At 45.6% G+C, this 144,179-nt stretch overlaps 1 protein-coding gene across 2 annotated transcripts in view; it reads left to right on the top strand.

The window, feature by feature from the left end:
- The first annotated feature begins 139,619 nt into the window (after window positions 1–139,619).
- The window catches only part of LRP1 (LDL receptor related protein 1), a 1,298,976-nt gene continuing 1,294,416 nt past the window's right edge, over window positions 139,620–144,179 (top strand). For both annotated transcript variants that reach the window (XM_085654639.1, XM_085654638.1), the window contains exon 1: window positions 139,620–140,055. In XM_085654639.1, coding sequence (XP_085510765.1) covers window positions 139,977–140,055 — 79 coding nt within the window. In that variant the 5' untranslated portion in view covers window positions 139,620–139,976. The remainder of the gene's footprint in view (window positions 140,056–144,179) is intronic.

The following is a 144,179-nucleotide window of genomic DNA, read 5'->3' as shown; positions in this document are numbered from 1 at the left end:
TCACCATGAGGGACATCTCCCTCTCCCGTTTCAGTATCCAAGCCAGCAATTTGCTGGGTTTGTCGCCCTGTCTGTGCCGCCTCTGTCTGTACTCCTGCAGAGTAAACTTGTCCAACGTGTCCTACATTTTCCCCAACACCACATCTAGTGTTCATAAGTTTCGTTTTTAATACTGGATTTTCTGTTTCTTGTTTCTGTAATTCTGCTAACTTTCCGTCTAATGTTCCCAATTCCTTGGTTAGTTATTGTCTAATGCTGTAGACCTTACTCCTACACTCTCCCCATATCACTGCCTTTATCACCTCCCATTCAATGGCTTTACTGGTGGTCGAACCCCAAATCCAATTGAGATATTCCATCATCTCCTCGCCCAATGTTTCCCTCCCTGACGGATCCAGCAAGGCCTCAGGCAGCAGTCTCCAGTGTGGGGCAGCCACTCGGCAACCTCCTCCCAGTGAGCTCAAGGAGCAGGGGTGAGTGATCTGATGAGTATCGCTCCCGGTATTTGGCATGAACATTCCTGCACAATTGGGTACATTTCCCCCCCAGATATCTACACATCCCACATTCTGCATCACTAGGTTCACTGTCTCAACCATGCCTGGCTTTGTTAAGTGTTTCGGGAATGACCTATCTAGGTCTCCATCCAGTACACAGGTAACGTCCCCCAACCCACAGTATCCTGGTTGCGATACAGTCATTCAACAATGCCTGCTTTTTAAGGAAGAAGTCTTTGTCATCGCTGTTGGAGGTGTAAACATTTAAAATACATATTTCTATACCATCTAGAGTTCCCTGCGCTAGGACATATCTGCTGCCTGTGTCCGACTCAGAGTAATGCAGCTTGAATGATATCCCAGGCACCACCTATATGGACACTCTGTGAGCATAGGCAAAGTATGTAGACAAGAATAACTGACCTTTCCACTTTTTTTTTAGTTTGCTTTCTTCTTCATCAATTAAATGTGTTTCCTGTAGACAAGCTATGCTTTCCCTCTCTGCACAGATAGGACATCACCATGTGTCTCCTCCGAGTCCTCTGATATTCCATGCTACTCACTTATATATCTGTAAGAAACACGTTAGTATTCCTTACCTTAGAATTACCCCCAGGCATCAGACTGGATCCGGAAAGTTTTTTCGTCAGCAGTACCTCTGCGCGTCGGAAGGTGGTGTCAGTTGGCTCCGCGTTCGTCATCAGCGTCGTGGTCGCCGGGATGACGTTGCGGCAGCTACTTAGACGCCGCCCTCGCGTGCTGATGTCAGTTCTTTCTTTTTCCGCGCCAGCCAGCGCAGACCCGGAAAGAGCGGTACTTCAGTCATTTTTTTACTACATTTTTCTCGACTGTTGTCGACGTCTTGTATCGAGTCTCCGACTCCGAACAGGTGCAAGAGGGATGCCCGGATTTAAGGCTTGCGGTTCCTGTAACCGATTGATGTCAGTGACTGATCCGCACCGCGTGGGCCTCTTTTGCCTGGAACCTGACCATGACCCCAAGTCGTGCACCGACTGTCAGTTGTTGACGCCAAAGGCTTTGCTGGAGCGGTCCCGAAAGCTGCTTGAATGACCGCAGTCGGCTTCGCACCGTTCGAGGTCCCGGTCGAGAGGGAGGTCAAGGGGCCAGTCGCGGAGCCTTCATCAGTCTGGCTCGAAGTCATCGAAGTCTTCGCACTCGGGGTCGGGTAAGTCGAAGCATAAGAAGAAGTCGAAGAAGCATCGTCGCTCTTCGCCTTCTCCTCGTCGATCGGCCAACTCGACGAGGCGCGCGGGTGGTGCCACTCCCGCGGCTCCGCACGCGGAGCCTGAAGGGTCGACTCCGAGCTTCCCTCCCTTTCCGGGACCCGAAGTAACCCCCGCCCAGCTTCGTACATTCTACGAGGCAATGCATGCCATCTTTGGGCAGACTGACCCTGCCGGCGCACCTTCGGACCCCGCGGTCTCAGTTGGGGGGCCCTAGGTCTTCGCTGACGGCAGCTCCGGCCCCGGCGCCGGTTGACCTCTTTACACCTCCACCGGCGCCTCTTCCGATGGCACCACTACCGTGCCCGACTCTGGTTGGCCTCCCGGCCGGCGTCTACCCCAACCTCCTTCATTTTTTTGAACAAACGAGATCTTTATTGGTATCGTTGGTCATACAGCTCAACCACTGCCTACATCCCTTCGGGCCGGCAGGGCCAAACTAACAGTGCTAGGTGGCATGTGGGGGGGGCGGGGCAAAATACACAGCAAGCCGCCTACAACCCCATATGGGGCCGGCCGCGTCAGGGGGGGCAGCGGCAACGACACAGGGTGACTTAGATCTCGTTTTTAGTAGGTTTTCTTCTGAAACAAACATATAACAGAGACAGAACTAGGGAAGAGAAAAACCACAAACCTTGAAGTGTGTGCCAGGGTACGTGCGCCGAGATAGGTCGTGTTAGTATATGCCGTGGGGATGAAGACTGGGGGCGGGTCGGGGACGTTGTTGCTTGTGCAATCATATTGTGTCTAACCTGGTGGGTTTACTCTCCGCCTCAGCGCTAGGGGGGGGGCGCACCCGACCAGTGCGAAAGGATAAATGTGATCCGTTGGGTGTTGTGGTCAGAGTATCAGCGTTCGTGGGAGCCAATACCTTCCAAAACCGGGTTGGAGGGGGTGTCCCTGGGCGGCAACAGTGGCGCCACGTGCGTTCCTGTGGGCGGCCAGGCTTGGGTGAACTGAAAGAGTAGTTGGGTCCATTCCATTGCTAGTGGGTACTTTCTCCGTCCCTGCGCCTCCTCCTCCCTGATTGCTTCCTCCTCCGCCGCCGCCCATTTCCTCATCGCCCCCGCCCACGCCTCCCCAGTTGGCCCCTGGGGGTCTCGCCACTTCATGGCTATGGCTCGTTTAGCTAGCAACAGTGTGAGGGAAGCAAAGCGGGTGCAGGCTTTGAGTGGTTTAGGTTTGCGGAACAATCCCAGGGCCACCGCCTCCCAGGACTGCAGGTCTGGGAGCTTAGTTATCGCAGCGATCGATGTGAAGACGGCCGTCCAATACCGACCCAGTGACGGGAACCCCAACCTCCTTCATGACGTGGAAACGGTGCTGGACCGGCATCGATCGACGCCGGATCCGGTGACGGGTGGGGTTTTATTGCCCCTGTTCACTTCTGGGGCCCCTTTCCAACCACAATGGCAAACAGAGGAAGATGAGGAGGACTGGGAGGGGTCAGGTGACCATTTAACTGACCAGCTTGGTTCTGAACAGGACTGGAGAGAGGAACTGGGGATGACAGTGGTCTTGACACTTCACCCAACCTTGGCATGTTGTCTCCTCCTACCGTCGCTACAGTGGAGGGAGCGTCATACGCTGTGGTGTTGCATAGGGCGGCCGAGGCTCTCAACCTCGAGCTTCCTAAGGTGGCGGTCAGGACTAACCTCCTGTCTGAGGTGCTTCAGCCGGCTGCGAGCTCTTCGGAGCCCATGCTTCTGTTTAATGAGGCCCTCACTGACATCCTTTTGGGCACCTGGTCCAGGCCCAACACGGAAGTTCCCGTGGACAGGATGATCGCCCGTCGCCACCGCCCAGCTCCGGGCGACCCCACTTTCCTCTCCCAACACCCCACCCCGGAGAGCTTGGTGGTCCAAGCTTCCACCTCCAAGAGCACCTTCCCTACCGCTCCACCGGAAAGGGAATCCAAGAAGCTGGACCATCTTGGGAAGAAAATGATCTCTTCCGCCAGCTTATGGCTGCGATCCGTAAACACCGCATGCCTCTTGGGACATTATTCACACTCAGTGTGGGATACGGTGGCGCAAGTGCTGCTTCAGTGTCCGGAGGAGGCCTGGACAGTGCTCTCCCAGGCTATCGCCGCCGGGAGAGATGCAGCAAAGTTTACGATCCGTTGTGGGCTGCACACCGCTGACTGTCTGGGCAGGACTATTTCAATGTCGGTGGCGCTTCATCGCTACGCCTGGATGAGGTCCACTGGCTTTTTAGGGGATGTCCACAACACCTTGATGGACATGCCCTTTGACGGCCCTCGCCTCTTCGGCGACCAGGCAGACAACGCCCTAGAGCGCTTCAAGGACTCACGGGCTATGGCAAAGTCCTTGGGCCTCTCCTCCCGTCCTGCGCAGTCTGCTTTTCATCCCTTTCTTGGCTACGGAAGGGGTGCCCCGCTATATCCCACCTAGGGCCACAGGCCGCAGCACGTTACCCAGCCTTCGCGGGGCCGGGGATGTGGGAACCAGCATCGCGGTTCCGGGAGCCAGCGGGCGGGCCAGTCCACCAGCCCCCCCATCTGCAGCAGCCTCCAAACCCTCCTAATCCGACCTTTCAGGCCCAACAAACGCCAGTGGGCGTCAGGATTCGCCATCACCTCCCCCACTGGCGCACCATCACTTCGGACAGGTGGGTTTTGCAGAGAGTCTGAAGGGGCTACTCCCTCCCCTTCAAGACTACCCCTTCAGCCATGCCACCTCGTTACCACCGCATGTCGGAGGATCATCTGGCACTTCTCCAGCAGGATGTTATGGCTCTCTTGGCCAAGGGAGCCATCAAGAGCGTTCCTGTCCCAGAAGTAGGTCATGGTTGCTACTTCCACTACTTTCTGGCTCCCAAGAAGGGCCTGCGTCCTATCTTGAATCTCAGGGACGTCAATCGCTTCCTCTGGAAGGAGAACTTCAAGATGTTGACGCTTGCTCAGGTCTTGTCTGCCCTCAACCCGCAAGACTGGCTGGTAGTGTTGGACTTGCAGAATGCCTGTTTTCACATCCCCATCCTGCCGGCCCACCGGCGTTACCCACAGTTCACGGTAGGCCACGAGCACTTTCAGTTTACCGTGCTCCCCTTTGGCCTTACCAGCACCCTTCGGGTGTTCACGAAAGTGATGGCAGTGGTCGCAGCTCATCTGCGCAGATCAGGGGTTTCAGTCTTCCCCTATCTTGACGACTGGCGGTTGAAGGTGGGCTGTTGTACGCCTTTCCGCCTATACCACTTCTGCCCAGAGTGCTGAAGAAGATCAGGCTCGACCGGGCCCAAGTCATTCTTGTGGCTCCGGATTGGGCACGAAGAGTCTGGTATCCCGAGCTACTCAACATGGCCATCGGTCCGCCGATCCGACTGCCTCTTCGGGAGGATCTTCTTTTGCAGCAGCAGGGGACGGTCCTCCACCCGAACCTGTCCAGTCTCCACCTCCTTGCATGAAGATTGAGCGGCGGCAGTTGACGTCTTTCGACCTGCCTCCTGAAGTCTGCGACGTAATCTTGGCAGCCAGGCGTCCCTCCACAAAAATGGTATATGCCTGCAGGTGGAACAAATTTGTGGCATGGTGCATAGCAAAGGCTGTGGATCCCCTTTCTGCCCCTTTCTCTGAAATCCTCTTGTTCATTCTCGCTTTAGCCCAGCAGGGCTCTGCTCTAGGCACTATCATCGGGCAAACCATTACTTTGCCCACCTTCTTTCCGCCTCCGCATCCTTCAAAGGAAGAAGAGAGGCTCCACCGTCTGGAGCCAAAACATGCGCTCTCCTTCTATCTGGATCGCACAAAACAGTTCCGGGTGGAGGATCAACTTTTTGTTGGCTAGGTGGGTGCAAAGAACGGTCGGGCCATACACAAACGTACCATTTCTAGATGGGTCATGTTGTGTATTAAGGCTTGTTACTCTGTAGCTAAAAAGGAGTCTCCAGTGGGGCTACGTGCTCACTCCACCAGAGCGACGGCAGCCAGTACTGATTGGGAAGAGGAGTGCCTCTGAATGACAACTGTCAGGCTGCCACGTGTGCATCGCTGCACACGTTCACCAAACACTACTGCCTAGACAGCCAAGTCCGGAAAGACGACTTCTTTGGCCGTTCTGTTCTCCAGGACTTTCTGGTGTGATCTTGGTTCGCAGACCCACCTCCGGGGTTGGTATTGCTGGGGTATCTATTCTAAGGTAAGGAATCTAAAACTAACGTGTTTCTTTCAGATGCACAATTTACTTACTTTTGGTAACGATATATCTGTAAGAAACATTCGTTAGTTATAGATTCCATACTGCCCCACCCATCCTCCCCGTTCTGCGAACTGATTTCTAGGGTTAAGGACATCCTTTCAGGGCCCTAGTTTTGTGCACCAATGGTCAGTGTCTTGCATGGCTCTGCGTTTCTGGCGCGATAAGTCGTGTACAGAACTGACGTCAGCGCGCAAGGGCGGCGTCTAAGTAGCTGCTGCGACGTCATCCCGGCGACCACGATGTCGACGAACGCGGAGCCAACCGATGCCACCTTCCGAGGCACAGAGGTACTGCTGATGAAAAAACTTTCCGGATCCAGTCTGACGCCTGGGGGTCATTCTAAGGTAAGGAATCTATCACTAACTAATGTTTCTTACAGATATATCATTACCGAAGGTAAGTAACTTGTGCCCTTGTGCCATGTATGTGCGGATATTGTCTTCTGTGGCATTCCCCATGTTCTTCCCCCCGGGCGGGTGACTCCTCCCCTCTCTTGGCAACTTTCGGCACCCACATCTAGTACCGCTGAACAATCTGTGATAAAAACGAAGTTGACAAAACTCCCCTCCCAGGGTAAACACTAGGTAACAACAAAACATTGTCCTTACTCATCTTTTTAGGTCAGAATACTTTTCCAAGCCTATCCCTCCCAATCCCTTGGTGCATAATAAACCAGTAGGGCTTTTACAAATGCCTACACTTTAACTAACTGATGAAATGAGCAGTACCAAGGCAACTACCCAGCAGGCCTCCAGTCCTTAGGGACGAAACACCACCAGGAGCTGTAGTCTAGCTGCCCTGTAGATCCCGATGTAGTATACTCAATGAGTCCCACTGTTGCATGTTAGATATTTTCCCACTGCTGTTAGGTTTTGTTGATTCTCACCCATCTGCCTCCTCCGTAGCCTTAGCCCCCCTTCTCATTGCACCCAGGTATCAGGCACAGGCAGCAGTAATGATGGAAAAGTATCTTCCCGACAGTTAGACCGTCATACAAATCTTTTTATTGTTCATCCTCATCATCCACTCAGTATTCTCCTATCACGTATTCATCATCTGTCGTCTGCAGTGGCGGTGCATCCATTGGGGGCGTTAGGGCGTTGCCCCACTAAGCTGGACGACCGTCACAACATCATGATCAATCACGCTAACATTCCATTTTAAATAAAATGTAATTATACATTTCCAACCAAATTTTATATTTGCCAGCGGCAGCGCACTGACTAGGTGAGCGCGCACTCAGTCGCAGTCTGTTCAAGTACGCTCTAGCTCTGGATTGGTGAGGGTGTGTGGGGGCGGGGCTGCGGCAGTTAGTGGGCGACGACGTGGAAATAGCGCAGCAGTGCGCATGTCAAGTTTTGGGCTAGTCATTTTGATGACTGGCCCGAACATGCGCACACGTGTGTAGTACTACGACTCAGACAGTGGCGACTGGGACCCGAGGGTGCTTCTTCATAACGCAGCCCCCGGGTCTCATTATGGGCAGGGAGTAACCCTGCTCTTAAGCCAATCCTGGCGCTGCTGGCGCAAGCGCCAGGATTGGCTGAGAGTCTGACACCGCGCAGCGCCGCAGCCTGCAGTAGTATGGTGCCGTGCGTGGGTGGTGGCATGCCCAGTGCTGCACTTGTATGGCCAATCACACTGCGGCTATGTGAAGCCATGCAGTAGTGACTGGCCATTTCCTCTACTCTCTACGCTGTCGGCGCACGTCACCGCGCCAGTGCCACACGACACAAGTCAGAGTCACGAGTCGGACTCGTCGACGGTAGAGACCTCATGCCGCCAGTGTGTGTATAGTCTACACAGTCAGTCAGTCGAGTGAGTCAGCTACTACACTACTCAGTCAGTCAGTCTTCGTTACCAACTTCCCATAATGTAAGTTTTTAATTACAGTGACTGTATTATTATCTAGTCTGGCTTGCAATGTGAGAGTGTCAGGGCCCAGGGCGCAAGCAAGGAAAATTGTCCGCGTTACCGCCTATAAGCCTCCTCCGACCGTTTGACCGTTTGGATATTATTAATTAAATTGCATTTGCAATCTACATATGTGCATGTCTGTGGTGTGTGGTCTCTAACCTCAGGTCAGAGTGGCAAGGGGATTATAGCATCTAAGGGCTCGGGGGAGGTGGACATGACTCTGATTAGCTGGTGAAGTGGCAAGCAATAAGGAAGTGCTTTTACTCCGACGTGTTGACCCGTTAAATTCCTGCTGAGAATCATCGGTAACCACTGGCTGGTTTGATATGGTGTAACTTTCATAAACCCATGATGGCACTGCTTCAATTATCCTGGAGGGCAGAGTTGCCAGTAGCAAACAGAATGCAAGCATTTGCAAGTGCAACTTAAATGTAAAATTTTAAATGGACATTAGTCGGGTTCGTAAAGAGTGTTTCATGCTTTGCAAAACTACTCTGCTAAAATGAAAAGTTGGCTCCTTCGCAGTATGCGCCGCGGCCTCAGTCTGCCACTCACGCGATCCCTGGTGGTACTTGCTCACCCCAGCACAATACCACGCGGATCGGAATTTACTCAGTGGGCACTTAAAACATAATTTCGAGTTGTAGGCCTCAGGATGGGAGTTAACTCTGCAATATTGCGAGTTTTCCCATATTATGAGATGCCAAAATGTGTAATTTACTCAGTTTCCTTTCCAGATTTATTCGACATTTTTCTTGACAGGATTTTGTGCCCGAATTGTGATTAGCACTGCACGTCACGTGGTGAGAATGATGCTGGTTTTACAAACCAAAGATGCTCAAAGCTGCCTGCAGCTCCAGAGTTTCCGTAAAGAAATTCAGGCATATATATGAATGAAATCTCAATTTGAAGCACTACCAAGTCTTAAAGACAGACGTGCTGATTTTAGATACAAAAAGTAAACATATGCTGCTAGTTTGCGACCTGTTGTTTGTTAAATAAAAAACATCTGTGAGGTACTCAGAAATGCATTATTTCTCAAAGTCTGTTATGAAGCTCTGTGGTTATACTGAATAAGCAGCTATCTATGTTATTTGACATCTCTTTATTAATGTAATAACTGCACTTTCACAATTGCTTTATTAACCTTCCTGCTTTCTCAAATTTGCTTGAAAATGCACCATTTTTCCACTCTTTTTTCAAAATTTTCTTACGGGGAACACCCCCCCGAACCTCCCTTTAGGTTGTTCGGGCTCGCTCGCTACGTTCGCTCGCTACTGTGTGAAGTATGAAAATCATTTTACGCCCCCACCACTTTCAAATGTCACCGTCCGCCACTGGTCGTCTGCATTTTTGCCCCGCTACTTACGAGCTCTCTCTCCAGCATGCCATCCTGTTGGATCGCCACTCTTGTTGTGAGCCGAGTCTGCAGTGCCTCCAACCTGTGGTACCTTTCGTTACCACTGATCTAGATCTCATATTTCTGCTGCCTCAAACATGCCCTGGGCATACCCCGCTCGTGTTTAGGAACTCCGAACTCGGTCCCACAGTTCCAACCAGATCCACACTTTTTCTGGTTTCTCTAAAAGATGGTCTTTCCATTGGCTGTCACTCTAAGCCTGGCAGAGTACATCAGCATGATTTAAAGATTCTTTGCTTTTCTGTTTAACGTCCATAAAGGATTTCCTTTGAGACTACTTTGCGTGTATAGTACGGGTAGATAGCAGTTTTAGGATTTTTATAGTGCAAATCTACCGCTTCTCGGGCAGCCCTCAAAATACTATTGCGGTCCCTGTAATTGAAGATTCTGGCTATGATTGCCCTTGGTGGTGCCCCTGGCAGCAGTCTCACCATCAAGGCCCTATGTGCTCTCTCAACTGCGAACATGGCGATGAACCTTTTGACTTCAATATATTTATGATCCAGTTCTCCATGAAACATTCTGCAGAGTCACCCTCCGCTCATTCCAGGAATCACAGGAATCATAGGTTGTTCCTCTGCATCTTCCACTCTGCTTTCCAGAGTTTTAGTCGCGAATCGTCAGTTGTGTTACCTGTTCCTTGAGCGTCATTAGTTCGGTAGTCAAGTCAGTAATTGAGTGTTCTGTATTCGTAACTCTATTGGCCACCTTATGTAAGTCTGCGCAGAGAAGCCCCCCTTCTATAGAGACCGCGTCTATTTTTCCCTCCAATGCTGTGCACCAGCCCTGTATGACTTTCAGGATTGTAGAGTAAGATGGTTCTTCCTCTTGCTGTGTTGCTTTGGACCCCATTTGTCTAGCAGTCCATAGGGTAGGACCTTGCCTGGTAGTGTACTGCGTGATGATATTGCCCTGGCGCCACCTGGAGGTCTTATATTTACCCATGCCGGGGTTGACGGGGAGTCACCCCTCCACAGGAGGTCAGTCCATCTCATCCCCAGCGTAGGCTCTCCACTGAAGAGTGGGAGGGTCTTTCACTTTCTATATGCCTGATGTTTTAATGCAGACCTCGCCACTGCTTACTCAAAGTGGCTCTGTCCTTGCAGCCGACTCACAACCCCTCCCCCACGCTCACAGTGCCGCCTCCTCAGCAGCAATTGTGCCCCAACACCGACCGACTGTATCGTCTCTGCCGCCCCAAGGGTGGTCTATGGGCTCAGTTCAGCATATCTGAGTTGCTACACAGTCTTACCTTGCACGATGTAACAAGGGGGCAGTCCACTCATCCGGCCTGATCCCGATTCAGGGCCCTGAATTGGCCCCGAATTGGTTCGGGGCCAATTCAAGTGCCATGCTGTTCTCCACCCGGCACCGTTCAATTTCAGGCAGGGGACCGCCTGTGATGATTCGGAAGCTCCACCACAATATTCTCCCGTTCCCTGGCCACCGCACCGCCCCATCTAATCACTCAAATCCCAGGGCAGGCTCAGGCATGTAACGGGCTCAGCATCTCTGTTCATAGACCTGGACAGCGTCCCATTGTTTCTGGTCCCACTGTTCATCTCAGGGTAATTCACAGGGTGCACCTCTATCACAGGGTGGGAGACCGGCCTTGCACAGTTACCACCACCAGCTGCAGTGGCAAGGCAGGCCTTTGGGCAAGCACCCGGAACTGCAGGGTAGATCCAAGCACCCCTGTTCCCAACCCCGTCCCTGACTGCTGTTTTCACCCCTGGGCCCTAAGCAGAGGAGAAGGTCAAACTCAGCATCGCGCCAGTCGTTGCGGTCATTCGTCTCAGCTCCCTCTCCATTCAACGTGGACGCACCTCCACCACGGGGCAGATTTTAAGGGGGAAGGCCTAAATGGGTCTCCACTTTCAGCTACAGCGGAGACTGCCAGGTAGGAAGCACCCCCCCCCCCCCCCCCCAGGTCTCAGTAATATCACACCGGGAGGGATCCTAATGCATCCTATTTCATACTGTATGGGCCTCTATAGGGCAGGATTATATACAATTACTACTTTGGGCAGTGGAGCGTACTAACCGTTTGTCCGATGGGCCATCTTGCCTGGCCACGCTCCAAGTTTGCCACCCCTTAAATGTTGCTGATATTCCTGCTCCCCTGGTCCTAGTGGCACACAAGTGGCAGTATTAAAACTCAACTCTATTAAAAGGTTCTGAGTTATAAGTCTTACTTATGCCAACATTTTCAACAAAGGGGTCACCCTCACCCTAACAGCTTGGAAAGGATCAATTTCTTAGCCAATGTAATTGAATTTCAACATCTGATCTAAGAAGTTATTGGTTAATTACATCTCTGGACCCTGATTGTAAGATGTTTGCTGATTTATTGCTGCAAAATCTTTAATTGCGGGCATCAGAAAGGAGATACACTTACATTTTTTCAGACTGGTTTCAGGACAAATTGTTCAACAATTGACAATGTGATGGACCTGAATTTATTAGCAGAGAAAGCCTTAGATGGGAAAAGGAACACGCTTTTTGTAGGTTTTATTGACTCTTTTACAAACTTTGACAAAGTTTGATCCAAATTGCATTCATGTGATACTGATTGCAGTTTACTTCATTTTTAAATCTAATTTCAGTAAGAAACGTGGTTGCATGTAAGCGACAGAATGATAAAGACCTTTCACGTAGAACAGGAATTCTTAACCTGCTGTCAGTGGACCCCTGGGAGTCGACGAAATCTACTAAGGGGGTCCGTGACTATTTAGTAAATTAATTAATATTAGCACGTTAATAAAGTATACACGCATAGAAAGCAAAACATAAGATTTAAAAACAATGTGAATGTGAAGGATTTCGAAACTGGAGGCTAAAGATTAAGTTGATATCCCGAGTTTGATTTATGGATGTAGCGCAAATTTAGCAAACAGTAGTGTGGATGATTGGTGGCTTCAGTTGAAGTGCATATATTGACAAAATGGGGTGACCCTGTGTCCCTAGGAACCGGGGTATTTGATATATAAAGAACAATGGTTCCCTTGGGTAGAAACAATGCGTATTGCGGTTCGCCGTAGTTACTTCAGCATAACATATGATACATTTCTGAAAGCCAGAACATTTCTTAAGCAAACGGGGGAAGGAACAAGAACACAGAAAAAAGGTTTTTCATTAATTTATGTATCAGAATTGATAGCATTCATTATGCGAACCAAATTACATACAACAAAAATACATTGCAGAATTTTTGCACTTCAAAATTCATACAGTGATACACAATGGTGAGATAGTAGTGCTCAGTGGTGATATAGATACACAGTGCAGTGAGGTGGTAGTGGGGGGATGCGGTTTGTTTTGGAGGGCCAAATTCAAGAAGCAGTGACAAGTACGTTAAACAAATTATGTAGTTGATAGCGACTATGTCCTGCAATCTGTGCCAAAATAGATCGTCAACGTTTCAACCCTATGGCCGCTTGGTGGAGTGTCACAAGCGGGTCTTCATCAGGACTGTGGAGGAGGAGAGGCCACCCTAGGATTTCAAGGGCGGTCAAGGCAATTGATTGAAGGGGTTGGTTTACTCTAGCAACATGTCAACTGTGATATGAATTGCACAGAAGATCAAAAAATGATTGTATTCTGGTAAAACGGAGTCCTCACGAAACACTGCTTTCTGGTTGCTCAGTTGAAGCGCAAGCATACAACTACAAAAATAAAAGATGCATTAGGAGGAGCAAAATAGAGTGATGCACCAGAATCAAACATATTGTTTCACAGTTTAGGAATAGAACTAAAAACTCCAACCTCCCAGTTAGAATTGCAATTTGGATTTTTGTATTCTTTTTGTGGATTAAGGAAAATATTTCATAATTTGTGTATTTGTTCGATGTATGTTTATTTGTGTATTTTGTGAGGTTCACTTCCTGAAAATTGCTTAGGCCAGGGTCCCCAGCTTCCAGTAGTGATTCAGTGGGGGTCCACGGAAGTTAAAAGGTTAATGACCACTGATCTAGAATATTTACATCAATTAGATTGAAATATGGGTGCATTTTGGCACCCCAATTATTTTCCTTCTACATGGCAGACCTGCCCAACTTTCTACATCATCCTGGCAGCTTGGGCATGAAGCTTGGTGTGGAGAGGGTCCGTCACTTCGCATAAACAGGTGGCTTTTTGATCTTTATTCAGTTTTGAATATTTATGCAGGTGCTCAAAAACAGAAATTAGTTACTAGATATAGGGCAAGATGCATCAAAGATTTTTACCCATTCTATGTCTATGGGAAAATGCTTTAGTACATATGGCCCATTATGTTTTATACGAGCATTTGCATACATGACACAATCGTAATAAGCATTAGTAACTTTATTGTGCTAAGTAAAAGACAGTTCATGAAAACCAAATCCTAAACTATTGAACAGTGAACCAACCATACAGGCAGCACTTGCAGTTAGTATGGGGTATTGAGCAGTATATCTAAATGACACTGGCATGTTTCTTGCAGTGTGTATTGGTGATTGTAGAGTTATGGGGCATGTACTTGTGCTGCAGGTATTCAGGGAGTATTTGGACCTTATAAACAAAAAGTTGTGCATGCTTTTGTTCAAGACGGTTTGCCATCCGTTTTGGGTGCAAAATGCAGTTTAGCAGGATACCAGTATATCAATGCTAGTCATCTACCTTGACTTATGGCCCAATTAATGTGTTGGCGGGATGTGTCCAGTCCGCCGAAAATCGATGTTCGATCCATCAGTCATCAGCAGTGGTGACCCCCACAAAACGAAAGTGAGGGAGGGCGGGGAAGGGGTTTGGTGGGAGGGTGGCAGGCACAGGGAATTTAGGGGAAAATAATGATTTAAAAAACATACCTTACGCTGCCCTGTCTCCAAAGGCCGCCTCGATCCTTCAATCCCAGAAGTTTCTGGGAAGGCACAGGCTCCTCACCCAATCCAGATGCTGCTCTCATGCTATGAGAACACCACCATGATTGGTCTGAGCAGCCTGGTCTGCCGCTCAGCCACTGCTTGGGAGCCTGGGAGTTTTATTCAATCCCACGATGATCACAGCTGGGTTGGAGGAATAGAAGTGTGCATGTCTGTTTGTCCGTCCTGTGATGGCTGGCCAAACTTACATGCGTACTTCTAAGTTCCCACCACTCCTCCCTTTCATGGGCCAGCCCGGCCCCGCCCTATATAGGCATGCCAGCCAGTCACAGAAAAGATATTGTTTATTATCATTCTATTTTTCTAGGACTGACTCTGACGAGTGGAGCAACACTCCTCCGCCATCACGGAGGAGCCTCCCCGGCCATCGGAACTGTTCGGCGGCCTGATTTATATGTTGGCAGTATAACAGATGAAACTTCTTCAAACCTCCGTTGTCTCCTCCATCAACAGAGTTATAGCCGAAAAGCTGCTGACAGAGACATTTCAGCCACGACTCTGTCTTTCCCAATTACAAAGTTGGTTATCGTCAGCATAACCATATCGTTAAACCTCCACACCTGATCTGGCAGATTCACACCTATAAAAGGGGTAAATTGACCTTACCTACCTTTCCAACTCGAATTTTGCTATGAATCTGATGTTGCAAGGTGCTGCTTACCTGCTGCTTGATATGGTTGATGACCTATCACATCGCCGCCGTAATAGGAGGTATGTGTTTTTTTTGTTCTTGTTTGCATGTAACTTAATAATTCTGATTTGTCACATAATGTGTTAAATTAACATAGTCTTACCATGTCAACATTTTCAATCACTTACTAAATGTAAATTGTGCTACGTATGTAATTTTGTCCGGTACCCTTTTAAACTTAAATCGTTTTTTTATAAATCTTTATAATTTTTTCGTAATACACATGTTAATAACAATTGTAAATGTGGAGTATACCTCCATCATCATAACAGAAGCACATACCAAATAGTCAATGTATATATTCATTTTCCATGACTCTCAAAGTAAAAATCTACATAAAACTCCATAAAACATTTTAATTACACTTACAATAATACATGCATGCCATAGTGACCTTATAGAGCACTTTTTAACCCATATTACATATTAAAAATGTTGACAAATGAAATTATCATATCTCATAGGTCTATTCGCTAGTTTTTATACTTATCAAACCTGTTGGATTTTGTCCTCTCTGAAGGGTCACACCCAAACATTTTTGCCTTCACCCCTCCTTTTATGTGAACACATTTATGTTTTTTAGGACTCTGTGCCCTTTACCAATGCTAAGCAGTGCTAAAGTGATTTTGCACACTCCTTTTAACATGGTAACATTGCCTTGCACCAGATTGGCATATGTATGTATGTATAAGTCCCTTGTAAAGTGGTGCTACATGTACCCAGGGCCTGTACATTAAATACTACTAGTGAGCCTGCAGCAGTTGTTGTGACACACATGCACCCACTCACAGGCCCACTCAGAGACTCACGCACCCACTCACCAACCCACTCAGAGACTCATGAACTCAGTCACGGACCCACTCAGAGACTCATGCACTCACTCACAGACCCACTCAGAGTCTCATGCACTCACTCACAGACCCATTCAGATACACACGTACTCACTCACAGACCCACTCAGACACTCACACACCCACTCACAGACCCACTCAGACACTCTAAAACCCACTCACATACCTACTGAGACTCTCAAACACTCACTCACACACTCACTGTCAAAGGTTAGTGGCTATAATTTGGAAACATTTCCAAAAACTGTAGGAATACTTTAAAAACAAAAAAGGTTACAGGGACTTTATAGTTAGGAAATAGAATTTAAAAAACTTTAGTAATTCACTGAAAAAACACAAAGGTTACAGGGACATTATAGTTAGGCCCAGATTTCACTTGTACAAAACCAGTGAAATTTAGCATTTATAATTAACTAAGCTAACTATAATTTACGCTGCCACAATGCATTTCTTATGACCTCACATATTACATCACTCATGACATGTTCAGTGACATCACTGATGACATGTGCTGTGGTATACCGCGGTAAGTTTGCTGTACACTGTGATACATGCGCCTGATAAGGCAGTATGTGATTGGCTAATGGCTGTTTTACCAAAGGTAAAAGGCAGTCATCTTGTTTTCAGCACATTGTGGTTGCGTTCTGCTTTTGACTGAGTTGTGGGTTAGGGCCCTAGATCTAGGTAAGTACTAGATTTTATTGTTAGTGCATACCTATTGGTGCTTTTATGAATGTGTTAATAGCTAGAGACATTTATTTATAATTTTCTAAATAATTTACAGCAGTTTAGGGAGAGCTGCGCATTTTAAAAAAAACTATTTTATGTAGTGCTGTAATTTTTAGGTATGACCGCGGTACTGCTTAGACTTTTTCATATATTTTTTTTAACATGTTTAAAATGGTAAATACACTGTAGTACCCTATATTTCTAAAATATAGGGTACTACAGTGTATTTTTAATTAAAAACATATATATATTTCCTTTAATTTTGGTACCTCAATTCTTTCCAGACAGTACCATTTTTTATAAAATACATAGAAACTTATAAATATTATTCCCTACTAATATCTACATTTAAGGGTGAAAAGCAGAGCTTAGGCAAAGTGTACCGAAAAACAACATGGCTGCCTTTAACTTTTGTAAAGGCAGTCATTAGCCAATCACATAATGACTTGTCAACGCTACGTACCACGGTATTGTGCGAAATACCACTACAAATACTAAAATACAACGACAACAGATATCACGGAGTTAAAATGCCTTATAACTTAACAAATACTTACCTGTAGTACCTAAAAGGATCATCTGCACACCATAATGTTGAACCCTGCCAAATTTCATACAAATCCTTTCAGCCATTTTTGTGCTAGGTCCACTAAAAAAGTCTATTGAAAATGCATTGGTGGAAAAACACGTTTTAGGAACCCTGTTTTTTCTTTGCACCCCCTTGACCAATCACTGCAAAACTTTGCATTATTCACTGTCATTTTGCTAACTTTTGCTCTATTTTCTAGAAGTTCGGCGGTACATAGCGAAGACAAGTCATTATGTGATTGGCAAATTACTGCCTTTACAAAACTTAAAAAAGCAGCCATGTTGTTTTTAGTTATACTTTTCCTGTGTTCTGTGTTTCACCCTTAGAGGTAAATAAGCATTATGTTTGATAGTTATCCTCTACCTATTACTACTTTATTAAAATGGTAATAAGTAGGGAAAAATATTTATGAGTTTCTATATATTTCAAAAGAATGTACGGAGTACCGCAGTACTGGCTCAGGAGTACCGCGTTACCAGAAATAAATGTAAAAAATATATAAATATGTTAAAAATAAAAAACACACTGAAGTACCCTATATTTTACAAATATAGTGTAGTATAGTGTATTGTCCATTTTTAACATTTAAATCTTCACGAAAAAATCTATGGAGTACTGCGGTAATACCTACAAATTACTGCTCTACTTAAAAAAAGTTGTAAAAGAAGTTCTGCCTAAACTGCTGTAAAAATATATAGAAAATTATAAATACATTTTTCTACCTATGAAAACTCCTAAATGAAGTGGTAATAGGAAGGGAACAACCATAAAACCTACTCCTTACCTAGTCTAAGACCCTAACTCAGAATTCTGTGAAACGCAGAAAGCAGCCAAAATGTACTGAAACCACATGGCTACCTTTTACGCTTGGTAAACACAGTCATTAGGCAATCACATACCGCCTTATCACTCTCAGGTACCGGGGTATAACACAAACTTACTGCAGCATACCACAGCTCAATATATGTAAATAGGTATGTTAAAAAAATGATTACTTGAACACTACGTACACTATTCACACATACTACTAAAATGTACGATTTACACCAAATATTATATTATCTTACTACATTACATCTACATCAATTAACACACTTTCACACTGTCTGCTCAATTACCGCAGTCCACTGTACGGCACTACACTCTATGCCAACCACTCTATGCCACTCCACTCTATCCCATTATACTATATGCCACTCCACTCTGTCACTCCACTATGCGAAACTCCACTGTATGCTAATCCACTGGACTCCAATCCACTCTAAATCACTCCACTCTACATCACTCCACATCACTACACTGTACGCTATTACACTCTATACCACTCCATTTTATTACACTGTACGCTACCACAGTGTAAGCCCCTCCATGCTACACTACTCATCTGCATGCTATTCCACTGTAAGCAACTCCACTGTATGACACTACACTCTAAGCTTTTCCACTCTATGCCACTTCGGTGGACGCCACTGCTCTGTACGATAATCCACTGTATGCTATTCCACTGTACATCACTCCATTCTACAGCACTACACTCTACGCCAATCTACTCTACCAGACTCCACTTTACGCTATTCCACTCTACAACACTCCACTGTATGCCACTCTACTCTACGCTACTCCACTATATGCCAGTCCACTCTATGTCACTACACTGTGCACCAGTAACACTCAACGTTATTCCACTGTACACTCTTACACTGTACACGACTCCCCTGTATGCCACTCACTCTACGCCACTACACTCTATGGTATTCTACTGTGCGCTACTCCACTCTATAACAGTCCACTGTACGCCACTCCACAGTATGCTATTACAGTGTATACCACTACAGTCTACCCCACTACACTCTACCACAGTCCACTCTACAATTCTCCACTCTACGGTATTCCACTCTACAACACTCCACTGTATACCACTCCACTCTACTCTATAACAGTCTACGCTATTCCACAATATACTACTGCACTGTACCTCACTCCACTGTACAGCCACTGTACTGTACACTACTCCACTGTATGCCTCTCCACTCTTCGCTAGTCTGTTCTATGCCACTTCACTCTAGGCCACTCAACTCTACCCCACTGCAGTGTACTCTATTCCAATGTACGCCACTACACTGTACCTCTCTCCACTCTATGCCAGTCCACTCTACAACACTCCACTGTATGCCCCTCCACTGTATGCTACTCCACTGTACACCATTTTACTCTACGCTATTCCACTGTACACCACTCCACTCTAACACATTCCACTGTATGCCACTACCCAGTACACCACTCCACTGTATGCTATTCCACTGTATGCTGCTCTTCTGTACAACACTACAGTCTGCCACACTCCACTGTATGCTAATACACTGTATACCATTACACTCTACACTATTCCATTGTAGAGTCACTCCACTGTATGCTATTCTACTCTATGCCACTCTAATATATGCTATTCTACTGTACGCCACTCCACTCTACACCACTCCACTCTGTGCCATGCCACTCTACGCCACTCCAGTCTACACCACTGCATGCCACTCCACTTTATGACACTGTGCTCTATGCTATTCCACAATACGTTCCACTCTCCCCACTCCACTCTATGCTATTGCACTCTATGCACTCTACTCTACGACAATCTATTGTACGTTATTACACTGTACATCACTCTAGTCAACGCCACTTCTGTGTATGCCACCCCATTCTACGCCAACCTACTCTACTTACTACACTCTACCCTATTCCACTGTACAACACTCCTTTCTACGCCACTATAGGGTACCCTATTCCACTATATGCCACTCCATGTCACTAAACACTATTCACCTGTAACACTGAACGTTATTCTACTGCACCACGCCATTGTATGCTAATCCACTCTACGCCACTCTATGCCACTACACTTTACGCTATTACACTCCACACTACTCCATTTTATGATACCCCAGTGTACACCACTATAATGAACGCCCCTCCTCTCTACTATGTGTGTATATGTGCTACTATAGTGTATGCTATTCCACTGTATGTCACTTCACTTTACGCCATTCCGGTCTGTGCCATTCCACTCTATGCCCCTCCACTGTACTCTATTCCACTGTACTCAACTGCACTCTATGCCACTGCAGTCAATGACACTCCACTGTACACCACTCCACTCTATGACATTCCACTGTACGTAACGTCCCTCAACCCCCCACTACACTCTGTTATTCCACTCTATGCCACCCCACTCTACCCCTCTCCACTGTACGCTATTGCATTGGGTGCCACTCCACTCTAAGATACTCCATTTTACGCCACTCCACTCTACCCAACTCCACTCAGCTATACTCCATTCAACAACACTATACTACACTCAACAACTGCCTTATCCCCCTCCATTGTACCACAGAATACTCCACTATATAGCACTACATTACAACAATGTACTCCTCTCAGTGCCACTGTACAGCATCCTACTTTGCTCTATGGTGCTTTACGACACTCTACGCAACTCCCTCAATGCCTCTTCTTCTGTGTTAATATACTCATGTCTATCAGACACTACTCCACTGTACTCCACTACTATGCTTTATGACACTTATCTGCATGCTACTCTGTGGCACTCAGTTGTACAACAGTCTATCCCACTCTACTCTATCATATTGTACCACACTCTACTCTACTCCACACCACTCCACTGTAAAAAACTTTTATCTACTCTGTGACACTCTGCTCCACTATACAACACTTTCTGACACTCTACAACACAGCAGTCCTGCCCACACTGCACCTCTGTAGAATACCTTACTCCATTCTATACTACACCACTCTACTCTACTTGATGCCATAGCAGTGTACTCTAGAACATGCTACTCCACTCCATGCTGTGCCACTTCACTGGACTACACACTACTCCACTGCACAACACGTTACCCCACTAAATGGCACTGTACAACACTACTCTCTTCACCCTATCATTGTACCACATTGTACTCCACTCTTTGCAACTCCACTCTACAAGACTCTACTACAGTCTGTGCCACTATAGAACACTGTACTATACTCTATGCCCCTACACTACACTGTACAACCCTCCTCTCTACTCTATGTCCCTACACCCCAGAGTACAGCACTGTTTCCCACTTCACAATACTTTCCAACACTCTAGGAAACACCACTCTACTGTACTGTACAAGACGCTACTCCAATTTATAACAGTTTACTCTACACCTGTCCATTCTAGTGCACTCCACACTACTTTACTGTACAACATGCCACTAGACTATATTCCAATTTACTCCACCATACGCTATGCTATGTCATACCACTCCACTCTACTCTGCTCTATAATACTCTACTCTACTCCACTCTACATCACTCCACTCTACACCACTCCACTCTTCCCCACTTCTCTCTACCACACATCACTGTTCAACTCTCCACTGTATGCCACTCCACTGTACACCACTCCACTCTACGCTATTCCACTATATGCCACTCCACTGTACCTCATTCCTCTCTACTCCACTCTACTCCACTCGACACCACTATACTTTAAGACAGTACACTTTACAACACTCTCCTCCACTCTACTGTACAACACTCCACTTAATGAAACTCCACTCGATGACCATAAACTCTATGATTTCAAAAACATTTTTTTACAAATAAAAAAAAAAGAAAATTCAATGAACAAAGAAAGGTTTAATGTTAGTTATAGTTAGGAAAACTTCATTTATTATTTCCATACAACAAACTTAAAATACACAAACATTAGAAATTCTTAAGTTATAGTTATGCCTTAAATGTATAATTTGCGCACCACCTTTACAATAATATAACTTTATTTATTATTTATCTACAAACAAAAGTTAAAGTACACAAAATGTAATTTTTAATCCTATACCTTTAATTTATAATTTCCGCAACACCTTCAAATTATTATAACTTGCATACATTCATACACTATGTATTCAGCTCGGTAGCCACACTATATTAACTATAACTGGTGCCTTTTGCCTCTTAATCAAAATCTAATGGCTATTACACCACTTGTCAAAACATTGGCAGTACTATATTTTGCTGTCACTGGATATTTTAAGTTCACAGTTGGAGATTGTAATGGGATGTCACAAGCAACTTTCAGTGTTGTGCTACACTAATTTCTTACTGTGATGATGAGGCGCAGGAACAGTTTTTACACTAGGTGGCATGCCAAATGTCATTGATGCCAATGATGCAACACACATTGCTTTGGTTCCACAAAGCAACAGAGAAAAATTCTATTGCAACAGGAAAGATTTCCATTCAGTAAATGCAAGTTGTGTGCATTCCAGATATTTACAGTACAAGCGCGCGTGCTTGCTTCTCTTGATCCACCCATTCTTTATTTGTCCTACGTAATAGGAGCATACAGCAGCAAATGGCACAACTTGAAAATGTGAGGGCCTGGCTTGTTGGTAAGTGCTATGTCAAAATGTATAAGCCAAATAATACTTATTGAAGCAATATTATAATGTAAATTGCAAATCTTACGTAATTGTAATTTTATTAAGGAGTATTTGCTTATCTTAACCTTACCACAGCTGAGAAATCCAACAAGGGGTAGTCCGCTTTAGTGAGGCACGTGGTAGACCTCAGAGGCCTGTGGAGATGGCTATTGAGCTCCTGAAAACATGGTTTTGTTGTCTGGATATGTCTGGTGGAGCTCTGCTCAACTGACCTGATAACATGTGCCAAATAAAATTGTTATGTTGTATGCTGCACAACATTGCCCTGTGGCAGAACATTCCTTTCACCCAAGATGATGACTAATGTGGAGGCCTAGGGTGATGTTAATGATTTACAAAATAAAGATGACAGTGGTGAGGAAGAAGGAAATGGTCTGAGATAAGATATAATGGATAACTTCTTCTCATGAGGTTAAATAGGAGCAAATGTACATAGAAACATTTTGATTCCTATTTCCATACAGGTGAAAGACAATTGCAGGAGATCATTGAGGTGGGAGTTTTCTTATATGTACACTGAAGGTGGTTATACATGGTGATGGGTTTGTGGTTGTGTATGTTTGTTACACAGAAGAGTAGCATATCTTGTATATGCAAGACGTATTTTCTGTAAGTGTTAGATGAGAAGGGACTCTGTGTAAATTAGATAAGTGATTTCCTGGACTAGAAGATTTTATTCGTAAGTGTGTATCCCTTTGTGGTACTTTGTATTCTGTTTCCATAAAACATTTACAGAGTGGTGGAAGCATTGCAAAGTGTGTTTTTATTCTTGGCTAATATTAATGTATGTGTGTGTGTGTGTGTGCATATGTAAGATTGTATACATGGTGTGTACATGGTATGTGCATAAAATCTTTCTTAACAATTATATGATGCTAAACATAATCCACACAACATTATGTGCTTATCATATTTAATAAATCTATATTTCAACTCAATAACTTATTTCAACTCATTAACATCAATAAATGTTTGTTATTTATTGTGAGTTTACCTCTCAATATAGAAGGAAATAAAATGTATTTGCTGAACATTATTTGTGATGGTGTAATTATTATGTTGACTAATGAAGATTTGAAATAATATGGATGCAAAATGCTATGCACATTCCGTTTTTGGAATGTTACTTGTGGCAGAAGATTATGAGGAAGTGTAGTTTACATTCTCTGTAAACTAACATTTAGGGTTGTATAAAAAATATATGTGTTATCTCACAGTTTTGGTAATGAAGTTACAAATTAAATTACAGACACAGGATTAAAAAGTATGATGGACTTGAGATATGAGGGTAAAGTTACAGTTATTTAGAGTCTATTTACACATTTACATATTTTCATCTCAAGGCAAGTGTGTTGAAGAAAATTGTTCAATGGGTTAATGTCAGTGCCTCACAGAAGGAAATTAGACCATGCGCCTCTTGGTGGAATCCTCTCTCACTGATCCAGCCAAATTACCCTTTCCGAGGGGGAATGATGTATCCACAGTTGCAAAGTCTGAGGTGATGGGAGATGACTTCTGGGGTTACAGGGCCTCCCTTTAAGTGGAGGGGCCTAGTGGGATGCGGTTTAATGTAAAAGGCCCACAGAAAGTGGTAGGTGACTCTGTAATTAACCTACATATATCCTTTGCACCAAAATGGAGCACAAAAAGATAGCTGCCTCTCATTAGGTCATTATGCTCCCTCTGCACTTGGGCCTCCAGGAGGTGATTGTTTTCTTTGAGGAGCCCTATGACCAAGCCAATCTGGCCTTCTTGTCTCTAGGCTGCTTCAAAGACATTGTGGCCCATAGTTTCACGAAAACTATGGGCATCAGTGGCCTCACTCAGCTCTCCCAATGGTGCCCTACACCCAATACCCTGTGGCCTTTGAACAGTGTGCATCATGACAATGGGTCCTAGCTCAATTGCAGATGTTATTGATGTTGGCAGTACAGGAGCCAGGACTGGGGTGCACACTACAGAGGGAGTGAGAGATGTTGTGTCACAGGAAGCAACGATATCTATAGGCTGTTGAGAAGGGGGGGCACCCCGTTAGTGGTTGTTGGAACATTAGGCTGAGTGAGGCTCACCCTAGCAGCCTCCCCAGACACACCTGATGGACCAGTCTGGTCCTCATCAGGATCCAGACCAGCAGCAGTTGTGTTTCCACTGAAGGCGTCTGCAGGAGTAGAAGTGGTAGTTGGCATATTTGGTGATGGTTCCTGAACTTCACACCTGGCTGATGGCCCTACATTGTAAAACACAATAATGATTAGTAACACATCTGAATGTGAATTTATTATACAACTTTTTGGCTTTAAATGCTTCATCCAAAGCTTAATCTCTTAGCTGATTCTTACTGATAAAAAATGTTCCTTTCTGTGATTCTAAGGGACAGTTAAATACATTTGGCATCACATATACACTTCTATAGTGTGACTGAGATGAGGTAGAAGAACACACACATTACATACATATAACTATGCTTGAGGCAAAGTATTCATATGACGTCACACTTGTAAGTCATTACACAAAAGTGGCAGTGCTGTGCTTTAGCATGTTAAGGTTTCTTAGACATCTACCATTCTCATTACAGTTGTGGCATAAAACAGGACACCATATTTACTACCTGTTTGACATTAAGCTCTACTTGAAAATGTTACAGACAACATGTAAATTCAGTAGTAAGTTTGAGAAACTATGGACCTCATGGAGCACAGAATACAAATATTTACAAAGCGTGAGACAACAGGCAAATGTAATACAGCTTTCTGTATGAAGACTTTGTAAAGTTGGTACATAGATATTTAGATGACTATCACACTTGTCTAAATCTGTTATCATTGCGGCATATCATAAAATACATAAACAATATCCGTACTGATGCATTATGAGAGACGTAGTCATTGACTACTAACCCTATTAAATTAATTGTGGACTGCACTTAGGATTGCCTCAAGATCTGAAAAAACTATCTTAGCTAAACATTTACACATTATAATACATTATAATACATTATGCCAAACAACTGCTCAGGTTTTGACCTGAACCATACAAAGAGACTAACAACATACAGTATGTGAGGTATGGTGTCGATGATGGAAAACAACCACTCAAACAGAGGGGGCCCCTGATTAGAATGAAGGTAGAGACCAACAGGGGAAGTACACAATTTACTCGAAAGAAGGGGTTCTCTACCTGTTTAACTCTGTAGGTGCATAAAGTCACAGATTATAAAGACATAACCAGTGCAAAATGGTGAAACCAACAACAACGAAAAAAAGATATCAAAAATGTATTTTATTTAGATTTAATAGTATAATACATGAACATTATTTCAGTATACATATCCAAACACATCCCACAAAACATTCACTCAAACCTCAAACATACCTTCCCATATACTCGCATTCTCACACACCTAACAGTATCAGACATTCACTCAAATACAATCACTATGTATATAGATGAAGACCCCCCATAGAAATCCAAGATTGCACATGAGGCCTAACAAAGAAATATAAACGTGCCTCAAGATGTATGAATCAAATCAAACTAGACGGATCAATGACAATTAGTGACACAATAAAGTAATGAATATAAACAAATTTTCATAAATTATTGAACATTCTTGAAAAACACATGGGGGGATATTTTCTATCACAACATATTCCAACAAGTGGAATCCAGCGTCGACGCGCGTTTCGGTGTTGAACCCCAATGTGGGCGTCACCTTCTTCAGGGCACAAGAATCAACTAGACAAACACAGTGGCATGTGCCTAGAACGAAAATGAATTTTACTGTACATACATGAATCCAAAGGTACATGTTGATTATGTTCATTAGAGAATAAAATAGCAGCAAGCAAACATTTCTCTTGAGGGAGAATAGGTTCACAAATTATCAAGTGTGGTTTACGTAGCACTGGATGATCAATCGGTTAAAAATCATGAAAGGAACTTGTGCTCAAACAGAAATAGCACATCTGGTGAACAGACATCTCGGGTAATATACTGGAGTGGTGATCCCACAGTGAAAACAAACAAAATACTTTTAATATAAGGGAAAGGGGAATAACAGGAGGGGGACAGACACAAACTACAATTAGTTGTGAATAATAGGATCAAACAAACTGCATGACAGTAAGGAGAGAAAGAATGGGAATGGGAATGGGAATGAGGGGTGTAAAATGGATGGAAAACAACTCACAAACATTATAGTTACTTGTTTGCAGAGTAGAACACATATTAATATAAACATATATATGGGTGTATATATTACTTTCTGAGAAGGGAAAATGAATATAAGAATTAACATACTAAATTGTTCTCCAAAATTGGATCTTTTATATATTCACATGCTTGAATCATTCCCCATCGTCAGCTGGGAATCCCCGGTACACTAACATAGCATATACAGTGTGAAATATACAGCTTACTGTATACAGTTCAAAAATTATCACAGGCCTAAAACAACTAAGAAACATTAGTACCACATCCAACCTTCAGCCAATGAGGTGGAAGCTCAAGCTCTTCTCCCCCCATAGGCCACCATACTTCAGACATCTACTGCACGTTGTGTGTTGAGGGAGTCCACTGGCAAAGCTCTGCTCTAACCTTTCAGTGAACCTTAAAGTGTTTCTATTTTGGTCTGCCCTGGATTTGTACCAGCACTATCTTTAGCACTTCTGTACTGCGAGTTGCTTTAGGGAATATTGTTTATCATGGCTGACAAAGAGAAGAAATCTCTATTTAAACCTCGTTCATCTTGAGTCAACAAGAAAATTTACACTCATGACCCACACTCTTCAATGTATTTATTGTCTTTATCCTAAACATAAGTCAGCAGATTGAAATATTTGTAAGTCTTTCTCAACTAGCACGCTTAAAGAAAGAGAAAAGAGGTTGGCATTATTTCTTATGAGTAAAGAGAATTTTTCTCCTTCTAAAGGAGAGGCCTCCTCTTCAGTGGAAGTTTCCGTTAGAAGTTCCCGTCCAAGCACACAAGAGGAGACTTGTACAGTTACACTATATGAATATAGGTTCCTCCTAAGAATACTTCATAGGTCAAGGAGCTAGTGGGGAAGAAACTGAGAATATTAGATAATACTTCCACATGACCTGTATGACTTCCTTAGAGGCTAACTGGAGCTCTATGGGTTGTCCATCATGAAACTTATTAGGTCATACATACAGACACAATCATTTATATATTTTTATTACATTCTTTTTGTAAAAAAGAAATTCAAATACTAGTTCGTATTGATACAGAAAAGAAAAAATAATCTAGTTATACAAGGTTAAAAAACAAAATTGTGATACCACAGGTTATTCATAAGTGCAGATATGCTGTTATTATTCATTATATCTGAAAGAAACACGTTAGTTAGATTCCTCACCTTAGAATATCCCCAGGCGTCAGGCTGGATCCAGAAAGATTTTTGTAGCAATACCCCTTGCGCGCCGCTAGGCGTCGTCTGCGGCTCCGCGTCCGTCGTTGGCGTTGTGCGCCGGAATGACGTCGTCGGAGTACTTAGACGCCGCCCTCGCGCGCTGACGTCAGGTCTTCTTTTTTCCGCGCCAGCCAGCGCCGATCCGGGAAGAGCTTACCCCTTAGTCAATTTTTGACTAAACTTTTTTGACTCTTTTTGGTCTTCTGTTGACTCGACTCTGGTGCCGGTAGGATGCCTGGGTTTAAAGCCTGTGACTCCTGTCATCGACTGATGTCGGTGACGGACCACCATCGCCGGTGCCTTTTCTGCCTGGGGGCCGACCACGACGCGGAGATGTGCCCCGATTGTCAGGCCTTGACCTCGAAGGCTAGGCGGGAGCGGTCCCGTAAGCTTCTCGAGCTTCGGCACACGGCCCCGCGCCGCTCACGGTTCCGGTCCAGGAGGAGGTCCAAGGACCGGTCGCGGAGCCGCAGTCACCATCATCGCTCGTCGGGCTCAAAGTCTTCGGGTAAGTCGAAGCGATCTAAGAAGTCCAAGAGGCGACACCGCTTTTCGGACTCCCCTCGCCGGTCGCCCGACTTGGCCGAGGGTCAGGGTGGTCCCACCCCCGCGGCTCCGTCGGAGCCGCAGGAGCCGCGTCCGTCCCTATACCTGCCGGTCCCTGGGACTGACGCAACTCCGGCGGAGGTCAGTGCCTTCCTTTCGGCCATGAGGGGCCTGGCTCCGCCATCGACGCGTGCCGGCGGCTCCGGCCCCGGCGCCGTCGACGATTTCGGTCCCGACGCCGCAGGTCCCCAAGGGATCCAGGCCTGGATCTCTGCCGGCACCGGTCGACCTCACGACGCCTCCTCCGCCGGCGCCGACACCGGTTCCGGCGCCGTCTCCGGACGACGCTGTTCCCCGGTTTAGCCCCTGTCCGGGACCGGCGCCGGTGCGGCGCCGCTTGACGCCGTACCCGACGCCGATGGATGAGCGTTTCATCTACCGCCCGGCTCCGATCATTCCTCCTGTTTATCAGGAATCGGATGACGGGGCGACTGGGAGGAGTCTGAGGACCCTATGGCCTTACAAGGCCAACGTTCACTGGACTGGGCAGACGAACTGGGGGATGCCAGTGGTCTGGACACTTCCCCGGATGCTGGTTTCATCTCTCCTCCGACTGTGGCCTCGGAGGAAGGTGCAGCTTTTTCAGTGGTGCTGCGCAAGGCGGCCGAAGCCCTGGGGCTCGAGTTGCCTGCTGTGGCCGTGAGGACTAACGTCCTCACAGAGGTGCTTCAACCGTCAGCAAGCTCCACAGAGCCTCTGCTGCAGTTCAATGAGGCCCTCATAGACGTTCGGCACGGCACTTGGTCCAAGCCCTCCACAGTTCCTCCTGTGGATCGGAACGTGGCCCGGCGCCACCGCCCTGCTCCGGGCGACCCCAGTTTCCTGTCCCAAAACCCCACCCCGAGAGTCTGGTTATCCAGGCCTCCACTTCCCAATCCTCCTTCCCGTCCCCCCCGCCAGATCGGGAATCCAAGAGGCTGGAACAGTTCGGAAAGAAGCTGTTCTCTTCCCTGAGTTTGGGCCTGCGGTCTTTGAACACCGCTTGCCTCTTGGACCGTTTCTCCCACTCTCTGTGGGATACGGTGGAGGACATGCTGCCCCTGTGTCCGGAGGAGGCCCGGACTCGTCTCTCCCAGGCGCTTGCTGACGGGCGAGATGCAGCATGACATGCCATACGGTGTGGACTAGACACCACGGACTCACTGGGTAGGGCGATTTCCACCACCTGGCTGCGGTCCACATCTTTCTCGGGGGAGGTCCAGAATTCCCTCATGGATATGCCCTTTGATGGCACTCGCCTTTTTGGTGAGAAGGCGGATAGTGCGCTGGCTCGTTTTAAGGACTCCCGGGCTGCGGCCAGGTCCTTGGGTCTCTCGGCCCCACGGCCGCAAACTTCCGCCTTTCGCCCCTTTCGTGGCCAAGGAAGGGGCGCCTCCTCACGTCCGCCTAGCCACCGGCCGCAGAACCAACCTGCACGCGGACGTGGATTCCGCCGTGGTGTTACTGGAGGACAACGTGCCGGTCAGTCCACATCCACCCTGGCAGCATCCGCCTCAAAGCCCTCCTAGTCCGAGCTTTCAGGCCCATTCCACGCCAGTGGGCGGCAGAGTTCGCCATCACCTGCTCCACTGGCGATCCATCACTTCGGACAGGTGGGTGCTGCAAATCGTTCGAAGGGGCTACTCCCTCCCCTTCGAGACAACCCCTCCAGCCATGCCACCGCAGTGCCACCGTATATCGGAGGATCACTTGAATCTTCTGCGGGAGGAAGTTACGGCCCTCTTGGCCAAAGAGGCCGTCGAGCGCGTTCCTGGTCCAGAAGTAGGCCGTGGTTGCTATTCCCACTACTTTCTGGTTCCCAAGAAGGGCAAAGGGGGCCTACGCCCTATCTTGGACCTCAGGAGCGTCAACGCCTTCCTCCGGAAGGAACGGTTCAAGATGCTAACTTTAGCTCAGGTACTGGCTGCCCTCGACCCTGGAGACTGGATGGTAGCGTTGGACTTGCAGGACGCCTATTTTCACATCCCCGGCCTGTCGGCCCACCGGCGTTACCTGCAGTTCACGGTGGGTCAGGAGGACTTTCAGTTCACCGTGCTCCCCTTCGGCCTCACCAGTGCCCCTCAGGTGTTCACGAAAGTGATGGCGGTGGTCGCAACTCATCTGCGCAGATCGGGGGTTCCAGTCTTCCCCTATCTCGACGACTGGCTGTTGAAGGCGGGCTCGCCCCAGCAAGTCGTCTCCCACCTCCAGACTACGACCGACCTCCTGCATTTGCTGGAGTTCTCCATCAACGTGCCGAAGTCAAACCTGAGACCCTCCCAGAAGCTCCTCTTCATCGGAGCGGTTCTCGATTCGGCGCAGTTCCGGGCTTATCCTCCGGAACAGCGGGTCCGGGATATTCAGGCTCTGATTCCCATCTTTCGGCTTCTATCCTGGGTTTCGGTCAGGTTGGTGCTGCGGCTTCTGGGGCTGATGGCCTCCTGCATCCTGTTGGTGCATTACGCCAGGTGGCGAATGCGGGCTCTGCAATGGGACCTGAAGTTTCAGTGGGCCCAGCATCGAGGCAACCTGTCCGACCATGTCTTGATCTCGGAGGACCCTTTGTCACGAGGCTCTGCACCTCTGGACATGGCTGGAACACCAGGGCATCATCCTGGTGGTTCAACATCTGGCGGGCTCTCTGAACGCCAGAGCAGACAAACTCAGCCGCCGGTGCATGATGGATTACGAATGGCGTCTGAACTCGGACGTGGCGCAAGGTCTCTTTCTGCAGTGGGGAGAGCCTTGGTTAGATCTATTCGCCACTGAAGAGAACGTGCAATGTCAGCAGTTCTGCGCGTTGGAATTTCCAATGCGGCACTCGCTCGGAGACGCTTTTCGTCGCGAGTGGAGTTGCGGTCTGTTGTACGCCTTTCCGCCTATACCACTTCTGCCCAGAGTGCTGAAGAAGATCAGGCGCGACCGGGCCCAAATCATCTTAATGGCTACAGATTGGGCACGAAGGTACTGGTATCCCGAGCTACTCAGTATGTCAATCGATCCTCCGATACGCCTGCCTCTTCAGGAGGATCTTCTGTTGCAGCAGCAGGGGACGGTACTCCACCGAACCTGTCCAGTCTCCACAGCCATGCGTGGAGATTGAGCGGCGACAGTTGATGCCATTTGACTTGCCTCCTGAAGTCTGTGATGTGATTCTGGCAGCCAGGCGTCCCTCCACAAAATCGGTATACGCCTGCAGGTGGAACAAATTTGTGGCATGGTGCACAGCAAAGGCTGTGGATCCCCTTTCCGCCCCTCTTTCTGAGGTTCTACTCTTTCTTCTTTCTTCTTTCTTTGGCCCAGCAGGGCTCTGCTCTGGGCACCTTGAAAGGTTATCTTTCTGCAATCTCTGCTTTCTTACGGCTTCCTGATCAGCCTTCTCTTTTCAAGTCCCCTGTTGTTTCGCGTTTTCTTAAAGGCATTACTCACATGTTTCCTCCTGTCCCCTTCGTAATGCCTCAGTGGGATTTGAATCTTGTCTTGACCTTTCTGATGTGCGCTCCCTTTGAGCCCCTTCACAATTGTCCACTTCGTCTTCTGACTCTTAAGACTGCTTTCCTGGTAGCTATCACCTCGGCTAGCCTCCCTTTCTTTCTGTTCATCCGGACAAGGTTGTCCTCCGGACTCGTCCTTCTTTTCTTCCGAAAGTGGTGACCCCCTTTCACATCGGGCAATCGGTCACTTTGCCCACCTTCTTTCCGCCTCCGCATCCTTCGAAAGAGGAAGAGAGGCTCCACCGTCTGGACCCCAAACATGCGCTGTCCTTTTATTTGGACCGCACCAGACAGTTCCGGGTGGACGACCAACTTTTTGTTGGATACGTAGGTGCTAAGAAGGGGAGAGCCGTACACAAACGGACCATCTCACGGTGGGTCATCTTGTGTATAAAAGTTTGTTACTCCTTGGCGAAAAAGGACCCGCCTGTTGGGCTGAGAGCCCATTCCACCCGGGCCACGGCGGCGACTACTGCCCTGGGACGGGGAGTTCCCTTGCAGGACATCCGTCAGGCGGCGACTTGGGCCTCACTGCACACGTTCGCCAAGCACTATTGCCTGGACAGCCAAGTCCGGAGAGATGACTTCTTTGGCCGTTCTGTTCTCCAGGACTTTCTGGTGTGATCTTGGTTCGCGGACCCTCCACCGGGGTTGGTATTGCTGGGGTATCTATTCTAAGGTGAGGAATCTAACTAACGTGTTTCTTTCAGATGAACAAGTTACTTACCTTCGGTAACGATGTATCTGTAAGACACATTAGTTAGTTAGATTCCTCACCGACCCAGCCATCCTCCCCGCTCTGCGAACCGACATCTAGGGATAAGGTCATCCTGTTCAGGGCCCTAGACTTTTTGGCACCAGTGTCGGTCTCTTGCATGGCTCTGCGTTCCTGGCACGGAAAGCTATGTACAAGAACTGACGTCAGCGTGCGAGGGCGGCGTCTAAGTACTCCGACGGCGTCATTCCTGCGCACGACGCCAACGACGGACGCGGAGCCGCAGACGACGCCTAGCGACGCGCAAGGGGTATTGCTACAAAAATCTTTCCGGATCCAGCCTGACGCCTGGGGATATTCTAAGGTGAGGAATCTAACTAACTAATGTTTCTTACAGATACATCGTTACCGAAGATAAGTAACTTGTTCAATACATCGAAAATGTTTTGCAAATAAGATGCCAAAGACATGATCCTGAAAATAGGAGTTAGGTGTAGCTCACTGGGTAACGCAACTTTCGCAGTCAATGGGCAGCCTTCCAAACAGATGTCCAATCTAAAATCTTAGATATGCCTTTTGATGGGCTAACTCCTTTTGGTAAACATATTGATGAAGCTTTGCAATGCCTTAAAACTGATACTAACACAAAAAAGGCGTTAGGACTTTTGCCGTACCGCAGATTTGGGACATTTACTTTCCATAGCTCACACAGATCACAAAGTTTCAGACAAGGGTTCAGTCAGTATGGAGGTCAAGGATGTTCATATTATCCTCAAAGACAGTATGGATACGATCAAGGATACTCCTTTAATAAAAACCAAAGACAGTATTACGGGAGGTCTCCAGGAAGAAAGTGAGGTTCTTCACAAGCACGAACCAATAACAATCAGAAAAGAGCTTGACAATCCTAGCTCGTACCCCCTTTTCCGTCTGGTTCTCAGAAGTTGGGGGGGGGAGAATTTCCCTTTGTGTTCTTGCAAGGAAGAACATAACATCAGCAAGAAGTCTTCCTGATGATGCAGGGAGGGGATTTTTTTGACCTCCCTGGACCTTTGAGAAGCATACTTTCACATACCCATTCATCAAAAACACAGAAAATACCTTTAATTCTGAGTAACAGGTCAGCACTACGAATTCAAGGTGCTCCTTTTTAGACTAAAATCAGTGCCACGAATAGTCATTAGACTGAATGGGGGCTCCATGGGAAATTAAGATCTTATGGACGATACACAAGGTTTTAAAGTGCACACACCTATCCACAGGAAGTCAATGCAATTTGTGAAGGAGGCCAAAAGCAGGGCAAAATTTCAGAAGACAGAACAACAGCCTAGCGGCAGCATTCTGTGCCAGCTGGAGTCTTCCAATCACTGACCTGTTGACTCCCAAGTATAGAATGCTACAGCTTTCTGCCTGAATGATGGTTTGTCGGGTGTCACAAGGCAAGCTCTAATTTGATGGAGGGTTCCAGCAAACATAAATGCAGGTCTTTCTTTTCCACCAATAGCAGAAAGATTAATAATCACTACAGATGCGTCCATGGACAATGGCGAGCCCCGCTGCAAAAGCTTTCAACCAGATGCCTCTGGTCAGATGCAGAGGATAGGCTCCACATCAATGTGTTGGAACACTGCACCATACAACTGGGCTTACAAGCGTTCCTCCCCAGATTGGCAGGTCAACCAGTCCTAGTCAGAACGGACAACACAACATCCATGTTCTACATAGCCAACAAAGGAGGAACACGGTCCAAGATCCTTTCAGAGGAAGCCCAGCTTCTGTGGAACTGGGTCATTGCTTGCTGTGGAACATCTGCCAGTCTGCCAAAATGATGAGGAGGATGTACTCTTCCGGCAAATGTCGGGTAGTCATTAGTGGGAATTAGAAAAGAAACAGGTGAATTACATTTTCAATCAGTGGAGTCAACCCACAATCGATCTGTTTGACCCTCCAAACAACAGGAAAGGCCCATGCTTTACAGGCAGGTTCTAGCATCAAGTGACGATGGGCAATGCTCTTTCGATCAGTTGATCCAAGATATTTGCCTACGCCTTTCCTCCTTTTCCTCTGATTTCCAGGGTGTTGAGGAAGGCAAAGATAGATCATTGCAACCAATACAAGCTTTCTTTCGGCAACTTATGCCATAAAAGCCAACAAATGAAACAATACAGAAAAAAATGCATTTGATATGATAAGTGCAAGTTTGTTCTGTTATGAGAGCCATAGCGTCGCAGCATATCAAAATGGGTTGGTTAAAAACACTAGTGAGGACACTGCAACAACGAGTGGCATCTCTGGAGACTACTCAGCGAGGTTTGGCGTCTAAGGTGGAGGATGCAGAGGGCCGTGCACGACGCAACAACCTCCGCTTTGTTGGTTTTCCGGAGGGGTGTGAATCTGGAAACATGGAGAGGTTTCTCACCCAATGGCTGGAGAGCTGGCTACCCCGACTCCTTGTCTAAATGCTTTGTTGTGGAGCGTGCACATAGGGCCCTGACGCAGAAGCCTCCTCTGGGGCCTCGGCCGAGGCTGGTGATTGCGAGGCTGCTTAACTACCATGATAGGGATGTGAACCTGAAGTAGGCCAGGGCCCAAGAACCTTTGCTGACTACACTAAGCAGACTCAACAACAGTGGCAATCTTTCCTCACAGCGAAGGCTCGCCTGCGAGAACTCAAACTCCCATATGCCTTGCTCTACCCGGCCCAGTTGCGGGTTGTATATCGTTCTCGCACATATTTTTTTTATTCCCCGGAGGAGGTCTTCCGTTGGACTGATGAGTCAGTGCGGCTGTGCCCTCACTCCCCACCCGGGAGAGACTCTGATTCGTCCTCGAGTGGAGCAGTCCGGAGCGTGCCCGGTGGCCGGGTGAAGGGGTCTTGTCGATCCAGGTCCAGGAAGCGGTCCAAATTCAGAGATGTTCCATCACGTGTGGGATCTGCCTCAGATCTGGCTGCACCGGGTGACTGATTTATTTCTGTGTCTGTACACCTATAGTTGTTAGAGCTGTTAGAAGTGGCCGGAGGAGCCCGATGAGGGCCAGTATCTCTGTCGGTTATTTCAGACAGGGATAGGGGCTAGGGGATGATGGGCTGTAGTTTGGGGATCCATTGGTGGGTGAGGGGTGGTACTTCCTGTTGGGGTCTGCCTGCTCTGCCTGCCATGACAGGTACTTCACTGTTTTTGAGGTATAGGGTGGGGGCGGGGGTTGGTTGGGATGTTCAAGGGAATTGTTGTTCTTCTTTCATCGCACTGTTCAATTGCAGGTCGGGCCGGGCTATGTTGCTTGTCTGGGGCCATCAGGGCCCATTCTGTTTCTGATGTTTTTGCATGGTCGCCATTGCTGGTAGTCCATTAGACTCCTCGGGGTCCCTGCGCATTTTGAGCTGGAATGTCAGGGGGGCACTAGATAAGATTAAGCGTAGAGCCATCCTTAAGCAGGCTAAGCGTGCCGGCGCCGACGTCCTGATGCTGCGAGAAACACACCTTATGGGGACCAAAGCACTCTGTTTTCAGCGCTTCGGATATATATAAGTGTTTCATGCAGGCTTTGTGCGAGGATCCAGGGAGGTAGCAGTCTTGATCCACAGACGAGTCCCTTATATCCACATTAGAATGTGGGGTGATGCACAAGGCAGATATATTTTTCTCCAGGGTACGTTGAGGGGTGAGTCCACGATATTGGGTAGCATCTATGCTCCACTGCCGCTGTCCTGGAGTTTTGTAGAGAAACTTGTGACCGTGTGGTCAGAGATCCCGGAGGGCCTGGCAGTGGTGGGCGGGGACTGGAACGATGTGTTAGATCTGTCTCTTGACAGGTGGAGGCCCGATGGGGCCCCGACGGTTCGTAATCCCACAAAGCTTGATTCCCTCGTAGTGGGCCAGTATTGGGATGACCCATGGCGTCGGTTACATGACGGGACCCCGGGATTCACTTATCTCTCGGCGGTCCACGACTCCTTTTCTCATCTTGATTATATTTTTGTGTCCCTGGGGGATGCTGGCAGGGTGGCGGAGGTGGATATTCTCCCTCGAGGGCTTTCTGTTCACTCGCCTGTAGCCATCACCCTGCGTGCTGGCCTTGCTCGCGGACCTTTCCGGTGGTGTCTTTCCACATTGAATCTCCAAAACGGGGAGTATAGGGAACACATGGGGGATGCCGTGGACCAGTATTTGTTGCGCAATATGGTATCGGTTTCGGCGGCGGCGTCTTTGTGGGAGGCGATGAAGCCCACACTTCGCGGGGTGGACATCTCCTACTGCGCGGCTGCGCGTAGGGCCCGTAGAGAATCTCCTATTCGAGCACAAGCTAAAGTCTTGGACCTAGATTTGCGTAGTAGAGATGAGGGCGGGCGGCTGGTCTGCCGTCAGCTGCTGTTGGCACAACAGGCTTACTCGTCCCTCTTGTTAGATGAAGCCTGTCAGGCATGGCTGGCAACCCGAAGCAGGATTTATCAGTGGGGGGACAAGTCGAGCAAACTCTTACATAGATTGTGCCAAGGGGCGACGGGCTCCCTGGTCCTCCCGGGAATTGTCGATTCCGATGGGATATCTATCTCAGATCCGTCGGCCATCGCAGAAAGCTTCGCTGTCTATTATGCGGGCCTCTATGCTCCCTGGGAATGTGTGTCGCCAGCGGTTATTGGACGATTTTTGGATGATCTTCCACCCAGAGCTCTGACCGACGAGGTAAGCGCGGACCTTGACCTTCCATTTTCGGCGGACGAACTGAATTCTGCTCTCCAGGAGCTGTGGCCTGGTAAGGCACCAGGTCCCAATGGCTTCCAAAACGAATTCTTTAAACAGCATTTCCAGCAGCTTGGTCCCCATTATTGCAAGGTTGTGGAGGAGGCCAGGGAGCTTGGTCGTTTGCCCAGAGACTGGTGACATGCTGAGGTGGTGGTTTTCCACAAACCTGGCAGGCCTCCCGAACACCATGCATCTTACCGTCCCATCTCCCTTCTCAGTGTTGAGGCCAAGGTTCTGGCCAAGGCGCTGGCTAAACGCCTCCGTCCCCATGTTTTGTCTATTGTCCTTCCGGACCAAGCCGGGTTTATGCCACAGCGGGCGACCCGCCACAATATCTGTAGGGTTCCTGCAGCAATCGCGGCAGCCGGGAGTTTGAGGGTACAGATGGCCTTATTGCTCGCAGATATGGATCGAGCTTTTGATTCACTGAGCTGGGAGTATTTATTCGCCCTCCTCCGCAGACTGAATCTAGGACCTCGTTTTCTCTCCTATCTGACTTTACTCATCACGGACATAACGGCGTCGGTGCGCGTGGCGGGTTCTGTCTCGTCGGTCTTTCCCATCGGTCGAGGCACCAGGCAGGGGTGCCCCCTGTCCCCTTATTTGTTGGCCCTGGCAATGGAGCCTCTGGCCGCATGGGTACGTATTGATGCGCAAGTGGCCGGGCTTGAATGGGCCAACGGACTGTCAGATCGTATAGCCTTATATGCGGACGATGTGCTGTTTTTCCTTACTCAGCTGGATAGGACTGGCCCGCGGTTGCTGCATATCATGCAAGTGTTCGGGGAGACTACTGGCCTTTATATGAATGAGCGAAAGTCTACCCTTTGGGTCCTGGGTGGAGGGGTGGACCCTGGTGCCTGGGCCTCCGCGGTTCAGGTGGTACGTGGGGGGCTGAAATATTTGGGTGTGTTTCTCTCAGATGCGCGGTCAACTGCCTGCGAAGGGAACGTGGTGCCGGTGTGGAACAGGGCGCGTGAAGATCTTAAAGTTTGGTCCCACATGCCCCTATCTATATATGGTCACTCGGCCATCTTCAAAATGGTTTCTCTTCCTCGCCTGCTTTATCAGTTGCAAAATCATCCATATCCTATTTCTCCGGGGTGGTTCCGCCAGGTTAATGCGGTCTTGGGCCAGTTTCTAAGGGGCAGGGGGGTTGTCAGGGTTGCTCCTCATACTTGCTTTAAATCCACGTATTGTGGGGGACTCGCTACCTCGGACATTCTATCATACTATATGGCCTCACACATGTTGGTTCTCAATGAATGGTGGTAGGGCGATCGGTCAGACCCGGCTCATGCCTTGGAGCGATATTTGATGGGTGATCACTCGCTACATACACTTCTCTATTCTGCGCCCTTGCGGCGCTCTCTGCCGAGTGTGACACAGCTGTTGTTTCGGGTTTGGTGGCAGGCATTGCGGAGGATGGGCTGGTGGAATCGCCTAACGCGAGAGACGCCGTTATGGCGTAATGGATGTGTACTGCACTTGGCGGCCTTGCCTAGCTTCCAAGATTGGGATATGATCGGGATCTCCACCCTGGGGGATGTTATGAGGGGGCCCATCCTGAAATCGTTTCAGGGCTTGCAGAAGGACTTTCAAATGCCACGTACTCAGTTTTTTAAATATTTGCAATTTCGGCATGCTCTCTCCCCTAGCTTGGTGGGCCTGGAGGAGTTGGCTGACTTTAGTCCGGTAGAGGCGAAAATTTTCATGGGGGACCTGCATGACCATAACATTTCTAGGATTTACCAGTCCCTGGTTACGCACTGCTCTCCTTCTTTGCAGCGTTTCCGCGGGGCATGGGAGGAGGATGTGGGCTCACTCGAGGAGGAGGACTGGACGGAGGCCCTGGCCTCCCCACGCAGGGCGGCAATTGCTATGAGCCTCCGACTCATTCAGTTTAAATATCTCCATAGGGTCTATTTTACCAGAGTCAGACTGTACATGGCTGGTTTAGTGGCATCCCCAGAATGTCTCCACTGCCTGCATGAAGAGGGTACTCTGCTGCATACTATATGAGATTGTTTCGCGCTAGCTAGGTTTTGGAGGGGTGTACTGGCATGCCTCTCAGAGGTCCTGGGTCGGGATCTCCCCCGTTCCCCGAAATTAGTACTCCTGCATGTTATGGATGATATAGGGGGTAACATCTACAAGCGCCACCTGATGCTCCTGGGTTTCACCCTTGCCAAGCGCGACATTGCTAAGGCCTGGAAAGCGACTTCCGCACCATCCGTCTCGGTATGGAAGGCAGGACTGTATTTTTGTATGGGCTTCGAGGCCCCCATTTTTATAGCACGGGGATGCCCTCATAAACATTATAAAATCTGGAAGCGCTGGGCGGACTACAGGGGCTTGGAATTGGAACCCATCCCAGAGCAGGGATTGTGTGGGTTGTAGTCTTCTCCTCCCTTGTCTTGGGGGGGACTGTATTATACGTGTATTGGGTGGCGGGGTGTCTCTTGGGCATTTTTCATAGCAATTGTAGAACTGGTGCTCCGATCATACTTGCTAATTTTGCTGGGTTGACTGTGCGATGGGGTGTGGGGTGAGTTTTTTTTTTTTTGTTTTGTTGTTTCATTTTGTTGCATTTCATATGCACGTCTCTTCATTATTTTGGTATTGTATGAGAAAACTGTCAAAGTCAGGATATTGTTCATTGGTGTTTTGGAAGACTCTGGGATACAGAGCTCAGCTGAATGTGCATTTGACAAATAAAATTTGTTTCCAAAAAAAAACCACTAGTACAAATAAGATCATCTCTTCTCCATAGATCAATTTTCTTACTTATTCTTGGATCATAAAACCCATAAAAAAAATAATTACAGTGGGTTACTGCAACATGATTTAAAAGGGGAAGATTTATCAAATGTATCTATCTAAAGTGCAAATTCCCTCAAGTATTAAACATAGCCATCTCGACATAGATAAAATTAATATGTAGTCATAATGTTATCTAATGGATAGTCAATTGTTATTGAGTGGGATGTAAATTAGCAATTAATTTCAATAGCACCTTTAAACACATAGCCGTGAGGACAGTACACTCATGCAATTCATTTTTAAGATTACAAAAGAAGTGCATTTATCGAGCCCTATAACTTCACAATGTAGATCTCAAGTGTACATTGTTTGAACTCAGGTCAATTGGGGTTAGCGGGCAGTGGTTTCAATTAATTGTTCTACTTCAACAAAGGCCCTGGCTCTAATAACCCACATCTGCCCCAAAAACTTGCCAACAGCACATGATTAGACTTAATTTGGGTCTGAGCTAATAATTCTGAGAGGAGTGCAACTGCTTCAAGTACCCAGTTGCCTACAAATAGATTTGATCAATTTCTAGCAGGGACTGACATATCCCGAGTAGGCAAACAGGACATGACCAATAGATTCTCCAAACCTGTGGCTTGTGGGGCACAACGCATCATCATATTGAGCCCAGTTATTTGTGAATGTTGTCAGGGGTGATGTGCCAACCTCTAATTGGAAATTACATTTTCTTTTTAATGGCACGGTAATAGCATCCCATTATGGTCCCAGAAGGCTATGGCACTTAAAGTCTAAGACTCCCCGTCAGTGAGGAGATAATATTGGATTTGACCTCTCTTTGTCCAACCCATTGCTAACAATGTTTTCTTAGTATCTTGGGCTGTCAGAGTCGGTCTGTAAAGTGGATTATCCCAAAACATTCTCAGACCTATGGCTAATAATAGCTTTTTAATATGCCGAAGCCAGACAGTTTTGTGGAACCTATCAGCCTCAATCACATCCTTTAAGGGCATGGTATACTAAGCTAGTTCTGGTTGATGCCATAGCCTTCTCCAAAACAACAATGGGCAGAGTCTAGCTTTATCTTCTAAAGTATTCCTACCCATATCGAGCATCAACAGTTTCAGTGGGGTACTAGATGGTAGACAAACTAAGCTTCTCAGAAACCTGTTCTCAGATCTTGTTAGGGAGGATATGTTGGACAAGCCCTACAGTTCTAATCCGTAAAGGACTGAACTCACTGCTTTGGCGTCATATATCTGCAGCACTGGGGCAATGGGTTTACTAAAGGAACTACTATGTTCTTTTACTATTGCACCAATGATCTGCTTATGTTTGAGGGCTAATAAATCCACCTGGGCTTTCCATAAAAGAGTTGAGAATAGAGTGACACCTAAGTAGTTGAATACAGCTACCCTCTCAAGTGGCATGCCCCCAACTCTAGTCTGACCTTAAACGACCTTTGTTTTATAAGGGACATAAACTTTGTTTTAGCTGAATTGATCTCTAGTCTACATTCTCTGTAGAATTCCTCAAAACTGGAAAGTACATGTTGAAACCCACTAGGTGTCTTGGAAATCAATAAGATGTCATCCAGAAATAACAATATAGGTGTTTTTGTACCGGCCAGAGTGGGAGCATCAATGGGAGACTAGAAAGAAAATGAACAATATCATTAAGAAATAAAGAAAACAGGGTGGGAGCCAAGACACAGCCTTGACAAATACCTTTGTTAATGGAAAACTGGTTAGTTAATTCGCCTTGGCTACCTTATAGAACCTGCACATAGTTTCCCTCGTGTATACTAATTAATAAAGTCAGGCGGTCCATGGGTATGCCCATGTCACTGAGGACCTGCCATAACTTCTTCCGAGGAACCAGATCAAAGGCCAATTTGAGGTGGACAAATGCAACATACCTGCTGCCCCCAACGTTTTCCACATTCCTCCAATATAAAAAGAGAAAGCAAAAGATCTGGTCCACTGTGGATGTGTTTTGCGGAAGCTGGCCTGTAAGGATGATATGATATTGTTGTCAGTGATCCACTCCTGTATTTTGCCCAAAACAAGATACAGTCAATAAAGCTGAATGGTCTGTAGTTGCACAGGAAGGATTTGTCACCATTTGTATATAGAGAAATTACCTTGGCTTCCTTCCAGGAGTCTGGTATTGTACAATAGTGTTTGTCAGATATAGGGATATACCTGGACCAGTTGGCTCTATCCTGCAGAAATATATCGGCTGGTATGTCATCTGGTCCTGGCACCCTTCCTATGCTGCATGTCCTTAATTCTCAATGCCTTGCCCAACTGCCTGGGTAATAGCCTACACTCCTAATTAAACCAGGTTTTGACTCTGGATGGTCGCCTTCTAGAGCTATTATTTGGATTAGTGAGATGAAATAACATGTTCTAATTTTTTTTATGGATGTCAGTCATTATCTCTATACATGATGCACAAGAGGAGCTTTCGGACAATTCCACTAGACAGGCTTGAAGATCTTCATTTGCGAGCAGGATATCGGGAGACTCTACTACCTGGGACCATTTAATTAATAGCATGTCATTTATGGGGTATGTGTTCCTAGTGCAAACTGCTGTGTGGGACTCGTTTTCCTACTTAGGGCAAAGGGATTCCATAAAAAGACACAGTGGATTGCGGTCACTCTCAATCCTATTAGTAACCATGATGTCTTTGAGAGATGGCCATAATTCTAAGTCAATTAGGGCGTAGTCTATGCGACTGGACTGGAAAAAATTATTGTAGGTAGTGATCTCCTTTTCTATCAGATTTAGTTCTACCATTTGTTGATCTTAAACCAAATTACACTGAAAATGCCTTCTTTTCAAGGCACCCTCTGTCCATCTTCGTATATGGGGTAGATCAAGCTATGGGATGCCCCACACCTCATCCTCCGCCAACTTGGCATCATCATTATCTAGCGACTCATACGTAGTGCTAAAATCCCCTGGTATTATCAAACGTGAGTTATTTTGATGCTTTTGCAAATGCTCCCCTAGGATCATGATAGTTTTAGACCTCAAGCCACCCTTGACCTCTCTAGCATAAATATTATAAATGTCAGTACAACTCAAGTTGTCTACCACTATTCAAATAGCTATGGTGTCGTGGCAGACCATATGTAATCTTTGGATTTTGCAGTCCAAGTCTAATCTACATGTTACTAATCCTCCTGAAGGTCTCCCAACAGAACCACGTATAGCAGGAATTTAATAAGTTTGATACCCAGGTTTAAAAAGTGGATCCATACACCAAGTTTCCTGGAACAGACAGATATCATATGATTCTATAAAGTTATTCCAACCGGGAAGTACAGTTTTTGATTTCAGACCTGCCACATTCCGGGAAATTATGGAAGCCATATCTCTAGCCTGAATACTGGTAGATGGCATAAAGGGGCTGCCAGGAACCATAACTTCAAAATTGGAGCGATCAGTGGGAGAGGTGACAGGAGATTTGGGTACAACTAGTATAGAACCATTCGGTTGACCAGTGGTCTCAGCCAGAGCAATCTCAATAAAGAGGACACTAGGAATAGTCAAGGAAACATTAGCCTTGCCCTATTATCTACTATCCATGTATAGAGAGTAGCCCAGATTTATGTAGTTACTAATAGGCAATGATTGTCAGTCTACAATCTGGGTGGGATGTTCTCCAGAAGGGAAGTTAGGGGGATTACACCACTCATTATGATGGTTGTGCTCAAATCGCCTGTATTTGAAACAGATGTCAGTTTTAAAGAAGGAGGAGGTGTGCACATCAAAGGCCACTAAATTGTCAACTAACCCTCTGTTTAAGAGAGTTAGCTCGATATTAACAAAATTAGTATCAACTTGCGGGTGTCTTCTGGCTCCTAAAATATGCTCCCTTATAAGTGAGCGACAACCTCTCACCTGGCGGATCCAGTGAATAGATTTATTTATAAGATATCCTCCCCTTCATAGATCTTCAGTTGCCTAAGTTTGGGAACATTTATCAAAAATATAGGGCAGCTACAAACCGAGGCTGATGTGCCCGATTGGAGATTATTATTTTGTACAGGTACTGGTGGGCACTTGAAGCCAAACTCCTCACTAGAGTGGGGTGCAAACTGCCTAGGGCATACAGTTTGGCCTAGCCAAACCTTGTTGTTAATTCCCCATCCCCCATTCCCTCTGGATATCTCCATGAGTTTAGTCACATGGGTAGGCTCTTTTGATAATACCAAATTTCGGGCTCAAGGGGGCTTAATTCCTTTTTCAGGAGCTGTTGGTCGTGTGTGTGTGTGTAGCTTCTGTTTTTGTCTATAGTATACTTTTTGCTCATGTTAGGTTGATTTAACAGTGCAAAGAGGCGTGCCGGCATTACCTTAAGATCCCCTACCTCATTTCTAAGCTTTCTTATTTGCTGCAAGAGATCTGCTGTGTAGCCCGGGGACATTGAGGTAGACATTCATGATTGATCAAGCTCTCCATTTATCTCAGGAAGTGGTGGAGTCTGTGTCTGCTCGGCCAAGGGGACAAAACGATTGCTACAAGAGATGGAATAAGAATGGGGGACCAGTTCTTCCATAGTCACAACGCTAATTTTCTGTGTTAGAGAAATCTGGGGCGAAAGGTGGTACACAGCTGTCTTTTTTGGGCTGTCTTTTCAAAAAACTTGAAAATAATGGGGCATCTTTATTACCCTTAGGTGAAGTTTTAGCTGTCACTTGGGAGTCCTGAATACATTTCCTCTTAGGTATACTTCCAAGGTTATCTACGGTCTTGGTGGGCTTCTTGTTTTTTGGGTTTGCCCTCGGTTCCACTCGAGTAGATGTATCTGTGCTAATAAGAGACTCGACCTCCTCTATTAGGAGATAGATCTCTTTAAGTTTACAATCACCTGGCTTACAAGAGCTCTTCAAGCGTTTAGCTCTGCCCTGTACTGAATCGAATGCCTTCCGTTCGCCCATATTTAGAACACTATACGATACGGGGAAGATCCCCAAAGGGGAATACTCAAACACCAATTGAACTAGAATCAAAGCGTGTGGCTCAGTGTCTGATTAGTGATCATAGAGAAAGTATTAAGATAAAAAGAGTACAATTCCAGCCTCAGTCACTATAAATGCAATGATGAAAAACCGCCTAGTGAGAAATCATATGAACACTATATGCCAGAGTCCAACGTTAAATTGGTCCAAAGTGACTCTAGTTTCTAATAGGAGCTGCTTATTGTGTGTTATACTAATACCTCAAACGTTCAAGCCCAGATGAACCAGCCAAGGTAGTGGGCCCAGCTCAGCCTCCTTGAGGCTCCGACGGGTGCAGAGCGGCCCGCCCTTGGCCAGGGCTTTGCCTGGCCATGGCCTACGCGCATCCAGCACAGCGGAGCTGCGAGGTGGTAAAATAGCATTGATTAAGAACAGATGGAGGTCCCAGAGGAGGTTGTGGGACATGTAGTCCCCCGCGGCTGCAGTCTGCTGTTGCTCGCCCCTATTGCACAAGCAGTTCCAGAGATGGCAGAGGAAATATTCCCCAGCAATATCAGGCAGGAACAGATGTCAGAAATCTGCCCAGCAGCCATGTGGTGCCAATTAAATGAATCAGCACAGCCCCCTTACAGCGGAGCCGCGGGGCGCTTAAATAGCGTTGATTAAGAACAGATGGAGGTCCCAGAGGGGGCTGTAGGACATGTAGTCCCCAACAGTAGAGGTCCGCGGTGGCTCACCACTATGGCACAAGCAGTACCAGAGATGGCAGAAGAAACGTTCCCCTGCAATTTCAGGTAGGAGCAGATGTCAGAAATCTCCCCAGCAGCGATGTGGTGCCAAGTAGAAGTGTCAGTGCCATTGCACTCTGATCCTCATTGCTCATGCATAGCTTTGCTAGTATTGGTACAGTGAGCCACTTCAGTTGTCAGGACTTCTAGCCATCCCTTTGAAGATACATCCCAGTATGCTTAATCGACATCATGGACAAATTCTCCACCACGATCCCATGTTGATAAACTTGACAGCTTGGTACCTGACTAACTAGAATTTAGCCATGTATATCTATCTCAGGAACGTAAACAGATTCTTTTGCAGGTTCGAGCGCCAGTGAATAATAAGATTTACAATGCTAAAAGGAAACTTTTCTGTGTATAGTGCAGAAATAACAGCCATCATCCACTTCAAATAAAGCCTACTTAGATCCTTCCATATTTGTTAAATTTGGCTAAGATTGGTCTCAAATATTATTCAGTCACGATCCATCTTGCTTGCTCGAGATTTTGAAGAGCGGATACATCAAAGTCTACTCTGTTTTCCCAAAAGATCATTAAACAGTTTATGAAAGGGCTCTTCAGAGAATTTCCACCTGTTTGACATCCTCCGGTTCACGAGAACTTAATACAGTCCTCCTTTTGAGCCTATACATAGAGCAGAATTTAAAAGGCTGTCTCATGGAAAACAGCACTACTCCTGGCTCTGACATTCACTAGGAGAATCGGACAGATTCAGGCATTTACCATCAGAGATCATTTTCTCCAGGTCTCGAAGGACAAGGTTATACTCAGAACCAATCTTAAATTTCTTCTAAGGGTTCCTACTGACTTTCATTTAAATGAGCCTGTCATTCCTAGATCCTTCTTTCCAAATCCATCTTCAACAGCAGAAAGATCATTACATCCTCTAGGCTTGCGTAAATGTCTCAAATTACATATAAACAAAACAAAAGACATACGTACATCAGACCAGCTATTTATGTAATTTGGTCAACCACAAAAAGGTCATGCACTGTCCACACAGGGGATATAGCACATTGGCTCTCACTCAGCCTGTATTGCTTTCTGTCATACCAAAGCTGAGCGTCCTCTGCAGGGAAGAGTGAGGATGCATTCCACAGGGCGCATGGCTTCGGCTGCAGCACTCTATGCTGGGGTGCCATAGAAGGACATTTGCCTTGCAGCCTCCTGGAGGAGCAGGCATCGCTCACGAAGCACTGCTGCCTAAATGTAGACCCAGAATCTGATGCAGCAGTGGGACAGGCAGTTCTGAGTAACCTGAATCATTAAAGGTGAAGCTGCTTCCCGCTTTGTTGTATTTTATAAGTTGTACTTCTTGCTATTCTAACTCAAGCATGTGAATATATAAAAGATCCAGTGCTGGAGAAGAAATTAGTTACTTACCTGTAACTGCAGTTCGCCAACATTGGTACCTTTTATATATTCACCTGCGAGGCCCTCCCACCTCCCCGGTCAGAGTTTCATCATATTTGTCCTCACACATGAGGTTTAAAGACCGTTTAGGCCTATGACCTTTTTTGAACTGTATATAGTATGCTGTACATTTTACACTGTATACTGCTGTGTTAGCTTCCCTGGGACTCCCAGTCTGACGACAGGAAATAATTCAAGCATTTGAAGATATATAAGATACCAGTGTTGGAGAACTGGAGTTACAGGTAAGTAACTCATTTCTTATAAAAATTATTTTTCACAAATAAGGAAAAAATTATTATTATATTTAGGTTCAAATACGGTTGTTTTTATAGATTCACATGCCTGAATCTTCCCCATCGTCATGGTGGTAGTCCCCCAGAAACTGTAAAATAGCAGTACTAAGCTTTAATCTTAATTCCCCTTGAAATTCAATAGTATTCAGCAACCAATTATTATCATTTTAGAACATCCAAACTTCAACCAATCAGAGCATAAACCCAGAGTATCCATCCCCTGCAGGGCCACCATATCTCCGATTTCTTACCGTACGTCGTGTGTTAGGGAGACTCCCTGAGCTCTGCTCAGTCACTGTGTTTCTACTTTTACCCTTTTGAACTTCCAGCTTGCAGTTAATTCCTACGTTCATATCTTCAGCTGAGGTACCATTCGGGAGTAAGTGTACCTTTCTGCTTTTCTTCAAAATGTCTGAGTCTAAAAAAGGATGTTTAGGCCCTGCAAGACTTGTGGAAAGTCCAGATTCTACTCTGAGAAACCACATAAGGAATGCCTGTATTGTCTATATCCAGACCATAAGCCCAGAGACTGTACGTACTGTCGTACTTTCTCCACAAATGCACAAAAAGAATGTGGGGGAAGGCTCCTTCTATGACTACAAAAGAGGAAGTCTGCTAAGGAATCAGACTCTGAGAGTGAGGAGAAGCCACATACCTCCTCCAAGAAGAGAAAGGAAGAAGGATTTTCTATTTCCCCGAGAGATCCTAAATAATCGAGATCTCAGAGTAAGGAAAGATCTGAAGAAAAGAGGGCTAAAAAAGAGCAGCCTGATCCCTCTCACGCACAGCAAAGAGCAGGCTCTGCACTTCCATCTGTGCTGCATACTCCATTCAAAGAGGCTTCTTCAGGTAAAATCTGCCCATCGACTTCAGCGTCAATGAGACACTCTCTGTCTACGACCTCCATCTCCACCGGATCAGGTACGCCGTCAATGGTCTCGTCAGCGACTTCTACACCATTGACGGTCAGGATGACGACGGCCATAGCGTCATCGAAGACGGAAGTGGTGGTGTCATCGTTGGCTGCAGCTGTAAGGCCATCTCCGTCGACGTGAGCTTCAGCGACGACGGTCCTGCTCGGCACTGCACTGTTGATGAGCATTTCCACTCAGATGACGCAGTCAGTACTACCGTCGATGGTATCATCTACAATCCCATCGACAGCCCCGTCGATGAAGGGAAAAGACATTGCTATTCCAAAGGTGATCCCATCTCTTTTATAGGATTTCTCTAAAATCTCTCCATTCCGCCTACTCGTCTCTTGGACTTACAGGAATCAGAGAATGAGGGTCCTTATGGCCCTGCATATAGCCCCTCACAGCTGAGAGTCAAGTGCCATGAATCTGAGGACGATGAAGCACTGGATGACCCGTCTACAAATCTGAGGGGGGATATTCCTTCACTGACACAGGATGTTCAAGCGTTCAATGCTTGGACAAATTTCAAGAACATTATCCATATGAGCAACAGGAGGATGAGCGTCAGCAGGAGCCTTCCATCAGCATCCCTTTTTCGTTGGTCACTGACCTACGTTTGATGCTCAGCGACTATTACAAAGGTTTTTCTGAGGCTAACGCTAGACAGCAGCCAACTCCTACACAGGAAGTACCTGTCGTCATTCAGAATTTACAGGCCGCGCCTATGCTACCAAAACATAAAAATCTGCCACCTTTGGAAATACCTGCCCAGGCACATGACATTGGTGACCAGCAGCTAGAAGAGGGAGGGCTGCAGTTGGACCTGTATGTCCAGGATGAATGGTACAATTATGTGGCATACACACCACCTTCTCCCACTCTGCCGATGGCCGATTCTCCACCTACGGATATCGGCAGTTTTTATGATCTCTTAGAGCGGGCATCAAAGCGTTGTGATCTTCCTATGCCCGCCAAGCAGACAGAGTGTTTTTCATATGATTTTAAGGCTACTACATAGTGCCCCACCCAAGCCATTCCCATAGTGGATTACCTGTGGCACAAGGGCCTGAATCTAATGAAAACGCAAGCCTCCATTCCTGCTGTTATCCCGAAATTGGATAAGAAATACAGGGCACCTGTAAATTTTCCTGCATGCCTTATTGGTCATTCCCGGCCTGACTCCATTTTTTGCAGGTCATTCAAAGAAGATTAAAAAATCCTCCCTCGCCATGTGTAGCCCCACCGGACAAGGAAGGGTGCAGGTTGGATAACATTGGTAAAAGATTCTCCGCGCTGGTAGCAACCGCCATCTGGGCCTCCAACGCCATGGCTATCCTCTGGAGATTTGAAAGGCAAATGTATTCTTACATCTCTTCCTTGTTGGAATATCTTCCAGAGGATAAGGAGAAAGAGAGAAAGGACATACTATTAGAAGGAGAGGGAGCCTCTTCTGAGAATATTTATGTGGAGCTTGTCATTTCATCTACTGCCTTTAGGCAAATGGTGGGGGCAGCAGTGTTGAGGCAACAGGGATGGCGTAGAGCAACAACATTCCGCCCTTAGCTTAGACTAAGGTGCTGGATATGCCAATTGACGGCAAATACCTCTTCAGCAAGCACGTAGATGAAGAGCTGCAGTCGATAAAGTCGACCACGGCCAAATCCCTAACTAATTTACAACAAAATTCTTGGGAAGAGGTAGAGGTCAGTTTCTCTCTAGACCTCAAATCCAGCAGCGTTTTCAGCCCTACTACCAGCAGGGGATTCTGCTGCAATATTCTATGCAGTCTTTTCATCAAACCTAGACGCCCGCTTATGCTAAAGCATCAGCACACAGATGCCCCGTGTCCAGAGGGGAATCTCATGATGCCAACAGAAGACAATGAGGATTCACAGGCCCCTGTCACCGTAGTCCCACTTCAATTGGCCCCAACTTGTTCCAAATTCTTCGCTGAATGGAATATAATTTCTTGCGACAAATGGGAGTTAGACGTATTCCATCATGGTCACACCATGGAATTTCTTCAACAGCCTCCAAATTTCTCTCCACAAACGACTGCACATCGTCATCTTGCTGTTCTCAAAAAAGAAATTAGTTTGCTCCTCTCCAAACAAGTAATCGAGGAGGTGCTACGCAGTCAACGTAACCTGGGCTTCTACTCTCATTTCTTTTTAACAAAGAAAAAGACAGGAAAATGGAGGCAAATTATGGACCTCAGGTTGTTCAACAAGTTAATCAAAAGTCAAACTTTTTTACTACTCATGGATACGGAAGATTATATGATCTCCCTCGATCTTCTGGATGCATACTTTCACATTCCCATATGGGAACAGCAATTACAACGCTGTTTCCGCAACCCAGTGCTATTACAACGCAGTCGTTACAACGACCGCGTTGTTAGTACACAATACCTTTACATCACAAATCATTACAACTACTTGCTGTAGGGGGCGCAAAGGTATTGGATATAAAATCCAACACCTTCCCTGCTGTTGCGCACACTGGAGTAGGAATAGTAAATAATACTATTCCTAAATCCAGCGCGCCCCCTACAGCAAGTCATTGTAATGACTTGCGATGTAAAGGTTTTGCGTACTAACAACCCGGTCGTTACAATGACCGCGTTGTTAGTACGCAATACCTTTACTCACATGCGATGTATTCGCATGCGTTGTAACATGCTATATTCTCCCATACACCCGAAGTATCAATGCTTTTTCGTTCGAGGTGGAGGGTGCCATTACCAATTCAAGATGCTACCTTTCGGGCTAAAGTCAGCACCCAGAGTTTTCACCAACTGCTTAGGGCCAGTAGCGGCTTTTATCCGGCGATCTGGTCACCAGGTATTTTCCCTACCTGGATGATTGGTTTGTCAAGGCTCTATCCTTCCAGGGTGCCAGAAAATCTACGAAGGCCTTTTGCTCCCTAGGCCTTAATCTCAACAGGGAAAGTCCTCTCTCATCCCTTCCAGGTCACTGGTGTTCTTGGGAGCGATCTTGCAGACCAACCGTTCAAAGACCTTTCCCACAGAAGAAAGGATTTCGCATCTACAAAGGATAGCGCAGTCCTGTTGCAGGGATTCTGCACAAACACAGAACTATGCTCAGGATTATGGGACCTTGGTGTATAGGGACTGAGTCTTCCTGCCACCTTAGTACCCACGAGCCCAGGACCGACTAGCTATAGTGTCTCACTTGCTCTCCTACTCACTCACAGAGAAACAAGTGATTAGACACTCCAGAACACAACACTCCCAGATCTCTCATTAATTGCGGTAACAAGACACACCCTTTCACTCTCACTCTTGTACTTGTTCGCAATAAGATCTGACAGAGACAACCAATAGTTTAAAATATTTATTTTAACTAACGTGCCCTAACATGCAGTATACGTGCCACAACAAGCAGGGAAATGCATAGTACAAATACAGTCAGCATAGCTGCTAGTCCATATATCATAAAGGGAGATGTCATCATAAAAAGACAATGGAGAAAAGACTATAGTGCCTAACCTCTCTCCCCTTGCTAAGAAGAAGTATTATTATATAATAGAAGATCTCTGGGCTTTGTCAGCAGACCCCATACCTTAGCCTATAGATAGTAGATCTACATCATAGGTGCTATCTCGCTCTTCTCCCTGGAAATGTCCCTCTCCAAGTGTGTGCTACATATTCATTATTCTAATAAGACCAGAGTGCGTTTGTCCAAACAACAGCTGCGTCTGTATGTTTTGTTTATGGGGGCTCAGGCCTGGCCAGAACAAAATAACAAGGGGCATTGTTGTTCGACCTTGCACATAATGTTCAGTCAAAATCTCAGGAACATGCAGAGAGTGAACTCAGCGATGAATTCCCATGTGAAAGCAGCCATAGAAATTATTGTAAAAACTGAAACGTGTAGTAACGATTCCAAACCAGCAGGCAAGCTCCAGCGTGCTCATGCTCAGTTAGTGAAGACGACAATGTCCCTATGGGCCATGCGACAGTCCCTCTCCTCAAAAAAGTGTGTTTCTGTAAAGACTTACAAATCATTGCTGGGGATGATGTCATCCTGCATCACGTTTATCCCACATTGCGGCTTACGGATGAGACCTCTCCAGGAGAAACTCGAAGCTTAGTGGATTCAATATCGAGGCTCCTTCGATAACATTGTTTCAGTCACACCAAAAATGACCTCAGCAATGTCCGATGGAAGATGAGGGACAATCTCTCTCAAGGTCTGTCCTTTCTCTCAGTGAAGCCGGATATGATGAGGACGTTGGATGCTTCCATGGAGGAATGGGGAGCTCACCTTCAGCTATTACAGGTCCAGACCAAAAACCATTGTGTCACATAAATCTGTTGGAATTGAAAGCAGTATTTCTGGGCCTCCAATATTTTCTGCCAAGGATCAGGGGATCGTCGATACTCATCTGCACGGACAACACCACCACCATGTTCTACCTACAGAAGCAAGGTGGGACGAGGTCTCCTGCCCTGTCAATCCTAATGCAGAAGATCTGGGAATGGCTAATACCCCCCATGCAAGCACAACACGTACCAGAATTCCAAAACGAATGGGCCGATTCCCTCAGCATGGTAACCAAGCAATGTCACGAGTGGGAGCTAAACATGACGCAGCAACAGGAAATATTGCAATGTTGGGGGTCGGAAGCAATTAGGGGCAGTTTAGACGTAGGGGACTCTGCGGCCTTGGTCCTTTTGGACCTAAGTGCTGCATTTGACACTGTGTCCCATAAGATACTTCTTAAACACCTACAGGACATTGGGATTAGGGATTCAGCTCTGGCCTGGATTAAATCGTTTCTAACGGAGAGATCTTTTCAGGTCTTGGCAGCCCCTTTTTCCTCACAGGAGTTTGCGTTGCATCAGGGGGAGCCCTCTCTTGTTCAATCTATATGTCAGCCCCTTGGCAGTGCTGGCTAAGGGTAGGGGGTTGTCGTTGGTGTCGTATGCCGACGACACCCAATTGGTGATATCCTTCTCAAAGAAATGCACCACCAATTTAGACAAATTTAAGGAAGATCTTCTAGCTATCTCCGATTGGATGGCAGCTAATTGCCTGCAGCTTAACTCCGGCAAATCAGAGATCCTGTTATTTGGGAAGGACCGGGAGCTGTGGTCTGAACAATGCTGGCCGGACCGCCTCAAACCCGCCCCATTTCCTAAGGAAGCTGTAAAAAATCTTGGGGTGTGGTTTGATCATGGACTGACCTTCGATAAACAAACGAAAGTTGTTGCGGGGGTCTGTTTCGGGCTCCTGCGGGGTCTAAAACCTTTGCCAGACTATCATCCAGGCGTCTGTTTTGTCAAGATTGGACTACGGCAATTCCCTTTACCTGGGAGCTAATAGGGCAAGCATCAAGTGCCTCCAGAGGGTTCAGAATGCGGCAGCACGGATCCTGGTCTCACTACCTAAACATTGCTCAGTAGCGCAGGTTCTCCCCAAACTCCATTGGTTGCCAATGGATAAATGGATACAGTTTAAGGCACTGTGCATTTCACACAAGATCCTGTCACGACAGGCTCCGCCGGGCCTTTTTCATCTGCTGGAGGCCTATTTGCCTAAGCGCTCGTTGCGATTGGCCGACCTAGCTATGGTCTGCACTCCCCGAGTGTGGAGAGCCAGGGCCGGGGGTCGTTCCTTCCTCTGGCTGGCGGCGAAACTTTGGAACACACTTCCGACCCCTATGAGAACTATCCCCAATCATCTGGCATTTCGTAAAGCTTTGAAGCCATGGCTTTTCCCCACTGCTACCATCTAATTGCTTTGTCTCTCTCTCAGTCTCCCGCTTCTGGTCCTTGGTCTGCGCTGGGACGCCTCGTTGCTGTGGCAGCCATGCGCATTACAAATTTGCAATAAATAAATAAGTAAATCAAATATTCACTACATCACTCAATAAAAAATACAAGTTTTACATCAGCAGATTCCCTCAACCAGGCTCTCTGGGGAACGCCTCCCACTTTTCGTGGGAAGGAACATTTGCTTATGCATTCCCTCCGTTTTCGTCATTCCAAGAGGTCTGCAGAAACTTAAGCGGGAGCCATGCCACATTATCCTCATTGCCCCAGCATGGGCAAGGTAGTACTGGTACACCTAACTGTATCGCCTATCAGAGTCTTTCCCAATCCGTTTCCAGCCAACGGATAATCTGCTTTCCATGAACCAAGGCCAAATGGTTCATCCACAGATTCACACACTTCAATTTTGGAGCTGCAGCACTTTCTGACGAATGACAATCCATACTTCATAGAGCCCAAGCTCCTTCCACGCTCAAGTGCTACTCTGCTAAATGGAAGCGGTTCTGCTCATGGTGTGTCGAACACTCTTGCCATCCTCTCTCTTCTTCTCCAGAAGACATTTTATTGTATCTTTTGTATCTTGTCATGGCTGCCCTTTCCCATTTGTCAATTAGGGTACACCTGGTGTCAATTTCACGATACAGGTGATGTTCTGGCCACTTGTCCTTGTGGTCCAACAGGCTGGTGAAGGAGTTTATGAAGGGTCTCTTTTGGCCTACCCACCGATAAGACCTCCTCCAGTTCTCACAACTTATGAGGTCTCCTTTTGAGCCAATTCACAAATGCGATTTGAAATACCTTTCATAGAAGGTGGCTTTTCTTTTGGCCATCACGTCTGCTAGATGAATTAGTGAGATGCAAGCCTTCACCGTGACGGAGCCTTACCTGCAATTTCATCAGGACAGAGTGATACTTCACACAAATCCTTCTTTTATTCCCAAAGGGCCTTCCACGTTTCATCTCAATGAGCTAGTCGTCCTACTGTCCTTTTTTCCCTCTCCATCTTCGCCTGCAGAGAGGGCCCTCCATTCTGTGGACATTAAACGTTGCTTAAAAATGTACTTGCAAAGAAAAAAGGCTTTCCGTAAATCAACCCATCTGCTCATCACCTTCTCTGCCTCTAGAAAGGGTCACGCCTTGACACGAGCATCTATTGCACTCTGGGTCTCCTCGACTATAATCTTCCACCATGAGAAAGCGGGGACACCCTCTTGCAGCCAAGGTCACAGCTCATTCCACCCGGAAGGTGGTAGCGTCCTCTGCCTCTTTACCCAACATCTGCAAGGCAGCGACATGGGCAAACATGCTTACTTTCATAAGGCATTATTTTCTGGACACATGGAGGAAGGGAGATATAGCGGTCAGATAAGCGGTCCTGCAACGACTATTCGCATTATGTATGCCTTTTTACGCTAAGGTCTATTCTTTTAGCTATAGTACTGTTTTGTGGTTGTCTCTTTTTCAACATTTACATTGTCTGCTTTTAATTATTATTTTCAGTTTTGGGTCACATGGTGGAATGGTTTGCCTTTTCCTGCCTTTTTTGTAACTTGGAAACTGCTTACTATTCTGATTCGAGCATGTGAATCTATAAAAGATACAATACTTGAGAAAAAACAAGTTACTTACCTGTACACCGTGGTTCTCCAGTATTGATATCTTTTATAGATTCACATGCAGCCCTCCATCCTCCCATTTCAGGTTCACCAATCCATACCTCTATTATTATTCTAATTGCACTCGTGCTCAAACTCTGAGGTATGGAGGCCCTTCAGGAGATGGATATTCTGGGTCGATGCTCTTATTAGTTGAAGTTTGGATGTTCTAATATGATGATAACTGGTTACTGATTACTCCTGAATTTCAAGGGGAATTAAGTTTAAAGCTTAGTACTGCTATTTTACTGTTACCGTGGGGCTCCCACCATGACGACAGGGAAGATTCAAACATGTGAATCTATAAAAGTTATCAATACTGGAGAACCACAGTGTACAGGTAAGTAACTTGTTTTTTTACGATGAACGCCTTTACAACGTGGTCCAAACAACGAATGTGTCTTTACGATGTATTACTTTACCATGCAAGTCGGTACAACGACTTGCCATAGGGAAGGGCTAGACTTTAGAATGATATAATTTACTATTCCAACTCCAGTCTGCGCAACAGTAGGGAAAGTGTTAAAGTCCAACAACGCTTTCCCTAAGGTAAGTTGTTGTAACGACTTGCAAGGTAAAGATGCATTCGTGATATAGACCACATTGAAAAGGCACAGCATGGTTTGAGCTGTGTTGTAAAGGCTGCCTCCAAATACACATGTAAAACAAATAAACAAAAGGGAAAACATTACCATCTAGTAGGATAATAATAATGAAGACACAGTTGCTGTATGACATACAGTGATTGTTCTTACCAGTCTCCAGTCCACCAGAGAATCCTGCAAAGCCTTCAGTCTGTAGGATTCTATACACCATTTTCTCCCAGGGCAAGAGGTCTATGGGCCTGGCAGAACCACCACCAGTCTGCTGGACCTCTCGGCAAACTTTAGAGGCCAGCGAGCGAACTCTCCCCTGCAAATCATTACAGCACTTCCTAATTTCCTCCTTTCAGTGCCTCTTGTTAGATACAGCATTTCATCTTGTATCTGAAAGAAACACGTTAGTTATAGATTCCTTACCTTAGAATTACCCCAGACAGCAGACTGGATCCGGAAAGTTTTTTGTCAGCAGTACCTCTGCGCGTCGGAATGTGACGTCGGTCGGCTCCGTGTCCATCGTCGGCGTCGTGGTCGCCGGTATGATGTTGCGGCAGCTACTTAGACGCCGCCCTTGCCCGCTGACGTCAGTTCTTTCTTTTTCCGCGCCAGCCAGCGCAGATCCCGGAAGAGCGGTACCTCAGTCATTTTTTGACTAACATTTTCTCGACTTTTGTCGATGTCTTTTCTCGAGTCTTCGACTCCGTAAGATGCACGGGGGATGCCCAGTTTCAAGGCCAGCGGATCCTGCCATCGCATGATGTCAGTGACAGATCCGCACCGTGTGTGTCTTTTTTCCTGGAGAGCGACCACGACCCCAAGTCGTGCTCCGACTGCCAGTCGCTGATGCCGAAGGCTTTGCGGTAGCAGTCCCGAAAGCTGCTTGAACACCGGCAGTCGGCTCCGCGCCGTTCGAGGTCCCGGTCGAGAGGGAGGTCGAGGGACCAGTCGCGGAGCCATCACAATTCCGGCTCAACGTCATCGAAGTCTTTGCACTCGGGGTCGGGTAAGTCGAAGCATAAGAAGAAGTTGAAGAAGCATTGTTGCTCGTTGACTTCTCCTCGTCAGTCGGCCAGTCCGATGAGGCGGATGGGTCCCGGAAAGGGAGGGAAGCTCGGAGTCGACCCTTCGGGCTCCGCGCGGGGAGCCGCGGGGATGGCACCACCCACGGAGCCCAAAGGGTCGACTCCGAGCTTCCCTCCCTTTCCGGGACCCAAGCGACCACCGCCCAGCTTTGTGCGTTCTACAAGGCGATGCATGCCATCTTTGGGCGGACCGACCCTGCCGGCATGCCTTCGGGCCCCGCGGACTCGGTTGGGGGGCCTAGGTCTTCGGTGCCGGTGGCTCCAGCCCCAGCACCGCAGGCCCCCCTTGGATCCAGGCCTGGCTCTGGATCGGCGCCGGTTGGCCTTATTACACCTCCACCGGCGCCGCTTCTGCCTGCACCACTACCGTGCCCGACACCGGTTGGCCCCCCGGCCTCCTTCCTGACATTGACACGGAGCCAGACCGGCGTCGTCCGACGCCAGATTTGGCGCGGGGTGGGGTTTTCATGCCCATGTGCACTCCTGGGGTCCCTTTCCAACCACAGTGGCACCCAGATGAAGATGAGGAGGACTGGGAGGGGTCAGGTGACCCTTTAACTGACCAGCTAGGGTCTGAGCAGGACTGGAGAGAGGAACTGGGGGATGCCAGTGGTCTTGACACTTCACCCTACCTTGTTGTCTCCTCCTACCGTGGCTACGGAGGACGGAGCGTCTTACGCTGTGGTGTTGCATAGGGCGGTCGAGGCTCTCAACCTCGAGCTTGCTACGGTGGCGGTCAGGACTAACCTCCTGACTGAGGTGCTTCAACCGGCGGCAAGCTCTTTGGAGCCCTAGCTTCCGTTTAATGAGGCCCTCGCTGATGTCCTTTGGGCACCTGGTCCAGGCCCAACACAGGGGCTCCCGTGGACAGGATGATTAACCGACGCCACCGCCCGGCTCCGGGTGACCCCACTTACTTCTCCCAACACCCCACCCCGGAGAGCTTGGTGGTCCGAGCCTCCACCTCCAAAAGCACCTTCCCTACCTCTCCACCAGAAAGGGAATCCAAGAAGCTGGACCATCGTGGGAAGAAAAGGTTCTCTTCCGCCAGCTTAGGACTGCGGTCCGTAAACACCGCATGTCTCTTGGGCCATTATTCGCAGTCTGTGTGGGATACGGTGGCACAAGTGCTGCCTCAGTGTCCGGAGGAAGCCCGGGCAGTGCTCTCCCAGACTGTCGCCGCCGGGAGAGATGCAGCCAAGTTTACAATCCGTTGTGGGCTAGACACCGCCGACTCTCTGGGCAGGACCATTTCAACAGTGGTAGCGCTTCGACGCTACGCCTGGATGAGGTCCACTGGCTTTTCAGGGGATGTCCAGAACACCTTGATGGACATGCCCTTTGATGGCCGTCGCCTTTTTGGTGGCAAAGCAGACAATGCCCTAGAGCGCATCAAGGACTCACGGGCTACAGCCACGTCCTTGGGCCTCTCCTGCCGTCCGGCGCAGTCTGCTGTTTGCCCCTTTCGTGGCTACGGAAGGTGTGCCCTGCTTCATCCCACCCACGGCCACAGGCGCAGCAAGTTACCCAACCTTCGCGGGCCGGGGACGTGAGAACCAATGTCGTGGTTCCGGGGGCCAGTGGGCGGGTCAGTCCACCACCCTCCCCTCTGCAGCAGCCTCCAAACCCTCCTAGTCCGACCTTTTAGGCCCATCAAACGCCAGTAGGCGGCAGGATTCGCCATCACCTCCCCCACTGGCGCATCATCACATCGGACAGGTGGGTTTCGCAAATAGTCCGAAGGGGCTACTCCCTCCCCTTTGAGACTACCCCTCCAGCCATGCCACCACGATACCACCGCATGTCGGAGGATCATCTGACCCTTCTCTAGCAGGAAGTTACAGCTCTCTTGGCCAAGGGAGCCATCGAGCGCACTCCTGGCCCAGAAGTAGGTCGTGGTTGCTACTCCCACTACTTTCTGGTTCCCAAGAAGGACAAGGGCCTGCGTCCTATCTTGGACCTCAGTGACATCAATCGCTTCCTCCGGAAGAAGAAGTTCTAGATGTTGACACTTGCTCAGGTCTTGTCTGCCCTCGACCCGCAAGGCTGGATAGTAGCGTTGGACTTGCAGGATGCTTATTTTCACATCCCCGTCCTGTCGGCCTACCGGCGTTACCTACGGTTCACGGTAGGCCACAAGCACTTTCAGTTCACCGTGCTCCCCTTTGGCCTTACCAGCGCCTCTTGGGTGTTCACGAAAGTGATGGAGGTGGTCGCAGATTATCTGCGCAGATGAGGGGTTTCAGTCTTCCCCTATCTCAACGACTGGTTGTTGAAGACGGGCTCGCCCAAAGCAGTCGTCTCCCACCTCCAGACTATGGCCGACCTCCTGCACATGATGCCGTTCTCCATCAACGTGCCGAAGTTGCACCCTATCCCCTCTCAGAAGCTCCTCTTCATCGGAGCAGTTCTAGACACGATGTGGTTTCGGGTCTATCCTCCCGAACAACAAGTCCGGGATATTCGGGCTATGATTCCGATCTTTCAGCCTCTGTCCCGGGTTTCAGTCAATATGACCCTGAGGATGCTGGGCCTCATGGCCTCCTGCATCCTGCTAGTCGATCATGCCAGGTGGCATATGCGGGCTCTGCAGTGGGACCTGAAGTTCCAGTGGGCGCAGAATCAGGGGAATCTGTCCGATTGCGTCCAGATCTCGGAGGGCACTGCTCGACAACTGCAGTGGTGGCTCACGAGCCGGGATTGGGTCAATGGCAGATCCCTCTCCCTTCCCCAACCACACCACACTGTGGTGATGGATGCCTCCCTTCTGGGATGGGGCGGCCATATGGGAGACGCGGAGATCAGAGGCCTCTGGTCTCCGGCGGAGTCCGGGTTTCACATCAACCTGCTGGAGCTCTGGGTGATTCGTCTTGCACTGAAGGCATTCCTTCCCTCTGTCCGGGGAAGAGTAGTGCAAGTGTTCACGGACAACACCACCACCATGTGGTATTGCAACAAACAGGGCGGGGTGGGGTCGTGGACCCTATGTCAGGAGGCCCTTCGCCTCTGGACATGGCTGGAACATCAAGGCATTTTCTTGGTGGTTCAACACCTGGCAGGTTCTCTGAACGCCAGGGCGGACGAACTCAGCCACAGGTGCATGATGGATCACGAATGGCATCTTCACTCGGAGGTGGTGCAAGGTCTCTTTCGACAGTGGGGAGTGCCTTGGTTAGATCTATTCGCCACCGAAGAGAACGAGCAATGTAGGCAATTCTACGCGTTGGAATTTCCAAGGCGGCACTTGCTCGCCGACGCTTTCGTTGCGAGTGGAGTTGCGGTCTGTTGTACGCCTTTCCGCCTATACCACTTCTGCCCAGAGTGCTGAAGAAGATCAGGCGCGACCGACCCAAGTCATTCTTGTGGCTCCGGATTAGGCACGAAGAGTCTGGTATCCCGAGCTGCTCAACATGGCCATCGATCCTCCGATCCGACTGCCTCTTCGGGAGGATCTTCTGTTGCAGCAGCAGGGGACGGTCCTCCACCCGAACCTGTCCAGTCTCCACCTCCTTGCGTGGAGATTGAGCAGTGGCAGTTGACGTCTTTCGACCTGCCTCCTGAAGTTTGTGATGTAATCTTGGCAGCCAGGCGTCCCTCCACAAAGACGATATACGCCTGCAGGTGGAACAAATTTGTGGCATGATACACAGCAAAGGCTGTGGATCCCCTTTCTGCCCCTCTTTCTGAAGCACTTTTGTTCCTTCTTTCTTTGGCCCAGCAGGGCTCTGCTCTGGGCTCTGCTCTGGGCACTATCAAGGGCTACCTTTCTGCCATCTCAGCTTTCCTTCGGCTGCCAGATCAGCCTTCTCTTTTCAAGTCCCCAGTAGTTAACTGTTTCTTGTAAGGCTCAACGCATCTTTTTCCTCCAATTCCATTTGTTATGCCTCAGTGGGACTTGAATCTTGTACTAACTTATTTGATGTGCACTCCCGTTGAGCCACTTCATAACTGTCCTTTACGCCTCTTAACTCTTAAGACTGCTTTCCTGGTAGCCATCACTTCCGCTAGAAGGGTGAGTGAGCTCCGGGCTCTTTCTTCCAAAACTCCTTTCTTGTCTGTTCATCTGGACAAGGTGGTTCTCAGGACCCGTCCAGCCTTTCTTCCTAAGGTGGTCACTGCCTTCCACATCGGGCAGACCATTACTTTGCCCACCTTCTTTCCGCCTACGCATCCTTCAAGGGAAGAAGAGAGGCTCCACCGTCTGGACCCAAAACGTGCGCTCTCCTTCTATCTGGATCACACGAAACAGTTCCGGTTGGATGATCAACTTTTTGTTGGCTACGTGGGTGCAAAGAAGGGTCAAGCCTTACACAAACGCACCATTTCTCGATGGGTCGTCTTGTGTATTAAGGCTTGTTACTCTCTGGCTAAAAAGGAGCCTCCAGTCGGGCTACGCGCTCACTCCACCAGGGCGATGGCAGCCACTACTGCCTTGGGAAGAGGAGTGCCTCTGAATTACATCTGTCAGGCGGCCCCATGGGCATCGCTGCACATGTTTACCAAACACTACTGCCTGGACAGCCAAGTCCGGAGAGACGACTTCTTTGGCCGTTCTGTTCGCAGACCCACCTCCGGGGTTGGTATTGGTGGGGTATCTATTCTAAGGTAAGGAATCTATAACTAACGTGTTTCTTTCAGATGCACAAGTTACCTTCAGTAACAATATATCTGTCAGTAACATTAGTTAGTCATAGATTCCGCACCGCCCCACCCATCCTCCCGGTTCTGCGAACTGATTTCTAGGGTTAAGGACATCCTTTCAGGGCCCTAGTTTTGTGCACCAATGGTCAGTGTCTTGCATGGCTCTGCGTTTCTGGCGCAAAAAAGTAGTGTACAGAACTGATGTCAGTGCGCGAGGGCAGCGTCTAAGTAGCTGCCGCGACGTCAACCAGGCAAACACGACGCCAACGACGGACGTGGAGCTGACCGACGCCACCTTCCGACACGCAGAGGAACTGCTGACGAAAAACTTTCCGGATCCAGTCTGACACCTGGGGGTAATTCTAAGGTAAGGAATCTATAACTAACTAATGTTTCTTACAGATATATCGTTACCGAAGGTAAGTAACTTGTGCGACAATTCTCTCCCACATTTGCCTTTTCTGGGTTATAGTGATAGTTTGAACAAGGGCTCCAAACAAGTGTGACTCTACCTTAATTATCTCATCCGCCATGATTGTTAATTCTCTGTCTAAAAATCTGGAGTTCATTCTTCCAGACATGTTGCAGATAACAAAATTAATTACAACAAAAAAAAGAAAATAGGTCATAATTAAAAAAACATAGATATAGTTAACACCCTGTTTTTTGCAGCTTCAAAATCAGAAAGTCATGATATAGGATGTGGTGTGTATAATTGTGTGATGTGCACATATAACCACTTTACCCATTCATCTCCGGTGTGTGCCGTACTCATCCGTCTTTAAGACGCATGGATACTGAAAGCCAAAACAGGTCCACAATGCAATTACTGCATCAGTACACCACTGCAAGGCCGCCAAAATTTGGTGGGCAGTATACTGCCACTGCAATGCCAATGGAGTATTGTCTGACGGCAGATGATTGTGCGTCATAGACGGAGGAAAATCGCTAGTCGAACAGTAATACCTCTGTCAAGGCTGATGGCTGTTCTCCCTTCTAATATATAAATTGGGCGGGAGAAGCTCCACCAGCTTGATGCACAGATTGAAACCTCCGTCGCGGACGACGGACACCTGACCGTCAAGATATATATAGGACCCTTAATGCCAGTGCTTAATTTGAGCCGGTGGTTTCTGGTGCTCAGCACCAGCACTTAATCATCAACACTGTAGTTTTTCATGAGCATCAGTTAAGGACACATTTATTTAAGGTATGCAGAGGGATATTAAATGATTTGCCCAGAATCGCAGGATGTTGAGCTGGTTCCCAGGCTCCGAAGTCAGCAGCTCTGGCCATTACGCCACATTTCTCTCCCCACTTTCATGGCTAGTTGTTGTTCTATTTTAGGCAGCGCTAACTGGAGAAATGGGCTGGTGCAACCTGCCTCCTGATGAGAGCCCTGGCACTTGTGTTTTTTTTACAAATTAACCACTGCTTATAAAGCTACTGTGAATATTATCGTCAGCTTCCCCTTGTGCTATTTTATGCTGGATGTGTTTCCACCGCTTCATGTCAGGAGATTGAGAGGACCTCTAATTCATGCATATAGGTCTTTTCCCTAAAACTAAGCAAAGCCAATGAATTTACTGTTGAATTAGCCTGTTTTCGGTCTGGTCATCAAGCCCCGTAGGCATGTCTAGAGGTTGCTTAGATTCTGTTGGCCAATCAGTTCTGTTGTCGGTGAGGTGATTTTGTCGCAGTGCTTCTATATTTCATGGAAGACCATAGCATATGGTAAAAGGAGTCTTCTTAATCTCTTTATCTGGGGCAGATGTGTGGTAGACTCAGGAACGTGTGTGTGTGTGCGTGTGCGTGTGTGTGTGCGTGAAATGTAAGTGAGATAAACTTTATTATCTTGAATCTGTATTGATGGATTACTTGGCTACATGCTATGGGGCCAGTGTCCTTATCTGTAATTTCCTCCCCCAGCTCATGCTCCCATTTGGTTCTATGGCTCCCAGGTTTTTCCTTCGTGTTTCCCTAATGGTCATATGCAGCATGGAGATTATTTGCTGTTGATGGCTTCAAGTAAGGAGTGTCTGCAATGTTCTGTCTGTTTCAGATTCTGTCTCTGCATTTCCCCAATGCTGTCTAGTAGCTCTCTTCAAAGATGTGCACATGGGAAATTGGCCCAATGGTAGATATTATGACTTGGTCAGCTCTGTGAGAATTGAAATCATATAGGTGACCCACCTGGCCTGTTGCAGCCCTAGCCCACAGCGGCTAATCTGCCTTGACTTTAAGTTGTTTTACCCTGTGTAGGGCCCACACTGCTAATTCAGGAGTTATAGTACTTCCACAGGTCTTCCTTAAACATGTCTGTTCCAGTTAAATATGGATGTTGTGAGGAGGCCTCACCCCCCTCTCCCTGCTGCTCCCTCACTTAAGCAGGCACCAGCGCTGCGTGAATGGATCTCAGGCTGGGCCTTGCTTGATACATGAATGGAACTTAACCCTGGAATGAGGGCATACTCTTACTGCTCCCTCCCACATAAACCATACTAGCCCACCTAGACTGTATTTTATGCAATGCACATATGATCGCCGACTTCACTGAATCTACATACCTGGGTAAAACACTGTCAGACCATAATTCTCTGGAAATCTTCATGTCCTAAGGACACATTCCTCCCCACATGGAGACTGCTGTGCAATATTTTTAGAAGAGATAGTATTCAAGGATACTTTGGCAACGACTATCACAGATTATTTTGCAGAAAACACTGGCACTAACTCCTCTCCCTTGATTGAATGGTAAGCAATTAAAGAGATGGTGCACGGGGTCTGTATATTTAACATAGTAGGTACACAACACTCTGTGCTGAATGACATTAAACACACGGGGGCATTCTTAGGACCCCTGGAACGTGAGGTAGCCCATGATACTTCTCGTGCAGGCGACCTTCAAGAATGTTGTATTTATTATGGTGAATTGTTAAAGCGCTTGTGAGTCCTTGATTTTAACTCATACACCCAGATGTCACATTCAGAAGGCGATTAAGCCGGTGAGCTATTGGCACGTATGATACGACTGCAATTGTTGCCTACCCCCATCCCTTCGGTGTGTACTCCTACAAACACCCTCTGCACCACCCAGATGGATATTCATGTAGCGTTAAAGGATTATTATACTTGTCTCCAGGTTCAACTCCAGGAATTTGTATTTAGGTGGTCAAAGGGTGCATTCGGGTGGGCCACTCCGGGCACTTATGTCTAGCCAGGCCTGTTTCAGGGCCCTCCTTTATCTCTCCTTAGTCTTACAAGGCCCAGAAAAACACACTCTTTTCCAAATCTGTTTCTAAATGTTAACACTCTCAAAAAGCGTTTTTTACATGTAATGCCCCTTTTATGGGAAGAAGAGGTTTCTGAAGTGGGAGTATAAGGCAAGTGATACATCGTTGGCTCCATTTGTGCAAGCCTTCAGGAAGAACCCCTCTTCATTACTACCTCCACCTGACCCCAGACTCTGCAGTGCACTCCCTTCCAGGCTTGTTTATCCACTTTTCTACCATCCCTCTCCAGTGCACCTTATCTCTCAGGCGACCTTGAGCCTCAGACCCATATCAGCCACCATCGGGCTCCACTTTCATTATTCACCGTAAAAATCATTTGTAAAATCACCTTCAAACTTACAACATTGAATGTAGCAGTAAATATAATTAGCACACACTTTAAAATATGTTCCACAGTTGTCCTAATGACCGGATAGCTAATTAAAGAAACAAAAACAGAAAGCCCATGACAGCGCCAGCTTTAGCGCTGGCGCAAGTCTAGTTTGGCACCCCACTAATGACCTCCTTCTCTGTATATACCTTTACTACCACCCTCCAAGTGTCTTTCATCTCTCTGTAGCCTCTCCCCCTCAGACTCCCTCACTACCATCCTCATTCCTCTGTAGCTCCCCCCAATGACCTCCTCCTCGGATTCCCTAACTGCCACCGTCCAACAGTGGCCCTCATCTCTCCATAACCCCTCCCCCTGGGATTCCCTCACTGCCTTGCTCCACCAGTGCCCCTCTTCTCTCCCCGTAGCCCCTCCCCCTCATGACCTCCTCCTCAGACTCCCTCACTACCACTCTCCCCCAGTGCCCCTCATTTTACCGTAGCTCCCCCCATGACCTCCTCCTCTGATTTCCTCACTGCCACCCTCCAACAGTGGCCCTCATCGTTCCATAGCACCTCCCCCTATTGCCCTCCTTCTCGAATTCCCTCACTGCCGCCCTCCACCAATGCCCCTCATCTCTCCATAACCCCTCCCCTATTGACCTCCTCCTGAAATTCCCTCACTGCCACACTCCACCAGCGCCCCTCATCTCTCCGTAGCCACTCTCTCATATGCATTTCATTTGTTGTATAGCGCTACTCATATCAGTGTAGGGTGTCACAGTACTTTACATCATGCACACATTATACAGAGACAATGAATCATGTAATTATGTAAATCAGTCTACAGGGAATGTCACATAAGCCAATGAGGATTACAAGGTGTAGGAATCACATACCATCCATGCTGGTGGGCAGTATATTTTAAGAGGGTTTGGTCTGGAGAAGCACAAACTCAGGATTTAAAGTGGTTGGGGGTTGGCTTTGCTGATACAAATGTATATTTGCCCAAACAAACTCTTTTTAGCAACATTAGAATAATGAAAGACTGGGGAAGTTCTAACTATATCACAATACAAAAAAGCGAAGTTCTAACTATACCATTCAGGTGTGCATGCAGCTCTTTGATGACAGTTCACAGGTCCCTTGCCTATGTTAGGATTGTAACTTCTGAACTGCAAGTAACACAAGGATCTCTGTGACAAAGGCAGTAACCATGAGCTGTCCACATAAAATACAATGTATCTGCATTTCAAAACTACCTAAAGATTAATTATTGCTTACCAGCAGGATCATAAATCACCAGAGTTATCTGGACATTTTTTATTGTTGTCTTGCATGCAAGTATGTGTCTTGCTGGGCCTTCCCTGAAGAAGAACAAATTGCCACACATTCTCTTACCTGCTCAGTTCCTCCAATTATGCATCACAGCCTGATCTGATAAGCAGCTGCAGGGGCCAGGAAAGGTGAATCAGGATAAACAAACTTATTTTTTCAAGCGTGGAATAGAAAAGGAAATATCCACACAGCAGGACAGTAGGCAAAGGTTACCCGGTGCCAAAGAAAGGATTGTCCCCTTTGCCATACCCCTATTTTACCTGCATGAGTGGGCAGGGACACAGCCTCCTTTCTAAAAGGAGATGCATAATTGGGGTCACCTGTGAGAAAGAGCCCAGGCCCAATCATGCAACTCCTAGAGCAGGAAGAAAAACAACGTTCGGAGGAACGTTTTAAATTAAAGTGGCCATTTTCTATTGGCCTTCGTGCCGTCACTGTGACGGCCAAGGCTCATGTTTGAGTGGGCCAGGCTCATGCTTGTGCCCACCCGCTAGAACCCGGCCTTCTTATCTCTATGGCCCCTGCTCCCACCTCCCCCTACTGCCATTGGCACCTTTTTAGATGAGCTGCACTTGCTCTGTGTGTCCCTCATTCACCAGGCGATACTTCGAGCTCCCATACACACAGAATGAAATCCGTACTGCAATATCTGATCTCCCTCGTAATAAGACTCCTGGCCTGAACGGAATACCGGTTCAATTTTACGCCATTTTTGCATCCCACCTGTTCCTGCATCTAGAAAAGCTATATAGCACATTCCTTGCAACTGGTGCCCTTCTGCCTACTACTCGTCAGGCCTTGGTCACATATTTGATTAAACCTGGCCGCGATCCCAAAGATATGTCCTCATAGAGGCCATTATCTTTTCTGACAACAGAGTATAAGATATTCAGCAAAGGGCTGGCAAGGTGGCTTCTTCCCATTTTACTAAACTTAATACATACAGACCAAAAAATATTTTTTTCCCTCCAGAGTACCTCCTTGAATTTCAGGCGCCTACTTCAGGTCATTCAGGTGGTGAGGCCCCATCTTCCTACTGCAGCATGGCTCTCCCTTAATCTCCAGTTGGCATTTGATACTTTGAGATGGGTCTATATGTTTGTAGTTCTAACAAAGTTTGGGATCCATCAGGACTATACCAGATGGGTCCGACTCCTTAACACAGACCCCACTGCAAGGGCGCACATGGGTTTACACATATCCACCCTATATGCATTACACCAAGGCACAAGGCAGGGATGCACTCTATCCCCACTGCTCTTCGTGCTCGCTATTTAATCACTAGAACAGGACATCAGACAAGCAGCGATTAATTGCCATATACCAGAGGGCCTTCAATCCCATGGGGCCTCTCTATATGCAGACGATTTGATCATATATTTGCGCAACTTGACCAGTGATCTTACACCCCTGGCCTCCTTGCTCGCAAAATTTGGCGATCAATCTGGCTTTGTGTCAACCATGCTAAATCTCATGCTTTTTATTTTCAGGAATTTACCCAAGAATACATAGTACAAATAGGTACACGTGCGATCCCCATTGCCCCCCACACCTTTCGTTACCTTAGTATAGAAATCTGCAGAATCACAACCGATTCATTAGATGGAAATCTAATTAGAGCCATTACATTACTCTGCTGACAAATCAATTTTGGATTACTCTTCCTCTTTCAGTAGCGGGCCATGTGTGGCTTTCAAACATGGTGATGCTGCCCGCCTTCTGTACTGCATTGTTAACCTTCCAGGGTTGATCCCTATCATATACTTTAAAGAGATTCACTCCTTACATATTATCTTAGAGTGAGGGGGAAAGACATAGAGTGGGCCTCTCCAAATTACAGTTCTCACTATCGGAGGGTGGAATAGTCACCCCCAATTTCCGAGCCTACTGTTATGCGGTCCAACTGCAGTGGTTATCTTTCTGGCTGGCTGTTTTTCACTTAGCAGAGATCGCTTACACGCCACAAGTGCTAAGTATGGGCAAATTACACACTTAACTACTGCAAGGGTCACACCGCCCCCCGAAATTACCATTCTGTTTTAATAATGCACTTATATATTGGAAACAGTTCCTAAAATACACGGCTGCTAATACACGCTATGCCCCTAACATACCACTCAGGGGTATACCTACCACACTGGGCCCTCTTACATCCCGCCTTGGGAATCAGCTGGAATATATATATACGGGGAGATATGTTCATAGATGGTACACTCCAGACACATCAAGACTTCATAAAGCAGTACGAGCTTTCTGACTCCCTATTTCTGGCCTATGCTAGCTAGCATTTCCCACTATATTCGAACAGACTGGGCGCCAGGTTCGGAGCCCAATACACACTCATTCATTCAGGTGGTCTACGAGATGGAGATAGGTAGACATCTTGTAAAATGGCTATATAAAGGCTTACGCGCACACTTGCAAGTTTCATTGGCGTCCCCACGCGCTCGGTGGGAGGAGGATCTCGGCTGAGCACTACATGACAAGGAATGGCTATTTCTTCTGGAATACCCCAACCAAATTACTCAACACCTCAGATTCTAATTGTTGGAAAGTGAGCTATTGGTAGGGGCAAATGTAGGTCTGCCACTGGCAATAAGGCCACTAACACATGATAGGACCCAGCATAGGTCTTAGAAAATTATTCCTATGCTCAACCCTTGGTAATGTGGCTGCGAGCAGACAGGCTTAACTTCAAAGACAGGTATGTAAAGCATTTAAAAACACCATTTCAGTAAATAATTAAGACACAACACAAAATAAAAATCCAGCACCAATTTATAAAAATAGGTAATATTTGTATCTTTTAAATGACACCAAAATTAAAGGAATCCACTGTAGGGAACCAGAGATATGAATTTTTAAAGATTAGTCACTTTCTAGTGCTTAGAAACCAACAGTGGCCCTTTTAGTTATTTAGTTTTCTCTGACAGGGACACACCTTTAGAAACTGTTCTGGAGAATATCTCACCACTGTGCAGCCTTCTCCAGCAGGCTGGGTCCAGTTAGAACTCCTTCCTGAAGTTCTGCTTGCGGGTCCCAAGGTATCCAACACACAGTCCAAGGTTCTGAAATCTCCAAGAGGGTCCTTGAAAGTGTGAAACTTCAATTCCGCAATCCACTTGAACAAAACCCTTTCAAATCCACTGGTTCTACAGGCTGGGGATTCTTTGTGGGGATGTCCAGGTGAGCTCTATTAACCTGTAGCTTTCAGGGAGTCTACTTCTTAGTCCTTTTGTAGCAAGGTAATCCACAGGGCTGCAGTTTTCAGATGGTGCTGTTTTCAGAGGTCAGGCTTTAGAAGTCTTTGCACAGCAGAACTTCGCAGCAGGGCACTTCTTGCTTCAGTAAGTTTCAAGCAGCAGATCTGGAGGGCTCTGCCCCTCTCAGATACTTATTCAAAATTCTCTGGGTCAAGCCACAGGTCACCTCTGACCAATGAAAGCAGGGTAACTCCTCATAGTTATGACCACATCCGGTGGAGTGTGGCATTATTTTGTCCCAGAGTGCATCATTCTTCCAAATCCATAATGGCTGATTTTCCAGCAAGGAGGTAAGAGCTGGCTAAACACACCCCCTGGAATGGCTTATTTCCATGGACTCTCCCCCTACCATCTGCACATACCTTCCTTAAGCCTAGCCCTGACAAGAGTGTCAGAGTGAAACTGAAGCCTTGGCCTCTCCTCTGCCTTTGAAGAGCATAGTTTACGACTCCACCTCCTGGCCTGGCATTCCTATAGACCAGCACACTGCCCTCCCAGCAGAGTAGTTCTTTATCACCTCTTCAAAGCAGCCTGGCTAATCCACTTAACTCTGACCAATCAGGGCAGACCACTGGAAGGCTGAATTTGGACTTACAAACAAGAAAGTCTTATAACTTCTTGTATGTACACTTTAGGAGAAATTCGACAATATAATATTATTGGATTTACTACTACCATTCTGGGAAGTCTTTGAATGGCCGGCTAGACCTCTCCTATCAATATTTATTAATCAGTAACTTCCTACCATGTTAACCTATGGGCCATGGGGTTTGCAATGGGGAAAATGACTTGGGCCAGTTTTCTAGCACCAGGGCTTATAAAAACATATTTTATAAGTATTTCCCTAATCTCTACAGAACCCCCACCCCCTGTGCAACTAAGGGATACTTTAGGGGTTCTGAATCTGCAGAAATATTGCAGATCCTCCTTACCCAGTTCTTCTAGAATCAAAGTCGAATTTGAGCACAATTTAAGGTTTAAAAGCAGTCCTGGTACCCAGTGCTGCTTTTAAACTGACCTTGGGCTTCAGCACTGCACACATGCTAGTGCAGAAAAAGCTGCTGGCCTCTAAACTGCCATACCCCAGGGTACTGGGGACTTCTAGGTAGTTTTAATCCCCTGCCCTATTATATACTTGGGGCCTATGGGGTAGGTCATGCCAATTACATGGGTACCCCACCATACCATAGTGTACCCTAGTGTATGTTGGGTGTTTTAACTGTATTCTAATGTGTTCCTTTCAGCTGGTTAGGCAGAGCCCAGGATCAGTCAAAATCAGTTACCACCAGCATCAGTCAGCAAAAAGTTGGGAGGTGCCCAGGGCACAGGATGACTTAGCAACACTAATTCATCCACCTTTCACTGCTTCACAGGAAGTACCTCACCCCCCAGAAACTACACAGGCTATACCCAGCGGTCTCTCCACATATCCCTAGATGTCACACCGACCTTGCCACCTACTGCATATGCTCTGAGACTACCCCTCCCTGAGATCTTACAGGGCAACTTCACAATACCCTGACAACAAAGCTGGGGTCCCTCACTGGAATTCTGTGGAACACTGCCTACTGGGTCTCTAGCCACACCCGAAAACCTCTAAAACCTTGATATGTTTCGTAGACCTAGCACTCTTGTTATCCAACTCCAAACAACCAGAAACTAGAGGTCCCCTAAGGCGCACCTTGCCGATAGCTGGCACGAGGAGGTCTTGCCCTGGGGTACTGCAGAGGAACACGCACTGCATAGAGAGGAGTATCAAGGACTAAGTAAGCAACCTATTGCTTGTGTGTGGGATGCCTTCTTAGAAGCATATAAATCTTAGACAGATAGTGATTAATAAGTAACAAATGTACAAGAAGATCGATCCAAGTTTTCCCCCTCCTGGCCCCTCCTCCACGCTTGACCCGAAAGACAGATCAGGGCAAATATGTCCAAATTTGATCAGAGACGACCTGAGTCTACCTTGTGTACCTTTGGCCTCTCCCCCTTTCCCCTCCGCGCCCTACGAGTAGCTTTTTCTCATTAAGAGACTCTATAAGCTAAAGACTATTTGAGTTTAGGGTGGGGGGCAGTGTTAGTAACCACTATGTACAATTTATTATCTTGTCAATACAAATATGTTACCTGCTAAATATAAATTGTGATAATAACAGGAGTTGCTAAATTATGTACTTTATTATTGGAATTGTGTTGCTATTGTTAACAAAGTACACCTTGGGACAGCCTTGTGTCCCGCTATATTAGGCTCACTTTTATGCTGCTTCCAGGAATGTCATGTAAATGCTATTATATTTCAAACTCAATAAAGTTTGTTCTGAACTAATTTTACCATTATCCTGCCAAACCCAATTTCGGGCAACACTACTGAAGATAATCCCAATGAGGACTGTCGATGGTCTTCTCCTTTAGTCTTTTGTTTTTGTAACAATTTATAAAATTCTAAAGGACCACCATCATTGGCCGTCATTTTACCAGCAGCCATGTGCTATATGGCTGCCTTTACTTCATAAGGGGTTATTTACAGATCCATGGCTTGCTTTGAAGACAATTTTTTCAGGATGGCAATGAGAACATACTATACAGCTGTCGCATCCTTGTCTGCCTCAGCTGAGTACAACTGTTCATACAATGAAGAACATCTGTTATAAATGTCTTCTTGTGTCGCAGTGATTCCAAAATGTGGGGTGCATGAGCGTGTTATTCTGGCTAGCTCGCTGAGCCTTTATTAAATCCTTTGCTACATAGCTCGAACCACAGAGTCCTCCTTGTGGGTGCCATGTTTGGAGACTTGTAGAAACGTGACCCCATTGCAAGGACACTATAAATGAGCTGGGATCTGACATTAATTTAGCTAAATATTCTGCTTTAGAAGTTGTGCCCTTAAGCTTAGCGGTTACGAACAGCATGTCTGTGCGGGTGTGTAGTTTGTGCGACATATGTGGATGACATGATTATTCTGTCCATGACTTAAATGTAACTTCAACGACAGTTAAATTGTCTGAAGACGTATATAATAAGATTATCTTCAAGATTAATTTATCAAAAACTATAAAAATTGTGTGGTCTAAAGCAACATTTAGATGGGACACTGATTCCTCTTTTGTTGAGCATGCTACTAACAGCCTATATTAAGGGTGACTGTAGATCATAAATTAAAATGGAAAACACATATTTGTAAATTAGTCACCAGATGTAAGGGTGTCGCAAACACTATCAAGAGCTGCTCTAATATGTATTTGGGTGCGCCAATATGTCCTATCATTATAGAAGGAAATTAGAAAATAATTCCCTAATTTCTATATGGCTCATTAGTTTTTCCCACAAAAACAATTGTTCATTCTTAGATGTTCAGCTCCGTAACACAGGCTTCCACATGGATGGGGTCTTATTTCCTTGATTTAATTTGACATTAGTCAGTACCTCTACTTTATCTGTGGTTGTGCAGGGACCGAAGAATATTGTCTGAAAAGCCTTATCCAGCAAGAGAATAGTCATCAATTGTTTCATCAGATCCTTACTTGGACATTCCCTTCAGAACGATCTTCACCAGTGACAGAGTTGGGAACTCAAGAGACTGTGACGATTTAGGATCCTTTATAGGAGCAGTGTCAAAATGCACCTGCTTTGTTTTCCTTTTTGAAAGCGTATTAAAGTAGTTGTCTTCTCTACAAGAAATTTATATTGCTAAATTCGAAGTACAATTGGCCCCATTCAAAAGAAAAAAAACAAAAATTGCTGTTTTGTTCTGGTGATTATTTAAAAAAATGAAAATGTTATCTATGTAAATGTGTCCCAGGATTAATCAAATAGGCAGAAATATTCCAATGGTTCTGAATTCAAAGAAGATGCTGATGATTGAGAACAGCATTGCAAATACATTTTCTCTGTGGCCCAAAAGCCCACCCTACATGCAAATTTTGCTAATCCGGGTACGTTTATTACCTTTAAAATGTCCTGCAAATGTCTGTCATAGGACTATCGCTGCTGAAACAAGAATGGAGAAGAAGCCCTTCGAAAGTTCACTTCATTTCAAAATCATTTGCAACCGATTAGTTAATGATGACTCAGCGGCCTTCTGCACGCATATTTGCAAACAGTAGTGATTCATATTGATTTACCAGGCAAAAGCATGTGAGCTTTCTGAAAAGGAACCACTCCCAGGCCGAAGGGGAGGAAGCTGCTAAGCCCAGAGTCTGGAGGAGAGGTGTGGTATACTTCCAGGTAGTGTTGTCTGAAGCGTGTCACAAAAAATCTTTTCATTCAATTCTTAAAAAAAATATCTTTAGAAAGCGTGAAGCTTTTTTTATCGGCTGCCATTTTCTCGGCTTTCCCTTAAGTGTTATAATGTCTGTTACAACTAAATATCATCAGATTTGATCTTGTGATGAGCTGTGGAAGAGGAAAAATTCCTTTCGACTACACAGATCTCTATCATACATACTCCGAGTTCAGGTGTGGTGCCTAACTCAACTTACACGGAATACCTTTCCTCTTGCCGTAGAAGGACAAGAGGCAACGAATCAACCCTCTAAAACTGAGAGTGCTTTTTTGGTCTGCATTATAATCCTGCCTGTCTGTTCCCCAAAGGAAAGCAGTTTTCATCTACAGGGACAGCTTAACCGCCTGTTTAACATAATGACGCCATGTTGAAGCAGCAATGGTTCTGTCTCGCTGGAGTGGAAAAGGAAGACAGACTGATCAGATTACACCTTCCCCCTTTTTAATGGGAATGCGAGCTCTGTTGTCTCCCAAATGACATTTAACACCTTGGAGCTTCCCCAGAAAAAATATCAAATGTGTCCAGTTTGCCTCCTGGACGGCCACAGTTAACCAAAGGACAACCAGTTTTTGATTCACTGGATGTGAAGTTCCTGTATTCTTCTTCTGCTTTCCAATCAAAGTTCTTTAGAAATGTGGTCGCAGAATGAAGAGCTAAAGTTATTTTATCCGAGAACTGATGTCCAAACCTGGCACAGGGACACGACCTCGTCTCACAAGGGAGATTTTGTAATCCTTGTATACTGGCTTTGATTATTATCTTGGTGTCTGAGGAAATAGCCACTGCTGACTAGAATCTTTCACAATCGCATAGAAATGTATCATCTTCCTGCCACAACCATTTCCATCACATTACAACATATGAACATCTGGCTGACATTAAGTCGCTGAGCACCGACTTGTACAGTTGGGTGCTGACTCAAACATTTGACAAGGTCATGAACTTCACTCCTCGATTGTCAGAGACAGACATGCATGTGTTTTTTGTACTAAGCCATTCAAACAAAACGTCAAACATTTCTCCATCTAATAAAACATATTTTGATGAGATTGTGTGTTGGGTTCTTCTTCGTTAGAAAATACAGTTTCGTTGTTAAACCTCACCTTAACATTGGCATTGTGCATAAAAAGCCATTTAAAGCTCTTATAATCCGTGAAGAGAAAGGCCTACTTGTAATGTCTTGCTCCAGGTGCTCACTGTCTCTGAAAAGTAAGATCAGTTGTCTCAAAGCCCTACAGCCTCTGACCCTGGCAGGGTATTTCAAGCAACAGAGCTGATACCCCACTCAAGATATCAGTCACTTGTTCGGTTAGGAGAGAACGATACACGAATGACGATCATCATGTATATCACTTATGGGAGTAATGCCCCAGCAACAAGCATTTGAGGTGTTGACAGCAAAAGTATAATATTCTGCATCAATCACTGTTATAAAATCCAAGAATCTTTTCATGCTAGACAGCATTCATGTACATTCCACAAGACCTAAGTTTTGGTGGTGATGGAGCAGGTAAAACAAAATTTTGTATACCTCCTCTATTTTTGCATGAGATTAATTACGTTATCATTCTAAAATTAACTCATACTAATTAGGTACACGTGGGACTAAAATGCTAATTGCATGGCAGAACAACTAATTAATCAACTATGTTACGCAAACTAACTTTAGATTGTGGTGAAATAGAAAATTGCATTAGTTTATGTTGCTTTTGTGTGGTTTGTGCTTTCAGTACTGCAGAATGGTGAGTATTATTGCTTTAAATGTTGCTACAAGCTAGGTAAATACTAATATACATTGGGATTAGAGTGGGATTAAACATTAGAATCTTCATTTCTATATTTTAATTATTGTTATGTCTGTTTTTGCTTAAGTTGGCATTCGGGCCTACTAGGCCGCAGTCTTAAAATAGAGGTCCTATGAAGCTGCCGTCATGTAAGCGCGATGACTTCTGCGCAGAATCGGATGGCTCTGGAGATCTCCGGATGACCTCACCTCTGCGACACCATGTTCCTTGTCAAGGATATGAGCGTGGAGGGTTGCCAAATGATGGACGGTGTGAACCACCAAGGGGACAATGGAGGACCTGTATAAGGATGCTTGCTTGTTATCCAAACGTTACTTTCTGAACTTTCGCCTTTGAACCAAATGAACAATATAAAATTTGCGCTTTGCTATTCCAAGTCTTGTGAAGAACCAGTTTACCTTAGGAACCTTTGAAAGAATTGAAAATTGACCCTGGACTGTCCAATCAGAACATTTCTCTACCCCTAAATTGTTGCTTGTTGATCTGAGGTAAGAGGGAAAAGGGTATAAAATACCCTCATCCGCCAAAGGGGGGTGGCTCATTGGGCTGATCTTTCATGGCGTTGGGTCTACGTTGAGCTGATGAAGATTTCTATGGTTTATCTTGGGTTTCTTTGATTTTCGGGAAGTTATTTCATCTGATGGTTTGATCATTGTTGAGGGTCAGACAGTTTATCCCGGAGATTGTACCAGAGAATTCGGATAATTCTCTGTTTTCTCAAGAGAGTCTCCAACGTTTGATATTTGGTAACTATTAAATGCACTTTCTAAATCTATGCTTATTTACCAAAGGCTCATTTTCTCCTTGAAATAAACCAAATTTATGTTATGATCTGTAGTGCCTAAATGCTAATGCAGAGCAAATTATTATTAGATAAACAAATTTTGGATTAATAAGAAATGAGTTTGTGATTCTTCAATTGAGTACAGAAAATAAACAAATGTTTCCTAGGCTTTAGTTGTGTTTTAGCTGGTTCTAATTCACCATCAACCAGTCCAACTAATTGGTCCATCGACCAAGTGGCGGAGTGCCTTTATGTTAAAGTCAGGATTATATAGGTGTACATGTAAATAATGTATATAATGTAAAGAAATGCAATCCTGATAGGTAATAAGGTACCCACATGTCCAGCGCCTTTTCTCCTGTGTACAGATTCGAATGAGACGAGTGCATGTTGCTGTTATGGGCCCCAACAAAGAATGAGTGTATGGATGAGTTGTTGTGATTACGAATCTGTGACATAGGGAGAATATGTAAATTTGCCGCTTGCGCTGGATCAGTGGCTTTCCAGAAGAAAGGTGGACGAGTCTGCTCTGGCTTGCTCCCCGAGGAATGAACAGAACAATAGGACCATTACATGTTGCATGGTGTGCTCCACCAGCTTTCTGGTATTCATTTGCTAGCTTGGCGCTCACTGGTCAAGATGACATTGTGTTGCTATGTGAGGTCGTGCAGAGTTCTTTGGAAGTTGTAACAGGCGTCTATCCCCACCACAGCCTGATGACAGTTTACATGATGCATAGATGGCTTAAGTGATGGTTTAAAACATGCTGCTGTGTGTAAAATAACTTTCTTTCGGGAATAATGTCTCCAGCTTGCTTTAAGGTTTTGCAAACATTCAATAATGTAAGTAACCCTTAAACATGACTCCGAACATAATGTTTCTTCAAGCATTAGAACAGCAGTCAGCTTTAATTATAAGCAGTCAAGCCCATAGTTTCCAACTATGTGGCTCATGCATATATGTATTTAATTCTATTTATTAAGGGGGTTGGTACAATGCTTACATGCTGCCTTGTGGCCTCTTCACTGCACAGGTGCTTCAGGACCAGAAAATAAAACGTGCAAATGCGTTTTCATTTTTAACTGACGGGTGGTAGGAGTGGAAGCAACACAAGGGAGGGTGGGGAGTGAAAGGCAAAGCAACATGGAGGAGCAGACCAACATGGGAAAGGGTTGGGGAACGGAGAAGCAATACAGGGGGTGGTGGAAACACCAAAGAAACATGGGAGGGAATGCAAAAGCAACAGGGAAAGGATTGGATGGGACGCGAAAACAACAAGGGGATGAGGGCGGGTGTGAAAGCAACACGTGCTGGGGAAAGCAGTACGGAGGGCGTGGGTGGGGGAAGCAATGAGGAGAAACACACAGGCGAGTGCAAGAGGAAGGAAGACAGCGAGAAGCAGTCAGGTAACAGAGAGCAGCACTGAGTGCAGGAGGAGAGATGTACATGAGGGCTATAGCTTGAAAACACACTCTAATCGAATTCTTCACACAAAAGAAAAAAGTAGTGCTTAAAAAGCAAGCAGTGAAAGCACCGGTGCCAGCCAATAAATAAGACTGGAAAGAGGCAATGTTTCATGAAAGGAACAAGCACAAGATTGACAAAGTGGTATACAAAGAAGTAGCAGGCTAATGAGAGTGACAAGGAAAGCCAACCAATGGTAAGCAGTGGCCAGACTCCAAGCCCATCTATGTTCTTGGTAAGTCACAATACGCCTCACAACATTGACATGTACTGCCTTACCTAAACAACACAACACACAAAACAATATAAATATAAATCCATATTTTCATTAAAAAGTTCATATAATCAGATAAAAATCAAGGTTTATTAATGACACTGCTAAAAACAGGTTTGGGGCCTTTTTTATTAGGTAGAATCAAAAAAGGCATATACAAGCGAGTTTATAAATTGTAATAGGAAACCTCCAATGATCAATTACAGAATAGATACATTTTATATCTCGAAAGTACGATTATACCATGGGGTGAAAAAAGAAGGAAAATCCAATAAGTAATTTCTTCCTATTCTTAATCAATGACTGCAGTGAATGAAAAAAAAGTTTTGATACATAACCACCTTAATATTAATTTTAGCATAAATTAATTCTGAAAATCTAACATGTCATCTTCGCCTGCAACTTTGAAAAAATGAGGAATGTCTAGGGATTTCCAGCATTGTAATATAAGTGCACATGCAACAGACACAGAGACAAATATATATCTTCTCTGCACCCGATAATTCATTATGAGTTCTTATGTAACCAAACAGAATGGGGAGTGAATCAGGGTAGACATTCCTGTATAACCTCGAATTTAAGAGCTTAAACAACTGGCTCCTTAAAAAATGAACGGGAGGACAAGTACCTATTACATGAATCCAGTCTCCCAACCTGTTGCTCGGAAATCTAATCAATGATTGGGAGAGGGCAGAAAAAGCTTATTGATTACTTTGGACGCATAATAAAGCAACCACCTTGAGAAGAATTCCATTCCTCTCAAATTAGCTACTCTAAACAGCTTGTAACTAACTTGAGAAATGTTTATCTCCTGATTCATTGCGATATTACAGACATTTTCTTTCTCAACTTTTTTGAAGTGTGAAGAATGTAGAGGTTACCTGTGAGTTTTGACATAGGATTCTGTACCAGCGCCATACACCTCTAAGGTTGTGCTTGAATAACATCTTCTGAATAATGTTTGCCGTGTCATCTTCTAATACTGGATACACCTGAAACGTTCCTCTAATTTTAAGGAACCAAAACCAGAACCCCATAATATTATGACAGGAAGGCAACTACACAGTTAACTATTCAGGCGTAACCCTGTATTCCTCAGAACCTGGGTGCATTACACTGGACAGATAGCAACAGTTCTGTCAGGACAATTTCTAAAATACACTCAATATCTCAGGTACTCTATATGCAACAGAAAGTGAGACGGCACTGTGCTCGTTTGTTGTGACAGTGGTGACAGGAAAAAGCAATAAAAAATATATCTGTGTCAATTCTTAGCTGCTTATTGGTATATTTTACATGGGGCAATCATAAGCTAGTACTTTTGTCCTTACGACATGCACAACTAGTGTATTTATTCTATCCAGTACAAGTGTATATGTATCTATCTATCTATCTATCTAAATCTATCTATCTATCTATCTATCTATCTATCTATCTATCTATCTATCTATCTATCTATCTATCTATCTATCTATCTATATATATATATATATATATTATCTACTGGCGGTCGCCAGTAGATAGTTATAGTTACAACCTAGTTTCCATAGGAAATCTCAAAATTCTATTTTGAATAACTTTGGCGCCGGTTGATGAATCCTCGCGAAATTTTCAAAACTAATGGGGCGCTCCGTTCAGCTCCTACCCTGAAAGTCTCGGGGTGATTCGTCAAGCGGGGGCCGAGAAAAAGGGGGGGTCCCAAAACGCGTTTTCCCCATGCATTTTTCCATAGGACATTTAGTCGCAGCTACAGCCCGAACGGCTGAACAGAATTACGTGAAATTTGGCAGAGAGGTAGCCATAAGGTCAAGGAAGTGCCTTTTGCAGGTCTGGTGTAAATCTGTTCAGTATTTCCTGAGAAAATAGCATTTAAAAGCATATCAATATCTAAACGCGCGCACCGCGCGCGCACGGTGCGCGCACCCTGCCGTTCGCGAGCGCAATTCTGATTGGTTGTTAGATGTCGGTAAACATTCGAATCGGTCGAAACCAGGAAGTGTCGGCCGCCATTTTGTCTCTCGCAGTCTGAGGGGGTGAAAAAAAAAGGTGGAGAACGTAAAAAGGGGGCAGAGTGGACAGTTCCTGACCCCCTAGCCTTGGTCAGGGGGTCACAGAAGGACCCCCAAGGGTGAAAAAAACATTTTTTTTTTTTTAAATCGCGAGGTGCGCGCACGGTGAAAAACCTGGAAAATAAATAAATAAATAAATACATAACTTAGCATTTAAAAAACCTTGCAAATTCACTTAAAAAACCATAGGTTTCACACATGTTATAGTTAGCTGGACATTTCACTCGTAAAAAAACAATGAAATTCCCCCGTTATAGTTAGTGCAGGCAACTATAACTCACGCGACCGCAATCCTCTGCTGATGACGTCAGATATTACATCACTGTATTTAGACACTTATTTACCCATGTCTTCTTCCATTAATCTTTAGCTATACATATATTACAAATATTTATTTTTCATAAAGACACATATGTCATCAGTGATGTAATATCTGACGTCATCAGCAGAGGATTGCGGTCGCGTGAGTTATAGTTGCCTGCACTAACTATAACGGGGGAATTTCATTGGTTTTTTACGAGTGAAATGTCCAGCTAACTATAACATGTGTGAAACCTATGGTTTTTTAAGTGAATTTGCAAGGTTTTTTAAATGCTAATTCATAACTATAACGTGTGTGAAACCTATGGTTTTTTCAGTGAATATATATATATATACATACATTATGAATCAATCAAAGAGAACTTTCATGAACGTGTACAATTTTGGAAAGATTCGGGATACTTGAGCTGGGATGAATATAATTTTTAAGGAAAGATAATCCTGTGATACCCCCGTTTTATATGATCCCCAAAGTACATAAAGACAGTTCCAAACCACCAGGGAGACCAATAATAGCAGCCCAGGACAGTATCTTTGAAAACACCTCTAAGTACATCAATTTCTTTTCGAAACCTATTGTTAGATTTTTGCTCTCGTATATCAGAGACACCTCTGATTTCCTCAAACACATATATGATGTCAAGTGGGAAAGTGATATGAGACTTATAACGTTAGATATCTCTACCCTATACACGAGCATCCATCACTCAGATGGCCTAAGGGTGGTACATCATTTTCTGCGTATAAGGCCATTGGGATTCACCTTACCTAATAATATGCTTTTGGAGATGATTAAATGGTGCCTTACCAATAATATTTTTATCTTTGATAAACTGTTGTATCAACAGCAGAGGGGGACTGCTATGGGTACCTACTTCGCCCCCAACTATGCAAATCTTCAGATGGGATGGTGGGAGAAGCAGGTGCTTAGTGGCAAAGAGATGGAACAGTGGCTGCAACACACAGTTTTATGGCTCAGCTATATTGATGACCTCTTTGTGTTGTGGCAGGGCACAGAGAGGGAGGCCAAACAGTTTATCAGGGAGATCAATGTGAACAATCTTAATCTGAAATTTACTGCGAATATCAGCTCTACCACAGTGGACTTTCTGGATGTCCGCATTATGGTGGGACCCAACGGCCGTGAAACTACGGTATTCTGAAAGCCCACTGCGGGTAAAACTATACTTCACACCAATAGCTTCCACCCCACACCACTTATCAGAAGTATTCCCTTTGGGGAATTATATAGAGCTAAGAGAATATGCAGTAGCCAAGAATCCTATGGTGCTACAGAAAACGAGATGCTTAAAATATTTAAGCAAAGGGGATACTCGGATAGAATTGTAGATACAGCATGCAAAAGAACTAGAAGTATAAATAGGGAGAAAGCACTGTTTGACCCTACAAAAGCCAGTATAAAGAGAATGAACACCAGTAATACACCTAGATTTATTACTGCATACAATCAAGAACATCAAAAGGTACGGCAAATTATGTCACAACATTGGCATCTTCTGAGAGAAGATCCCATCATAGGTTCCCTTATTCTCAAACACCCTATGATTACTTATAGGAAATCAAAGGCCAAGAGAGACTACTTAGTCAAAAGCGATTTCGAAAGATAAGCCAGACCACAATCATGGCTGACGAAATATGATGGCTTCAGAAAAAGCTTTAAATGTAAGGCATGTAGGAACGGGGGGGAATGGACCTGCATTGAGACACCATGCAACAAAGTCATTAAGATAAGGGGCAACTTAACATGCAAAACCGACTTTGTTGTATATATTCTTTTGTATCCCTGCAAGAAAAGCTTTGTAGGGAGCACCAAGCTGCTGGTACACAAAAGAATATTGCAGTTCATCCGTGCCATCATACACAGAGATCGTAGCTACCCTGTCGCCCGCCATTTTGAAAAAGTCCATCAGGGCGATCCAACAGCCCTGAGATACAACTGTGTGGCACAAATACCCAAAAATAAAAGAGGGGGGACCGGGAGAAAGAACTACGTAAACTTGAAACATGGTTCATCTTGAAATTGGATAGCAGGGAACCCATGGGCCTCATTATGGATGAGGAATTGCACACCTGTCTTCTCTGAGGGAACTAACTTAGTATGCGACAGTTGGTCATGTCATTATGAGGTGTTATTGTCTAGCATGTGCTATTTGAAATATCGGTCCCCTTTTCATGTTTCACATTCGTGTGTATCATGAGAGCTTTGATGTGGTATATCTTTCTGTAGGACTATTTTGAACTATGCTACCCCATGAGTGTATATATTTGTATATGTATATATAAGGGTATTTGTATCTATGACCTCTTTTTCTAACTCAGTATCCTTTTCTCCTATTGTCCTTGCCATCCTTTCTACTGTATTAGAGTGTCCTATGACACTATGAAGGGATGCCATTCATTCACTACCCGCTCATTACCTTGCATGAATGGGTTAAGGCATATTCCTGCCCTTTGTTGAATTTGTAAATACCTGTGTTTCTTTATTTATTTTACACTAGTGCACTTTATGACATGTGTTATTGATACATCTTATGGCATAGGGGCACTTGCCTATTAACATGTCTTCTTTACGTAGTCCTTTGGATGATTGGTTTTTGCATAGATGGTGGTTTGTGTTTAGTCCCTGACCCATGCTCCTGATTTTGAGGTTCTGCACCGATTGTGTTCCATGCAATGAAGTTAGCACTGCCTCAGCAAGGGTTGATATTTGTGTACATATATATGAATTACTCTCTTCCTTCTAATAAGTCCAATTTATTTGTGTGGTGGCATTGTTGTTACCAAATTGGATAATGCGAGTATTTCTTCTTTTTACTGTTATATGACATTCACTAAGTACTACATGAACCAAGCTAGCAATTACTGCAAGTCTTCTGTATTGAATTAATTTTTTGCCTGAGAATGTACACATTTCTATTAGATATGTTTTCTATGTCCTTTGCATCTTTTGTTCATGTCTATGATTCACTTACTTCACTATATTTGCTTTGTAAATGATGGCGCTCACTGTCATGATCAAAGCTGCTGTGAGCAGTTGAAACACGTAGACAGTCACTCTGCACGCTCTTTAATAAACCTTTGCTTGAACATTTTGCTGTGGAGTCCATCCGTATCCTACTATCTCGTGTTGGGATACATTGATTGATACATATACATATATCACACACTCCCTCCTCTTATAAAGGACACAGCCGCACTCACAACGATGAAGTTCAATTTTAAATTGGTAACATAGGCTTTCCTGACTCATTTCGGTCTTCCAGACCTTTTTCGAAGATATATATATACCAGCTCCTCATCAGGACAGGTGATAGGGATGCACCTTCCAATAAGTGGAGTGCATGCCGCTGCATACAGTCAAAGGAAGCGTAATTAATCTATTCACTAAATCTATACAATTCCAGGATCTAAGATGCCCAAAGGCATACAGCGCTCACTCTTCTTGGATATGATCATAAGCTGCAACTGTTGCCATATCTTCCAAAAACAAATGAGCTTAGTGTCCGATTAAAACCAATATAGTTAAATTTTTTGGTTTTATGATCTTTTTTTAATTAATTTGGATATGTAAAAACATAAAACATATGACCACAAAAGAAAAAAGAAAGAACTGAGACTCATTTGTCCTGAAAATCAGATAGAATATTATATGTGCACCAATCACATTGACAAACAGTACTTGAGCTCAGTCCAGTATTTCAAACGGGTAAACGAACTCTGCCAACATTGCATAGCGGATCACAAATGGCACAGGTCATCTTCCAGCAATGGGGAGAATGCTGCTTGATCTTTCCGCCACATTTTGAAATCACAGAAAGGTGTCAATATTTCGCCACAGCAGAGAATGTGCTGCCTCCAAGCTTCTGCACGTTAGAGTTCCCAAGGCAGCTCTCACTCGGAGAAGCCTTTCACTTAGATTGCCAACCATACCTTCCTGCCTCTACTTCGCCTGCCCAGAGTTCTAAAGAAGATCTGGAAAGACTGGTTCCAAGTCATCCTAGTGGCTCTGAACTGAGTGAGGAGAGTGTGCTATCCTGAACTGGCCATGAACATCTTTCCTCTGATCCGGATGCCTATTTGGGAGCACCTGCTGTCTCAGCAGCAAAGCAGGGTCCGGTACCCAAGCCTGCAAATATTACACCTCCATGCATGGAAATTGAACTGCAACAGTTGAAATTATGAGCTTCCTCCCTAAGTAGTAGATGTCATCTTAGTAGCCAGGCGTCCCCCACTAACACAATTTATGAAGGCGACAGTTGAATTCATTTAAGCTTCCTCCAGATGTAGGAGATGTCATCTTAGTAGCTAGGCATGCCCCCAATAACACAATTTATGTGTGACGCTGGGAGATGTTTGTTGGCTGATGTTCATCCTAAAATAGTCAGCATGTGCAGGCACACTTGTCTGATATATTGCTTTGTCTTTCTCTAGCCCAGCAAGGCATTGCTGTGGTAATAGCTAAGTTTTTCTTTTGTCCTTCCTACATTTATCTGATCAGCCATCTTTGTTTAAATCACCTGTTGTGATGCGTTTTTGAAAGGGATGATGAAATTTGTCCCATCACACTTTATGATACCTTACTGGGACCTTAATTTGGTTCTCCCTTTCCTCACGTGTGCCCAGTTTGAACCAATTCACAGCTGCTCTTTGCGCTTACTTATGCTGAAGACAACATTTCTCATAACACATCAAGTGAGCGAATTACAGGCACTCTCCATCCAGCAGTTGTACACCACCTTTTTCCCACACAGGCTAGACCTTAGGACGAAAGTGGTATTACTCCTGAAGGTTATCACACCTTTCCACATAGGGCAGTCAGTCAACCTGCCAGCATTATTCACCACCCTTCATCCATCTAAAGAGGAAGAAAGACTTCTTCGTCTTGACCCAAAGAGAACCCAAGCTTTTGTATCTATCGTATAAAAGAACACCGGGTGGACGATCAGCTCCTTGTAGGGTTCTCAGGGACTATAAAAGGGAAAGCTGTACAGAAGAGAACGATTTTGCTGCTACCACCGCACTAGCATGCGGTGTGCCAGTCTTGAATATCTGGCGGACTGCTAAGTAGGCAACACTCAACACGTTTACAATGCACTGCCGTTTGGACATCCAGGTCTAGCAGAAGGGATGTTTTTCCAGTGCTGTCTTGCAGAATTTCCTGGTCTGAGTCTTTCCACATACCCACCACCTGGTTGTACTACTTTGGTATCTATTAACAAGGTGAGGAATTTGCGGTTAGAAGTATCCATCAGAAGAAAAGGTTACTTACCTTTGATGAACTCTTTTTCTGGTGGATACCCTATCTAACTGCAAATTACTCAATGACCCACCCTACTCCCTATTCTGTGGAATGCACTCCTTTAGTCATAATAATAAGATTCCAGTCTAGGGATCTGCACACTGGCACAATTTGATTTCCAAGGATTTAGTATCCAAATGCGCCGACAGTGATCAGAAAGAAACTGACAGTGTGCCTATGTGGCGGCTAAGTAGGAACCATGCTGTCACTTCCAGGACGAGACAGGACCGACACTGAGTCGCATTACGCCATCCAGTGATGCGTGAGAGAATTGCTGAGAAAATTATCTGGATCCAGTGTGACGCCTGGGTGAGAAATCTATGGTTAAATAGAGTATCCTCCAGAAAGAGCTTTACCAAAAGTAATTAACTTTTTCCTCATCTGCCACCATAAACGTAGCATGAAGAGGCAATATAGCACTAGATACATCAAGACCTAACACTGTAGCCATATCTAACATACAATTATCCCTAATCATTGTAAGGCTTATGTAATCACCTTTGCTTTGAATGCCTGTCGCGTTTGTTTACTTAAATTCTGCTGTGATTTAAAATCTCTTGAGCTGCGGGAACTGAAGAAAAGTTCTGAAATCTGCCTTTTTGAAAATCTTTCAACTTAGAATGCTGGAATAGAGATGCTTGAGCCCCAACAGCTTTAAATGAGTCAAGGTTGACTGGGTAGGTCATAGCAGTAAATTGTACGAAGGAGACTTCATAGTTCTCTCGCTAGGATCACCGGCTTTAGTTAGGGAAATCCTATCGAGATTGCACAAATTAAACACATCTAATACCAGCATCCAAGTCCGCCCCCTGTTTTTTTTTATCAACCGCAGACTATAAATAACCCAGAAAACTATGGCACGCAGGGTTGGACACGAGAGGTCTCATCCCATAAACTAGCCATCTCAAATAGATTTGGTCCCCTAACTACTCTAGATGAGAATGATTGACATTTGATGGACAGGGGCCAGTTTGTAGACAAGTATATCCCTATCGCTGAAAATCAAGGTGTATTAATCCCGCAGAACACGGCTCTGGAAGCCCGTGAGGATGAAGGGGACAGTACCCTAAGAAGTGTCTATGTCTCAGGGATGACCATATGACCCTAACCGACATGCTAAGGCCATGCAGAATCCTTTTTCTGGAATGTGGCAGGTTTAAAGAATAAGGTGAACGACCCAGTTTGGTTGACTTTTATTAACAACTTCGATGTCCTGCGTCTCCAAGAGACCTGGACTATTGACAATATACATATTAATGGGTATAAGACATACCATACACCCGCAATTCAATCACCTAGCGGCAGACCAAAAGGAGGGCTATGCGTTTACATCTCAAATTTGCTGGGTGTATATAAGAGTGAGATGGTTAGTTCAGAAATTTATTACCAAACGGTTTTAATGCATACTGCACGCATGCATTTCTTCTGGTTAATTTCTATAATAATATGGAATTAGGCCAGTTGGGACCTATATTGGAGAAGCTCAGTAGAAATATTAGCACTTTAGAATTTAAGGATGACATCCAGATCATCCCCATATGGGGTGGGTATTTTAATACCAGCTTGTGCCCGTGGTGGAATTAGGGAAGTGTGGCTTAACCACAGATAAGGATGACCCGCTGATCCACTTCCAGCATACCCTAAAAGGCGAGCTGTTTAATGAAGTCATGTTTAGACATGACCTGGGTTTTTCGAACCGCCTGTGTATACCCACTGTGGAGTTTGGGCATACTTTTATAGGTAGAGGTACTAAATCAACCATTGATTTCATCACCATCCCAAATCGTTATGCTAGTTATGTGAAAGCCTACGATATCCATCAAAACGTCATGAGTGATAATTTGGCTATTAGCGTAAATATAGCAGTTCCAAGTTACGTACCAAGGAGATCCTCTAACAAAATAGCATGGGTTCAGAATATTGAACTGGGCAGAAAAAATGGTTATGCCATCCGCTGGGGAAGCCGGGACCCTACGAAGCTAAGTAATGAGATAATAGTAAAGGCTATAGATCCAATCCAAAAATGTCTAAGCGACAGTCCAACATACGAAGATGTTTTAATTGCTTTTAATAGCATTACTGAGACTGTTAGAAACACATTGACTATGGAACGTAAAGGCATGCGTAACACTGGGAAAGGCTGGTTTGACAAAAACTGCACTAAAAGCTACTCTAACTTAAAGAATGCTTTACGTAGAGAGGCGAGAGATTTAGAATGAGATTAGGGCCTGTAGAAAGCAGTATTATACAGCAAGGAAAAATAGGATAACTGAGTTGAAAGATAAGGCCTGAAAGGATCTCAGTGATGCAGCCGAAAGCAAAGAAATTTCGAATTTCTGGTCGGTAGTTAACGCCCCATTTTTCATCAACAAAACAGACGTCCCACTGATTGAGTCAGCTATAGCGGATCAGACCTGGATAGACTACTTCTCTGAAGTTTATTCAAAACAAAAGACTACTGAGGAAGTATCCCAGAGGCTAGAAACAGGGAGCGCTGACCAGTTTTTTACACCTATTAAATTTCATATCTCGCTTCAGGATGTTATTGTTGCACTCAAGGCAAGTAAGAGTGGTAAGGCTGCAGGCCCTGATGGGGTACCAATTGATCTCTATAAGTCAAATCCCGAGATCTGGGGCCCCATTTTAACTAGGGTTTTACAAGCATGCTGCGAAAAAGGATTTATTAACACATGGGACGAATCAATTATAGTCCCCATTTTTAAAATGGGCGACCGGGAGAATCCTGCCTGCTACCGTCCAATATCTTTGTTGGATTCTTTAATGAAGATAGCGGGCAGGATTGTTCTTGATCGATTACAGGGATGGACTGAGGAAAATGGTATTTTAAGTGATACCCAATATGGTTTTAGAGCTGGCTTAGGAACCAATGAGCAGATTTTGAATTTAAACATTTTAATTGGTAAATATACCCAGGCCAAAGCTGGGAAATGTTATCTGGCCTTCGTAAACCTCACAGCTGCCTTTGATTGCGTTGTTCATGATAAGCTGTGGGGCGTTCTTAACGAACTGCAAGTTGACCCTGTTTTAATTCAGTTTTTAAGACAGCTATATGCTGGAGCTACCGCAGAGGTTCGTTATGGCATAGAGGGTGAGTGTACCGCCTCATTCAACATAGAACGTGGCGTAAGGCAGGGCTGCGTCCTAGCACCACTCCTGTTCTCTCTATACACCAACGCCCTGGAACAGGAGTTGGTGCTACATAAAAGGGACCCGCCATTTGTAAATACTCGCCCGGTAGCATCTCTCCTCTATGCTGACAATGCGGTGCTCATGGCCCTCACCCAGGTTGGGCTACAAAGGGCTCTCTCTTTTTACACCACATTAATGGATAGGCTTGGTTTAAAATTCAACGCCAAGAAAAGCTTTGTGATGTCATGCGGGAGAGCTAGGGAAAAGACCACCAGAAATTTTACTGAAGATTTACCAGGCAAAGTGTGTGAGCGTAGCAGTCTATGGGGCAGGCATTTGGGGATTTCAAGATTGTACGTCAATTCAACGTATGGAAAACATCTTTTTGCAGTTCATCCTAGCCGTTCCAACTAGTACACCGGTTTTTAATTGTCACTCTGAGTTAGGAGTTGTATACATTTCCGACTTAATTAAAGCCTAGCCGGTATTGCGTTGGCATAGAATTTGGACCGCAGACAGTACGGGCCTTAATAGGGATATAATAAAGGACGCAAAGAGATTAGACAGTGTCCGTAAAATGTTATCGTTGAAATACGTTGAAAATGTTATGCAGGACATTGGTCACCCTGAGTATTTTATCTCGCCCGACAGTATGAACCTTATCAATCGGAAGGAGTTCAAAAAAGTCTGCATGACCCACTTAGAAGGAAATAGGTTGATTCTTGAGATGAATAAACCTATGGTGGTTAAACATCAACTAATTAATATTACGTGCAATATTCAACCTTATCTGTTATATGTTTTGGGTGGATATGACAGATACCTCCTGACAAGATTTAGGTTCGGGACTTTCCACCATTTAATTACTTACCCAGCCATTAATGACTGGCCAAGGCAACTATGTTTATGCCCCTGTGACAATGTCTCATCACAAAGCACGATGCACGTGGTTTTATTTTGCAAGTTCTATACAAACGAGAGGCATAGATGGTTAATACCACTTTTAAAACAGGGAGGTTGGAGGCAATGCCGCCCTGCCTTTATGTATTTACAGATGTTGGATAATTGCTTCTGTATTGGTTCTATGGTGGGCTTTTTAAAGAGTGCATTAAGGATCAGGAAAGGTCCTATTAACTGAATTGTGAGAAACTCGTTGGGCTGGAATAAACTAGTATGAGATAGATCATTTAGGGAGTCACTGAATGTTTACATGTATATTACTATTTTATAGGATTTTACCTACGAAAGCTGTGGGATGATGAATTTTAAAATATAATAGTTGATGATGTATTCTCTTTTTAAATGTCTGCTTTTATGATTTTTATGTTTAAAATCGAATAAAGCTTGCTTTGATTTGATTTGATTTGAGTCAAGCATATAATCCTGAGTTTTCTCCTCCGTCGGGCCAAGTGATAGTCACATCTGAATAGAACTGAGATGTAAAATCTTCAGATGCCCTGAAGCATTTTTATTTGATGGCCTTGAACAGAATGTGCTCCTTTATATGGCAGCCAGCAAGGTTTACTAGAATGGTCACTATCCAATGAGCTACTAGTATCCCTCCTGCCTTGTGGCGACTTCCGGCTACGTGTGGCATCTAGCAATCCCAAAGTGCCCTATTCAGCCCACGCTCAAGATGTCTGAACCCTTCCTCGGTCATGAGTAGCTTGGTAGCCCACCCTAGGGGTGTTGTTAACTGTGGGCTACACTCAAACGGGAAAAACAGTTTGCTTCTGGTTTCCCCCTCTGTTCCCGCTGCCACCCCGTCTACCTGATCAAAGGGGCAGTCCTTCTTGAGTGTGATTGCCATTTTCCCATCAAAGCGGCTTCTCCTTTGAACTTCACCTTTTGGGCCAAGACCCTGTGTGGCTTCCCGCAAGGAAGAGAAACACTCCCTGTGTGGCAGGCCTACATTGCTCCTGACCCTGGGAGTCGTTCACGCCACTCCCCAAAGGATAGACTGGATGCCAGCAACTGCGAAAGGCCACCGGATCAACTGGGCAACTTCCTAAAAGATGCCTTTCCATAAAAGTGACAGTAAATGTGACTTGGACATCAAGTTGGGTTTAACGCTACGATTAATTTGATACATTGAAGTACCCATTTTAGTACTCCCATTCAGACGTTCGCAGGTCTGAGATGTCAGCCTGTAACTCTGTACTAGCCAGTGGGGCCACTAGCTTTTCCACAGTAAAAATGACAGTTTAGAAATTTTACTTTTGGTACATATTAAGATACATATCCCTCTTAATAATATACTGCTCCCTGCCTTAGAGCTTGGTAGGCTTTTCTTTAGGGGAAACATCTGGCAAAGTCAATCTAGCAGTTTAAAACTGCCCTTCCACGCTGCAGTTGGTGGCTGGGAGCCATTTTGCACTTTGTCACACACTGCTGTTACCAGCCCCATCGGAATTTAGATGCCTCTCATAAATGATGGCTTGAGTATAACAGGGTTATGTTTTTATTGATTGAGCTACTTAGTATTAGACCTCTGTTTTTAACATAAAGCTCACCTAAGTGTGCTTCTTGGGATATATGTTTTTTTTCTTTTGATAACTACCTAATGAACCTAGGGTTTGACTTTTAAAGCACTTACAGATTTGACTGTAGCTAACTGGTTTACTGGTTTTACCTAAGAAAACCTTTGAGATCCAAAAATGAAATGCAAACATACACCCCTAAAATCGAAAAGAGACATTGATTAAATAAATAAAAAGAGACAAGGCATAGAGCTTGATAAGTAGAAGATTTAAATAGTGTGGAAACATGTACAAGGTGTTTCTGAAACAGGGGTGTGGAATTCCTATAGCCAGACGCCCAGGACATATTGTTTGGGATCAAGGACAACAAGTTTTTTTGTCCGTGGAACAAGTAGTCCCAACCCCATGCTCCACACACCCTTTGACTGCCAGTTTACAGTACCACATTATAGATCAGGGAAGGGCATTGTCTGCAGTTAAGGTCAATTTTGTGTTTGTATTTCAATGCTGTTCAAACTTATATTTATGGTTCATTAATGCAAAGCCTTTATTATTAGGGTGAGCGTTCTAAGGAAATGTTGTAAGATCAAACTGCATTACTGACAGCATTCCAGTATAAACATGTGTATGCAAGTTTTAAAAGTTTAGCAGTTGAGGCTTGGTATAAGGCTCCTAGAATGCTCTCTACTTGGATGCAAATATTTGCAGAAGCTTAAAAGCAAGATGGATGATTTTTTGCTCTCTAAATAAAATGTTCACAAAAAAATGCGAAGCATTAAAAAACAATTTGCTAAACCATTGTAATATTTTAGGTACCATTTATTTACAGCATCATTTATAAAATGTGTTGATGCATGCTTGTATGTACAAAAAATATTCCTAATGGAAAATCGGTGAAATCAGTTTCAACACGATTACAGGAAACATAAAAATAAACAAGCATTGGCAAAGTCAGTAGGTCTGAAATTGGTGGTCAGCCTTTTGGTTTTGTCAATGTGTGTCTTGTTTTGGCATGGTTTTTGTCAAATCGTATTGGCGTGGGAGCTGCCGGGCCCTCACCAATATAACATTAAAACTCTATTTGCGACATTAGTTCTTGGCACTGAACAAAACTACTTTGTATGCTAATATGCTCCTTTTGGAAGAGCATAATGCTGTCAGTCATAGTGAAGCCAGCCGATAGATAGAGAGAGAGAGATTGATAGAATTTTAGTAAACACAAATGTCTTGGTTAACGCCAGACCTAATTAGGGGCCTGATTATTAAAGAAATCACAAAACCGCACCCATGACCATCATATATGTCCTTGCATTAGTGCAGATTTATGACTTTCATTAATTCACAAGAATTTACAGAAGTCGGTCAGGAAATCATAGTTCTAGAAAATATTTTTGATCTGTATTTTAGCACAAGCAAACATGCATTTGTAGATTTGCTCATTTGAAAATCTGTTTAGCATTTGCAAGTTCACTTTCCCTCCAACCTCTTTTTCCCAACTCTGAAAGAAGTTTTGCGTCTGCCATTGTCAGTGGTAAATTTCCAACCTTTCTCAGTATGGGAAAAGATTAGAGAAGAGCTGGTGAAAACCCTTACAACATGCAAGTTAGTAGGATTGCACAGACTCAAAAGGGCATTCCAGTCCTGGAACTATTGCTTACCAATACCTTTAGCCCTAGTGTGTAGCTCTGTGGAAAAGTGGCAAACTAAGGGAATTGCTAGTACTCAACCCCTACTATGGTTCGAGTCTTGGCATAATCAGAGAGGCTACATCAGAGCTCTTATATAATGAGATTGCTGCCATAATTTATCACTACACTACATGGCATGAAAGGGACAAGTGGATTTTGTTACAGGGCAGGTAGATTTACGAAGCAACTTGTCCCATGGACAAGTAGATATTTTATTAAATTCCACACCCCTGAAGGAACCTACAAATGTACACGCTGTGCCATAAACTACTTCACTGCTCACTTGATCATCTTGCACAGAAGGAAAATCAAGATAATTTTGGAATTGGAACTAAGGAAACAGGTGGATGGTAACCTATTAAAGTTGCTGTTGAGTGACCACTGTTAGGAAAGTTAGAATTTCCTAGCCTTTTATTAGTAACATTGAAGAGCCGGAACAGTATCAAGATGCCTCTGTGTTGGCTAAAATATTTGGAACAAAAACACCTGGAAGTACAAGTTTAGGAAGCCTTTTCCTATAAATTTCACAGAACTTTTGTAGACACTTTCGCAGATCGATATCAAAACTTCAGAAACTTTTGGAACCATATGACATCAAATATGGAGCTTTTTATAGTAGTTTCAATTAAGAATATATATTTTTATTCAATTTCATTCGAAAAACTTTATTAGATTCTTACGAATCATAAAAGTACATAATTACAATAATAAAATATATACAATGCATAAAAATTATTCCTTATTACATTTTGCAAGAACTTAGTGTAACCAAACAGCATATATAGTTTCAAAACAAGGTTGTCTGTAGGCTGCCAATTTCTTTATATCAGTCCAAGGGTGTCAGAATAAATAAATAGCTTAAAATTACTTAAAGCCCTATTCCCCGAATTCCCTATCACAATTCATATCTTTTCCTGATTCGCAAAGCAGTTCTAATAAAATTTAACACAGCGCAACAAATCCCGGCATTAGACAGAGATCGTAAATGATTAAAACCATCCAGGTATGAACAAGGGGCAATTTCCCTCAGAATGGCCCTAATAAAACGTGCCCTTACATCTTTATATAAAGTGCAAAACAGCATAAAGTGCATTGTGCTTTGTTCGGCTGAATTATTGCATGGACAGGGAGTCAGTCTCTTACACCAACTCACCTGGATAGGAAAAGCCGCTAGAAAGCGCAATGTACAGAGACGAAACCTCGTCAGAAGGAAGCGGGAATGTGTATGGGTACTAAAAGATAAATAAAATTGTTGGATTTTTGGCGACCCATAGAATGGGGTCTCATCATCCAGGTTAGGTATAACTAACTGATTATAAATTTATAATAGGCATTTTTAATCATTGATTTTATATTAGATGGTGTGACATCCGGATTTTAAAAATATTTCCTAAGCCAATCTTACTTAAAACATTTTTGACATAACAGAGCCAAGGAATAGACGAAACATTTTCTAAACTTAGACAATCCCTTATTTTTATTCATACTAATTTAATAGAAATCAATATTGAAAAAGGGTAAAAATGATGATGTAAAAAAGAAAATATCTATTTGGGAAGGGTGTGACAAAAAGCTTTGAATATTTTACTTGATTCCAGCTGTGGTGAGCAAGTGTTCATCTGTCTATTAATTTATTGCACATAGAGATCAATTGAGCATGTATTTATTAATAAGCTGAGATGCTTACCAGGCTTTAGCCATCAGTCTGTGTTTAATACAATGCTGTATCTGTGAATCCCAAGGCAGGGTTTGGGACCATTAAGCTTTAGCAATGTTCGAATGTAGAATTTCAATGCAAATGTAAATATAATGGAATCCATTGAAATCACAACCAAGCAATCCCAGCCGTTTTGGCCAAAACCTATAAGCAGCAATTTGAAAATACATGTTATCTTACCTGAGCTTAAAAATCCCCCATGGGTAGAAAGACAGTTTTAGATGTTAACAACCCTAAAGGCCGCCAATATGTTTAGAGCCACTGATTTGTCTTCAACCTATTCACCAGATTCTTTTACATCCAGACTCATACAAACTGATTTGCTATGTACCTCCCTGTGAGAAGCTGGCCTGGTATATGATGTCCACTAATGTAAATGGGCCCCTTGCACCAATCCAGACAACCCTTATGGTGATTTAAGAGGTCTTAGACAAACTTAGAAAGCTCTCTAAGTGGTAGCCATGGAGAGCAGCCTTCAGGCTTAGTCCAGGAGGAGTGTAAAGTAGCTTGTTTTTACCAGAATGCAATCTTATAGTATAGATTAAGTGAAAAAGAACCACACAAGGTATTTATAAAAATATGTCTTTTTTATATAATACTCTCTAGCACATAGAAATATCTCCTACCAGGAGATATGCACATTTCACACAATACTTTGCATAGAAACACAGTACATAGCACAGAATACACAGTGGACCCCAGGGGGATCAAACCATATACAAAGAAAGTGGTATAAGAACCATGACTTGGGTCAAGAAAATGTTCAGAGGACGTAGAAGTGCTGAGGACCCAGGGTGAGTGACTAGGAACCCCACGGAGAGCGTGTACAGTGTGGGAACACAACCTTGTGCTCTGTACAAGTCTACGTGTAAGTCGCGGTTGGATTTTTAAAGATTAAGGACCCTTCCCAGTGGACCCTGAAGAAACCCAGTGGAAGACAGAAGGTTGGAGAGCCACCCCACCAGTGGATACGCTCGTACCCACGTTACCTACACCAGGGGAGCCGGGTGCGTGGCTGTGAAGTGGTGTCGGAAACCGCAGTCAAACCCAATGGCGGACTCCAGGAAAGTGCCGCTGCTGAAGCAGGAGAAAGTGTACGGTGGAATCCGCAGGTGGATTCTAGATGAGAGGTACCTGCAAGCAGAGGGGACAGAGTCTATGTCACTCAGGAGTGACCAGTAGACTTGGAAGAAGAATGCCCTCCGATGTCGGGTGTTGCAGAAGAGATGACAATGACCTTGAATCTGCAGCTGTGAGGACCAGGCGACACTGAGGAAGACCAGGAGCCGTGCATGAGCTGTCCCACGTCGGATGTCGAGTGCTGAGGTGTCGGTGTCCGGTGGGAGAACCAACAAGCCTTTGCAAAGGTAACACACGCAGAAGTCCAAGAAGGTGCAATGTCGGGACCAGCAAGGTCCAGGGGACTCACCACAAGCAGGGGAGTCAGGGCAGGCCCCGAGCAGGAGGCACTGGAGTCGCAAGAGGACATCAAGCAGCTCACCAAAAGATGCAGACCACGATGCAAACGATGCGGTGTGGCTGAAGATTCTGGTCACTGGAGGTGTTCGAGGTTGGGGCTACTTGGAGCCAGAAGATCTTCTTGGAAGGAAACCAACAAGCCTTTGCAACTGCAAGTTGACGAGGTGCACATGGTTTCTGTTATTGCAGCCCCCACAAGAGATACTGGCCTCAAACTTAGTAAGAAGGCAGGACAGGCCTCAGGAGCTCTGGAGAACCACCACCTGTGTTGCAGAGCCTCGGAGAGTCCGAAGGAGCTCAGGATCAGCAGACTGGTCGACTTAGTTGCGGTGCCTGCGAATGCAGGGGAGTGACTCCTTCACTCCAAGGGAGATTCCTTCAGGTGTCTTTGATGCCCACAGGCCTTGGAAGGTTCCTATATGGTGCACAGGCACAGACGATGCAGCAGACTGAAAGGGGGATGAAGTTGAGCCCAAACGAAGTCCAGCGAAGTCCAGAGTGCCCAGACGGTTGAAGAAGAAGTGGTGTCTGATCTGAATCTTGTCCCACGATGAATCTAGGTACCTACACCCAGGTAAGCCCTTAAGTAGCCTAAGAAAAGAGTTGGGACAATTCAGAGAACCCTCCCAGGGGAGGGTCTGGACAGGGGGGATGTTACTCCCATGTCCTTTGTCCAGTTTCGTGCCAGAGCGCGAGCCATCGGCTCCCAGAGCTGGTTTGAACTGGACTATGCATGGGGACACCAAATGTGCCCCTCATGCAGACTGAGTGGCACTGGCAAGCGCACCCATCCGGCCCCACTACACTCAATCCTGTCTGGGAGGTGAGCACACCTCCCTGTGACAGGATGCCTATTGTTCTGCTTTCCCTGCTTGAGTGTGGCTCAGCAGCAGGAGGGCAGAATCGTGTCTCTGGTCGGCAGCAACCATTTTGTGCTGTCCGGGTCTAGAAGACTGGTCCTGGGAGCACTGAGAGCCTACGGGAGGGCTCTTCCATTGCTTGGAATCATACCCCCCATGATTCCAACATGTTTGATACCAAACATGATAGGATTTGTTGCAGACATTTTTGAGATGGTCATCACGTAATGACGCAGTACCCCTCTATGTAGTATATGGCTGCTTCACTTACAACCCGAAAGAATGGACTCCGTAGGCTAGAGGGGTGTCCTGCTCATGCAGGGGCACCCTAACACTTAGAACCAAGAACCCTGCCTTCAGGATTGATAAGGCATGCTATAGGGGTGACTTATAGGTTTTAAGTGCAGTGACCCTGAATATAGGAAATCTATATCTTTAGTAAGTGGTGCTAGTACCAGCTTATACAGGCTGCAATGGCAGGCCTGTAGTTCCATTTTGAATGGTCTATCATGGGTGGCATAATGCATGCTTCAGCCCATGGGGGACCTCTAGGGAACCTATGCCCTGGGTACCTTAGTACCATATACTAGGGACTGATAACTGTACCCCAGTATCCAATCTGGGACATACCTAAGTACTGAACATAACAATTTAAGGGAGAAAGCAAATAGACTGGGGTCCTGATTAGCAGGATCCTAGTCAGACTAGTCAAAAACAGGTTAGCACCAGGCAAAAAAGTGGAGGTAACCATGCAGAAGGATCCTACCTACCTACACTAAACATGCCCTTTAGGTTTGATTCTGTGTGTACAGTACTGCAGAGATAATACACCTGTTAATGATACCTTGGGGTTCCAACTCCTATGATCCCATTGTACATTCTGGCAAGAATTTGGTAGAGCAGACTGCCAGAGGAACGGCTATCTTAGATGAGTTGAGGGAGAGATGGAAATTAATAGGTTCAAGCGTAGTGTGTAATCTTTGCTTTTTAGGTCGAGCCTGGTCAGCGCATGCACTGCTCAGTGAGGCATGCTGTATTCAGCTATGGACTTGTAGCTATGCCCACTCTCCACCCATATTTTTCATTGGCTTGTGTCATTGTCCACTGTAAACTGTGGCTGTTCATTGGTCAATAGGTTTAGTAGTCTCTCCTTAGTACCGCTTTGTCTCATTTTGTAACCTCCCCTGTTATGTGTGTTGTTACTCTGTAGGCTTTAATTACAGCATCCGAGCACTATTTTCTCAGATAGCTTTCTCATGCCTGCTGGCAATACACGCTGTCTCCTAAAACATTTTTTACATTTGTATAGCACTGTTGCCGAACGCATTTCCAATGCAATAGGTCTATCATTCACAAGAGTTTAAGCTATTGCCATCATAAATGATAATGCCTTTTATTTATCTAATTTAAAACACATATATAAAAGGCATTGTCATTTACAATGCCAATAGCTCAAACTCTCGTAAATGCGAGACCTATTGCATTGCAAATGCTTGTTTGGCACATATGATCACAGCACAGTATGTCCAACCAAAGGAATACCCTGAGAAGACAATAAGGGATGATCTAGCTTACGAGTACAAGAATAACGCCCATATTTTTTAGTTCTTAAAGTGTATTACTCCAAATTAATTTTAAAACTCCAATTAAGTTATTGAACAGCCACAGATTTTAACTGACAGACAACTATGTTAAAGCTTTAAAGTAAGCTGAAATGGGTATTGCCATTGTTTGACACTGAGCACTATCGAAATCTGCAATTTGTATTAAGAACAGCGGCAGCACCAATGGCATTGGTGCGGCTGTGTTTTAATATCTTAAAGGTGGGGAACAAGTAATGACTTTACTCTTACTGTTTTGTGCTCTACAAAGCAGAATAATACAGCAGTAAAAGAGAAAGAGACAGATGTACGACCCTTTTTGCACTCTCAATCGGGAGATCGTTACAACAAACAAATGATGGACGGAATGCTGACAATGCAGACATTCTCCCCCAGTCAAGAGATCTGGGTTAAATCCATCGTTCTTTTGCCCACTACGCCACGATGGATTTAGGCCCAGATCTCTGTACTGGGGTGAATGTATGACATTGTTCTGCATTCTGTCCATCAATTTTTGTTTTTGCATTGCTCAAACGGGAGATCGGCACTGACACTCGAAATTGCGTTTGCAACTCTCGCTATTAGGAAGGGGCATCCCTTCCTAATAGCAAGTCTCAATGCCATGTACTATTGTTTAGCGACCGCATTTGCGGCCGCAAAACACTCGCAGTTTACCACGGTGGTAAACCACTTGCACACGGGAAGGGTCCCTTCCCCTTTGTGAGTGTGTGAGAAAATATTTATTAAGAGCAGGCAGTGGTCCCAGGGACCAGTGCCTGCCCTTAAAAAATGAAACTGAAAAGTTTCATTTTTCTTTTTTAAATGCATCCCGGGCTGCATTTAAAAAAACTGCTTGATTTAAAAAGCAGTCACAGACATGGTGGTCTGCTGACCCCAGCAGTCCACCATCCCTGGGAGTACTATGCATTCCCACCGGGGTCGCAAATTGCGCTTGCCTCATGAATATTGATGAGGCAGGCAATTTGCGACACCATTGGGAATCGCAAACAGTGTCTGAGACACTGTTGTACATTCACTTTTGCGAGTCGCAAATTACAAGTCGCAATTCGACGCAATTTGCGACTTGCAAAAGGGAATGGTCGTACATCTGCCCAAAGCCCTTGCAGGTAGTCGTGGTATCGCATTCTTTAGAAGCATTGTCGTCGTAGGAACTGCACATTATACACCAAGGATAAATCTTAAACTTTAACTTGGCTTCAGGAGAAGCCACCAATACACCTCACAGTAAAACTAACTTTTTAGCTGCAGAGTAGCATTTGCATGTCGACAATCTCTCACTGGTCAAAAACCGAGGACTGAAATGTTGACTGCTTGCTTTACAGTTACAACCCCGCTCTTGTATCGCATTGGGGTCAAATGTACATCAAGGGACGGAAAATGTGACCCAAAGATTCAATATGTGTACCTGACAAACGTATAGACTTTGGCACAGTGGCACCATGGAGCAGTAAATCCTTACATGCTGAAATGTAAAAAAACTAAATCTTCATTCATTTGAAGCAAGATGTCCTGACAAAATGATTCTTATAGGCACGTGCACATGTATGTTTCAGGCCTAGATAATCAATCTGTTTAGTGACAGAGTTTTGAATGTTCATTTTAGACCTGCATTATTAAAGAAGGTATGGAATTTAGTGTTTATAGCTTGGCGGAGGAAACGTGGATTTTGAATGTTTATTCTCCTGACGGATCTGTAAAATATTGCAAGCTGTTTATGGAGGCTAAATGTGTGCTCTACTGAGCCAAGAGTAAGAGGAAATTTAATTTCACTTGCCCACAAGAAGCATCATGGAATTAGACATCAACAAGCAGTGGCAAAGCCAAAAGATCTCGTCTAAGTGAGAGCTATTGATTTTGTCAAATTCTTTTAGCTGTATTTGCTGCTGTGCAGCATCGCTGAAGGTTGGGGAAAAAAGCTCTATGGCACAGTGATCTGTTTTCTTGGAATGCTTTGCAAAAACAAAGTTTAATTATCTTATATCCAGGTGAAGTTTGCCGTTTTGGTCTAATTGAAGATAGAACCAAAATGGCCATACAGAGCAGGGAGTGCAGTGCTGCTTGCATCTTTGGATCAACTTGACAGTCATTGGCGTGACTTTTGGACACTTTTTAGGTCGAGCCTAGAGCAGCGCATGCGCTGCTTGCTCGACTTTTAGTAAGGGGGTTTTCAAAGCGCTACCCACAAGCTTTTGCTGGCCTCAAGCTTGCGTGGTCGCTCGCGTGCACGCGCGCAGCCGCCATCTGCCTTTCTTATCTCTTCCTCCGCATCGCTCGCCATTACATACACTTTCGCGGCCGCGCGGCCATGTCACTTTCACGGCCACGCGGCCATTGCTTGTCTTGTTTTCACTCTTTACAGTCCTTGAAAACTGCTTTGAAGCACACGTTTTATTCGTTCGTCTTCCAGGTCAGATCGCCCGGACCCCTAGGGCCACGTTTTCATCACCAAGTTTGCTCATTTTATTTTCTGCTCCTTTCTTCGCTACCTGCCCATTAGAGTTCTTGGCAGGATCCATCTAGGGAGATGCAGCAGCTGATTAAAACTGGTCGTGCACGTTTCGCTCTGTTTCCCAACAATGCTAAACTGTTCTTCGTGCAAAGATTGAAAATCCTCGGCTGCTTCACGATGCCTGTCCTGGCAAGCCATTGCGCGTTCTTTGTGTAAAAGGTACTGCACCAGAAGCAGGCATCGCTTGCCAGCTCCCTGTAGGTGGCGCTGTACCCTAAACACCGTTCTGTCGCTGTTACACCAGGTGTTGCCCTGACTGCTCTCCTATTAATCTGTTTCGTTCACCTGTGACCTGCATATGTTTGACTGATTTGTCACAAACCTCATCCAGGTTTTTTAATTCATCTCCCTCCGCCCATGTGCAGCATAGAGCACCAGAGGTCATCTTTTGACAGAAACTGGACTCTCAGCTCCCTCCTAGCCTGTCTCTTCAATGAGAAAGCAAAAAGGAAAGCGCTTCAGCCAATGCTGTCTAATGCTGGAAATTCCTCTGGAGAGCATTTCATCCATCGTTTTTCAGCTCCTCTGTGACACTACATAGGCTTCATTATCAGGTCCCCTGTGCCAGCCCCAGACCTGCCAACTCACACGGTGGCACCGTATGACACATGAAATTGACTCCTGTCACTCAGAGAATTTCAAGGCGACTGTCAATTGTTCTCATTCTTGCAGAAATTGAGCTTGAGAGTTTAGACATCTGGACTGAGCTGTAACCAGGGCATTGTGCGAAAAAGTGGCTAATATTGGAGCATACCTAGAAAGTAACAATCCATATTGAGTGTGAGTTTATGTTGAAGGAAGAGTGATCTAGCTGCATGGATGACTCAATGTGCTATGTGAATTGCTTTAAAGAGGATATGTCTAGCCAGTGACAGCCGCTATGGAGATTGGAGTGATGCTCTGATGTGATTTTGGTTTTATACTTTAAGTTGTCTGACAGTTGCATTCCAGGTTCTCTGAAGCCTATAGATCAGGTAGAGAGGGTATCCCAGGTACAGTCCACTGGCACAGTCAAGATAGGAAAGCCCGAAGGCAATGATGACCTGTACTCTTTGAAGAAAATCCAAGTAAGGTGATAATTAACACAAGACTTCAATACTGCAGAAAGGTCCTTCGGTAACTTGATTTTACATCAAGGCCCGGAGGCCAACATTATGCATGCTCCCTTTTATTGCTCCCAAACAGCAGCAACAAAAAACAGTAGAATTAGATTCCTAATAAGCTATAGAACTCTGAACATGCATATACACATTAGAACTGGCAGCCATCTTCCTCTTTTGTTGCTGCGCAGATAGAGATAAGTAACGTTTTAATACTGTTAATTTATGTTTGAGAGTAGATATATATAAAATGTGATTTTGAGATTTAAACGTTTTGGGATTTATAAAGTATGAAGAAGAGTGCACTGTAGGTATGTTTTAAAATTAAAGAAAGTACATTTTTTCAATGGGTATTATTTTAGAGACTTAATGTCGTTTAAGGAAAAGCGTAATCTCAGTTTTAGTGTTTGCGCGATAGATGTAACCAATTATACAGCGTGTTAAAAAAATAAAAATAAATGAAGATTCAGGTTTTTAGTTTACAGGGTTTGACAGTTGAACGAATACGTGTCTTGCGCGAGACTCCGAATCCTTCGGGCAGTCGATATGGTGTTGACATTGGAAGCTCTATCGCGTGAGGAGCGCTCGATTGGTGGCTGAAGATCTAACGTTAGGGATGATGCCGTACTTCATGCATTGGGCGGAGATCGTTTAATGCTGAGCGTGAGAAGAATGCCAATGATTGAAATTGAAGGAATTTGGAACAATTAGGTCGCCGTACGCATGCAGCGTACGGCGGCCATTTTGAAAGATAGGGAATCCTTGTATTTGTTAATGTGGATTTAGAATCGGACATATTTTGGGAAATAATCGAAGTCTGTCAGAACGCGAGTCAGTTTCTGACAGACTTCGGTCGGGGGTTTAGGAGGAGGTCGTGGTAGAGTGTTTATTTCCAAGGGATTGTGTGAGTTTTTAGATAGAAAGTGTTTTTAAGGTTAGAATTATTTTGGAGAAATATAAAGAGAGATTTAGTTTGAATAAGTTAAAGGAGGATATTTTGGAGATAGGTGTTTATTTAAAAAAATAATAAAGAGGAATCATGGAAGGTGTTAAGGGAAGTTTTGAAGAGAGAATGAAATCCTATATGGATAAAATGTTTGGGGAGATGACTGCATCTCTGGATAAAAAAATAGAAAGTAGTTTGGAGAAAACTATGCATAAGAAACAAAGGTCTGGCGAAGAAGAGAACTTCTTTACCACAGAAGAAGTTGATGTGGTTGCTGGAAGTTCTAACCAAGCGAGAAAAAGAGCTCTGAAAAGAAAAATGGTGGTATCAGTTAAGAAGGGGAAAGAACGTAAGGTTCTGAAAGGATCCGCTATAAAGGCAAAAGAGGGCACAAAAAAGGCGCAAAAAATGAAGGATACAACAGTAGCTTGTGATTCCACTTCGTCAAGTGGGGATGTTGAACTTACATGTAGTTCAAGGATTGACAATTTTGACGTGGAAGAAGTTCCACCTAAAAGGAGAAAGTTGAGAGAGATTAAGATTGAAGAAAATGATATCATTGATTCCCAAGGGGAAGAAATGTTTGACCCACTTATGATTCAACATCCTTATTCTCCGCAATGAGCTCCAGTGGAGCACATAGCTAAATATGTGAGATTTTGGATAAGGAGAGAAATACCAAAGGATGTCAGGACAAGGATGAGGAGTGAATGTCCAAGGCCTAGTCTTGAGAGCAAGGTGGCGTTTACTCCTGAGCTAGACCAAAAAATGTTGGCTTTCATTTATAAGTCAGGGAAAGACCCAAGGAAAGGTCTTGAAAAAGGCTTGAAAGGGTGTCAGGATAGACGTTTTGGGTCCACTGATAACATTTTTTGACATGTGCGAAGAAGCACATACAATTAATACTGGTATTGACGTGGCAGAAATGCGTCAATGGGTCCAAAGGGCTATATGTCTTTTGGGAAATTCTAATACTGCCCTTTGCATAGAAAGGAGGAAGAGTATTCTCTTTAAAATAGATCCAAAATTGGCTGATCTTGCAAATAAGGAGCCTGGGGAAAGAAGTGATGGTTTACTATTCGGAGAAGATTTTGTCAACAAGGACATGTCTAGATATGTTAGCACATTTAGTTCTTTGGAAAAAGCGCAAAAAGATATAAGGAGAGTTTTTGGCGTGGTCGGGCGAATGCGGGGTCGGTTCCCCGGCTGCGGACAGGGCATTTCCAGAGAAAATTTTGGAAGAGGAGGCAGACCCAATGGGACAGGTTTTGGATCCAGTTTCTACGGATCAAGAGGCGGGCAGGGAAGCTTCTTCCTGCAGAGACAAAGAAGCAGGGCCAGAGGAATGCGTTCAGAGAGGCATACAAGGGGTGCCTCAGGTAAGCTGTTTTCAAGACCACTTTTCTATCCAATAAAGTTGGGCGTCAGACTAATCCTATTTGTTTCGCGATGGAATGAAATTACTCAGGATCCATGGGTTTTGGAAACAGTGTCAGGTTACAGGATAGATTTCATTCAAACTCCAGTGCAGGAGAGGGCTCCAAATATTTTGAGATTCTCAGAGGAAATGGAGGAAATGGTGACGAAGGAAATAGAGGCCTTAAAGAGAAAAGGTGCTATAGAAAGAGCAAAAAAAGTAAAAGGAGGATTCATAAGCAATATATTTCTGGTGGAAAAGAAGGAGAAAGGAATGCATCCAGTAATCAATCTGAGAGAGTTGAACGATTGGGTTTCTTACAATCATTTCAAAATGGAGGGGATCCATTTGTTAAGGGATCTGTTAAGGAGGGGAGATTGGCTGACAAGATTGGATTTGAAAGATGCTTATTTGACTATTCCGATGTGCGAGGATCAGAGGGATTTTCTGCAGTTCAGGTGGAAAGGAATGTTATGGAGATTCAAGAGTCTCCCGTTCGGGTTGACATCGGCCCCATGGTGTTTTACAAAGGTGATGCGAACAGTGGCGGCTTGGTTGAGATCAAGAGGGATACGTTTGATTATCTATCTGGACGATGTGTTGATCATGACGGAGAACAAGGACTTAGCATTAGAGCAGGCGGAGTTTGCAGTAAGGATATTAGAGGATTTAGGCTTTGTGGTGAACAAAGAGAAATCATGTGTGGTGCCTCATCAGGAGATACAGTTTTTAGGCTTTCAGATTCAGACGTTGGAATGTGTGTTGAGATTGCCTATGATGAAGGTGAGAAAAATAAAAAAGGAGGTGAAAAGAGCACGTTGTTCAGAATGGATTACTTTGAGACAATTAGCTCGCCGACTGGGTCTGTTATCAGCATCAATACAAGCGATATTTCCAGCTCCACTTCATTACAGAGCGTCACAGAGAATGAAGGGATATCTTTTGAGAAGAGGGGCGAAGTATTCTCAAAAGATATCGCTGAATCAAGACTCAAAGGAGGAGTTGAATTGGTGGATGATGAATCTGGATGCATGGAACAGAAGAGCGATTTTTGGGGAGGTACCAGAGGTAGAGATAGAGTCGGATGCGAGTCTTCACGGATGGGAAGCACGATGTGGTAGGGTGTCAACAGGGGGAAAATGGTCGGAGCTGGAGAGAAAGATGCATATAAATTGGTGAAGTGTTGTGCTCTTTTAAAGATGGACAATTTGTCGGCCGTGAGGTACGTGAAAAAGTTAGGGGGTCCTCGTTCGAAGGGTTTGGCAGAGTTAGAGAAAGAATTTTGGAATTTTTGCTTAGAGAAGGAGATTGTGGTTCAGGCTCAGTATATTCCGGGTCAGAACAACGTAGAAGCGGATTGGTTTTCAAGGTATCTCAAGGATGTGAGCAATTGGAGATTAAACAAAGATGTTTTTATGAGGTTAGAGGAGAGATGGGGTCCATTTCAGGTAGACCTATTTGCGGACAGACTGAATTGTCAGTTGAAAATGTTTTACAGTTGGAGACCGGATCCGGAGGCAAAGGGGATAGATGCTTTTCTCCAGAGTTGGTGTGTAGGAATGAATTATGCTTTTTCCCCTTTCTCTTTGATTCAGAGGGCGTTATTGAAAGTAAGGAGGGAGAAGGCGGAGTTGGTGATGATAACACTTTTCTAGAGAGCTCAAGTGTGGTTTCCGAATATGATGGATATGGTGATAGAGAATCCGGTGTTGTTGCCGAACATAAGAGAGATTATTATAGATCCGGAGGGTAAGGTTCACGAGTTAGTTGTGAAAGGTCAATTAAGGTTGGTGGCATGGCTGATTTCAGGAGAATATGGCAGGTGCATGGATTATCAAACGAGGCTGAGGATCTTATTGCAGACTCATGGTCGGTCCAAGGGAACGACTAAGGTATATAGATCAGCATGGAGAAGATGGTCTGGTTGGTGTGCTGAGAGGAATTTGGATTCCATATCAGCTTCTGTAGTTGAGGTGGTTAATTATTTGTCTGATTTGTATAAAAATGGTTTAGCCTACAATACTGTGAATATAAGCAGATCAGCAATTTCAGCAGGACATATTTTGGTGGATGGTTAGCCAGTAGGGCAACATGTGTTGGTAAGAAGGTTGGTAAGGAGTGTGAGGATGGTTTTCCCACCTAAGGCTAAGTACGCTGTGCTTTGAGATTGTGGGAATATAGAGAGACTGACTGCGAGGGCAAGTTGTAAAGGGCGCTGTGTCCCCCTTGTTTTATTGCATGGGTTAATAAAGTCAATAACAAAATGTTTGTCTCCGTCGACGTCTGCCACCAAGGTCGAAACTGGTTCCCTGTTCCTCTCTCGGGGCCCGGGTACTGTGGGGCGTGGTCTTCTCGTTGAATGGTGATGTGGAGTCGGACCGGAAACCAAAACAAAAACAAAAGAAAGGCACTGGTCAGTGCAACTGGGGTATCACAGCTTTAGCAAAAGGTTACACCCGTGTTGGAGTCCTATAGCGCTGGAGTGAGGATTCCAGGAGGATGGACAGGACTGGGGACCGTCACCAGAATGTATAGGAGGGGGGGGAAGAAGGTTGAAGGTGTAGGCGTGGGGAAGGCCAGGGGAATCTCGAGCGCTCTCGGCAGGTCTGATGCCGTGCTCCCTCTCTACCCTGCCGGCTTCTTTCCTCCCGCCCCGCTCCCAATCCCGAGGACCCTGGCACGCACCTGTTCGAGCCACGTCCCTCCCGTGGGGCCGTGGTGGGGCGCTGCGTCCTCCTCGTGAAGTCTTGGCTCCTCTTCTCTTGAACCGCACACCGGAGGGGTTCCCAGCACTGGTCTCCGCGTCTCTGTCGGTCGGATCAGTTGGCGCTCGCTCTCTTCCGGGATCAACGTTCCGTCCGCGTCATCAGGAGGCTCCCTCTTGTTGGTCTCGGGACTGCGAGACTCCGCCTCCACGAAGAATGGGGCGGGAGAAACCGGCCAATCCGCGTCGGTTTCCTGGTACGTGGCGGGGAAGTCATAGCCGCCAGAGGGCTGGAATGAAGAAAGAAGGGGCGGATCAGGGAAACCCTCGGGTAATGTCTCAGCGGTTCCCGGCACTCCCCGACACACCCCTCCCCTAGAGTCATCCCGATCGGGGAGGACAGGAAAACGAGAGAGGAAGTCGGCATTGGCATTTAGGGCCCCCTTACGGTGGTGAATGTCAAAGGTGAAGGGTTGCAATGATAGAAACCAACGCATAACTCTAGGGTTGGTGCCCTTGTTTCGAGCCAGCCACACCAGGGGAGCATGGTCCGTCAAGAGGCTGAATCTGCCGCCCTCGAGGTAGTACCTCAGTTTCTCCACAGCCCATTTGATGGCCAGACACTCCTTTTCGATAGTGGGATAGGAACGTTCCCTAGGGAAGAGCTTTCGACTAAGAAACAGGATAGGGTGTTCCGCTCCGTCCATGGTTTTCTGTGATAGAACCGCACCTATGCCGACATCTGAAGCGTCGGTTTGGAGGAGGAAAGGCCGAGAGAAATCGGGTGAGAGTAATACGGGGCTGTGTATGATGGCCGATTTGAGATCGGAAAAGGCTTGTTGTACCGCTGGGGAGGGGGATAACAACTCCCTGTTCTTGACGTCCTTTTTCAAGAGGTCAGTAAGAGGTGCCGAAAGGGTTGAGTATTGGGGAATGAAACGCCGATAATAGCCCAAGAGGCCCAGGAATGCTCGCACTCCTTTTTTTGTGGTCGGAAGGGGGGCATCTGCTATGGCTCTTACTTTTTCCCTCTGAGGTTCTATACACCCATTACCCAGTAGGTACCCTAAATATTTCACTTTGGAAAACCCAACTCTCGATTTTTTCGCATTGATGTGTAGCCCTGCTTGTTCAAGGGCCGCCAGAATATGCTGTAGGTGGTCTAAGTGTTGGTCCCATCGCGAACTGTATATGACTATGTCGTCTAGATAAGCGGACGAGTAGCCTTGATGGGGTTTCAGAACATGGTTCATTAGCCGTTGGAATGTAGCTGGGGCACCGTGTAGCCCAAAGGGCAATACAGTGAACTGAAAAAGGCCATCGGGAGTTGTGAAGGCTGTTTTCTTCTGGTCTACCTTACGTAGGGGTACCTGCCAATACCCCTTGGTAAGATCTAGCGTGGTGATGTAGTGGGCATCTCCGAGTTGTTCTATCAGTTCATCGACTCTAGGCAGGGGATACGCATCAAGAGCCGAGATGGCGTTCACCTGTCTGAAGTCGATGCAGAAACGGATACTGCCGTCAGGTTTGGGGACCAGAACGATCGGGGAGGACCAATCACTGTGGGACGGTTCGATGACACCCATCTCCAGCATTTTCTGGACTTCCTGGGTAACAGCTGCCCTGCGGTGTGCTGGTATGCGATAGGGTCGTAGGCGAACCACTTTTCCTGGCACGGTATGGATGGCGTGTTCCACTACGGAGGTCTTCCCTGGCTGATCCGAGAACACGTGTGCAAACGGGATTAGCCTATTCAATAAGGATGTTTGCTGTTCGGGTTTTAGGTGTTCATTAACCACTAAGTCTTCTAAGGTGCTGTTCGTCGTGTCAGGAACGCCTACCAGGAGGTTAGTGCGACTGGGAGGGAGGGGTCCTAGCCATTTTTTAAAGATTTTTATGTGGTAGGTTTGGGTACGATTGGGTCCAATCGCCAATCGGTAGGTGGTCTTCCCAAACAGTGCCACGACCTTGAAGGGCCCTTTCCACTCTTTTTGTACTGAGGTCAAGGATTTTGGTAAACTCACTAAAGCCCAATCCCCCCGCTGTAGAGAACGCCATTTCTTCCCTTTATCATACTGGGTCCTTTGTTTCTCTTGTTGTTTTTCCAGGTTGGTATGCGCAAGGTCGCGCAATTTAGCCAGATGTGACTTCAGGGACCGACTGTAGTCCAGAAGGTCGCGGGCATCGTTGGGCCTCCCACGCCTCCCTTGTCATCTCCAGTAGGGTTCGCGGTCGTCTGCCGTATAACATCTCGAAAGATGAACACCCCAGACTGGACTGGACCTGTCCTCGTATGACGTATAAGGCGAGGGGAAGGAGTTGATCCCAACGTCGTCCTTCTAAGGCCAACATTTTTTTAAGGGTTAGCTTTATGGTCCCGTTATATCGTTCCACTAGACCGTCGGTCTGTGGGTGGTAGGCCGAGGTTCTTATCTGTTTGATTTGGAGGAGGGCACACACCTGTTTCATCAGTCGAGATAAAAAAGGGGTCCCTTGGTCTGTCAAGATTTCGCGCGGAAACCCGACACGGAAAAAGAACTCTAGCAAGCGATCGGCAATAGCCGCGGTGGTAGGAGCTCGAAGTGGAAAGGCCTCGGGAAACCTGGTACAATAGTCCACCAATACTAGAATGTATTGGTGTCCCTTGGTGGACTTGGGTAAAGGACCTACAAGGTCCATCCCAACACGTTCAAAGGGTTTACCAATGATAGGCAAGGGTTGGAGAGGAACTGCTCGTGGTCGATAGGGGTTCTTGACTTGGCAGATGGGACACTCCTGGCAGTATTTTCGTATGTGGGCAAAGATACCTGGCCAATAAAAATCCCGTAAGAGGTTCTGGGTCACCTTCTCTGGGCCTAGGTGTCCTGCTAAGAGGTGAGAGTGGGCATAAAACATGATTTGCTCTCTAAACCGTTGGGGAACTAGTAACTGGGGGGATTCCGCTTCTTTGGCGATTCTATACAATAACCCTTTTGTTATCTTAAATAAGGGATAGAGTGGTTGGGGGTTTTGGTCGTTGTTTCGGGCTTGTTGCCACGCGGCAGCAAGGGAAGGGTCGCTCGTCTGGGCCCACTGGAAGCGATCATCCTGTTGCCAGGGTTCCTGGGTGAGAAGGGTCGTCTGGCCCTCGGAGTGTTTGGAAAGGGAAGGTAACAACCCGGTGTGTTCCTTCATGAGGGTCATGAAAGACGGGTTGTCAGTGCCGAGGATCAAGAGTTCGGGGAGTGTATGCAAAACCCCAACAGAGATATTGAAGGGGGGATTGTCTTTATAGACCAAGGGAACTAGGGCTGTGGGGTACTCCTTTACGTCGCCATGGACACATCTAATATGTGTTTTCCCACCTGGAATGATCTGATGCTTCCCCACTAGCCTCGCATGAATCACTGACTGACGACACCCAGTATCCAGGTGGGCTTCCAAGGCATTGCCGTTTACTGACACACTTACGTAAAAGCAGGGCCCTGCCTCCGCAGTGTAGAACAGGCTGCGGGGAATGCAACTGACGTCCATGGGTTCGTCGACATGCTTCTTGGGACAAGTCCTGGCGATGTGGCCCCAACCCCCGCAGTCGAAGCATTGCGGTCCCCGATGGGGAGGTAGGTCGCCTCGAGGTGGAGGTATCTTTTCTGCGTCTCTGATGGGTCTCAAGGGTTTCCGGGGTCCGGGGAGAGCCCGGGAGGCTCTATCCGTCTCTCCATGCGGAAGACAGGGTTGGGCCCGGGAATAGGATGTGGCCATATCCACCGCTTGTTCTGGAGTTAGATGGGAGTGTTGCCTCAACCACCTTTGGGTGGGATAGGGCAATGATTCAATAAACTGTTCTAAGTAGATGGCTCTCATGATATCCTCCTTGGTGTTTTCAGTGGGTTTCAGCCACTTGTCTGCGGCCATTTTCAATTTGAAATATAAAGTCTTGGGGTTGTCCCCTGGGGCCCCTCTTTCTTTTCGGAACCGCATACGGTATGTTTCTGGATCCAATCCGAGATGATCCAATATAATCATTTTCACTTCTTCATAGGGGGTCACCCCTCCTGCGTTGGCAACCTGGTAGGCCGCTTGGGCCTCCCCAGACAACAGAGGTGCCAAAAAGAAGGGCCACTTTGCAACCGGCCAACCGGAGGCCCGTGCGCCCGCTCGAAATTCATAAGAAAAGCATCGGGGTCTTCCCCCGAAACGTATTTTTGTAGGGAGACCGTGGGTGGAGAGGAGACAGTTCTGGTTTCTCGGGACCTGCCACCCCCCTGGCCAGCTTCCTCCCCCACTCGTAGCAGGGCGTCCATTTGTCCCTTGATCATGTCCTTAAACAAGTCCCTGTCGGCTTGCGCAATGTTGACCTGTCTCTCCATGGCCCATTCTAGTTTCTTCTGTCCCTCTGCTAAGAGCTGAATCAAGGCCTCCATTATCATGTAGTGGAGTGTGGGCTCCTATCTGGCTCGCCACTGTGGGAATATAGAGAGACTGACTGCGAGGGCAAGTTGTAAAGGGCGCTGTGTCCCCCTTGTTTTATTGCATGGGTTAATAAAGTCAATAACAAAATGTTTGTCTCCGTCGACGTCTGCCACCAAGGTCGAAACTGGTTCCCTGTTCCTCTCTCGGGGCCCGGGTACTGTGGGGCGTGGTCTTCTCGTTGAACGGTGATGTGGAGTCGGACCGGAAACCAAAACAAAAACAAAAGAAAGGCACTGGTCAGTGCAACTGGGGTATCACAGCTTTAGCAAAAGGTTACACCCGTGTTGGAGTCCTATAGCGCTGGAGTGAGGATTCCAGGAGGATGGACAGGACTGGGGACCGTCACCAGAATGTATAGGAGGGGGGGGAGAAAGGTTGAAGGTGTAGGCGTGGGGAAGGCCAGGGGAATCTCGAGCGCTCTCGGCAGGTCTGATGCCGTGCTCCCTCTCTACCCTGCCGGCTTCTTTCCTCCCGCCCCGCTCCCAATCCCGAGGACCCTGGCATGTACCTGTTCGAGCCACGTCCCTCCCGTGGGGCCGTGGCGGGGCGCTGCGTCCTCCTCGCGAAGTCTTGGCTCCTCTTCTCTTGAACCGCACACCGGAAGGGTTCCCAGCACTGGTCTCCACGTCTCTGTCGGTCGGGTCAGTTGGCGCTCGCTCTCTTCCGGGATCGACGTTCCGTCCACGTCATCAGGAGGCTCCCTCTTTTTGGTCTCGCGACTGCGAGACTCCGCCTCCACGAAGAATGGGGCGGGAGAAACCGGCCAATCCACGTCGGTTTCCTGGTACGTGGCGGGGAAGTCATAGCCGCCAAAGGGCTGGAATGAAGAAAGAAGGGGCGGTTCAGGGAAACCCTCGGGTAATGTCTCAGCGGTTCCCGGCACTCCCCGACAGAGATGTTTCTTTGGTCTTGAAAGAAATAGATAGTTGGGGTGATAATTCTACTTTGGATATTAAGTTTCTGTCTTGGAAGATGGCTATGCTTCTTTGTCTGGTTTCTTGTAGATGTGTGTCTGATATAAGGGCTTCAGAAGTGGATTCTAGGTGTTATCAACCGGAGGGTGTATGCTTTGAGATAAGGAAAAGAACGAAGACTATGTCTAGGACAATTTTTTATCCTTATTTGGAGAGCAGTGTTAATTTGTGTGTGGTGAGTTGTTTGAGAGAATTTGAAAGAAGGACTTCTGGATTGAGGCAGGTTGGTTGTTCTCAACTTTTAATCTCTTATAAAAAGCCTTTTAGACCTGTGTCGACTCCTACGTTGGCTAGGTGGGTGAGAGAGGTGATGATGAAGGCAGGAGTGGATGTGAGTGTCTTTGGAGCACATTCTGTTAGAGGAGCGATGGCAAGCAAAGCATTTATGAGAGGTTTTAGTTTAGGGTGAATAATGAAGGCAGCTGATTGGAGTAATGAATCAACATTTAAGAGGTTTTATTTTAAGCCAGTGGAGAATGTGTTAGATAGAGTTTTGGATGAACTTTGAACATGCATAATGTCCGGGCCTTGATGTAAAATGCAGTTTTTCCACATTTAGAAATGGGTAGAAAATCATGATTTTAATAAAGGCACGGAGGCAAATATTATCCCTCCGCTGTTCCCTCCCAGTTTATTCATTGTTTGTTTTTGCTATTCAGGATAAAGTAGAAGATTTTGTTCAAAGGAGAAGTTTGGAAAATCGGGAAGATTCTGCATCGAGTGGAGATTGGCAGATGGAAATGTGTTTATTATTTCAGGAAGAGTCTTTGTTTTTTTGTCCGCAGCACCTAAAAGAGGAAGATGACTGCCAGTTCTAATGTGTATATGCATGTTCAGTGTTCTAGAGCTTATTAGGATTCTAATTCTAGTGTTTTTTGTTGCTGCTGTTTGGGAGCAATAAAAGGGAGCATGCATAATATTTGCCTCCGTGCCTTTATTAAAATCATGATTTTCTACCCATTTCTAAATGTGGAAAATCTGCATTTACTTGTGTTACAATAGAGAGTATAGAGCGCAGAGTCATTCTCATGTTCCTTTCTTGTGTTCAAAGAGTTAGTGCTGGATTTAGTTCTTGTTCTTGTGGTCAGATGTCAGAAAGAAGATAGAAGGTTCATTTCCTGCAGCATGTATTTTTTGACAAGTTTAGTTTGACTTTATTAGATAGCATTTAGTATTCAACCGCATGGAGTCATCACCTGATGACACAATATTCAAGATCTGATGAGTTTTAGAATGATATTTTGGTCACCTGGGTAGTTTTCATGGTTGAGGGTGAACAAAATGGAAATATCTGAGGTCACAAGAAGGCTGATGTACACTCTGAATGGGATAGACGGTATAGACGTGTGAGACACTGGCTGTGGAGGGGAATGCCACTGAGAACATAGGAAGAGATATGATGAGGGATCGGTAAGTGAGGCAATACAGTGCAGTACTGTACATGTGTATCCTATGTTGTCAAGTCTCTGTAGCAACATAAAGTACTTGAATATCTAATAAAAAGTTACGAATGAGGAGACCCTATAAAGTGGTCCTTGCTCATCCCAACATTGAGAAAACCACATAAAGTGCAGGTTACCATTGCTAGAATCTGCTAATACATTGTTAGCTTGCTGGTGTCCCTTTACCCTCCTCAGATTACATCCTGTGCAGCAATGCTCCTTCACACTATGGATCCACCGATGTCCTGAGTTTGGCTGCCGAAAGAAAAGCCTCCATGTCGCTAATGGAACTGTGCTCTGCAGCATGCCCCAACCACATCTCCTCCCGAACTGCAACAGACACAACTATCCTGATGAATGCCTCCCTTCTCTCTGATATAGTCCCTGCCCCCCCCCCTCGATCCTTGGAATCATCACCCAGCCCCTAAAAAAGGCCAGTTGATCCATATATATTGGCTGACTTTTAGCCAATCTTACATTTATCAGCAAAAACAAAACAGAAGGAGGAAACAAAACAGCTTCAAGATTAAGCAGAACTGAAACACCCCCCCATAACCATCAATCTCAATTCCACCATTTTCGAAGCAAATCATTTGCTTTGGCAAACATCTACCTATGCCCCTTGCCTCAGCAAACCAAGACATGCCAGCTGAGCTTCCAAATCTAGGTTGATGAAACACAAATTAACTTTCAAGTAAATAACAAACTAGAGAATCCGCTAAAAATGATTTTGTGCCTGGACCTCATCTTTCTCTGGATGAGGAGATACACCTTTGCATGAATGTCCCAAAGACCGAAATCCTAGTGACTGGAGTCCATAAGCATAAGACACTACCATTTAGCTTGCCTTCTAGTCTTAGTACCACATCCATGACATCTTCAAAATTCTGTGCCCGATGAAACTGATGCCACACTATGCATCAATCAGAACTCTTTGCTGAAATGAAACATGGAGGAAGATCGCTGGGCATACAATAACCTAGATCTCTGAATGCCCTATGTCCTAACTTGAGATCTGAGTCCACATAAATTACCTTTGTAGAACCTCTAATGTAGAAGCCTATAAAACTCCACAATAAATTAATAAAAAGGTTCAAAGGCAAAGCAGAGGTGTGGTACCAGAAGTGTCATGACTCCACTTGAAAGCAATAGATACACAAATGATGGATGGAATGTGAAACAAATCAAACATTCACCCCCAGTCAAGAGATCTGGGTTAAATCCATTGTTCTTTTGCTCATCATGCCACCCCAGTTTAGACCCGGCAAAATGCATATCATTCTTGACCCTGCTCCTAATTGGAAGAGTCCAGCCTGAACTGCCAAGCCAGGTCCTCCCTGAATCAGAAACAATCATCCTGGGACCGTTTTCGGGGTATCACCCCTCTTCAGCCAGGCTAGCTTGAATCCAGTGACACAGTGATCCCGGAACTCATATCTGGCATACCCAGCGCACTTATGGCGAGAAAGCATAAGACACACAAATGATGGACGGAATGCAGAACAAATCAAACATTCACCCCCAGTCAAGAGAACTGAGTTTAATCCATCGCTCTTTTGCTCACTATGCCTCCCCAGTTTGGACTCAACCATATGCAAATCAGTCTAGACCCTGCTCCTTATGGGATCAGTTCAGCCCAAACTACCAGGCCAAGTCCTCCCTCGACCAGAAAGAAGCGTCCAGAGACTGGTTTCGGGGTATCATCCCTCATCAGCCAGGCTAGCTTGAATCCAGTGGCCCCAAACTGGGGTGCCATAGTGAGCAAAAGAACGATGGATTAAACCTAGATCTCTTGACTGGGGGTGAGTGGTTTAAAAGTTTCAGCACTCCATCCCTCATCTTGTTGTGTTTGCTATAACTCCACTTGAGTCAGCAGTACTTTGATGTCATCACATGTGGCTTTCGCACTACGACCAGGACAGAATCCAGTTTGGTAGTTTGAAAGAAGGCTGTTTCCTTTGATTAATGAGATTAATGTCTTTATTTTTTGGGCTGGATATTTACCATAGGTTACGGTATTTGAATACACACAGCGTTGCCTGTTTTCAGAAGGTATGCAAAGATATTTACAAAACTCAAAGATAGTTCACAAAGTCTGCTGGTTGTTTATGCTTTGAGGCATATGTCAAAGAATTACATATGTCAAATTTGGTTGCACAGGTATTGCGGAGGTCAGGTGTAGCTTTTGACATTCACTCTTGGGTCAAAGATGTTTGCATAGGTAGTACTTAGGTCATGTGTAAGTCCAGGGAGCTCTGGAAGCATCTCAGGACCAGGACAAAAGTTATACATGATACATGTGTCTAAGTGGTTCAAAGAGTGTTGGTGATATTAAAGACAAACACTTTAATATTTCCTTACTTGTTGGTGCAAGGGGGTAAGAAGAGATGACTTTGTGCTATTCATGTATTAAGAGTTTGAGGCTGTTATATAAGAACCTTTTTCATATTGTATGAGTGACAACACAAGAAACCTAAAAGACTCCATTAGTTCCAGAACCTTTACCCAAAAAAAGCATTTGGTAAAAAAAAAACTTTTGCTACTATCAGACACTTTATACATTTAAAAACTGTACTTAGTAACTTTTAAGAATAATAAAATAACCGCTGAAGTAGTTGCAGTATTCTTGTATGAAATAGTTAAGTGTAGCTTAAAGAGGGCGGCATAGACATCTTTTCTGAATAGATGAACTTATTTCTGAAGAAAAACAGCAAAGGTTGTCAATTTTCATGCATCACCCAAGTGGAATGGGATGGTAGAATGTATTAACAGGGTAGTACAAGAGTACGCACAACTGGGAACGTCAAATGGTATTAATTGTAGGATGGCTCTCGAAAGAAAGCTATGGTCCTGCCGATCACGCTACATCCTGCCACAAGTCGTTTCCCTTGTATCTAAGTGAACAAGTTCCAAACACCAAACTGTATGCATAACGGATAGGAAGACTGTCAGTCTTCAGAAAAAAAATCATATCTTACGTATGGGGTGCGTATGTGATGTCACAGAAGTGGAGGTCGTGGAATTTAGAACGCAACTTTAGGATGTGGTTTGGAAGAAAACTTTAATCATAGGAGAGTTTTGTTCTGTGATCTTACCTTGGTATCTAGTCAGTTGCTTAAAATGCACTATGGGGCATATTTATCATAGTTTCACGAAGCGCAATGCAGCAAGCTACCTTTTTTTTTTAGAACAGATTTTATTGAACAATTACTCTTGACATCTTACAGTCAGCAGTGCAAATATAATAGTACACAGTTAACATTGAGATTCGTTCGTGGCCCGGGATCCCTCCTTCAGGCAGATCTCTGAATGTGGGGCCACAAATTGTGAAGTAGTTTGTTGCTGTTATTACACACCACTGCGCAGCAGTCCACACTTAATGTTAGTCTTCACTGGGATATGAGCTATAGGTTGCTGCGTTGTCTTGCCTGCTTCCTGCAAGAAGGCAACAACTTGATCCCTCCCACTGCCCCCCCCCCACCCGACAGGCGTGCCGTACTTACCAAGTGTTGAATACCACTCGGGTGGCCTTCCATGCTGCTGAGCTTGATCGCTATATAGTACCTGCACTTGCTCCCATGTTTTAGTGTCTGGACGGTCATTGCCACCCCCATCCACTGCTTCTTCTCCTCTATTCATACTGGTCTATGGTGGTAATTTCCTATCCCCAGTGCTTGCGATGCCCCTGTGGTTCGTCCTCTGGTCCAACTTCTGGGTTCTTTAGTGGTGTCACCAGAGATTCCCATGCTCTTGCTGACTCTGGCGAATTCTCACTTCAAATCCTTCTGGCTACTCGTAACAATGCAGCAAGCCGCCTTGCTGCACTGCGTGAAAGAGCAGGAATTTAACATCATATGGCGCAATCCTATCCTTTCCATGCACTGGTGCACTTTTAACTGCCACTATGGTACAAGGGTGCCTGCGTTGTAAGCAGGACTCTTTTTGTGCAGGAAGGGATATCTTCCTGCACAAAAACAATCCTAAGAGGCATTTTCCTCTTCCTACATGTGCTGCAGAATGCAGCACACATAGAAAGAGGAAAAAGCTTGGGGAAATAAACATACTTCTCCTTGTTACTTCTTGTTGGCGCAAGGGAGGCACAACACAATAATAAACATGCCCCTATGTGTGACCAGGAAACCTGGATTCAAATCCAAGCTCACCAACATGACTAAATTGAGTGATTTAAGTCAAATCAACTTACTGCATTTGAGAGCACTTTCAAGTAATTCAGTTCAAGATGGATTCTATACAAAAACTGATTTGGACATGCTTTAATGATCTTTAACATTGTTACTTGAATTCAAATTCCCTTAAGTAACAGAAGACAAAAGGCGTTTGGCAAAACAGGAACAGTTTGTTTAGTTAAATATTAGGACCAGAAGAACACTTACAGGCACAAAGTCTGAGGACTGTCTTAGTTTACCATCAGTGTGTGTCCGTCTTTTATACAAAACATGATGGGTTACAAAAGTTTACGCCGCACCATGTATGGTGAGGAATATTGATTGCTGGAGTCATAAATGAATTGTCTAATGGTTACCACAGGTGGGTGTTGACCGTGCGTGGATACAATGTGGCCAGTGAATAACGTGTCCAGATGACCAGTATGAGAAGCACGTGATCACTGCGTATCCTAGATCCTGATTGGCTATGTGTTCCTAACTCAAGTGGAATCTGACTTTTATGGTGTTTTGGGAGCACGCATACCACCTCTGGCCTCGAGTGCTTTATTGGGGCAATCTCCCTTAACTCTTGTGATGTCATTGCACCTATCTGTGGCATTGAGCAAGAGTTTCCTGCCCGAACGTTTGCCTACCAGCTCCACATCCTCCCACCTGTGCCCTATCAATCAGCAATCCTGGGCCTTTGTCTCCGGGCCTACTTGACTACATATTTGCGAGTTGAGGTTGGTGTGGAGTTCACAACAGACAATTCTGTTAATAAGGACAAGATTTCATTTTCATCGATGAAAGTATCGATTTCCATGTTAACAACACTTGCACCAACCATAAAAATAATGACATAAGGGACAACAGACAATTGGCTCACTTTGTTCACTCATGGCTTTGTCAGAAGGTAGGGTTAATAAATGTTTTTAAAGTTCATATTTAAAAACCTTCACTTCAAATAAATATCAACACAATCTAATATACTAAACTGAAACACCACCATGTATTAAAAGAAACACTTTCTAGATTTTAAAGTCTTTATCATGTTCTTATATTGTTTATTGTGTAATTTGCATCCCAAATATTCTGAAGATTCTCATGTTCTTTGGACCTTAGGGATGAGCCAGACCATTGGTTGAGGGTTGGCGCAGCTGCAGAGCCATTTCAAGACATGGACAGAGAGCACAATTGCTCAGGGCCCAATTTTTCAAGGGGCCCGCCCCTGTCTGCCCTCTAGAAGCACCACCAATGGACCATCGCACAGGCAGAGTTCGCCAGGGTGGTAGGTGCTGCTTATTCTGCCATTTGACAGTGCCTCTTCGGTTTCTGGTCGCTCTGCTGAGATTACTCTCCATGTAGGCAATACTTTCCGATACTCATAGAGGCACCATCTGATTTTAGCAATTGTTATGATTTGTTATTCTTTCCCTTATCGTCCAGTTCTTAGTAATAATCCTTGGAATCAGTTACTATGGATCCACTATCTGATCTTGATTCATCCTGCTCTTTAATTCTCTGTCTGGTGATTGGGCTCGCAGTTCTGAGATAAATGTAGAGTCCCTGATGCACACTCTAATGTATCAGTCCGGTTTTCTTGGTCCTATGAGAGTACAGACAAGTAGTGGGCACCGCACATCCAGACGTTAGGTGTGAGACTGTCACCCACGCCATCTGCTCTGCATCATGAATTTTTTCATGTTTGATGTCTAGTGGAGGGTGAGGTGAGCAGAACATGAAAAAGTCACTTACCCTAATGTTTCCGAAACTGTTGCCGTGGGTATTGAAATGCTTAGAAACCTAATCAAAATGTTGCTGTTGCTTTCTCTCCAAGCGAGATTGGGTAGATTTGGGGAGGGGTGAGTCCCTTGACACCATGCTTAAGGGCATCCATTTACTGTAGAACAAGGACATAGTGCACCATCTGAATGTGGAATACCTAGAGGCAGCCTCATATAGCACAGTGACTAAAAACTGTCAACAAGTGCATTATAAAAAATAGTAAATAAAAGTAGTGGGCTATGGCCGCACTTTGGATGTGTCTGTAAAATGTACCTCTTGTCCTGTATTTTGACCCTTTGTTCTGAATTTTTGACAATCCTGTCCTGAATGTGCCTCCATGCTAGGTGGTCACCCTACCTGCACTTCTTAGTACTACCTGTGCTTCTTAGTACTGCTGCTCGGGCTTTAAGTGGGCCAGGTCCTGCCTGTGCTCAGCACTGGCAATTCTAAAAAGCAGGTGCTGAGACAGGTCTTAATCAGGCTCTCCATTTTTGCCCTCACCCTCAGGGTGAAAAAAAAACATCTTGACTCTACAGCAGTACCATCCTTCACAGCCTTTGATGTAACTTCAAAGAGACTCGTTATATTTAGTTCACAGCCTCACATTTTCAGAACTGAAGCATTTTCAACATTATATATAACAAAGCTTTAGTTGTTCCTTATTTGTCTCATGCAACCAACAACCATTGATAAAGCCAATAGTCCTGGCTTCTTGCATGCGCAATGCTACTTTGTGTATTAAATATATGTGTGCAATGACAGAAGCAGCAAAATACCAGTCGGGCGGCACACTGTGCTAAGCACAGATTTTTAGGTGCTGTGTTTTTAATCCACACCCCTTTGAGAGACATCTCCCCGCCCCCCCCACCCAGTTTTTTCATCCCACTGCCCCCCCCACACAGTTTTTTCATCTCACTTAAAACCCCGAATGCTGAAATACTTTGAATAGCAGAATGCCAGCACTTCTCAGTAGGAAATGGGTGCTCAGGGACTGAGGGTACCTTCACTTCCATTTCAAGCACTGCCTTTATCCCTCATACCCGCGCCCCAATCGACTTCTACAATCTCTGATTGGTGGTTGTATCTGGTGTTTCTATTGGATTAGGGTTAGTGTTGTCATTGGTTGGTTATTTGAGGGTTCTGATTGGTTTCTGGGTGTGTGATTCAATCAATGTAGGGTTGGAACTGGGGCTAGAGTTAGGCTTTATAGTGGAAGTAGGGACTAGGATTTCCTGTGTCATTTGTTGCTGGGACTAGAGTTGGGACAACAGCTAGAGCCAGGGCCTCTATTGGATGTAGAGATTAGGGTTTGTAGGTCTCGCCTGACCCAGCTCATGCGCTGGTCTGGCGATACTTATTGAGAGGGCTCCAAAAAGTGCTACCAGGCCAGCCTAGAGCTACAGTGCATGTGCGCGGGCACGCGTGCCGCGCTTTACCGCAATTACTTTCACTTTCGCGGCCGCTTTGCATAGCCAATAGGTCTCACTTTTGGGACCTTATAAGTATTTAGTTATGCAACTGTTGCATAGCTAAACATATATAAGGTCCCAAAGACGAGACCTATTGGCTATGACAATGCTTGTTGTACCTGATTGAGTGCTTGGGCTGGGGCTAAGATTGGCTGTGAGGTCCTGTTCTCGTATTGGTTCTAGAGTTTAGGGATAGTGATGTGATTTGATAGGGTTAGGGCTAGGGTTCCGATTGGCTGAAGGGTTCACCTGACTACTAGGGCTATAAAAGACCAAGGCTTAGGGCGTCTCAGCTAAGGGAGGAGAGGAGAAGGGCAGTTGCCTTTTTGAGCCTGTTCGAGACTGGTCGGGACCAGGGCCAGAAATGCCCATTTTCCCATTTAGTTATACCCACCCTACACCATCCACAAACAGAGTAACACACCCACACCAGATATACACCACACACTTACTACAAACCAACCGTATACACAAATATATGTACCAGTATTTACTGCAAACCACACAAACCACGTCTACATACCCTTCCATCCCAACTACCACACATTTCCACCATCACCTACAAACATTACACAACTCTATCCTATACCAATAACCAATGCACTCATCACAAAAACAACCAAAATCCATACCATACTTAACTACAATCCATCTAGACACACACTATCCACTCTCATTACTCCTAAAATACCTCCTTTTATCATTAACACACCCATACTCAGTCTTCCATCATTTGTCCAACCAAAAGCCTCCTCTTCTTCCTACCACAATAACACAGCAAACAGGTCTAAACCAAACAGTCTTAAAGCTACTTCATCCCCTCCTACACACAACATACACTCTACTCACAAACACATCACCAACCCCTGTAACTTACAAACTCCACTCACAAACAATAGAATACAAACAAATCCATCTGATGAAACAAATACATCAGCAACTCTTTTCACTACTCCTCAAAAACAAAACATATCACACACATCAGCACAACAAAATCTCTCAATCACAACACCTCATAATACTTACAGTCACAAAATACAATCATACACCCACCTTTCAAACTACACAAAGGAACAAACCACAATGCCAAGCTTTCTCTCTTCCACCACACCTAACACACATACAGCAACACAGCAACTCTCTTCTAACCGCCTCTCATCCATTGGACAATTTAGAGGCTTACTACATGACCCCCATGCTACACCACCACCACTGACTCCGCCCTAAACATACGCAAACAATATAAGCAATGTGCCACACATCACAACTTTGCTTCTCCTTGTCTACTGCACAACAAGGTTACACCACAAAAACAACACAGCACACCATCTCACTGTCAAACACCGTCCCCACCACCTATGCAGACCCATCAAAATGCCTTCTTAGCCTGCTGGACGAGAAACACATTACAGAACAGCTACACAATTGCTATCCTAATACAGATAATACCAGCACTAAAAACACACCTGCTACTAACCCACACAATACTGATCACTCTTCTACAAAACTAAGTCTCACTGTCACCAAAGCACATTCTCTAAACTGTCTACTAATAAATACTCGATCACTCTCTAAAAACAAACATCACATCTACGGCCTTCTCACCAATGCAAAACCAGACATACTATTCATAACTGAATCATGGTTGGGCGATGATATGGCTCCAGTCCTGCATGAAGCCATTCAACTAGGCCAGGGGTACTCACAAACTTTCTCTTGGGGGCCAAATTTACAGTGTGGTTTGTGGCCGAGGGCCGCACCTTGGGGGCGGGGCCATTGGGGGAGGGGGGGGCTAGAGTAACAAAAAAAACTGTGACCATGAGGTGGAACACAGGTCCCTGCAGCGGACGCCTTCGTCCACTGAGCCACCGGACCTGGCATACACATATCTCTCTCTCTCCCTCTCTCTATCTCCCTCCCTCCCTCCTCCGTCTCCCTCCCTCCTCCGTCTCCCTCCGTCCTCCGTCTCCCTCCCTACTCCGTCTCCCTCCCTCTCCCTCCGTCTCCCTCCCTCTCCCTCCGTCTCCCTCCCTCTCCCTCCATCCTCCATCTCCCTCCCTCCTCCATCTCCCTCCCTCCTCCGTCTCCCTCCCTCCTCCTTCTCCCTCCCTCTCTCTCTCTCTCTCCCTCCCTCCCTCTCTGTCTCCCTCCCTCTCCGTCTCCCTCTGTCTCCCTCTCCCTCTCTGTCTCCCTCCCCCTCTCTGTCTCCCTCTCCCCTCTGTCTCCCTCCCCCCTCTGTCTACCTCCCTCCCTCTCCCCCTCTCTCTCTCCCTCTCCCTCCCTCTCCGTCTCCCCCTCTCTGTCTCCCCCTCTCTGTCTCCCCCCTCTGTCTCCCTCCCTCCCCGTCTCCCTCCCTCTCTCTCTCCCTCCCTCTCTCCCTCTCTCCCCCTATCTCTCTCTCCCTCTCCGTCTCCCTCCCTCTCAGTCTCCCTCCCTCTGTCTCCCTCCCTCTCAGTCTCCATCCCTCTCCGTCTCCCTCCCTCTCCCCGTCTCCCTCCCTCTCCGTCTCCCTCCCTCTCCCCGTCTCCCTCCCTCCCCGTCTCCCTCCCTCTCCCCGTCTCCCTCCCTCTCCCCGTCTCCCTCTCTCTCCCCGTCTCCCTCCCTCTCTCTCTCCCTCCCTCTCTCCCTCTCTCCCCCTATCTCTCTCTCCCTCTCCGTCTCCCTCCCTCTCAGTCTCCCTCCCTCTGTCTCCCTCCCTCTCAGTCTCCCTCCCTCTCCGTCTCCCTCCCTCTCCCCGTCTCCCTCCCTCCCCGTCTCCCTCCCTCTCCCCGTCTCCCTCCCTCTCCCCGTCTCCCTCTCTCTCCCCGTCTCCCTCCCTCTCTCTCTCCGTCTCCCTCTCTCTCTGTCGCCCTCCCTCTCCGTCTCCCTCTCCGTCTGTCTCTTTGCCTCTCTGTCTGTCTCTGCCTCTATCTGTCTGTCCCTGTCTCTGCCCATCTGTCTCTGTCTGTCCCTGTCTCTGTTAGTCTCTATCTCTATCTGTCTCTGTCTGTTTCTGTCTCTTCCTACTGCCCTCTGTCACCCTCTGTCCCCTTACCCGACTCTCACACCCTGCTGTTCTCTTGTCATTCTTTGTCACCTCTCACCCCCCCCGCCCCCCTCGCCCCCTCCGCTTGTGTGGCAGCTGAGGCAGCTTCCCTTCCAGGGCACACATACAGCCCCACCCGAGTACTTCACAGGTCTTTAAGAGTCCATTTGCATGATAACGAGGCTTTGTTGTATTTCACCTCTTAGCGCCCCAGCAGCTCCACTCGGACTATCGCTTGAATCGCCCGGCCCCCACAGAGCAGAGTCTGTTTGCTGACACTGTTAAAAAAATTAAAAAACACCGGTACGATGTCTGCAAGGTCCGCGGGCCGCCAAGAAAGGCTTGCCGGGCCGCTGGCGGCCCGCGGGCTGTACTATGAGTAGCCCTGAACTAGGCTATCAAACGATCACCCAAAATCGTATAGGAAAAAAGGGAGGTGATCTAGCTGTTGTGTTCAGGCAAACATTACATATCACTAAAGTTGACTACATCTCCATAAAGAATTGTGAGGCTCTCCTCAAAAGATGCAATCCTACATCGTCCTCCTTCTGTAACTTCCTGCTCCTTTACAGACCTCCAGCTAGCGAGGCGACATTCCCAGACGCACTTCTAGACACGGTTTCAAACCTGATAACAATACACTTCAACCTATGCGTTCTGGGTGACCTCAACATTTGGTTTGACAAACCCAATATGACCCAACCAAAAACAATGATCAATGGCCTAGATGCACTGAACCTGCATCAGATTGTCCACAAACCCACACACATCGCTGGACATAGCCTATATGTCATTTTTGCTAATACCAAACTAGTTCCCTTTCAAACTATTACTCCGGTCACATGGTCAGACCACCATTTGCTCGCTTTCCAACATAAAACAACACAAAGAGACTCACCTAAAACCACCTTACGGTCATCCACCTGTCTACCGTGGAACAAACTCAATTTGGAACACTTAGAAACACAACTAACATCCAGTACAGATTTGGAAACAATAAATTCTGTTCAAAACGTATATGAGTGGGTACAGGAAGCTTATGATTTCCTGATACCACTCAAAACTACACAACAGAACAAAAGAAAACAAGCTCCATGGCGAAATACAGTGATAAAAGACATCAAACTACAAATTAGAAAGCTGCAACATGCCTGGCTCAAAACAAAAAACAAACAAGACAAACTTCACCTAAATAAATAAACAGATTATACAAGTAAGCTATCAAAAAAGCAGAGAAAAGGTACGATTCAGACAGATTCAAAATGCTCAATGTGCAAATAGAGAATTGTATAAAATACTCAATGAATTTCGTAAACTAAATTGCCTAGAAGGAACTCATCCTGTTACACAAGATTTAACAGACAAACTGCCAAATCATTACACGAACAAAGCAGACACGTTGGACTCGTACTTAAAACAGAGACAAAGCACCAGCACTAACCCTTTTACAAAACTACAATCCAAGAATACTCTAACTAAGCCTCTCCATTCCTTTCAACACATTTCACACAATGAATTTATGGACCTGGTCAAAGCAAGCAGACCTGCCGGCAGCCCTTCTCAGCCGTGTCCACCGCAAACTTTCAAGACAATTCTTCTACCAACCTCTGCTGCCAATCCAATAAGAAGAATCATCAATGATTCCTTAACTACCGGAATATTTCCAGAAGAACTCAAAAAGTCATACATATGTCCTTTACTGAGGAAAACAAACTTGGACCCTCTGAACCCTGACAACTACAGACCCATTACAAATGGACCTTTCCTGGGCAAACTGATAGAAAGAGCAGTGTTCGCCGAGATGTCACAATATATTGAAGACAATACAATACTTTCAGACTTTCAACCGGGATTCCGTCTGGGAAGAGACACAGAATCTGCCCTCCTTGCCATCTGGGATGACCTGAAGAACACAGCTGACCGCAACGGGGTTGCTGCGCTACTCTTCTTGGATCTCTCGGCTGCCTTGACACGGTTGACCATGACACTCTGGTACACAGACTCTATGAAGCCGGCATAGAGGGGACTGCTCTAGACTGGATCACGTCCTACCTTCAAAACAGAACTAATGTCATCCATACCCCACCTTTCTCGTTCAAACCGTACTCCACAAACGCTGGGGTCCCTCAAGGCTCTATCATCTCGCCCATGCTTTTCAACATCTTCATGAAGTCATTACCGGTACTGATCAATCAATTTCACCTCACGTGCTATAACTATGCAGATGACACGCAAATACTCCTTCAACTGGAATGCCCCAAAGACATTGGAAACTCGCCAATTTTCAGTTGTCTCAGAGCCGTGGATCAATGGATGACGTGAAGCTATCTCAAATTGAATGCTTCCAAAACTGAAAAACTCACGCGCGGCGATTGGAATCATTATGACCTGCTTGCCGCATGGCCTGATGAACTTGGATCACTGCCTAAAGTATCGAAGGAAGTAAGAAACCTCGGAATGACCATGGACTCCAAGCTGTCGATGAATGCCCAAGTGGACAAACTTGCAAGATCAAGCTTTGTTACTATAAAAACTCTGCGACGAATCTTCCCCCATTTGGGATTTCCACACAAGGTCCAAGCTACCATCTCTCTTGTTCTGTTCAAACTCGATTACGCCAATAGTCTCTACCACGGATCCCCTTTAACGACTATGAAAAGACTACAACGGATTCAGAACTCGGCTGCCAGACTACTCTTACATATCAACCCGCAAGACCACATCTCCCCTGCCTTGAAAGCCCTGCATTGGTTACCGGTTGCCAGAAGATCCACGTTGAAGCTGCTTTGTATCACCGACAAAGCGATACATGGAATGGGACCGCTCTTGATCGGGAATAAAATCACCAAACACATTCATCATAGGGACCTCCGCTCTAGAGTGGCACCTCGCCTCAAAATCCCAAGATACAAGAAATAAACCGTGGGTGGCACATTCTCCTCTGTTCAAGCAGCCAAAATATGGAACTCTTTACCCCAACACATGATCCACAGATAACCACCTTATCTTCAGAAAACTACTCAAGAATTGGTTCTTCCCCACATAAGCACCATACGCAAACAGAAATATACAGCATATCCCTCTGTATATAAGCATTTATTTGTGCTATAGATATGTACCTATGCATGTGTATTGCTTTGTTATAAACATGTCGAATAATTATGTTTAAATTAAAAAATGAATAAATAAATAAATGTTTAAGTACACCACTTGAAAACTAGAGTTTATTGAATGCAACCTTAATCTACTTATACTTACTTCCTTTTATTGGTTTAAAAAAAAGGCAGGAGGCAGCAGGGTACGAAGGCAATAGCACTACCTAGGCTAGTCACAAAAGGTGCTTAGAACTTGTATTGCCCACCTCAAATGGCCCGCTGACACATGACCACAAATTAATTCAGGAAAACAGATTGATGAGAGGCAACACATAAGAGCGAAATATTGTAGTGCATACAAAACAAAATTCGTTCCACAGGCGTAGTAGGTTTAGTAGTAAGACTTTATTTTCCAGAATGTTCTTGATACACAAACAGGCAACGCGTTTCACCCTTCACAAGGGCTTCTTTAGGGCTGTGAAGTCATACTATATAACAAAATATTAGAACCACTATTCAATAAGGAAATCACTTAGTTAGATAAGAAGGACAGGTGTGTTTGCGGAACAAAGGTAGAGCAAAAACGGTGAGTTTGGACGTTCAAGGTCCAAAAGGAGAACCATAAGGCAGAAGTCAAGACAGAGGAGGAAATGACCATGCCGATTGTTATTCAAGAAAAATTACTAAAAGGTCAAGAGGTAGACGTCAGCAGTTGAACCAAAATCTGTGATCATAGTGTCAGAAAGCCGAAGAAGGTTTGAATGGCAGAAACCAAAGAATACCCTGAAACTTAATCATCAATGTAAACCAAGGTGCAAGTTCAGAAGAGTGTCAAGACTAAAAGAATTAAAAAAATATTTTCAAAAAATTGCCTCTTACCTAAGGTAAGATGACCTGGTTTGTGTCATAGTTGAACAGAGTTTAGCAATAAGTATTATTGAGAAACGTCAATGACGTATAACACTGTCTCCATCCATGAGGCCTAAATAAAGAGTGAAAGGTAATTAGGTATGTGCCTAATGCCACACTACAACAGTCTTAAAGAGGAGGAAGTCCCAATCATCCGAAAGGTGACTGGTTAAAAAAAGCTAAAATCCATACTTAATTGAAGCCAATGTCACCCATGGTAAGGATGAGAAAATATAAAGCCTATAAATGGACTTACATAAGTATTCAAAATTCCTTAGTCCAAATGGAATTTCTGTCATCAAAAGGAAAAAAGAGCTAGGTCTTGTGGCATAAGTGAGCCTCCAGTTTAAAGGTGTAAAGTGCCTAAGGACAGAGTAATCAAAGAATAACTAAAAAGGTATTATAGAGTTACCTGTGTAATCACCGTAATAACTTCAAAGAATAGACAAAGTGCAAAAGTCAAGACATCCCTGGCGTCCCAGGCATTAACATCGGTGTAAAAATCACAACCCAAAAACATACAGAAATATAAGGCTAAGTTTTGGAATCGTATTCATACTAAGAGTAACATGCCCCCTGGCAGACGCTGTGAAATGCTAGAGAAGTATATGAAATGTATAATAATGGCGCAAAGGAGCCAGCTCCAGCCAGCCAAAAAGTATACCAAAGTGTCAAAACTGGTAAAATTGCAAAGGCATGGCTGACTTCACCAGATAAGACCTTGTGCAGTTTGGCTCTAAGTAAAGTGCCCCCTGGAAATTGCCCTAAGGCGCTAAACATGGCTGTAAAACTATTTAGAATGCGGGGAATACATAAAAAAAGAAAATTTATGGTATACCGGCGTTGCAGACTTACTTATGAGTATCGGCGTGTGTCCGCGACAAACCCTGTTCGGCAGCACCAGCAGTACGCAGGAAAAGCGTGGCACTGCCGACTATAAGCCTAGCTGTAAATATGGTGACCAACGTGCACCAGCGCGTGACCGTATTTACCGGTGTACCATGACTATTAACAACTGGTGCGCTAACGCGAAAGCGTGCATTGCGTTTCCGTTAAGAAAAATAACTACATTGTTCAATGAGTGTTTAAAGGCTGGTGCGTTAACCAACAAGGCTTCATGATCGTGTGTTCAGCGTTTCAAATATAATCATACTAGAAAAGAGGATGAAAGTGTGGCATGTGTTATAAAAGAAAGAAGGTGGAAAGGTCCGTCTGAGTTATTGAAAAACAGAAGAGTGGGATGCAAACAAAAGAAAGAAATGAAGAATGCTGCTAGAGCATGCGACATAAGGAACAGATTGCCACTGAGTCAATACACATAACATGTCGATAACACAGTAAATATTGGAAATTGGAAATCATGTACAAAGTGGCAGTTGACTACTATTACCTATTGAAGCGTAAGGCAAACCTCACGGGTAAGCAAGGGGAGGGAAAGAATAACAAGAAAATAATGCATTAATCAGTGCATAAATCCTCAGTTTAAGCACGCGATAAAACTAGTAACAACTGGGACCGTTTTTCATACATAAGTGACATAGAGTAATACACACATGGGGCAGTAAGGTTATAATACCCTAGGTGTTTAACAGTAGAAAATTATAAGTTATTAGAGCTAGGACAAGAAGGATGCCCGTAAAAATAAAAGTTAGAGGCATCCAGGGCAATAAGGTTACAGTGCCCCAAATGTACAGTATACATAGTGGTTGCTCAATCAACATCCGTAAATCAGGGAACTAGGCTGCACAGCGGAACAATGAGTTGAACCGGATTCTGATAACATGCAGTGCAATACTACAAGATTCTCACAAGAAATGATGCATCTCAGTATCAGTGCTCCGACCAAATGTTGTGCTTCTCAAATTGCATATCCATTGTGCTTTTATTTGTCTGAGTGCAAGATCCCTGTCAAGTCCTCTCATATTACCCTGTGCAACATCTATGCCATGGAATCGAAATTTAGCTCTGTCCCCACTGCTCTTACACTCGTGAGAGACCAGTGCATATGAAGTGTAACCCTTCAGGCATGCTCTGCGATGTTCCTGAATACATGCCTTGAGTTGTCCTGTCGCACTACCACTATAGATCTTGTCACAAACACAGATCAGTATATAAATCATGTAGTATGTGAGAGTTGATAAAATGTCTGATTTTATACTGTGTTCTTGTGTTGTAACTGAAGGTTGTGGTCTTGTTGCAGCCCAAATTACATATGTTGCAGGTTCCGCAGGTGTAGAAACCCATGGGTTTGCGCAGCGAACTTTGTGAACTAGGTGTTTTGTAAAGTGTGTAACTGGGGCACAGGGCATCCCTGATAGTTCTACATCTCTTTAATGTTAAGGAGGGCCTCTCTGAAATAAGTTAATTGACCCCTGGGACACCTTTTAGCAATGCCCAATGTTTTCCAAGCACTTTAAAGACCTTGTGATTCAATGCAGAGTTTGTTGTGATGAAAGAAAGTTTTTGGTTGCCGGGGGCAAGGGTCTCACGTTTCTTACTGACAAGTGTGTCCCTTCTGTCAGTGTTCCTCGCCCTGTTTTCGGCATTGATTAAGGTGCGATGATCGTAACCCCGCCTTCTAAGTCTGTTTGTTGTTAGCTTAGCTTGTGTCATAAAGTTGGCCTCCTTGGTAGACGGTGGATGTGAATTTCTGTAGTGTAGAATGCTGTTCACCGCTGTCTCCTTTCTCTGTAGAGTACTTTAGATTGTGTTGTTACTAATGTATAGTTCAAGATCAATGAAATGTATCATTGTTTGTGACATCCCACGGGTGAAGGTGACATTAAGTGTGTTATTCAGAAAGCCAAAGTATTCCTGCAATTCCGATCCAGTCCCTGTCCAAATGAAAATAATGTCATCTATGTACCGGCCCCAGAACTCGATATGACTAGTACAGTCCGACGCCGCTGCTGTCCATGCATATATGTGTTCCACCCACCCCATGAAGAGGTTAGCATAAGAGGGAGCAAATTTGGAGCCCATCGCAGTCCCCTGTTGTTGGTTAAACCATAACTTGTCAAAAAGAAAGAAATTATTGTCAAGGATAAGTTCAATCATCTCTAGTAGCATCAAGTTATGATCAAAGAGAGTCGCCCATCTTTTGGAGAGAAAGAATTCTACAGCCCTTTTCCCTACTTCTCTCTTGATACAAGTGTATAGGGATTCTACATCTAATGTGGCGAACCACATCGTGTCCACCCAATCCAGGTCCTCAAACTTATTGAGTATTTCCATGCTGTCCCTTACATAGGAAGGCAAATTGACTACCAGTGGTTACAGGAAGGTGTCAACAAACTTTGAAAGTGCCTCTGTCATGGAGCCAATCCCTGAGATGATTGGGCATCGGGTGGAAAGGGTTGTTTCTTATGTATCTTCGGTAGAAGATAAATACAGGGAAATCTAGGATCTTTGATTCTGAGAAAGTTGTACTCAGTATCTGAGAGGATGCCCACTTCCTTCCAATGCGAGAGCTGGATATTGATCGCAGTGGAGGCTTGTACGCACGGATTATGTGCCAGTTTGGCATAGTGTGTTGTTCAGTTGCCTCTCAAACTCACCCTCGTAGTCTCTTCTATTCATGACCACAACGTTACCTCCTTTATCCCCTTCCCTTATTACAAGCGAGTCATTATATCGGAGACTTTTAATGGCCTTTCTCTCCTCTAGTGTCAGATTGTCTTTGGCATGTCTCCTGCAGGTGTGTTTGAGTTTGTCCTCTAAGCGGTGAAGGTCTTCTGTCACCAAGCTGTAAAATACATCAATGATATTAAGATGTGAGCCCTGAAGTGTAAATTTGATACGTGTGTGCAGACCACTATCAAAGGTGTAATCCTGCATGATGTTAAGGCTGTCCAGTACATGTTCAACCGAGGATTCATTGTCAGGGTCAAGGGACAAGAGTGTAGACACATCCTTGATATGTAAAACCATTACTTCTGTGTGTGGTGCAACAATTGAAGCTGCAGAGCGCTCAAAGCTGTTGAAAGCAAAGTGACACTTGAGTTTGGCTTTCCTAACAAACTTAAATAGATCAATATGTAAGTCAGTGAACACACCCCAGGATACAGAACAGAATCCAAGTCCTTTATTTAGTACATTTTTTTCATGCTTGGTCAAAGTATAGTCAGTTAAATACACAACAAGATCAACAGAGCTTTGTTCAGACAATTGATTAGGATTTACATGCATTGTTGACATTAGCGTTTGTTCATTTGTTTCCTCTGATTTCTCGTTAGAACTCTTTCCTTGTCTATGATTCTTCCTCCTCCCCTAATACCTTTTGCTTGTCATTTAGGCCTCATGGATGGAGACAGTGTTATATGTCATTGATGTTGCTCAATAATACTCATTGCTGAACTCTGTTTAACTATAACACGAACCAGGTCATCTTACCTTAGGTAAGAGGCAATTTTTTGATTTTTTTTTTAATCCTTTTAGTCTTGACACTCTACTAAACTTGCACCTTGGTGTATGTGAGTAGTTGGCCTGGCATATGCTGTCCACTAGTTATAGGGGACACCTTGCACCAGTCCAATTCGACTCTTAAGGTGATAGGTTAAAAGACAACCTTTAAAGAAAGCTATCCTAGTGGTAGCTGTGGAGAGCAGCCTTCAGGCTAAGTCTTGAAGGAGTGTTAAGCTTATTGTTTTACCATAGATAACCTCTTGGATGACCAAATGAAATAGTAGTCCACACAGGTATATATATAAAATATATGTATTTATTCTAAGAATAATCCCACTAGTCCCTTTATGAGACTGGAGGTAAAGATACAATTCAAACAAGCATTGATAGTTACAATAAATAGCACTGGAATCATAGGGCCCCAGGGGGGGACCAAACCATATATTAAAAAAGTGGTTTAAGAACCAAGACAATTCTACAGACAGTGCCTAGGGCACTCAGGGTCGCTGGCCCCTTACGAAACCACCCAAGGTAGTGAGGAAGGGGACCCACGGGAGACGCGTGCAGTGGTATAAACGGGATCTCTATTAAACCCTATGGAGAATGTCGCGGTTGGAAATTACAAGAATCTAAACACTTCTAGCAGGAGTTCAAGTTCAGCAGCTTAGAGTTAAGCTCTTGGAGTGCCCACGACAGTACCGAGGTACCACTGTTACCTGCCCCAGGGAAGCCGGGTGCATAGGTCGTTTTCGATGTCGGGTCGCGATCTCGTTTTCAATGGAAAAAGATGAAGAACTGCTGCTGGCGTGAAGCGTCGTCGATGTCGTGCAGATTGAAGATGTAGATCTTGAAGGTAAGGACCTGAAAGCAGAGGGGACAGAGTCTGGGTCACTAGCCAGTGACCAGGGAGCTCAGGAGAAAGAGCCCTTCAATGTCGGGTGCTTCCAGGTTGAAGACGGGTAGATTGGATCAGCAGCCACGGGGTCCAGGCGGCTTCAAGGAAGGCCAGCTTCTGGAGGGCGACTGTCCCACGAAGGATGAAGGCCACTGCGGTGTTTCTGTCCGGATTGGATCCACTAAGCCTTGGCAACTGCAACCCACGCAAGGATCATAAAACAGCTACTCTGCAGACCCACGAGGTCTGAGCGAGGTCTCCAGCCAAGAGACTGTATAGCAGGCCTGGAGCAACCAGAGGAGCCCTTTAAAGTAAAGATTGACCTCCGCTAGGGTCCACCAGTCGAGAGACAAGGGACCGCGGGGGGAGGCAATTTGGAGTGCGTAAAGATGAGCCCACGGGTCGCCGGAGCGGGCTGGAGCGTTGTCCTTTGGCGCAAGTAATGCTGAGAGGTTAGCTCAATAATTGGCCAAAGCACAACTTCCCTACTGGTCGGGGTCGTGTGCTATGCAAGAGGTGGCCGGTGTCCTGGGGTATTGGAGATCTCGGCACCCACGGGGTCCACGGTGCTGAGCTTTGCTGTGCACACTCACTGGCCTCTGGGATGCTTGGAAACCCACCTCAGGGTAGGCAGAAGTCTTCAAAGTCCGTAGAAGCAGCGGAGTTCCAACCGGGTCACTTGCAGTGTTTCAGGTGCCTGCCAAGCAGGGGAGTAACTCCTTTACACCAAGGGAGATTTCTTCATTCAGCTGTGCGGCAGCAAGTCGAAGGTTCAAGTCTTTGAAGTCCAAGATTAATCTGAGGCTCTGGGGACCCTGCACCCACCTTTATCCAGAGATTAGGGGAGTGTCTGAATCAGAGCCCACCAATGAGAGTTCAGGCGGGAAAGGGTGACTACACCCTCTCCCCTTTGTGTGTTTTCCCGCCTGGGCAGGGGACAGGATGCCCCTGAACCGGTTTGAGGTGGTGTATGCAGAAGTAGGCACTCCGTGCAAGTCTGAAAGACATCCTATGGTGCACCCACCCAGTTCCAATCCACATAGTCTGTCTGGGGAGGTGAGAACACCTCCCTGCAACAAGATCCCTATTGTCCAGCTGCCGTGGCTGGAGTTCTGCCCAGCAACAGGCAGCCAGAGTTGTGTGGGTGGCGGGTAGCATCCATTTTGTACTACGTGTGCACTTTTAAATTGGTGTCTAAAATCTGCAGCTTTTACCATATCACCCCTCTAGCAGGGGGGAATCATGCCCTCACTCCCATGGCTGGATTGGGGGTATGATTCCACGATGTTTGACACCAAACATGACATGGTTCTGTGCAGCCACTCTCAAGTTATCACGCTATCGCGATTACTTATAATGCGGTTAAGAGTATATGGTATGGCTGCACTACAAACAACCCAGCAATAGTTTTACGAAGGTTGCAGAGGGGCCCTACTCAGGTAGGGGTTCCCCCTCACACATCTCAGCACCCTGCCTTGTAGGATTAGCAAGGCCTGCCTTAGGGGTGACCTATGAGGATATATGTGTTGTATTAAGTGGGATACAGGATACCTATATCCCTGTAAGGGGCGCAAGCACCACCTTACCCAGACTACAGTAGTGGTCTGGTGGTGTCAGTTTGTATGGCTGTCCCAGGGGTGGCACAATAAGTGCTGCAGCCCCTAGTAGGCCTCTGAGGGACCCATGCCCTGGGTACCTAGGGTACCATCTACAAGGGACTGATAGGGTGTCCTCAGTATCCAATTCGTATGTACCTAGGGTACTCACATCAGTTTAGAGAGGAAGCAGATAGGCTGGGGTCCTGGATAGCAGGGCCACAGCCTGGCTAGAGTCAGAAAACAGTCAAAACATCAGCAAAAAGTTGGGGGCAACTATGCAGTCGATACCACTCTCCTACAGTGTACATTGATGATAAAGTTTCAGTGTATTTTTTGGTTTCTGCCTTTCAAACCTTCTTCGGCTTTCTGACACTATGATCAAAGACTTTGGTTTAACTGCTGACGTCTACCTCTTGACCTTTTAGTAATTTTTTTTTAATATCATCCGGCATGGTCATTTCCTCCTCTGTCGTGACTTCTGCCTTATGCTTCTCCTTTTGGACCTTGAACGTCCAAACTCACCGTTTTTGCTCTAACTTTGTTCCGCAAACACACCTGTCCTTCTTATCTAAGTAAGTGATTTCCTTATTGAATAGTGGTTCTAATATTTTGTTATATTGTATGACTTCACAGCCCTGAAGAAGCCCATGTGAAGGGTGAAATGTGTTGGCTGATTGTGTACTAAGAACTTTCTGGAAAATAAATTGTTACTACTAAACTTACTACGCCTGCGGAACAAATTTTGTTTTGCATGCCCTACAATTTGTTGCTCTTATGTGTTCCCTCTCATTGATCTGTTTTACTTCCTTTTATGCATCTATATACTTCCAGGGACTTGGATCTATGTATTTATTACTTTCCTCAAAACAAAAAAATGCACTACCCTATTTCTCACCCTATACCTCTAACAATATCTTTAATCTACATATACCTACTTCCTTTATACATCTATAAACTTTCAATGTACTTATGGATCTATGTATTTATTACTTTCTTCTAATTCAGCATATCCAATGCACTACCCTATTTCTCACCCTATAACTCTCTCAATATATCTTCTACCTCAACTCTCTGGCTCATCTCCAAACCCTTCTACTACTCTTTCGAATGCACTACCCTATTCCTCACCCTATACCTCTATCAATATATCCTCTATATCCACTCTCATTCATCTCAAACCACATACCAGTTATGACCCCCCCAAAAAAATCTCTAAATCCTTCACTCTTCTATCCCTCCACTATCATTTTCAATCAAAATAACAGACTAACGTGTCCACTTTTCAAATTGCATATTTCACTATACTAGTTCGCCGCTAGTCCTTTATGGGTTCCGAGTAGCGTGCTACTCGCCGAAAAAAGTGCTTCAACACCTCATTATGGTTAGCAAGCACTATATAAATGCAACCCTTTTTAGGTCTCGCCTGACCCAGCGCATGCGCTGGTCTGGCGAGGCTTTTTGAGAGGGCTCCAAAAAGTGCTACCAGGCCAGCCTAGAGCTACAGTGCATGTGCGCGGGCGCTTGACTGCGATTACTTACACTTTCACGGCCGCTTTGATGTTTGATCACGATCACTTTCACTTTCGCGGCCGCACGACCGCTTGGCATAGCCAATCGGTCTCGCTTTTGGGAACGTATAAGTATTTAGTTATGCAACTGTTGCATGGCTAAACACTTATAAGGTCCCAAAGGCGAGACCTATTGGCTATGCCAATGCTTGTTCCATCTTCTATCCCTCCGCTATCCTTTTTAATCCAAATAACTTATTAATATTCACCACTCAAATTACTTTCATATCTCACTATACTAATTCACCACTAATCCTTATGGGTTACGGAGTAGCGTGCTACTCACCAAGAAAGTACTTCAACACCCCATTTGGGGTAACAAGCGCCATATAAATGCAAACCTTTTTTCCCTTTTCTATCCCTGTGCTATCCTTCTCAATCCAAATAACTGATATCCACCACTCAAATTACTTTCATATTTCACTATACTAATTCACCACTAATCCTTTACGGGTTCTGGAGTAGCGTGCTACTTGTAAAAAAAAAAAAGCACTTCAACACCTCATCAGGGTTAACTAGCGCTATATAAATGCAAACCTTTTTCCCTCTTCTATTCCTCCACTATCCTTCTGAATCCAAAAATCTGACTAACCTATCAATCACTCAAAATACTTTCATATTTCACTATACTAATTCACCACTAATCCTTCTTGGGTTCAGGAGTAGCCTGCTACTCTCCGAAAAAGTGCTTCGAGGGTCAGGGGTAGAAAGCGCTATATAAATGCAATTACAATACAATACTTCCCTCGTTCCATTCTCTCTGCACCTCTGTGATAACTCGAGCCTAGTAGCTGTTAGTGTCCCTACTACCACCTCCCCTCGCGCCTCTTTGTTTTTAGGGGTGCAGTACCCACGTGGGTTACTAGTCGGCCTTGTGTAAGAACCTCTTCCCTTCCCTTCCTCCGTCTGCAGTGCCCGGAACCCCACATTCAATGTCTCCAGTGTCTTCTATGCGTGCCCCATGTCCATGCACCTTTCGTGGCCGCCTAATGGCACCTTTTCTTGGGGGAAGTAGGTCCCCGCTGCACCCGTCGCCTAAGAGGATCCCACGCAATGCCCCCTCCCAAGCTCCAGGGTCTCCTCCCTCCTACCTCCGCGGCGCCAGACCCCGCTGGCGCATGCGCACTGCGGCCCCCTCCCCTCCGGGGTGACGTCTCTCCACGCCCCCTGCGCCCTCCCCCTCCTCAGTCTGCTGGGCGCCCGCTCCCGCACCGGAGGCTGCAGCTGGAACTGGAACTGGTGGGGGGAGTGAAGTGTACTCAGCCCCCCATTACCGAGAAACACCTCCAGCTAGGCTCGACTACCTTCCCCGAGCGGCAGTCGTGGAGAGACGGAGGCTCTTCGCATGCATCTACCCTCCGAAATATTTAATTCTTGGGGGCTTTTGTGAACCCCCCCCTGAAGCTTGAGGTATTCGGCTCCTCAGTTGGCTGCGTCAACCCTCACGGGCTCACAGGATTGGATTTTGTGTACCCGTTGCTGGACCGCAGGGGAGAGGGTGAGAGAGAAGAGGGGGTCGACCCCCTCGCCCCCCAGCCCAGACATGGTCCCTCCCGCCCTGTCACTGCTGCTGGGCCTGGGGCTCCTGCACGGCGTCGTTCTTCTGAGCTCGGCTATTGAAGGTGAGTGAGCCCCCATTCTCTCTTTAAATCACTGCCAGCTGAATATTCATTCCCACCACAGCGCGCCCTCTTCCCGGACTGCGTGTCCAATGCACCCGTGCCTGATTGGTAAAATGTGACCCCATAAGATCGAGTACGTCTCTGTACTCGAGAGTTCCCCCATACTTCTTGAAATACCACCGCTCCCAGAAAGATGCCCCCTTCATGCCTGAGAGATGTTCACCGAGATGTGCGCATTTATTCCTCTAAGCATCCCGTTATGTTTGGAGATCGCGCTGTCTTGCGAGCAAATGTGTCCCTTTATCCTGTGAGACCTGCAGCCCCCTTTACTGGAGACGTGTGCCTAGTCTTTATGAAATTCCCCCCTTATTCCCTGAGATTTGCCTGCTGTGATTCGCACCCTTATTCCCTGATGATTTTTGGTGTGTCCACTTTTCCCTGTCATAGGTCTCTTATTTCCTCAGATGGGTCCTTGCTCCCTAGGCTATGTTTTGTTATCAGCATGTGTATAGCATGGTCGTAAATTAGCGCGGCTGGCAGTGCTGGCATCAGCTTTAGATTCCCCGGTTGCAGTCGCAGGTCCGGATCGCCTTTGATGATGTGTTCTAGTCCTTTTCTGTCAACTTAACCCTGAAATACATTACCCATTCGTCCAAGCGATATATACCTTTCCTTGTTCCTAAGATTTGACTGCCTATTTCTCCGATTTTTGAGGCCTCCTTTCCGGGGATGCCCCCCCCCCCCCCCCCACACAACCTCTCCCTTGCACCCTGAGATTTGTTCCTCGTTTACCCTCAGATTTAAGTACTAGTCTGGTGTTTGACACGTGTGCCTGTTTTCAGAGAACAATGCCTACCGGCTTCTCTGGGATGCACCCATGCCCCCCTTTTGTTCCATGGTTCCCTCCTGTTCCGTAAGGTGCAATACATTCTGGTCCCCTGACAGATGCACCCCTCAACTCCTAGTCCCTGACAGATGCGCCCCTCAAGTCCGGCGACCCTCACGTTCCATGAGATCCTCCGTGTCCCCCCAAAAAGTGTGCCTCCCTTTCTCCGGAGACCTACGTCCCCCGAATTGTGCACCCCCGTATTCCTTGGGCTAGTCGCTCCTGCGTGGCCTGGTTTATTCGCCTTCACGTTTCGTTTGAGATTCGGGCCTCCTTGGGTCCTGGGAAGTTTATTCCTTCCCATATTTTTAGAGGGATGCTTTTTTTGTGTGAGATGTAGGTAGCCTCTTTTATCCCGTGACGTGTGCCATCTGATCCCCCCTGAAACGTGTACCATCTTATTACACTAGACGTGTACCCCCTCGTTTCCTCATAGGCGGACCCCAAATTTCAGGGGGATAGCCTACGTATTCCTTGCGAGAGGGGTACCCTGTTCTTCGACAACAGCCCATGCCAGTCATTCGCTGACAGCTGGAACCTTTTTATTCCCCTTGCTTCAGTGACGGGGCCTATTGCTTCTTGAAACGTGTTTCTCATCCTTTTCACGGATCCATCACACTGATCAAGGTTGTCTCCTGGCGCTGCTTGTTGTGTGTTAATGACTGGGTGCATCTAGAGACTGGTGGCATATGCCTTCCCCTGCCCACATCTGTATCCGAGGCTGCGAAATGAGCAGCTGCACCGCCTGATCGCGGAGCTGCGCGGCCATCAACAAAGCCGCCCCTCACCATCAGAAATGGCTGCTCCCAGCCTCCACCGCGAAGCCCCTCGCACCTTTCTAGGGGGGCCCTTTACCTTGATTGTTGGTGGCCCGTTGGCACAAAGGCTTCTTTGTTTCTGCCTGACAGTGGCGCTTCTCCAGCCCTCGCTGAGCCAATCATTAACATCAGATGCCTCCCGTTATCTGGGTCCCTGAAACAGACCAGGCGCCCCACCCCCGCCCCTTCCCTCCTGTGCCTCGGTGCGTTCCAGAGGAAGCATGCCAGGCCCCAGGAATACTGGAGCTGCCACCTCGGATCCTTAGTCAGGGAATGCTGCGTTTTAGGATTAGGGCTTTTCGTCCAAGAATCCCTCCCGCCCTTTCCGCCCCCCGTTGACTGATGCTTTGTGGGAACATGGCATGTTTTTTTTCCCTTCAAGCTGCACACGGCATGTTTTGGTACCCTTTTACGCAGGAAATTGCATTCTCTACCCTCCCCACCTTGTAGGAGGAGAGCGTCCCCTGCAGGGCCTATTAAAGGGGCTTGCATTTTATCATGGTGCCTTGTTTGTGGCTGCGACCCCTGCAGTAGTGGCCGTTTCCTTCTCAGTTCGGCTGGGGGGAGGCAGGGGCGACCAGCATGTTGTGCTCTCGGTGGCGCCGAGCTCGGCCTAAATTGCAGGGCTGCGGTGCGAGTCTGGGATGGTTGCAGGCCAGGAAGCACGGCTGGCATTGTAGAGGAATTTCGATTGAAATGTCATCCGCTGCAGCTCCTGACCCAGGCTGCAGCGATGGGTGCGTGACATGGCATTTAATGCCGGCGTCCCCCGCTCGTGCATGTATTTGCTTTTGTCATTGACAGGCGAAGCATACACATTCCAAAACTGCACACTGTATATCCAAATAACATTTGAAGAGCTGCTATGCACTGGTGACAGTTGCAAGGTTTCATAACGCTACGTTACTGGGTATTTACATAGCGCAGCGAGTATCAGTTTACTTGTATATCTTGGCGCTTTGTGAGCGACTCAATTTATTTCAGCGGTTCATCCAGCGGAGGTTTTCCTCCGGTGCACTTTGTGTTTGAACTGCACTGGTTTGGGAGGGTAGTTTGCCGTGTGCGGGCTGCCCTCGCGGCAGTGACAACGCCAGGGCCCGATTGGCAGATAACCTTTGGATTACTACTGACGCGGTCCAGTGTTTTTGTGACTTGACTGGGGCGGGGCCGTGCTAGAAACTAACCTAAAAGAGCTTGTACTTTTGACAACTACTTCACATAGCAGCAGTTCCAGGTGTTGCATCTATTATCAGTAGTCAAGGGCAAAACCGCTATTCTAAGCAGGGGCGTAGCTCGGTCAGTAAGACTGGAGGGGGTGGGGCAGCGCTTGAGGGGGGGACTTAATTGAGGGGCAATGGAAAGGGAAAGGAGTGCGGATTGTGAGGGGTACTTCAAAAACAGTATTTTGTAAAATACCCATGTTTTAAGACCTTCAAAACTAAAGTGTATGTGTGTTTTCGTCTGAGTAAGTATTTAAAAACCCCAAGTGAAAGCCGACAGATATCTTACCATGCACGACTGAAAGCTCCTGTGCTCAACTATCTACTAAATAACACATTTATTAGGCGGGTGTAACAGCCCAAACACCCCCCTGAAGTACGCACTTAATCCTAAACCACAATCCTATGCATCTTGGACCTGGGAGGAGTTGCTTCTCGCAGTTGCAAAACTTGAGTACCCCACTGAGGAAGCTAAGGTTGCAACAGCAAATTTGATTATTTTACCCCCTATGATCTTGTGTTTTTTTCTCTCCTCTCTGTGTGAATTAATTCAGCTCAAACTCTTAGCTTGTTGCCCAAGGACCCAGTGGCCCTGTCATCCCCGATTAAGAGGCGATGGGTCAGAAGCACGAGAGTCTTCTGACTATGGTTTTATATAGCACGGCTCCTCGTTGGAGGTGCAAAATGATACGGATGCAAAACACATGCTTTTCAAGAGTTGCAATAATGGCTGCAAAGGTTTGTGTATTGGCTTGTTGGAGTTCTGCAGCCTATGTATCTTTAGAAAACGAAGCAGTGTTAATAAAGTGATAATTGAAGGGCTAGTGTTTTATAGCTGAGTTTCCAATAAAGGTACCCTTTACCATGACAGAGCCCATATTTATCACATGCCTAACATTTTTTCAATATCCAGCACCTATAATTCTTTAACAAAATACATTCCCTCTCAAATCTAGGGCACTGTGTATTATCTCCTTGACAGTGTGCCCTCCGTCTTGTACTTTGTAAATTCTGCATTTTTCCTGTGATCGCAGATTTGCCATAGATTTATACTGACTTGGGACCTAAAACTTCGCCCCCTCTTTGGGCGCAGGAATCCCGACTTGTTAGAGAAAAAAGCCTTGATTGAAACCAAATGCAGCAACATCAGGCCTGGCTCAAGCTTGCCAAAGTTCCCTTCAGAGGTTTGGAAGAACACTG

Source organism: Triturus cristatus, chromosome 4_1 (genome assembly GCF_964204655.1).
Source record: "Triturus cristatus chromosome 4_1, aTriCri1.1, whole genome shotgun sequence".
NCBI lineage: Eukaryota > Metazoa > Chordata > Amphibia > Caudata > Salamandridae > Triturus > Triturus cristatus.
The sequence above is the reverse complement of the archived record's forward strand: the minus strand, read 5'-3'. Positions and strand labels throughout refer to the sequence as shown.